The 144,179-nt window shown below is 36.7% G+C and overlaps 2 protein-coding genes across 6 annotated transcripts; both read right to left on the reverse strand.

Moving 5' to 3' along the window:
• Nucleotides 1-7,365: 7,365 nt before the first annotated feature.
• LOC134531820 (EF-hand domain-containing family member C2-like) lies at nt 7,366-47,843 on the reverse strand. 2 transcript variants are annotated; one of them, XM_063367775.1, is made up of 14 exons: nt 47,150-47,843; nt 43,176-43,364; nt 41,452-41,599; nt 40,546-40,769; nt 37,713-37,964; nt 33,953-34,196; nt 31,369-31,543; nt 27,102-27,244; nt 25,241-25,437; nt 22,610-22,743; nt 21,544-21,657; nt 18,408-18,587; nt 8,784-8,886; nt 7,366-7,663 (listed from the first exon to the last, which is right to left on the reverse strand). In XM_063367775.1, exons 1-14 carry the CDS (start codon nt 47,201-47,203, stop codon nt 7,550-7,552), a joined length of 2,271 nt encoding a protein of 756 aa, XP_063223845.1. In that variant the 5' UTR covers nt 47,204-47,843; the 3' UTR covers nt 7,366-7,549. The 2 variants fall into 2 exon arrangements, with proteins under 2 accessions (XP_063223845.1, XP_063223846.1); XM_063367776.1 differs by having other exon boundaries at nt 7,378-7,663; nt 37,821-37,964.
• A 12,794-nt stretch (nt 47,844-60,637) lies between these two features.
• LOC134531821 (gamma-tubulin complex component 3) lies at nt 60,638-102,303 on the reverse strand. Of its 4 annotated transcripts, none has more exons than XM_063367778.1 (16): nt 102,120-102,303; nt 96,195-96,367; nt 94,558-94,722; nt 92,147-92,249; nt 87,910-87,966; nt 85,569-85,687; nt 83,139-83,333; nt 82,586-82,861; nt 76,044-76,180; nt 74,925-75,076; nt 72,128-72,320; nt 70,410-70,614; nt 67,814-67,946; nt 66,411-66,643; nt 64,643-64,900; nt 60,638-60,802 (listed from the first exon to the last, which is right to left on the reverse strand). In XM_063367778.1, exons 1-16 carry the CDS (start codon nt 102,202-102,204, stop codon nt 60,638-60,640), a joined length of 2,649 nt encoding a protein of 882 aa, XP_063223848.1. In that variant the 5' UTR covers nt 102,205-102,303. The 4 variants fall into 4 exon arrangements, with proteins under 4 accessions (XP_063223848.1, XP_063223849.1, XP_063223850.1 ...); XM_063367779.1 differs by having other exon boundaries at nt 83,265-83,333; nt 102,120-102,301; XM_063367780.1 differs by lacking the exon at nt 83,139-83,333 and having other exon boundaries at nt 102,120-102,301.
• Between the last annotated feature and the right edge of the window lie 41,876 nt (nt 102,304-144,179).

Consider the following 144,179-nt stretch of genomic DNA (forward strand, 5'->3'; position numbering starts at 1 on the left):
GCGGCTCGAAAGATAACGGTTTTGTAACACTCGAGACAGGGAAAAATTTCAACGGATTTATTTCACGAAAGACCAGGAGGATCCAAACTCTTTCACCTTGATGCTGCTCCAGTGGTTGGACTACAGCTTTTCCTAAAGCGCTCCAAGATATTGAAAACCTTCAAGATAAAAAAGTATCGAATCACACTCAGAGAATAAAATTAAAAATTTATAAAAAATTAACCCGACTATGGCGAACTAAAAATTAAGAAACAAGTTACTTGCAGATTATTTTCATATTCTAAATGAATTATACAAATATTTTAATATGTTAAAAATTCGTGTTTATTTAGTTCTATGAAAGTCTTTTCGTATTTTCAAACTAATGACGTTACAATTATGCCGTGGTCTTGTGTTTTCAATAACTCTTCCTTTTCGCCTCGCCGTAGTAGGTTAAATATGTTAGTTTGAATCAAATAAATATTTGTTTATTCATGGCGAAACATATATTTACTTGCTGTAACTAAATATTTTGTTGGCCTAACCAAATTTTGTGAGTAAAAAAATGTATTCGTCACACCTACAGAAATTCAAACCATTTCTTGAAGTAGCCAGTGGCATTACAGTTAAACCTAAAAAGTTTCAGTTTTGCAATCAATTAAATTCTCCTTATTTGTACAACCCAATTACGTTAAAAATGTAACTTTGGCAGCTAATTATTCAAAAAGTATGGAATATATATATTTTTCATTTCGTGAAAGTTAAAAAATTGAGAAAGTCTACAAGTTTATCTGTAATTACTGTAAATATAAAATCTTGACCTAAAATGGGAGGCACCCCCCTTAACGGCTGTGCGCAGCAGACGATGACTGGCATAGTCTGACCGAGGAGAAGGTTGACCCAGCGCGCAAACCGAAAGTGAAGTAGCTGAAGTTCGATGTGGCTGCGAGAAGCTAATACAGGTTCTGAGGCTCGCGGAAACCTAAAGTAGGGAGACCCAAAACAATATTAAAAACAAATTTTTAAAAAAATCTCTGGATAACTTTACTCAAATGTTCCTAATGTGTAGACTGTGTCCAAATCAACTTATTAGCTGCACCGAACAAACCTTGTTCACCAACGCATCAAAAAGGGCAACGAAGATCCAAATACATCAGACACACGACGGCTGCCTTTAGCAAAGCAAGAGGAGCCCGAGAAGATGATTACAGATGTGATGAATGGTGGGGAAATAGAGCCATCAGAGAGTCCCTGAGCGTCCCCAGTCGTTCAGGCAACAAAGAAGGATGGCAAACTGAGGTTCTATGTGGACTACCGGAAGCTGAATAACATCACCAAAAATGACCGCTACCCCCTTCATTGTAACGATGACTCTCTCACACGCTGGCACTAGATGGTTCTCAACACTAGACTTGAAGAGCGGTTCCTGGCATGTGGAACTTCATCCAGAGGACAAGGAGAAGACTATTTTCTCAACCAAAAATTAATTGTTCCAATTCACTGTGCTGTCATTTGGATGATGTAATGCTCCTTCAACTTTTAAAAGATTGATGTCAATTGTGTTGCGTGGCTTGACACGGAAAACATGCCTGGTATATCTGAATGAGATAACTGTGGTGGGAAATACAATGAAGGAACATATACAAAATCTCGTGGAAGTTTTTTTTAACAGACTTTGCCATGCACCAATTGAGTTAAGACCTAATAGTTGCTTCTTGTTCCAAAATAAGAATGAGATAACATTTTTAGGGCATGTGGTATCGCAGGATGGAGTTCGAACAGACCCTTTGAAGGTCCAGTCTGTCAATTAGTGGCCTTAACCTAAAAAGAACATGAGGTAAGGAGTTTCTTATGACTTTTTACCTACTATTGGCACTTAGTACCTGGGTTTGCAGCTATTTCCAGACCACTACATCAGATTACTGAACACATCTATTGCATCATAAGAAAATAACTTCTAGCTGTAGTTTAATTCCCTGCAGCCTTTGCCCACGTACTTATACAGGAGAAAAGTCCTTGTACATGCTGACCATTCTGCATTTTAGTGGCTGTTTCAATTCAAGAACCTGGGGGGACAACTGACTAGGTGGATTGAACACATACTACAGTATGACTGCCGAATCGAACATAAGGACTGAACTTACACCAATGCTGACGCCCTCAAAATGTAGACTGCAACTATTACAAAAGGGCAGTGAAGAACAAAAGAATCAAAGATATCACAAACGAATTTTGTTAAAAGTGAGGGTAAATGTGACTGCCAGCCTGAAAGTGGCACAGCCACAAGACTCTGAGCTATGGCTCATTATAGGCTGGTTAGAGAATGATACAGGATGTTTATCATGGTATAAGGCATCCATTGACCGAAGGGCCATGAAAGCTTATTGGGCACAATGGGATTCCTTAACGAAGGTGGATGGGTTACTGAAGAGGACGCGAGAGAGTTTAAAAGGGAAAGTGGTTACCATGCTGCTAATCCTCTCGACGTATTAGTACCCGAAGTGGTGAAAAAAATGCAGAATGGGACCTCGAGTGGCCATCTCGGATAAAATAAAACTCTAGCCAAGATTCTTCAGTGCTACCACTGGTTGATATGCCATAAATATGTAGAAGCTTGGTGTAAACAATGTGTCACATGTTTAGGCAGAAAAGAGCCACAGTAGTACCTATCATAATCGTGGAAAAATTAGATACTAAATTGTTGCAGCCCCATTTAAGAGGGTAGCTATTGACACATTGTAGGGACATTTCCTAAGACCGACGGAGCTGCATTCAGACCAAGGACATACTCTATGAATCAACCTTATCACAGTATGTGTGTCGGTTACTGGGGATAAAGAAGACATCTCAGTCTGATGGCATGTTGGAAAGATTCAACAAGAATTTCGAGGAACACCTTGCCATGTCTGGCCACCAACAATTTTGTAATCAATGTATTCCATTATTTCTGATAGCAAATAGGGCTGCCATTCACGACTCAACTGGACAGACTCCTGCCAATATTGTGTTTTGGAAAGAAATTGAGGTTACACTGTCACATCAAGTTCAGTCATCCTTGTAAAAATCCAGATAGCACAACTTACTATGTCTATCATCTGGAGAAGCACATGGCACTCATACATGATGAGGCTTGTAAAAACCCTCGATTGGCTATGAACCGAAAGAAGTCAAGGTACTACCTAATGGTTAACAAGAACAGAATTCAGGAAGGGGAGTTGGTGTGGCTATACAACTAACAACGAAGAAAAGGCAGGTGCTCTAAACTTAAATCTGCTTGGGAAGGCCCATATAAAGTGTTGAAAGGACTAAATTACGTGGTCTACCACATTCGGAGAGGGAAGGGAGGGTGAATGAAAGATGTAAATTTTGACCGATAGAGGGAACAAGCCAGAAGAGATGTGTTACCTGTTTGGGATCAATATTTTTAAGGCGGTAGCAGTGTTGTGTTGCTGTTAGAGACAAGACCGGCTCGGAACGTCACCCTGTGGGATCTCTGGGAAACCCCTTCTTTCTCTCTCTCACTCCTCGTGTGGGCGCAGTGCAAGTAATACGACAGTCCATTAACATGACTGTGACGTAGTCCGGGCCTGCGGCCCCTTTGAGCCCGATATGCCAACGCCCCAAACACCACCATCTCCGTTCGAACCTCCCGCTTGTGCGTGCGTGCGTTGGTAGCCCAGCAAGAGGGCGCTGTAGAAGCAGTGCGACGGCCCTAATTATGTACCTAATTAATTATTGTAACCTTTTATTTTCTAGCCCCAGTGTTTTTATGTTCAAGCCAACGTGCTCTTTTACTTAATTTAATAATATATTCTAGTTTTACAGACGTTGCGCGGACGAATCCGCACGGACCGGAACTTGACCTCAGTTGTGATTATTTTAAGTCTCACGTTAAATAATTACAGAAGTGTTAATGGTTTTTAATTAAGAGTATTGTGTTTTGTAATTAAATGATGTGTTTGTAATTATGTTCACTTTCGCCGGAGCACGGGATTATTAACTAACGTAACGGTTTTTGTACGGCGGAAGTGCGCCATTGCGAGGGTAGTGTAGCCAGTTCCTCTTCAACAGCCATCGAGAGTAGACGCGTCGGCACCCCGGGGGCCGCAATCTTTGTGCATCTGATAAAGTTTTTCTGTTTTATAATTTGTTCCTAAATAATTTCAATCTCTAGCCCTCAGGGCCGCTCTCGGTCGGTGGGACGTTTAATTAAATATTTATATCACTCGTTACGAACTTCTTTGTCGCAGTTCACAGGAGACTCGTGGCGCATGGCCACATGGTTGGCCCATGCTTCACCTAAGCTGATCCGTGCCCAGGCCTTTTACTGTTTTAATGGAGAACGTGTAGGGAGGCGTGAGTTATGGTATTAAACCTAAATTTTAACTGAGTCGTGAGTTATATTTTACGTAAGGAGAATCCAACCTTTGTACGAGTGTGGCGTGCCCGACGCCTAGAGCGGGCCAGGTTTGGTGTAGATCGACATAAGCGAATCAATAGGGCTGGTAACTCGTCCCACATGGGTCACGTCACGCCCTGAGAGAGAGGATCGGCCGGGGTCTACGTGCCCATTTCACGTGGTGGCGCCCATATAAACATCTTTCCCCGTGAAGCAGTGGAGAAGATAGCCCTCAACTGCTATCCCCTTCACCTCTCCCAGCACTTTCCCACTGAGCCTGGGAGATTCTCTGTCCCTCTCGAGTGTTTGGTACGTTCCCAGAGCCCCGTCTATATGAAGTGGCATAACTAGCAGGCCATTGTTCTCGTAGTTTCTAATGTTAAGTCGAATCTGATGACATAACACTTCGAAGGACTACGAGACCTTTCCAAAGCGGGACTGTGAGATGTATAAATGGGGAGGATGACCTGCGAGGGCAGTGAAGTAAAGAGGGTGAGTGACCCTTTGGCCAGCGATAGCGAGTAATAAGTTAAGGGCTTCATGTGCAAAGATCGAAGCATCAGGGACTGAAACATTGGGAATGGTGTAGTGTGCACAGTGAACGTGTGAGCAGTGCGAAGCAGTGTTTTGGGATTGAGGTGTGTGATTACAGTAGAGAGAGCCACTGCCGCGCTGAGCTCCAATGAGGAAAGTAAAAAGTGAAATTATAAAGGTGTGATTAATTTGTGTACAGACATTTAAATTATTCTGATTTAATTGTGTAAATATTAGCTAAAAAATAAAACTACAATCAATTAATTGGGCTATCATTAATGGACCTGTAATTACCTCTCGCAACAATATGATTTCCAACATTAACACAGCCAAGGCGAAACCTAATTTTTAATAAGTATAATTGAGAAAAGAAATAAAAATTAAAAATATGTGATGTTATAAAAATTTTTCTTAATTTTTGGCTGGGTTTTCTACATTACAATTATTATTATTACTATTATTATTATTTTAATAGTAAAATGTGTAGAACTTTACTGACCTCAAAACTGTGGGCAGTTGTCATTGTCAGGATCACAAGCAGTGCTGCTAAAATAGTAACACAAAAGTTGTCATTGGAGTGTTAAAATTAGAAAACATCAAACAAGAAGAGACCTCTGATATCATAATGAAGAGTTGGGCAGTTAGGTCTATGTACTATTTTGGAAATGAATTACTTAAAACCAACAAAAATATAATAACTGGAGACAAGAAATGAAGTTTTTATTTTTAGTCCAATTGCATTTTTAAAACAAAGGATTTCAGTGTTTTTGTTTTTTATTTTATATACTTACTCCATTAAAATAGAGGTAAAAGTTATAAGCTGCATTTTCACGATAAATTTTTTTGTAATAGATTGGTTTAAAACAGATACATTCAGAATAATAAACATAAATTAGTGAGCATTTTGGTTTAAAATAGAATCAATGAGATACACAATAAAATAATTAAACTAATTTTTCTAATACACGCACTTTGGTACAATTTGTTTTCTCTCGAAATCACAACATTCCTTGAATTTCAAACATTAAAAGATTAATTTTTTTTATGATTTGAATTATGTTTTGGTTAAATGCTAAATCATTCCATGATATAACTTAACAGATACATTCAGAATAATAAACATAAATTAGTGAGCATTTTGGTTTAAAATAGAATCAATGAGATACACAATAAAATAATTAAACTAATTTTTCTAATACACACACTTTGGTACAATTTGTTTTCTCTCGAAATCACAACATTCCTTGAATTTCAAACATTAAAAGATTAATTTTTTTTATGATTTGAATTATGTTTTGGTTAAATGCTAATTCATTCCATGATATAACTTGTATATAGGTTCTATGTGGTATTGCATAATAAAGATTGTAGAATTTTGCGGTCATAGTCTAGAGTTGCTTGGCTTCTGGGTTGTAGCCGCTTCGAAGGCGGAGATATCACTAATGTTTAAGTCGCCATTTATCATGGAGTAATTACCTATTGAAGCTAAGCAACTCCTATTAACTTACATTTTGGTGTTATGCTGTCTTTTGACATGTTTTTTGCTGTTATTTCAGTTTTATCGCAATTTACCATGTATTCTTGTCCCAAATAATTACAGACGAAGAGAAAACATTGAGATATAACTTTGGTAGTTTATTTCGTGACTCACAATGACATATCAAGTGAAGCAATGAAACTAGAAACTTTAGCATGAATTAAATTTGAAATGGCTTGGTGCCTTTTATGAATAAAGTGTTTATGTTCAATGCCAGCATTAAGTGACTAGCTTTGTTAATGGAACTGATGGCTGTGCATAGCCATTGTAAGGCGAGGCAGAATGCTCCAGATTTCGGTTTTGGTAGTGGCAGGGCATACTGATGGCTTCAAAGTACGACTGAGAAAGAAACATAATGCATATAGTAACATCTACTGAGAGGTTTCAGAGTAAGCACATACAAATTTCTCAAGCCAAGTCCTGTGGTGTAAAATCAAATAATGTGCACATTAACCTAATTATGTAAGCTGATTACCAGTTTCAATTATAAAATGTATTTTTTTATTTTTAAGTATGCTTGGCACCGTTATTGCTGTTCTTAGGAAAATAAGCAACAACAATGACTGCAATACAAACATTGAAAACTATTTCAAAAGGGTACTCATTAATGTTCCTGGGCTGGTGCATTAAAGTTTTACGTTTCTGTAATATGTAAGCAGGTAATTTGTAAAAATACTATGTGTGGTGTGATTGACTACGTAGTTTAGGGTGCAGGAACAAGCTAGTGTGTTGTAAAGGTAGGTGCTGTTCCAACTTCTAATGTATAGAATCAAGAGTAGGGTATGTGCATGTAGTGATGAAGATTTTGTGTTTGTAGTGTGGGTTGAGGATGGCTATGCATCTACTGAAACATTTATAATAAATATTTAACAGGAGAATATAAACATTTCTGTTCTGGACCACAGAAGACACTCAATTCCAAACAAAACTTTAAAACATACAAAATTTATTTATGTAAAAACTTCTAAACACATAATGATTCCGCACATATACAAACGTGTACAATATACATACATGTGAAAATACACAGACAAAGAAATTGAACATTCTGATGGGAAGGCAGGTAGTGACCAAGTAACCAAAAATAAAAAGAGCTTGTTTCATCCGTTCTGTTGGGTAACCGTCTCTTCCAGCGACAGATCCTTCAGCAGTGCTTCCAGGTCCATCCATTCCACAATCACAGGCGCCACTTTCCCGGCAATGGGGAACTCTTCCTGGAAAGTATTGTCCCTGTTAGAGCGAGAGTGGACAGGAGCAATGCAATTCTGGACTGAACATCTTAAAAAAGTCACATTGAAAACTCATTCCAAGTTGCTTTATGAAATCATTATTACAGGTTTTGTGTTGAAAGACACATGTGCCATATATACATGCGAACCCAAGAGCTACTTTGTTAACGTTGACTGGTTTCATTTCACTCTTTAAGTGGTTTAAGATTGCTTGATTAGCTTGGCTACATCTTCTATTCGCCAACTGAATCACCTGCTCCCTTTACCCCACCACGTGCATAAGTTCACTCCTCCATTCCCGTAGTTTCACCCCTTTATCACCTCTGATGGTCTCCACGTTGATGAGACGTTGAGACTTGATCCTCACTGAACCGTGCCAGTCGTTACTTTACTTAGAACTGGATCTTCCTCGAAAGAACAAAGGAAGCTCAAGGTAATTAGCAGCACTCGCTCAGGCAAGGGTGCAAATCTGTAGGATTCTCAAGGAAGGGCCCGCGGAAAATTTACAGAGAAGGGAGGGGTGAGGGGCAGCGCTGCCCGAAAGTTGTGCACATGGGATTAACTGACAGAAGTACGGTACTCTCTGTACAGGATGCTTGTCTGTTGTATACTGCCCATATTTGTGCCTATACACATGCAATAAGCAGAAAACTTTATAATATACAGTAAGTTTCCCATAAAAAAGTTTAAAGTTTAAGTTTATCCACCCTGTTATTTTGCAAGAGCAAGCTGGACCCCTCAATATAAATTCAGCCTCCACCATCCCCCAAGCTGGCATAGTTCAAACACAACTTATGCCATTTTATAGTGTGTATGACCTACTATGCACTATACCACCATCTGAAAATAAAAATACTTTTATAATCTGGGTGATGGCACACAGGAATAGGACACTACCTCCACTCCAAATTACTATCACTGGGGAATTCCCGTGACTTTTCCATAATTTCAAGTGAGTTCCCTCCACTTTCCTTGTCCAATTCCAATTTTCCTGACTTTTCCTCGACTTCCCAGCACATAGACAGCGTGTTGACTGTACTTATATTTCTACTGGTTTTGAAGTGTGGGCCGCACGCATTACTCTTGAGGGCCACTCACCACTCACCAGTGAGCAGTAGGGCATCGCCGGAGGAGGCGGGCACTTCCGGCTGTCCAGGAAGTTCATGAGGTCTTTGTAGTTCAGCTCGCCCGCCTCGTTCCTGTCTATCCTGGACAGGAAGAGAGCACTCTGTACCTTCTTTACTCAAGTCAATGCGTTGTTTAGTTTTCCTGGCTTTGCTTCGTTCAACGGGCTATTTCTGGAAGTTATGCCATGATTAGAGACAAGATTTTATGGTTTTATTTTTAGGCCAGTTTCATTTTTAAAACACGAGATTTCAGTGTTAATGTTTTTTATTATTTATGAAATCTGTTTATTCATAAAGATAGCACCATTTTCAACAAATAAGACATTTACTTAATCAAAGATACTTACTTTACTGAAACAGTGTCATTTTGATGCATGATGCACTTTTACAATATAATAATTGGTAATAAGCATCTCAAACTATTAAAAATCATACAAATAAATCAGCAAGTATATGTGCATTTAACCAGTTGCAATTAAAAAACATACAAAAAAATACAAATTTTTCCAATCTATTAAGTGCGTACGTACATTTTTGTACTAATTCCATGCTAAATAATTTACATTCATTGAATTACATTTTTGTAATCAGGGCCCTATTTCATAAACACAGTAATAATATCAGTTCCTAAATAGTAGTGAAATAAAAAGTAGCTATTAGTGTATAAATTTGTGTTTCATAAACAAAGTTGAAGGACTGCTAAAATATTTCACTAATTTTATTAGTTTAATAGTCAGCTGATGTTGGTGGGTGATATTTTGATGTTTACATTTTTGAACATTGTGTAAAAATGGCTAAAAGAGAACTTAAAAACAGGAAATATGAAAAAATTTCGAGAATAGAGATGTTCTGTTTGGTGCATTTGCTGGCACTTTAACAAAAGATGTGAAGAAGTTATGTTAGACAGAAATTCGTGATTATGTAGTAGCAATCGGTTTAGTCACAAACGACAAAGACTAAGCCAATTGCCCTCTAGACAGTAGCTTTTTAGAAACATTGTGCATGTCTGCTATGCAGTGGTATTGCACACCACTACCAAGCCAGTGTAGTGCTATTTGCAGTGGTTGCTTAGGTTAAAGTGCCTGGTTCCGTGCTGTTGGATGGAATAAAAAAGGTTCAATCCTTGTGAGCACATAATTAAAAACACCACGTGTTAACCTAAAAAGTTCATTGTACTCATATGTTTCCTCTAACAACGTTTAGGTTTTCCTTTCTTGAAAATGTCTCGGACGTCTTACTATTACATCATCATCATCTTCACTTCCACTAGAATCTGAGGATTCCATTTTCTTTGTTAAATTTTTGTACTACACAAACAGATACCACTGCTGTTCTCTAAAAATTGATGACTCTTAAAATGATTTATTATAAAGCTAAGATTGATAAATTTCAGTGCTAATAATCAGTGCAATATATTTGTGTTTGAAGTTTATGAAACACTCTTGATTTTGAACTCATTTTATTACTCATTATTAGGAGTCCTACACTACTAGCTACTTTTTTACACTACTAGTTTTATGAAACAAAACTTATAATTAGCAGCTACTTCTATGACTCCTGGGCCCTATTTCATAAAACTTATTAGTCTCATAATTAGGAGTCAGGAGTCATAGATGTAGCTGCTAATTATAAGTTTGGTTTCATAAAACTAGTAGTGTAAAAAAGTAGCTAGTAGTGTAGGACTCCTAATAATCAGTGATAAAATGAGTTCAAAATCAAGAGTGTTTCATAAACTTCAAACACAAATATATTGCACTGATTATTAGCACTGAAATTTATCAATCTTGGCTTTATAATAAATCATTTTAAGAGTCATCAATTTTTAGAGAACAGCAGTGGTATCTGTTTGTGAAGTACAAAAATTTAACAATGAAAATGGAATCCTCAGATTCTAGTGGAAGTGAAGATGATGTAATAGTAAGACGACCGAGACATTTTCAAGAAAGGAAAACCTAAACGTTGTTAGAGGAAACATATGAGTACAATGAACGTTTTAGGTTAACACGTGGTGTTTTTAATTATGTGCTCACAAGGATTGAACCTTTTTTATTCCATCCAACTGCACGGAACCAGGCACTTTCATCTAAGCAACCACTGCAAATAGCACTACACTGGCTTGGTAGTGGTGTGCAATACCACTGCATAGCAGACATGCACAATGTTTCTAAAAAGCTACTGTCTGTAGGTCAATTGGCTTAGTCTTTGTCGTTTGTGACTAAACCGATTGCTACTACATAATCACGAATTTCTGTTAACATAACTTCTTCACATCTTTTGTTAAAGTGCCAGAAAATGCACCAAACAGAACATCTCTATTCTCGAAATTTTTTCATATTTCCTGTTTTTAAGTTCTCTTTTAGCCATTTTTACACAATGTTCAAAAATGTGAACATCAAAATATCACCCACCATCAGCTGACTATTAAACTAATAAAATTAGTGAACTATTTTAGCAGTCCTTCAACTTTGTTTATGAAACACAAATTTCTACACTAATAGCTACTTTTTATTTCACTACTATTTAGGAACTAATATTATTACTGTGTTTATGAAATAGGGCCCTGACTCCTAATTATGATACTAATAAGTTTTATGAAATAGGGCCCTGAGTTGATTTATGAGTAAATATGATAATTAATTTGATTATTTTTTTTTCCATTTTGGTGCTTTGTGATCTATTAACTTACATTTCGGTGTTACATGGTGTATCTACATGTGTTTCAGTGTTATTTTGGTTTTATCGCAATTCAACATACAATATTGTTCCTAGTCATGCTAGATATCTTGCGTTTGCAGTTTAGTGGCCAATTTTGTAACCACACATCTATCAGACATTATTCGCGAGTTGTGAAATACCTGGTAAGTGGTAATAATCATAAACACTTGTGAAACATTTTACCAATATTATATTACACTTAGTAAATATTTGTTACAAATATTTATGAGAGGAGAGTTATCATATTAAATAGAGATATATAGTCCTTAATAAATAGCAATGAGGAAAATATGGGAAGAAAAAAAATATCTGCTTGGCATGTGAGACCAAAGAGGTTAAGGCTCTGTTTGTTAGTTAATTTTTACGACATCGCTTTCATCTAAGGTCTATTCCTGTAGAATTTTCAGTCTTTTTTTCTTCTTTTTTTTTCCCCTTTTGTTGTTTGGTCACAAATTTTGTCACCACAAGATTACTTAACACTATTTGCGAACTCTAGAATTTAATGAAAGTGTTGTAACCCTTCTTCCTACTTAATTGGAAGAGGGGTTGCGTCCCCGACTCACTCTGGGCGCGAAGGGAAAAAATAAATATTAAAACCAGGCATAAAAAGCTAAACAATATAAATTCCCCACACCACTGCCCAGGGGTCAGGCCAAAAAATTCAAAGGATATAATAGCAGAGTAACCATTAAACAAACAAGAGGCAAGACTTTGGACGTATGTTATTAAAAAATAGAAATTTGCAAAAATAATTTTTACTATACATAACCATACAAGCTTAGTTACAAAAGCTGACGTTAATAATGGCAGCATCTTATCCCCATTTGCGATACTAACAATAACCTTTAAAAAATCGTAAAAATATAAATACTGATAACAACAAGTATAAAAATATATAAGGACGTGAGGCGTGGCCACTATAAAATATCAAAATTTACTGACTGCCCTAATACCAAAAAATCAAACAAGACAATCAATACAAATATATAAAAAATCTACAAAAATAATACTGAAGTACAAACAAATTATTTAAATAAAGTTCTTAAACTCTCAATCAACGGTTTAGTCTTTCTTCAGATGTTCGTTGCTAAAGACTTGCCAAAAAAACAAAGTTAATATCCTAGGCGTGCGCTGGCTTCCTGACCTTCCTCACCAACTCCAGAGTCTAATGCCACGCCGGGCCATAGGTACGAATTCACAAAGGCGTGAACGATGACCAAAAAAAAATTATCTTATTTTTAAGGGAAATGTAGCAAAAACTCTTCACGTAACATAACCATGTTACCACAGAAGTATTTATCATCAGCTTCAAACAAAGTCTTACTTCTTTATTAACTTGCCAATGATTTTATAAAAACGTAGAATGGCCGCACCAACCAACATCAGGCTGCGCATGTAGTCCAATACCGATCGCATACATTTAATAATACTGCACAAGCTGATATATTAGCCAAATGCCAACTTTACGTATGCAAATTCCGAAGACAAAGTCTCAAAAACAAATTGCAAAATGTTCGTTTCTTCCAAACTTATACTTTTATGGCAACTACAGGCAAACGGGCGACCTTATTAAAAAATCCCACACTGGAACAACGTGTGAAACAAATGGGCCTCTTCACCAAACAGGCTAATAAAAGTTCCGTCCAAATAAAATTTAGTATGGGAAAATACACAGTTCACTAGGTTTGCCAAAAACCAGTGCAGCACCACGAGGGTAAAAATCAAAATCGCGGCCTCTCTTTACCTTGATTTCTTCTGTATCACAGGGCAATCCATTTGCCCTGTCACCCAGCGTGGAGCCTCCATCCCAATATTCTTCGTCGCCCGTTGCCGTCCGGCACACCAGTCCGCGCCGTCACATGGCTCTCTCCTCGACGGTCGCTCGGCACGCACTCCCTCGCCGGCCCAGCTGATTTTTTCTTCCCGGCAAGCCGAATGTCTGACGTCATCAGCCAACCGCCGGGCGCTCACCAAGTGGTATTTACGTGAAACACAATCGATATTCTTAAACTCATAATCGATAGCTACCAAACGGCGTATAACTAATTAACAGAAACAAATATAATTAAAAAAAATTTACAGATAAATTAACATTAATTAAAAAAGGCGTAAAAATACGTGAAATAAAAAACCATATAAAACTAGAGACCAGCAACAAAAATAAATTACAAGTAAAAATGTGGCCCTGCCGGCCACAACCTCCGCCTTGAACAAAAAAAAAATTTAAACAGCAACCTTAAAAAACTAAAACGTCAAAAAAAAAACCTTGGACTTGGAGACAAAGTATTCTCAAAAACTTCTAATCCAACAAACCAGCCCAAACTCAAACAAACAAACCTGCAACAAGGAAAACTTGCCTCCAAAGCCTCAGTCAAAATTTCAACGCTCAAAAAAAAAAAAAAAAACAAGAGAAGGATTTTCCAACAAGTAACGGAAAAGACAAACTAAACTCACAAACCGAACAAACGGGATCTAAGTATGCCAAAACAAAACAAACAAGCTCCAAAGTCAAGACCGAAACGTATTAGACAAAACCTTCTCTCTCAAAATTATCAATAACTAAAGGTTGCAAACTAAAGCAAAGAACTATAAAAACTATAACCTCACAGGAAAAAAATCAAAACCATCACTGGAAATCTAAAAGACCACTAAAATTCCTGGTGCTGATCCTGCTCCCGCAGCTTGCAAATTAGCGTAAACCTGTTCTTTGGGAAGTTTATAAATCCAAGAAACTGCCATTATTAAAAAAATCAAAAAAGTCAGCAAAATCGCAAAAGTCCAAAGTCTCTGCCAAGCAGAGTGGCGCAGGTTGTAACCCTTCTTCCTACTTAATTGGAAGAGGGGTTGCGTCCCCGACTCACTCTGGGCGCGAAGGGAAAAAATAAATATTAAAACCAGGCATAAAAAGCTAAACAATATAAATTCCCCACACCACTGCCCAGGGGTCAGGCCAAAAAATTCAAAGGATATAATAGCAGAGTAACCATTAAACAAACAAGAGGCAAGACTTTGGACGTATGTTATTAAAAAATAGAAATTTGCAAAAATAATTTTTACTATACATAACCATACAAGCTTAGTTACAAAAGCTGACGTTAATAATGGCAGCATCTTATCCCCATTTGCGATACTAACAATAACCTTTAAAAAATCGTAAAAATATAAATACTGATAACAACAAGTATAAAAATATATAAGGGCGTGAGGCGTGGCCACTATAAAATATCAAAATTTACTGACTGCCCTAATACCAAAAAATCAAACAAGACAATCAATACAAATATATAAAAAATCTACAAAAATAATACTGAAGTACAAACAAATTATTTAAATAAAGTTCTTAAACTCTCAATCAACGGTTTAGTCTTTCTTCAGATGTTCGTTGCTAAAGACTTGCCAAAAAAACAAAGTTAATATCCTAGGCGTGCGCTGGCTTCCTGACCTTCCTCACCAACTCCAGAGTCTAATGCCACGCCGGGCCATAGGTACGAATTCACAAAGGCGTGAACGATGACCAAAAAAAAATTATCTTATTTTTAAGGGAAATGTAGCAAAAACTCTTCACGTAACATAACCATGTTACCACAGAAGTATTTATCATCAGCTTCAAACAAAGTCTTACTTCTTTATTAACTTGCCAATGATTTTATAAAAACGTAGAATGGCCGCACCAACCAACATCAGGCTGCGCATGTAGTCCAATACCGATCGCATACATTTAATAATACTGCACAAGCTGATATATTAGCCAAATGCCAACTTTACGTATGCAAATTCCGAAGACAAAGTCTCAAAAACAAATTGCAAAATGTTCGTTTCTTCCAAACTTATACTTTTATGGCAACTACAGGCAAACGGGCGACCTTATTAAAAAATCCCACACTGGAACAACGTGTGAAACAAATGGGCCTCTTCACCAAACAGGCTAATAAAAGTTCCGTCCAAATAAAATTTAGTATGGGAAAATACACAGTTCACTAGGTTTGCCAAAAACCAGTGCAGCACCACGAGGGTAAAAATCAAAATCGCGGCCTCTCTTTACCTTGATTTCTTCTGTATCACAGGGCAATCCATTTGCCCTGTCACCCAGCGTGGAGCCTCCATCCCAATATTCTTCGTCGCCCGTTGCCGTCCGGCACACCAGTCCGCGCCGTCACATGGCTCTCTCCTCGACGGTCGCTCGGCACGCACTCCCTCGCCGGCCCAGCTGATTTTTTCTTCCCGGCAAGCCGAATGTCTGACGTCATCAGCCAACCGCCGGGCGCTCACCAAGTGGTATTTACGTGAAACACAATCGATATTCTTAAACTCATAATCGATAGCTACCAAACGGCGTATAACTAATTAACAGAAACAAATATAATTAAAAAAAATTTACAGATAAATTAACATTAATTAAAAAAGGCGTAAAAATACGTGAAATAAAAAACCATATAAAACTAGAGACCAGCAACAAAAATAAATTACAAGTAAAAATGTGGCCCTGCCGGCCACAGTGTTCATAACTATGAATACTTCCATGATACATTTGCTGCTATTACGTAGACAACAATTTGTAAATATAAAAAGGACAAAATTAGCCATGAAGCACAAAATTCCAGAGAGCTCTCTTGATAAGTTTTATAGGAAGAGCCCTGAAATATTAGTAATGACTAGATTGTATGGATAATTGCAATAAAACAAACCAAAATAACACCAAAAGCAAGTAAAACACAGCATAACACCGAAATGCAAGTTAGTATGGATCATAAAAATTTAATTAATTATTTTTAATTGTTCTGAATTTATCTGTTTAAGACCAATTTATTACAAATTATTTTATTGTAAGATTGCAGCATATAAATTGTATCACTGTTTTTGGTGGAATAAGTATTACAAAACAGCTTTCATAAAAATATATTAAACAATAACACCGATTCCTATGTTTTGAAATGAAATTGGGCTGAAATTTAAAACCATAAAATCTTGTCTTTAGTAATGACAAGAAAATAAAATAACCAATGTGGTTTCAATTCCTTTCTACTGTGATAGAATCTCCAGCCTTAATAGCATTTTTTAATTATTGTTATATATACTTTTGAGGGTTCCCTTGCTATCTTAAAGGAGGAAAGTTGGCACTTCATGTTCCACTGCTGGTTTCATTAATTCATTCAAAATGCCACCAGCAGACATTTCACAACAAGGTGGCAATTGTCCAGAACATACTAGATGGCTAAGCACATACATTAAGACATCATGTTGATGTGATATCTCTACAGCACAAACTGAGAAATAAAATCACTGAATCCATACCATTTTAAGATTACAACATTTTTTGACACATTCTCAAAATTAGAATATTAATCAAAAACAGTTTTAAGTATTATCATCGCACTCCAACAGTAACTCACTGCTCAAGTAGAGCCACAAATCACATTCTTTCCAGAAAGTAATCTTTCCAGAAAGTAATCATGCTAGAATAGTAAACAAATAAATGATCATGAAAATTTTTAGAACGTATCTCGTACATAATGCAAGCGCAGTGTTTTAATTTATCAGTCGGCACTTGCAAGTTATTCAGACAGTAACTCTCCTTTATTTTAAATCTACTTACTTTAATCGCATATGATTGCCAACTATGTATTCTGATATGTCTTATGTAATATATGACTAAGAAATAATTCAAGCTTCTCATCACAGAGAGATAATATGCCGGAATATAGGAAATAAATCCATTCATAATTATAAAAAAATTAAATTTTTAATCAAATGTGGTACACGTCCGTCAAACATATTAATTAAATACTGCATGCTTTGCCAGTCTTTTTTAAAGTATATTTTTTTTTCGCTCTCTTAAGCACCACAGTGAGCAGAGTCTGAACACTACACCATACACGAACCACGGAGTGGGTGTCCGATATAAATTGTGAAGTTACTCTAGTTAGCCGTATGTAAGTGCATGTCTTTTTTTTGCAAAAAAAAAAATCAGATTGCTCACTAGACTGCAGCAAAATATGCACGTGCCTCATTCGGCCTGGCCATTCAGGATACGTTAGCTTCCGCACTGGATGCTGACAGTAGACGTGTACATACTTGAAATGAACCCAGCCAACCACGAAACACAGACAATGCCAACAAAATTTTAACACACAGCTGGTCTGGATAGCTTTACACATAAAAACACACGGACCTAGCAATTTAAAAAAAAAAAAACAGTAGCTGTATAAAGGCCAATACTATAAGTACGTATGTTAAATAGCTTGACAGGAACTCTAAGGAAGAATCATAGGAATGCGATCATGAAATGAGTAATGTCTAACGCAGCAGTTCCCAAACGGTGGGTCGCGACCCACTAGTGGGTCACTGAAGGGTTACAGGTGGGTCGCAACTAGGTCCTAAAACTATCAGAAACCATCGAATAAACCATAAGAAAAGATAAGAAAAATCGAAACAAACTGAATTGTGTGCTAACACGTATCTACTGTTAAATAAATAACTGTTTTGCTACAAGTGTTTATATTTTGGCAACCATTTTCAAATCAGAACACAAACTGTTTATCAATAATCAATCGGTATCTTAAAAAAAATCATATATATATACACATGCAATATTTTGCGGTAAATTATACACACATAAGGAAGGGATACGATACAAATAAGATTTTTTTACTCCACCATGGACCGATAGACCATGGAGATATTCCGATAAGGAAAGGTGGGTCGCCAGCTGAAAAAGTTTGGGAACCACTGGTCTAACGTAATGTTGAAAAAATAATGTGAATTACACTTCAGGTAGGGATTAGCATTTTTAATTATTTATAGCCAAAAAAAAATTGTTTTTGCCGTCCAGATGGGACTCCAGCTGTGAACACGGCAAGGACTGCACAGCCGACGAACGGCGCTCTCACTTGTCCAGTACGGCGCAGAGTAGCTGCTTGTCGACAGGCAGCCGCGCGGCCCGGCACAGGCCGTACACGGTCGCGCGCGGCAGGAAGCCCGAGCGGCAGGCGTCCGCGTACCGCAGGTTCTCCTGCAGCCGGTCCAGGTCCTTGAAGAGGAACTTCTCCATGTGCGTGTGGACGAACGACCTGTCGCGACAGGGGCGGCGGGCGGTGTCACAAGAGGTCCCCTGGAGCCTTTGAATATATATATACTGTATAGAAGTCGCCAGCCCAGGTTAAAATTTCTAATACGGTTTTGAGGTTTTGAGGTAGTTGGTTAATTCACCGCCGCAATCGCCACCATCTCTGGGGCATCGACTTGTGGTGATCCCTGGCGGACAAGTGTCGAACTCTTCAAACACCCCTTCCCCACCCTCCCGTCGAACGACCCTCGAGCTGCAGTGAATGATCGGTTGGGTGCGGGGGGGGGGGGGGGGGAATGGACAGCGGGCGACAGTGCTGAACTCTAACGTGCAAATAACAACCTAAGATGATACAGGGCGTTACGGCAGCGCCCTGCAGCGGTGTGAAGTTCCCAAGATGCTCATCATACGCTTCTGAAAAACGTAGAGTAAATCCTATCCACTCGCGACTTCTATACAGTATATATATTCAAAGCCGGAGCGGACCCAGCGTTCCAGCATACTCAGGGAGCACTGGACCGGCACTCTCAGTTCTCCAACTGCTTCCGAGAACACTGGCGGATCCAGAGGGAAGGAGCCATAGAAGCGTGTCCCTTCCCCCCCCCCCCCCCCCCCCGAGTAATTTTTAAATTTCTCCTAATTCCTTATCGTAGTTTACCAAACTTACTTAAAAGTATTATTTTGCTACGGTGTTATAGATAGGAGGACATTTTTGAACCACAAATAAAATGCAATAAATATTTCAGTTCCAAATGTGCTTAAATTGTATTACAATCCCCTGATCTTTATTCTGGATCCACCCTTGTCCCAAAATCACTCTGGGCAAACGCTGGAACCATTCCTTACGAGGTAACAACCAACGTTCCTGAACTGCCCTGTTAAATGGCACTATTTGTAATGACTTCATTCTCACCAATTCATAGAGAGAAAAAAGCAAATGTAAAAAAAATGCACTTCTAAGAATGGCATAAAAAACTATAGGTTTGCAAGTATCAAAAAATTATCTAGGTAAGTAAATAACTATAGTAAATAATTATTAATTTCCAATATATACACCAAATGGGATTTACTCATCAAACAATTTTATTGAAAAAAATGTAACATGTAAGTATGAAGCTAAGATGATTTATTGAGAATTTTAGGTTTTTTTGCTGCAACATTATCATCACATTGTTTTTATGTGTAAAAATCTGTGATTATTTATTTAAAATAATTATTAATACAATGCTTTTAATAATATAAACAATTATACAAACAAATCAACTTTTAAACTTAAAAAAGTTACAAATTAAGAAAATGCAATGCTAGTATTTTTTCTTTAATTTTATTTTACTTCTTTCTATTATGGTTTCAGTTTACTGTATTGTTAATTAATTTTATTGGCCTACTCTGAAGTTGTAGAAAATAATTACAGTTTGTTTAATTTAAATTTTAAAAATATTTGATATTCATAAATGATTTGAAATTCAGATAAAATTTAAATCATTAGGTCTATTAGAGAAGCCTACAAAATAAATCAGTAATATTTCACAGCTGTATCTTTATAATAGTCACGTGTACTTAATTTGACATCGGTAAAAAAACATTTACACAATTACAGGTAAAAGAGAATACTGAGAAAAACTCAAAATCACAATTTTTTTTGATAAATTATGTGCATTTAATTTCTTGTCATTGACTTATTAATATTATTTGAGAACTTTCTCTGTAAAATTAGGTATAGCACTCTTGCATTTTATGTTTTGTCACAAAATTTCTTACCAAATATTTAAGAAAGTTTATTTTATAGTGGTAAAAAGGAAGCCTGTGTGAACAATAATTTTCTGATTCTAAGCGAATATCAAATTGTACGTTTAAAATATTTGCAAAGTCTAATTGACTAGCGAATATTGTTCTCGGCGAAGCTGTATTACACTTTTTTATAAAATACAGGATTGAAATTTAAAAAAAAAAAATCATTAAATGTGTGTAATGTTTGAACTGATTAAGTGATTCAACAATTTGGCCCTATATATGCCATCATTCACTAAAAGATAAAATAACCATGCATAATATTAATATTGAACATTCATAAATGCAAACGGAGTACCACCATTCTATTTTTACAAGGCTTTGCATCACAATCGAAGCTTCAAATTGAATATTAAAAAAAGCTTCAATTGATTTGTTTAGTCAAAGCTTCGCACAGGTCTAGTAAAAGTTACCCAAGTGTTGATAACTTGCATGACTTTTAACAGATAGAAAAAATGTTTAGCAAATATCTAGTGAGAAAATGCAAGAGAAATATTAGAATTTTTCAAGAAAATCCATTTATTAACAGCACTTATCAGTGTTAGTGTGACAAAGCCTTAAGAGTAGCAATGGGTCAAATCCCAATTTTTTGGCATCCGAATCTCAAATTTGAATCTCAAAGAGTACCTACTTTGCATATACCCCTCAAATTCGAATCTAGGTCTCAAGGGTCCAAAATAAAATAAGGTACAAGAAATGAAAACATATCACCTATGCTGTTGAAACATTTAACCTTTCAAATGGTTTATTCATGAACTAAGTTTCCAGAATCAAAACACATTGTAATTTTATTTGTATGATTACATGTTAAAAGTACTATATCTTGGGGAACAGTAACAGGATAGGTATGAAGAAAAAATGTAACCAAGTAAACTTCTAATTTTATCAGTGTTGAATAATTTACATCATTTACAATATTATTTTTTTTTACACTCTTTATCCTCTAAAATTGATTCTTTTGAATACTAAGGATTTGGTGATATTTGGGGATTTGATTGGCCTATCCCTTCTTAAGAAGGCATGAATTTTTCAAAATTTTGGACTCCCCCCTCACACCTAAAACCCTTTGATCATCTGCCCTCCTGCCTATTCAAAACTCGACGCTGAGTCCGCCCCAGTCCTTGAAGGAGTTACAGTTTGAAAGCCGTATGCACCCGGCCCAATCTCACCTCAGTTCGTCTCTAGGGTGCTGCTCACGTGGCGTCTCCACCCTGTAGCGGCGGCCAACGGTCAATATCTCGTGGTCCGTGATCTGGTCGCACATGATCTTCTTCAGAGCTTCTCTGCGAGCACAGAACCATATTTCTGGGACGACCCACGACACACTCGCCCTCCAGTGAATCAACAACAGTAGAATCCTTTTAACGAGTTCCCGGTTAAGAATGTTTACTGTTAACAGGTTCAGATAAATTTATTCTTAACACATGAACACAAATGATTTGGTCCAACTATCTAGGACTGTTTTTGATTTGATGTAAGGAGGCTTTTCGTGTGGTATCGCCTCCGAGCGCAAGGCTCTGAGCTGATGTGCATTCTTCTCATACTCCGCAGGGAAACTATGTACTTCAAATAGTGACCAAAACATTTTAAGGTACAGAAATGAAGATAAACGTGCAATAAATACACCTATGCCAATTTAGTTGCCTTTACACTCCAAATAAATAGAGTTTAAAAAGATAAATGTTAGACCTAGGAAAAAGAATTATCATTTTTACTTCCACATATACTAAAAATATTTTCGTAAACATATGCCACTTCAATATCTTGGGCTCTTCTATAGCTTTGCACACCTTGTTTGCCCCCAACTAGTAAAGGCTTAATGGTTCTTGGGTTGTATATTAAAATTGCCAAGTCCCTTGAGAAAATTATTTTCAGTGTTTTGCTGGTTTTATTCCTACAATCACTGCAGTTTGGTGTGTTGTTAGCTAGCAATGACGAAATGTTTTTATATTTCTGTGATTGTTGAGGTGCTAATGCAGTGCTATTAAATAAAAAATAAAAAAACCAAGTTTAAGAACACACTTGTGCAACATACAAATTAATGAAATCACTTTTTTAAGTAACACAAAATAATATTCAAAAATCTTAACAAATACTTAAGAATAAAAGAAAATGGGTTATGATACAGTTAATCCCTTGTGTAAATATTACAAGTTTAAATAAGTTATCATGTTGTATTCTAAACAACAAAGTTTATTATTAAACCTAAGCTTTTTTAATGCATTTAGTACTTACTTAAATGTTGTGAAAGGAATAGTTCCACACGTAGCAGTTTCAGAATGAAGATAGCTGCTCACAAACTCCTTGTAGATGGGTCGCAAGGCTTCTTTCAACTTGCTGAGTATCAACTGAATGTTACTCTTTGGAAACTGCAAACCAGCACTTTGAATTATATGAAAGTACAATTCAATACAGTACAAACGATTTTGAAATTTCTCTGGAACAAAAACATAAATGTTGTTGATTTAAATGAGAAAAATTTTAAATTGTTAAAGTACAAAAACTTTTATACTAAGCACCTTCACATTGATCAGTTTTAGTGTTCGGAATGTACTCCAGTCTCAGTATTGCTTATGATAATTACGCATACTGTAGAAATAATAGAAAACTTTATAAAATATAAACATGTCAGTTAGTATCAGATACAAACTTATTTAAAAAAAAAATTATCTGGCACAGAAAAAATTAAGTAGCAAATCATTCTAACAATTCTAGATGGAATAATGGCAAAGAAAAATTAACAATTTACATACATACTTGAATGTCAGGATTCATAGCCACACTCCGATTGGAATCACCAGCAGAAAGAAAAATCACGAGCACCAGTAAATGAAATGTTTACAAAAAGTGTTAAGATGAAGCGCTGATAGTAACAGAGCTGGTACAACTGAACTGCGCGTTAGATAAAATAAAAAATGCTCTGCTCAAGAAAGTGATTTGTAAATATAACATGAAAATCAAACAGTAACTTTGTGACTGTGCTGGAATCAGCTACTAATTCACCCCGAGATCCATAAATTATTAGGCATATAGAAGAATGGACATTGAGGTCGCTGGAGATGCATATGGTGTGAATGAGTCAGACGAGTAGGAAACGAATGCATTGGTAAGTAAAAAAGGAGTACCCTAAGAAAACCCACTGGCTAATGACAATGTATGAAAAATTCAGGTTTAATCCCACCATGAATCAAAGCCAAATCACTAAGTGGGAAATGAGTAGTCCTGTGTTGTTTAAGGTTGAAAAACAATGTTTAAACTAAAAACTGGCTCCATATTAGGTTGATTATGCTTGGAAGTGGCATTCTTCATGCAACATAGGTATAACTACAGGGTCTACAGATCAAAAAGATAACAAAATGTCATAATAAAAAAACAACAAAATAAAAGGACTCGTCACGAAAGACACGAAAAAGGTCCTAAATAAGCAGCATCTGTGATGAAAGACAGTAAACATGAATTAACAGCAGCCTTTTGCTTCCTTGCATTTGTTTTATTTGATGCCTCACTTCAGTTTGTAGTTGCATCTATATAAATAAAAATGTAAATGTTCGTTTGTACAAATTAGCTTATCTCTTAAAGTTCTCCCCCAATTGCTTTGAAATTCTGATACAATATTGCATTTGTATATGCTCGTGTTTTTATATAATAAAAAATACATAAAAAATGAGCACTTGTAACTCAGTACATGTAATAGAAGTGAAACTTAAAAACTTCTTTGTTAATTATATAAAAAAAAAAGTATTGTGCTTTCTCTTTTCTTTCTTTTCCATTCAACCAGACTGAGCCACAGCAACAGCAACACATGGACTGGTAGAGCTAGTATTGAAAATAAATATATGGTTTGAGTCTGTCCATAATTTGAAAATTATCTCCAAAAAGGGTTTAACTTTCTTACATGATTATCAGCATGTTCTTGTCCATTTGAAGAAGATTATATAGGCTTTTGCTCCCATTGTCTAAATAACCATCTTGGCTGTCGAGTTACGTTGCAGTGGCAGAGTGAAACCTATGTACGATCTACCACTTCGACGCAGCTCAATAATTTTGGATCAAATATAGTTTATTTTTTTGCATTTATTTGGTATTGCTTAAAATGTATAAAAAATTACTTTGAGATATAACAGGAAGAAAAGAAATTTTTTTTTTGAAAGACCATAAGAAACAATCCTTAAATAGGTTTACCAGGTATTTGTAGGTACCCTGAATGATGTGTACCAATAATTAAAGACAATATTAAATGGTGAATTGTGATAAAAACAAAATAACAGTGAAAAGCTTGTCAATACATCATATAACAATCAAATGTGAGTTAATACACCATAAAGCACAAAAATACAAAAAAAAAAAAAAAACAATTAATTACCTAGCATATTTACTCAAAACTCAACTCAATAATACAAAACATAATCTTTTAATCTATTAAATTCAATAAATATAAATTATTTAGCATGGAGTTAGTATCAATACAGATTGGAAACATTTTATTTATTAATTTATTTATTTTTTAAATATTGTAACTTTTATTAGTAACAAATTTTTACATAATGACTTAGGTACATTTCTAAAATGCACATATTCTGATTTATTTTGAGATTACTTATTTAAAATTATTATATTTTGAAAGTGCATCATGCATCTGTCAAAATGACCGTTCTGGCAAAGTAAGTATCATTGAACAAGCAAATGTCTTATTTGTTGAAAATGGCACCATCTTAAATGAATGAACAGAGATCATAAATAATGAAAACAATTACACCAGTGTTGCCTGTTTTAAAAACGAGATTGGTGTGAAAATAAAAACCATAAAAAATCTTGTCTCTACCGATAACGCTAGCAGTGTGATCGGGCAGGTTTTCGACGACTCACCTCGTGGCAGTTGAGCTCCATGTACCTCAGGGTGTACTCGTCGGCGTCCCGCAGCGCGAAGGCGAAGCAGTGCAGGACGACCACGCTGCCGAGGAACAGGTCGTCCGGCCGGTAGAACGCCGGGGTCCGCGACCCGTAGCGCTCCTGGCCGGGCTTCTCCACCCGCTCCCGCGAGAACATCTGCCCCCCGCGGAAACCTGTGGGACACGTTCCCCCCGGGCGGTCGCCGCCTTGCCGCCGCAAACTCTCTTCAATCAGAGCAACAGGGTAAACTGCCCGGTGCAGACCGGAGTTCATTCAATTTTAAACCATTCAGGGTTTGGAATCTAAAGTTTTGGTAGAGCTTAAGTTGGGGGTCTCACATGCCGTATTGATTTTTTTACAATTTTATCGCCGTCCCTAACAGATAAGGGTTTTTCTGTAAATTTAACACTATAAATTTCTCTCATTTGTTGTTCTGCCACAGATATTTTCTACAGATAGGCTATTTACTAAGTGTTATATAAGTCGCTTAAGTGTTAGTAGGCTAACGGTTATCACTTGCACTGCTTTTTTTACGGCAATTAAATCACACTTAGTTAATATCTGTTGAAATGTTCATGTCAGAACAGCAGATTCAAGAGAGGTAGTGTGTTAAATTTACAGAAATAGCCCTGAATGGTTATATTAAGTTATTAATAATGAGAAAATTAAAAAAAAAATGAACATGGCGTGTAGATTACGTGAACTGCTTTCATATATTCCGTTTAAGTTTATTTGGAGAAACATCTCCTTTCTACTTCATTACGGAGAGTTTATATTTATTAATGAAAAAAAAAAATTCCCCTACTTCATTTCAATACATATTATGCCAATTTCCTCACACTTGTATTTACATTAATTTTGGGTACAGTATATGCTTAGAATAATTTCATAACTATAATTATGTGACACATCAATGATGTTTACTGTGCTAATGAAGGACCAATTTTATAACTTTAAAACACTTTTTTTTAAATACTAAGAAAACTTCAATACGTTGGTTCAATTATTTCAAGGAAAATGTGAACAGTACATTAAAATAAAGAAAATAGTAAATTTATCTCATGTTAATAAAAGCAGTTACATCGTATACCTGTGACACATTGTATTCATTAAATTATGTTTTTCCAAACCTATTCTGTAACATTGACATTTTTCGTCTTACTATAATTTGTTAATCTTAAAGAGTTATTATGTAATGACAATTTTTCCTAAAAATGCCTCATATCATCAATATCAATTATTTAGTTATTCCCAAAAATTTTAAATGATTAAGAATTCAAATTTTACATATTTTTTTTCTACAATTCCTTTAAGAAAACAGTATAGCCTTTAAAAAGTGAACCATTGCTGTAAATTAAAATCCTAGTATGGCAATTTTTAGAGAAAGATTTTGTTACAAAAAAAAGATTTCAACCTCCTGGAAACCTACCTACTTGGACACAAGAGGATGGAAAACATAAACTTTTAATCTTGACAGAAACTAACTATAACAAGAATTTTAAAAAAAGCCAGATACCTACATTAAATGTCTTTTAATCTGGTATATTCAGCAGCACTTCTGTGCCAGATTAGCAAGTTCACATGTTTATCATACGTCAATAGTTTTAATGGGAATTAAAAATGGAACTAATATATAGTACAATATTGTTTAAAAAAGTTTTAGTAAACTGCTCTATGGCAAGAAAAAAATATTCTTTAGCGTTACTGTATAGAAAAGTCTTCAACATTTCGCGCAGAGGGGCGACAAATGCTCAAATCCACCCAAAAGAATCCAAACCCTAGTGGCTCGATTGGTGCCGGACTGAAGAATTTGCTAAACCAATGAATGCAATATTACCAGAGTTTTCGGAGCCCATCTCGAACACAGACATTGTGTCGTCACACAGGTAGTAACAGACGATGAACTGCCGGGTCCTGTCGACCGGGTTGTCTGATATCATGCAGGCTTTGAACCGGAGAATGTGGCTGTCCAAACCTTGCCTGAAAACACGAGCATACGAGCAACGCTTTACCTAAAACTGCCCCACACAATCACACATGTTACGTCTCCAAGCAGCCAATAAACAGTGAGCCAGAATTGACCTCCAAACTTTGGCTCCTCAGTTCATTATAAAGAAAAGTAAAAAACATATTTATGACTTTGGTCTAAAATGCTACCTAAAGCTGGTATGCACCTTTGAAGGTAGAGCTGAACAGTTTTTTTAGTAGCAAATAATAAATGATTTAAAATTGAATATTTAATGTCTGCATAGTGTTTAGTAAAACAAAGTTCTACAACCACTGTAATAAAATAAATTCATTTAAATAATTGATGGTTCAAAATCTTTATTTTTATACATTTTTCTGATGTGTTGCTATGTACACCTAATTATTTCAAATAAATCCTTTTATGAGGACAAGAAGTTTAAACCTGATGGTAGAAATTTGTTGAGTTAAATATTATCATTTACAAAAAACTTTCATTCAGCTCCAAATATAAAGACATGTATCAGTCTTGAGAATAACTCTAAACCATAGGTTGTAATATGTTTTCTATATATTTTTCATGATGAAATTCTTATATCTTGCGATCTTATCAAAACTAAGTCCTTACACCATAATTTTGCTACCGTACATGAACATATTAACAACCTATACTTTTTTAAAGACCTTAATTGAGCACAATACACAACAAAATAAAAACCATGAAACTTTGTTGTAACAACAGAAATTTTTAAGACGGCATTACAGTTTTGTGGCGGTACGTATTTTGCTTAACTTACAAATCAATTACAACAAACAGGAAGTGGCTATAATTTTAATATCAAGGAAGAAAAACTTCATTTATAAGTTAACTAAAAATTGATACATCGCATTAAATTGTGACGATGTGTGTGTAATTAAGTTGCAATTTATAAGCCTCTACCTATACTTTACAGTAAATTTAACTACTGACCCAAAACGTGTGGTCTCAAAAAAAAAAACATTTTGTTAAGTAGCAGTGTGTTAATGTCTCTGTCAGCCCTGTATCAAACAGGGGCGGCTTCAGGAAGAATTCTCGGGAAGGGCTGTATCGTACAAAGAAAGGACAGAGTTGCAAAAAATTATGTTAAATAATTTAGAGATTTGTATTGAATTTTGACAAATTCATGGTCTCTGATACTTAATGTTATAAGTACCTATCATACAATTTTTGATGAAAGGAAATATTAACAAACTATTCAATTATTTAAGTTACATAACATAAATAAGCATTCCCAAATAAAAAATAAATAAATAAATCAAGCTTGGGAGGGGCTATAGCCCCCCCCCCCTTCCCACCAACACTCCCCGCAGGCTGGTGCCTGGTGTTACAGAGCAGGAATAAAATTACTATGTGTAGTTATGATTTTTTTTTAATATCAATATAAAGCATTTACAATACTCCTTGAAAAAAATCACACATGAAGAAATAATCTAAATCCAAAGAAAACCAAAAACCAAACTAGTGAAACATTTTAGTTCAACAGATCAAAAAGCACATCCAACACTAACTTTGAAAAATACTATCTTAAATGTATCCAGTAAAAATCTGTTAGAATGTGAAAAATCAGTTTTGGAAAAAAGGTCTTTGTCTCAGGACCGCTCCTCATAAGAGCCCTGTTTTTAGTCATAGTGTTTTCTGAGGAAAAATCCATATTCAAACTGCTGGCAGTCGAACAGGAGGAGTTTCGGTGGACTGTACGGACTGTCATTACATCAGCCGGGTCACCAAAACCAAATAACTCTTATGACAAGCTAGAAGCTATAAAAACACTGAAAGCTGATTCCGACACTGTCATCCTCCAAAACTCCAACAACTAGACATGCCTTTGCCACTTATCATCAGCTTTTGCAATTCTCCATGCCAAAAATTTCCTATACATATTCTGCTAAACATTCTCAAACCACTTGCAGGCCAGACATACAGGCCGATAACTGCACTTTAATTTGAACCATCCAACAAGTACCAAAAAGGCATTCTTCATACTCTAATCAACCGAACTGAAGTAATTTGCTCTGACAAGAAATCAGATACTGATGAATAATATCACCTAAAAGATGAACCCCTGGCAAACTGCTACCCACCTGGCATCATAAAATTACACATGATTCTTTAATCTAGTGAAGTGGTATGAAGGATGTAGGTCCTTAAATCAATGAGCTCTAATGCACTGCAAAACTGTCTATGTAGTAAATGTATTTTATTTAGTTATTGACATATATAATTAATGGTAATGGCCAAATTATCTAATATGACTATTGGTGCTATTCCAGCATGTTAACACTAATATCATGCAATATTTTAACTGTTATGTAGTATTATTTTCATTAAATTTAACAAACAAATATTCTAGTTAAAACACATAAGCTTATTTTTACTAGAGATGGGCTCTACTCTGTGCAATATTTTACATTATTAATTGCTTTAATATTTTCAGTAAAAGCTAGCAACTGAAGTTCAATTATGCATACAGTAGAACTTTGTTGTAATTTTCCTGCTTATCATGTTTTCCAGCATATAACATCATATTTTTTAAGTCCAAAAATTTCCCCATAAGAACAACGTATTTATTTCTTGTGTATAACATTTCATAAATGGTACATTTCCTGCTTATAATGTTTGCTTTCTTAAATTCAATAAATTTAATAAAAAAAAAATTAAAACTTAAATGTTTCAACACACAACCTATCTGTGAAGTTTAACATTTTAAACAGTTTACTTTACAATTTACATAAATTTTTGTTTACTATCGCTGTTATATCACTGTAATTTAGATTGTTTGAATAGGATCATGTCCAAAAAAACAAAATATAGAGTGTGTCAGATCACTAATTCTGGCTAATGCTGTGTATTTAATATATGTATTGAAGATATGTAACGTTTGGAGTTACATGTCTATTAAAACATTTATCTTGAAAAAAAAATAACCAATCCTTTCTTTCCTTGCCATTCTGGTGTGTTTTCAGTTTGCCAACTATTCCACAATGGCAAAAGAAAATCTTTTTCTAGAGTTGAATTTATTTAATTTGTATCGAAGAATCCCAAAACACACGTTCAAATGTTGAAGGAATTGGACATAGCACTTTGGCATTTCCATACTAAATGTTATTGTCATGAATAGTGAGACAATTTTACAGAAATGTGGCAGTGTGTCTTAAAGATCAATAAAATATAAACTAGGAGCACGACGAATTTGAAGAAAAACTATTAACATGGTTACGCAAATTTGAGCATCAAGTGTGCCCATCAATGGTTTTAACATTATATTTGTTTATATTTGTTTACATAGCTTGATAAGTCCATTAGTAAAAAGTTCAAACACTGATACATGCTAAATTGATATTTCTGCTTATAATGGGTTTTTTCTTTGCCCCCTTGAAAAAACATTATAACAGTGTTCTACTCTGCGTGTATAATGTTAGGTTAGCTGTAAAGTCAAATTAATGACAGGAAAGGCAAGCCCAGATTTATTTTGCTCAGAAATTCCCTTTAACCGACTTTGGCTTGCACATGAACTTTGTGATTTTTCTTTAAACAAAAAAAAAAAAAGGTTATGGCAAAAAAAATCAATTTATTAATTTTTCACAACAGTATGAAAAAACAATAACTTAGCAATTAATTAAATTGCCATTCGTTTGCAGTGCTTGTCCCTAGTTGTCTTGAGTGCAAAATACTTAATTACTAACAGTATCTAAAAATCCAAGTTATGTGATAAATACTATGCAAATGTTGTCTAAAATAAAATATCTCCTGTTAAGTTCGTTACCATAAAGAAATAAAAATAGAGTTTTTTGTAATAAATTGTTTTCTATCTAGTATAACTAAATGGTTCTTCATTAAAAAGCCAGAAAAAGTAATATAATATTGGTTATAAGAACAGGAGTAATGTGCAAAATATTATTTTCAAATATGCATGATTTTTTTGCACTAATTTAAAAAAAAAATTTCTAGGAAAGAAATTTCCCTGGGTCCTTGTTTTGTTGTCTACGGACATGCACAATTTTTCACACTCATTTCAAAACATCATGCTAGACAGCAATCACAGTTAATCTTAATTTTTATGTAACTCCAAAGAGAGAAAAAAAAAAAGCACACGCAATACCTGTCTTTTTGAAGGAACTTGTAGAAATCTCTGGTAGGCGGGACAGGAATTATGCTGAGGCAGTTCGCAGCGGAATCCTCGTAGCTGCCGAAGCCGTCGTACGGGGGTAGCTCCCGGGGTGGGGGCGGCCCCTCCACCAGAGACTCCGCGGGCTGGTCGAGGGGCGTGAAGTCGTCTAGATTGCAGACATGCGGAGCAAACTTTCAGCCTCGGGTCATCCATGCACTTCTAGTTCTGCAGTGCCAGCCTCTGTAGAGCGTCTCACTCTCAGTTTGGCACCCACTGTCGACAGATTGGTACTACCCGACCAGTTAACAGTCAAAAGTCTTATTTTGTACATTATCCTAAATCATAACCGGTTTTAATATTTTTTTTTTTTTAATTTTACTGTTTGTTGTTTTTTCCTAATACATTAAATAGTGCCATTTGACAGTATCATTACAGTTGTAGTCGGTCCGACACAATAAAAATAATTCCATGTTAAATACCACTTATTATTTAACAGGAGAAACTATTGGCAGCAGTTAGTTAAGTGGCACATCATGCTCAAACAGAGCCAAAATTTTTGATATTAAATTAAATTTAAAAAAAATTGTTGAAAAAAAAAACAGTGGAAACCAAGATGGCGTATTTCAGTTACGTCCACTTAGAAGTAAACATTGAATATCATCAGATGATGATCCTGATGAAATACAAGAAACTGTATTTCCAAAATTCTCATTCCCAATTTTCCTTTAAAAAAATATGTTTCAGATTAATTATAAAAAATTTTACGTGACATTATAAAGTTGTTTAAAACATTTCCGCTCTGTGGCGTGCAATTGGCAACACCCTTAATAAATTCAACAAGATGAAAAATGCAGCCAGCATTGTCCAACTTTCAACTTCTTGGATTTCTGGTTGCATTTACACAATCTTTATAAGTGAACTATTCCAAAACCTTCTAAAAATATTAACATTATGTGCATGCAAGGCAACCATTTTCTTTTTAATATATGCATAATGTTTTCACTTGTAAAACTTGTACAGTGAAGTGAAACTAGAATTTTACATTTAAAAATAGATACTGAAAATTCATACATTTTCATGTTAATCATGAGTTATAAGTCTCTGGAAGAAATATTTTGCTACAGTTTTACAATCTCATGATGTAGTGTTGGTGACTCGGGCGAGTTCAGTCCTTTTACAAATGACTCATGTTGATATTTTGCATTTCTTATGTTCTGTGTTATTCCGTCTCAATACATGCTCTTAGCTCACAGAAACCACAAAAGAGTTCATACATAAATAATTGAAAATAGGTCAAATTCCAACAAATTATCAATGGTCTATGGTATACAGTTTAAATGATAAGTAATCAACCCACTTAAAACCAGCAAATTTTATATTGGAGCAGAATATAATCAACTATGACTGAAGACAAGAAGGAAAGGGTAGAGAGAGAAAAAACAACAACATATTTTTTACACACAAGTCATTCAAGATGTGAGGGTCATAAGTTTTATGCCCTGGGCGATGCCTCAATCCGAAAACTCCTACACATAAATTAATTCATGTCAGTCATTAATGTAGGGAAGCCAATTTATTATAAACTGAATTGAGTAATTACATGTGTATTAAGATCCTAATAGTTTATTGTTTTTTTCTAACAAATATTAGCATTTTCTTGGATTCAAAAACAATCTAACAGTAAATGACTTACAATTAAGTTCTGCTAATCTGAACTAACTAGGACTGAGGCCCATACAGATTACCTGATATTCAGATTAGCTTAAATTCTGGTCCAAATACAGTAGTGAACAGTAATCATATAACATTTTTTGTAACAAATTACAAGATGATACATGTGTTCATAGGCAAACATTACAACAGAGTGATGATAAATGGTGAATTACTGATTTCATGACAACCAACTTCTGTAATTATTAATGCGAACATTTACTGCTTTCGATTGATCAGGATTTCAGATTGGTAAATGAGATTAGCAGGACTCTGCGTTAGCACTATCAGCTAAAATCAGTAACAATAGATGCACAGGGTAGTAGAGCTATAGAATTTGAAACAGTATGGTAACATATTAAGGACAAAAGAAACAGCCAAGGAGTTAACTATCTTGACTTTATCGACCATTTTTCAGACCATCTCAAAACAAAGATAATACCTTTTCCGAAAAGGTTACCAATGTGTAGAGACCCGGATAATTCGCGGGTTCAATGACCTCCAGGATAGACTCCAATATCCTCTACACACTCGGGCAAATGTCAACTGTTCATTGGCTGCTGACTTGTGAGTCGTCTCGACTGGGTGGCCTGTGATTCGACACTTCCATGAGTGAGGGTCTCTAATTGGCCCTCAGTCCTCCAGATTAACAGTGAACCAATGACAGAAGCAGCACTAAGGTATAATTATTTGAATTTTAGCATAACACGAAACGAACCCGCGAATTTTCCGGGTCTCTACCAATGTGCTGAAGTGGGTGACCATCACGATAATATGTACATGATAAAAGTTCCCTCTTTGTCTAAGAGTAACAGTATCAAGCACCCACTTATCATAAGAGCCGTCAAGACAGAGCACGACTCACCCATGCCGTACTTGCTGCGGTAATACTCCTTGGTGAAGGCGTCGCAGTCCGTCAGCGTGACCTTCCGGCCGTAGACGTCCAGAACAGCCCCGATGGCCAGGTCGTTGTCCCGGTAGTAGCTGGTCCGGTCCATTCCGCAGTTGAGGACGTCCGGGAGGTAGCGCGCCTTGCCGAACCCGCCGCTCATCACGTTGAGCACCGTGAATGGGCTGTCCGACCCTGGGACTGGTAGCGACGCGTACTTCTGCAGGGAAGAACGCATTCATCTGGTATGTGCGTCTTCCAAAAATCATGCATACAGCAGAGTCTCGATCAACCGAGTTAATGTGGACTGCCGCAACCTTTGCAAAATCTCTGATTACATGGATATAATTAAAATATCTTAAGGTTTGCAATTGGTTCAGTGGTACAAGTTTGTGGGGTAGCATTTTGTCGGCTATTATTTACTGTAAATTCTTTCAATTCAGCTCATGAATTTCTCCACCAGTAAATTGCAGGACTAAGGTTAATTGTGTTAAAGGCTTTCGAAATGTTTAGATCATATTTTAGGCTCTCAAAGAAACGCTCCAACACTCTTTGCCTGGAATGGCACTCGGTTGGCTCTGATAAACAGGAACATCGGTTAAGCGAAGCTTGGTTCATAGAGTTTCTATTTTGGCACAATGAATTAATGAATTAGGTTTTTGTAATCTGAATTTCGTATTGGAATCACAATGAGTACTTCAAATAAAAACCTCAAATTCATATATAGGTCTTAAAACTCAAAAATTTAAAAATTAAATACCTAAGTTACAATAAATAAAAAAAAATCATTTACTTTGGTGTTAAGACATTCAACTCTTCAAATGTTTGTTTCACTCAGCAAGTTTCCTGAATCAATATAAACTGTAATTATATTTACATTAATTACTACTAAATATACAAAACTAGCTGTGCCCACGACTTCGTCCGCGTGGAATAGTGTGTTTGGGTAGCATTTTTAATTATTTACGCTAATTATTTTACAAATAAGACACGTAAGTATATATATTTTAATGAGCTATTTGCAATGTTTCACTGCAAAGAGCTTATTAAATTATCTAAGTATATAAGTACCTACATAAGGTATAAAGTATTAATATGAGTTTACTTAAGTATATTTTTATAAACTACATTTTTTGTTCTACCATCTTTTGCCAAAATAAAGATTTTGCGGATTTGATACACGTGAGCATGCCTCATAGAGTTGCCCATGGAAAAAACTCTTTTTTTTTTTTTTAAATGAACTCCTGCAACTTTAAGCATCTGTCCTTGAGCTTTATTAATTGTTATTGCAATCGCTGCTTTATTTTTTTAATATTATTTATTTATTTATTATTTATTGTTATTTATATTTGCATGCGTGTGGCACAGTCGTCTGCCCTCACGTGTCTGCCCGTTTGGGTAAGCACACTTAGGCATATTTCCCCACCTACACTGTGCCGTACCACGCCTAGCTCTCTCTCCCCCCCCCCCTTCCCCCACCCCCTGAGGCTGCACAGCGCTCATTGTGTACGGCGCGGTGCTTGGCAAGTTTCTTACTCGCATTAACTTCAGTTTCACATTTTGTAATGACTCTGTAAATGTTACATCAGAATAGCTCTAATATTTTGTCTCTTGTCGCAAACTTATAAAACATTCACATAAACCTTACATATTTCCATACAAACTTTCATCCCCTATTCCCTATTGTTATTTTACACCCTTGAAGGTAAAACTTTTACAAACTTTGAATGTCATATTAATTTATATCGAATCAACAGCCTAAAAAATAAGTTTCAAGTTTCTAGCTCTAAAACTGACGATACTTCCATACAACTTTTCATCCCCCCGCCCCTTTCAACCCCTTACAACCCTTTTTTCGCATTAAAAAGTAGCCTATGTCCTTTCTCAGGCTCTAGACTATCTGTGTAACAAATTTCATTTAAATCGGTTCAGTAGTTTTGGCGTGAAAGCACGACAGACAGACAGACAGACAGAGTTACTTTCGCATTTATAATATTAGTAAGGATAATGGGGAAAGGTAATAGGATTGCTAGAGCCAAGATTAAATTGTGAATACTGAATAGCAATAAAACCTAAATAACAGTAAAAATTGAAGTCAATACAGTGCCAAACATCGAACTGGAATTCCATGCACTGTCTAACACCAAAATGCAAATACTGTATTAACAAAAAAACTCAGCTGCACAGATTCACTTCTATTGCTTCATTTTGTCTAGTAAAATATAGAATTAATTACATAAATCTTTAGTTTAAGAACATAAAATATTATTAGCTAGGTTTAAAATATATATATTTGTATTCTATGTTTTTTTTTTAAAGTTAAGTAAATAAAAGAAGTCTGCAAATGATTTTAGGTTTTTAACATTGCCTATAGAATGTTTGATAAATAATTCATATCACAGGTATGGCAACGATACAACAGAGACAAAAAGTAAAATATAAATTTTAAAATATGTTGACACCATAAATAATAAACTTAAACCACACAATAAATCAAATATTTTTTCCACTGCTTAAAAGAGGTGTAGGTTTAGTAGTTCCAATAAACATCATTTATAATTTACCATAATAAAGAAAGATACATTAAAAAAAAAAGACATTAATTTCAAAACTTGTCCAAATATGAAACCATAAAAAAAATTGGATTTAATCATTGTATTTTTAAGAAATGTTTGGCTGTACTATTTATTTTAATACATAAAACTTTTTTGTGAACTAAGGAACATAACAGAAGAATATTGAATGTTTCAATTGCAGTTTTATGTTTAACTTACTCTCATCAATACATGTACTATTGTTTTACATATGTAAAATTTTTAAATGTCTTAACACAAATTGTTACTGTGTTTGGTGTAAATCTCCGAAATATGTAAAATGTGTAATCAAATGTATGTACATAAACCATAATGAAAAATTTAAAAATAGGAAGACCTATTCTAAGGGCTGCTGAGAGAAACTAAGGGCCCCATCCCGTTATTTAATGTACAATTATAAAAAAAACCTCAATTTAAAAAAAAAACTATTAATGTTAATGTCACATTTACTGTAAATGTGACCTGCACATATTGCATAACTTGTTAACATTTCCAATGAATTCTTTTGTTGGCAATAGACTTTTAATTTCGTCCAACTATCAGGGTAAACGTATTCATTTAATATAATCTTGAAACTGAAACACAAACTAATCAATTTTATGAAAATCCAATGTATGGTTCGAAAGTCATCTTCAGTACAGTACTACATACGTAAGAACAGGGGCGCAAATCGTTAGGATTCGCAAGGGTGGTACGCGGATTTTTCGCAGCGGTGTCCGCGCTGCCCTAGAGTTTTGCGCGTGATTCTTAACCGACACAAGTCATCATTGGGTAGGGTGCTTGTGTGTTCTATATACTGCCCATATTTTGGACTCAATGCATGTAATATGCAGAAAACTTTACAATTTTCAGTAATTTTTTCCACAAAACACAGTTTTGACGTTTACGTTTATCAACACCGTTTCTCACTGTCACGATTTTGCAAGCGCAAGCGTGCCGACCCTCAGTGAGGTCCCCCCCGGTATTTATACGCACGTTTGTACGCCCATGCATACAAACATACATATGCATACATACCAGTGCCGGTTGCTTCGCTAGGTTGATTATGAAATGGTTTGAAACGGGGACTGAAAAGCAACTGTGTCCCAACTTTAAGCTCGTTCAGAGACGCACACCGGCGCACGTGGCCGGCCGACGCGCACCTTGGGCAGCTTGTCCCGCCGCTTGAAGACGGGGCCGGCGACCCGGCCCGAGTTGGGCGGCACGAGCTCCGTGATCTCGACGGTGTCGTCGGCGAGGTAGTAGCGCACCTCCAGGCGGTGCAGCAGCCCGTGGGGGGTCCCGCGGTCGTCCCAGTAGGCGGAGAAGCTCAGCACCTGGCGGTCGTGGTCCAGGAACTGCCTCAAGGCGTTCTTGGGCCCGTGCGGCTTGCCGGACGCCGCCCGCGCCTCCCCCTGCGCGGCACGTCATCCCCCAGGCTGCACTGAGGTGCTTCCATCACTGCTTCTAACAATACAATACACCTACCGAAAAAAACTACTCAGGGCCGGCGCGTCCGTATAGGCGAACTAGGCAACCGCCTAGGGCGCCAAGTAGCTGGGGGCGGCGCAGCACGACACATAACAGCTGATACAATATGTTTAACGATTATTGAAACTAGATGAAAATGGATTTTTGTAACAGTTTGGAATGTTTATATTGATATAAGTAGTAATTATTTAAAGTCCACGATGACCTGTTTATGATTTGTAATAAGTAAAAAAGTAAAAAAAAAAACACAAGCCTGCTTACATTTGATTGTTGACAAAATCTTAGGCTTACGTGATGTATTTTGTGGCAGGGAAAATTTTTTTGGGGTGTCCGGCGGGGTAGGGGGGTGGGGGGTCGGCATTAAGGTTTTTCGCCTAGGGCGCCAATTTACCTTGCACTGGCCCTGAAACTACTCTTATAATGCCAGATCTTCATCAAAACCAACTTCCTGATGTTCCTTACGATGTACCGACAATGCGGCTTCTGCGAAGCCTGTTTCTTTTGTCTTAATAGAGTTTTGAATTTAATGTCGAATTAGTCACCAATATAAAATACTTTTCCAATATAATTTTAACATACAGTGAAACATTACCCCCCCCCCCCCCCCCCCCACACACACACACACATTTCATCGGAATCCAAGATAATTTATCCAAAATGAAAAAGACAGAAGTATAAATGAAACGATAATTTAAAGGTGTACAACAATAAAATTTTTTGAAAAATCTGACAACACATTTTCTTAAAACCAGTAAAATTTTAAGTTTAAAAATTCTTCATTGCACCTACTGATTAAATACATAAATGTTGCAAAAAAAAAAAGCATGATAGCTGATAAACTTCATTGACAACTGTAGGCCTAGGAAAACAAATTATTTCGTTTTTTCATAATTTTCATTACCGCTTTAACCAAGCTTTAGTTCACTAAAAAGTCCCTCAAATAAAGTTTATACTCATTTTACGGGTCTTATGACTAAAAAACAATTATAAGATATTATATTATAATTTAATTTTCTGTATCGGACAGATGAAAAAGACCAAATTGTAACTGTAGAAAGATATTTAAAACACACAGAGTTTTTGTAATTATACATGCAAGTTAATAAGTTAATAACTTATATCTAGGTCTATTTTAATATGTAAAATAAAATAATTGTCAGGTAACATTTCTGCTGGAAGGATTAAAATATTACCATGCATAGTATCAAGGAGTCTATTATTTTAAAAACATCCTTTCTCCAATTTTGAAAGAAAGAAAGAAGAAAATAATTCTCCTTTACAATATCTGCATTGACTGTGCACATATGAGGTTCTGAGCACGAGCAGAATTCCCACTCTCTTACTCAACACATTATCTTGAGTTTTCCCTGTCCAACAACAAATTTTCTTCCTTTCTCATTGATAAATATTAAACGATAACAGAAATATACTGAACTAAAAATGCATACTTATCGAAACACATCACAACCACACATAGCATGTAAAACTGACCATAAAAACTTCACAGTTTGAATTGATGTTATTCCAATCAATGCATACAACGAATGTCAGTAAAATAAAATCACTATATTTGAAGTATTACATTATTATGACAATATAAATAACTATTCATTATTTGACTGTGCTACTATTCATTAAATCAATAAAAAGTTGATTCACTGATAGTTTGATGATGAAAACGGATGGTTTTTTTTTTACATACACCTAAATCCATCATTAAAATTCTGATTTATTTTAAGACATTAAAGGAACACACAACAAATGAAAATTACTAATCCAACTTGGTAACAAACATTTAGTCCATTTCCCTGTACCTATTTTCCAGGGTTTGAGGATACCTTAGGACTTGAACGAAATCATGGCAAACAGAGGCTGCCTAGGAAAATGCTGGAGTTGAAGTACACAGGAAGAAGAACCGCAAGGAAGACCAAGGAGAAGGTGGGATGAGCAGATAGTTAAAATGAGTGCAGGAGAGAGGAGAAGAATGGAACAGAGCGAAGGATGAGGAATGGTGGAGGGACAGCGGAAGACGGATGCATTTTACTTTGCTGACCCGGCCACAGGCTGGAGAAGATTGTGAAAATCGAGATGATGATGATGATGATGATAAAACCACCTTTTCCATTCTCAAGAGTTTTGGCTGTCTTCCATATTTTTTCCTGTCTGCAAGAACCCTGACCTTTTGTCTTCTACGTGATAGTCATTGGTGTCAGGTATATAAATAAGTAAATTTGTAGCATTGCATATCTTTACCCTCTCAACATAACATAAAACCATTTGCATAAATAATTTTACCATGTTTATTAATCTTTTTTCAGTAATTGGTTAAATTTCTGGTTCAATGTAAATAACGGCTGATTATATGTTTCAGAGGTATGTTAGTAGTGTGTTGTTATGCTCATAGTTATCATTAGTTTATGTTTTTAAAATATGTTTGTCAATTTGTCTGATCTTTATTTTCATCAACGTAGGATGTGTTTCGTTTTAATGCCCTGTTGAGCGGACCTTCTCCCTCGCGACGGAGTGGGGGTCCGGCGGCACGGGCAGCGGGTCGGGAACGGTGATGCCCAGCCGGTTGAGGAAGACCCGCGTGAAGCGGTCGCAGCCGACGACCTTGAGCACCCGCCCGAACAGCTCCACCTCCCGCCCCACGTTGAAGTCCAGGATGTCGCGGAACTGGTCGTCCCTGGGAGGGGGCAGCGGGATCCTCTGCCGGCTGATGATGGTCCCTGCGTGGGGAAGGAGGGGAGGGGTGGGGAACGGCTCGTGACTCAGTACAAGCACGCAATTTGGAAAGAAACTAACCTTTCATCTCTTACTAAAGCATTACAATTATCATTTTAAGTTTTAACAAATTTTTGTACACAAAGTAAATTTGTATGAAAACTTGGACCCATTTCATAAATTTTTTCCGGCTATTATGAACAAAAATTATTCCAGATTGACTCAGACAGAATTTTATATTTTATAAAAGGGTAAGTTTCCATGAGTTATCTCAATTTCAACTAAAGCTGGTGAAAAACTACCAAATTGATAGTTATCTTGGCTGTCATTGATAAAACCTTTTTTAGATATAACAAAATAAATCATGTATGCATTCAAAATATGAAATCTTATATTTTATATATATTTATATTTTACATATCAAAATGGAAACTCATATTTTTGCAATCAATTTAACACTCGATAATATACGTTACTTAAAAGTGGTGCTCTAAGTGTTGTTATGAGTAGTGTATTGATAAATTAAGTCAACAGCAGGCAACTACGTAGTAACTACTCCTAAGAAAAATATCATTTTAATTTTGTGTTCGTCAACTAAAAGTATCTTTAGGCTATGTCTTTTTCTTATTTTTGTGAAGCAAACGTTAAAAAAAAATAATAATTAGTATGAGATCTACAAATAATCACCTTGAGGTATGCCACTGTTTGGTACTTTTGGCTCAACCACTTGCACCGTCCCATCTTCTAGGAAGAACAGAATTTTGCACTTCCTGATTTGGTACGGATATCGCAGCTCCTGAACCGTTTCTTGGAAGAAGGCATCAAAGCACAGGACCTTGGTGTGAGAATGAATTTAATCAAAATCAACCATTAACAGGTTTACTCTCTAAGAACAAAATTAACTTAGAAAGTAAGAGGCACAATAATTACAAGAATGCTTTTAAAGTACCTATATAAGAATTATTTTCAGCAGCAGTAGCAGACCCAGTTATAAAATTTGGAAATGAGGGTTTTTGTTGGTGTGAAATACTTACATTCCAGTTAAAAGGAAGTCCAAAAGATCAAAAAACCAGCCACTTAAGAGACTATTTTAACGCATTTATATAATCACTTATACATAATTTATATAAATCAGTAGGTAAAACTAAAAGATGTCAAATATTACATTTTTACAAAAAAAATTACCGACTTGAAAGGGTTAGTAGCTATATCTAAATAATTTCAAGATGATAAGCACTTATACTAGGAAATAATCCTCAAGTCTTAAGCTTATTTTTGAGGTCATGTGGTGAAAAAAATTCTAATATATCTGACTAACAACAGATGTTTTGTAATTTGAAGGAACTCATTGCTATCATACAAGGATTTGTGTACCAGATTATGTGACATGATGTTGTCTCTATTTTTCACTGTCTTTTTTTTTTGCAAAAACAACATAAGAAAAGAATATTAATGTGTATTAAAATGTTAATTATGTACCTAAATATTTAAAATTATTGGAAACTGAACTTGAAAAATAAAACAATACGTATTTATACATTTGTGGTTAAATGTTAATTTTCCTTAAATCTCAAACGACATTAAATTCGAACTGAGGGGAAGTTTTCTACCTGTTTTAAAAATATACACATTAAAAAATGTTGGCAATGTAAGACTACACTTTTCCCAAAACAACAAGTTGACACTAAAACTAAGTTTCATCCAACAGAAATTTCTTGCATTTCAGCTAGAATGGAATATATTTTTTTTTTACCTTCTGATTCAAGATTCACAGTATGTGAGAATCGGTTAACATATTCAAGAAAGATGCCCATGAGTATGGGTGAATGTAAGGGAGGCGACGGGAGGATAAAATGCCCCCACCCCCATCTTTTTCAAAATCATACAAAATATATCATTTCCACCAACAAAACAGGGTGTCTACAAAAACCAGTGAATCAATTCAGGACTTTTTCAGACCTTTTAGAAAAATATCCCTATGTTTTTTGTTTTTTTTTATCAAAGTGTGATTTTTAAATCTAGTTATACATTTAACCAAAATTACACATATGCAAATGTCACACGAAACTGTCTACAATTCGCAGGAAACTACAAATTTTTTTTTTTGATCAAGTTAGAAAGTTAAAAAAATTTTTTCATACATAATTTACACGTGCAACTAATAAACCGAAATGAAACTGCAAAAAAAAAACTAAATGTGTAAGGCTGTCGGAAATTAGATTTTACGTGACTTCCCTGACCAGTCCTTTATCCTCCTTATTTTTTTTTACCTGCAGACACCCTGCAAAAAGTATTCGAAAGCGAACAGCAGGTAAATCGGTATGTACTACACTGCCTCGAAACCCTGAAAAACCGAAAATCCTGCGTGACAGTGCCTGCCCGCGAGCGAGTTCCTGATCGGAGCGACTGACCTTCTTGTCGAACGCGATCCAGGGCGGGAGGTCCTGGGACTCGCCCCTCACGTACACGGAGGGGTACTTGCAGGGCCTGCTGCCGGGCAGCGGGGCCCCTCCGATCCCCGGCTTGAAGGCGTCCGCCAGCACGGGGGTTCCGCGCAGCAGCTCAAAGTGCTGCGACTTGTGGAAGCGCGTCTGGCCCACCTGCTCGTCCCCACACGCAATGACTTACACCCAGGGGCGCAACAACAGGGGAGGGGGGGGGCAAGGGTATTTTGCCCCCCCCCCCCCCCCTCTGAAACAATGAAGTGGGGGCAAACGGGGGCAAAGAAAGTGCTGTGTAATCAATTTTTAGATAGTAAAATTGCTTAAATAGCACCATTTTCCCCCGTCACCCCATTTCAATAGGGGGGATCGATGATTCTTTATAAAAAGGTATATTGCCCCCCCCCCCCCCCCCCCCCTTGGAAATGTAGTTGTTGCGCCCCTGCTTACACCCATATCTATCTGTTGCAGCACACATTTCCAGGCTTCTGCCCACACTGTTTTATTCATATTTGAATTGAACATTCAGTTATCCGACAAATAAAAATACATTTTCCAATTAAATTTTTTTACAGTTTTTTTCACACTTCACGGGAGTCTTAAGTACAATTAATCCAAATACATTAATAAAATAAACTACAGTAGGGAAAATAATGTAAAATGGAAGAAATTAATCAAAAACCTGGCAAATGCAATTTCATAAAACCAATAATTGTAAGTTTGTCAGTTGTTTTGTTGATCCAAATGATCAAATATATAAAAATACTACATAATTATAAATTTCAAATCATAACCGCAGATTATTGTTTCATATAAAAACAACATATGTATGATATAGAACTTAGGTAAAAATAAGTTTTTCATAAATCATATTAGGTTCACAAATGTGAATTTTTTAATTTAGTATGTAATGAAATAAATATTATTTTTAAATTTGAAATTAAAATTTGATATCAAATTATTAGGGAAAAAAATGATATTGTGAATTGCGATAAAACTTCATTAACACCGTAAAACACAGAAATGCAAGTAAAAGCAAATACATACATCCTATAGCATCAAAATGCATTTCACAAAAATCTAATTAAGATCATACAAAAAGTAATCGTTTAATGTTTTAAATTCAAGGAATGTCATTATTTACAGACAAAAAATTGTACCTAAGTGCATGGACCAGAAAAAATTTATTTAATTTGTTATAATGTGCATCTCTTGAATCACTTTTAAACCACACATACGCTCTAATTTATTTTTATTGTTCTAGATGTACCTGTTTCAGACCAATGTATTACAAATAATTTTATCGTAAAAACGCAGCACATAAATCTTACCATTATTTTGGTGGAGTAAATATCTCAAAACAGCTTTCATAAAAATAAAAATAATAATACTGAAATCCTCTGTTTTAAATTGAAATTGGACTAAAAATAAACCCATAAAATCTTTTCCCTACAAATTATTAACTAATATTGAATATCATATTATATATACCCCTACTAATTTCCTCACCAGGTGTTTGCTAAGTGTTATTTGCGAGCTCTAAAAATCATGCAACTGATCACAACTGAAGCGGTAAGAATCACAGGGGGTGTGCAAGAAGATAGGTTTGTGTTTAGTTTAATGTTAATATGAAACTGCAGAAAAGGGAAATAGTTAAGATTTATGCTGCCATGTGGCAAGTTTTATGTAAACTACTGAACAAAATGTTTGATCAAAAATTGGGAATAAATTTGTTATCATTTGCAAATATTTTATTATTATTAATTTTTATTCATTACTCTTATATCATAAACCCTGTACAATCTTTATGTCATCTGCATTACTGTTTTAGTTTTATCTGTATAAACCTGCTCTATTTTTTTCCTTATAGGCTATATTTGTACCTGTATTTTTTTTTACTTTCATGTCTGTACTTTTTTATACTTAAAATTTAACTGATATTTTGACATGCCCCATACCATTGTGAAAATATGCATATGATAAAGTGAATGGAAAGTAAATAAGTTCAATGTTTCTTGAGAAAACAAGCCCGAAAGCTTCCAAGATTTTCCTATATTCACGTATAGATATCCCTTTGATTCTGACCGCGTTAATTATGAACATACAGTATACGTGACTTTTTGCCACTAATACATAATCTTTATTAAACACCTTCAAATAATTATAATAATGGCAATGAAATAAAATATTCAACATGGTTTGTGAGACAGAACTTTAAGGCCTGGCTTCACTAGCCATGTTGATTTTATAGTTTTTCACTAACTGCAGATTTTCCTGAAGAAATATCTTAAAAAGTGTGCAAATTTGTACGTGTGACCCAGCTGTGGGATCAAAGGAGCAAAAAAGTAATCATCTTATTTCTAAGTAGTGAGTAAACACAACTAAATTACACTCACCCCTCAATGTAACAATCTTAATTCATTCCAGGAAAATAAAGCACTGATAAAATATATGTTTTCCATAAGAATATGTTAATGCATAATATAAACCATTCTACTACTTTAATTGGGCTCAAAAGTAGGAAATGAAAGCGGGGAATAGCTATTACAAAGTGGATACACTATGGTTTCAAGAAGCGTCAAATTATTTAGTTAATTCCATTGATTTTAATGTAACACTTGTGCCATTGTACGCACAAGGAAATTAAATTGAGATTAAAAAGACCGCCATTTTGAATCTATGAATGCGCTACTTCAAATCATACCGTAATTTGTTAATGTCGTTAGGTACCTACTTCAAAACCACGTTATTTCAAGGGGTGGGTGTAGTCAGACCCAAATTCTGATTATGAATATTTAAAAGACTTTTTACAAATAGCAGATAAATATAACATATGTGGCCATGAAAATTTTCTACATAACATACAATGTAATTTTTGCATAGCGAAAAATCTCAAACTTATATTCAAAACAAATTATGGAAAGAATATGAATAAAAAATCCAACAGTTCAAAATAGTTTGAAGGCAAAAAGTAGACATTAGTTCCTTGGTTGAATGGAGTCTCGCACAAAACTTAGCAAAAAATTTTTATGAACAAAATATTTAAATGACATATCGTGATATGGTTTTGTTATTAAAACTATGGCTTAATCTTTTACACTTTTACATATATATTTGACATCACAGTAATAATAATATTTATAGTTCAAAAAATACTAGTTTTTATTTCTAGAAGTTCAAAGAAATATTTTACTACCATATCTACAATGGTGTTCAAGTGATTGTATTAAAAAAACATAAGTTTCCGTGCAGATACTTTTATTATTAAGTAAAATGAAATGACATGATAATTATTTTTCTTGTAAAAATTATATAAAAACAAAAATTCTTCACTAAGTTTAATTTTGGAACAAAAAAATGAAAATGTAGGTACTTAAGTCACAATTTATTGTGCTTTGGGACAATTATATGATAAAGTACTATTTTAGCTGGCTTTTCATGACAAAAATAATAAAATACGAATAATGATATTCTACAACACTACAGATCTCTAAATTCCCTGAAGTGTATGTTTCAAAATTCCATCTGGTTTCTGAGAAAATAAAGTTTATAAGTTACACTAGGAAGCCTGTACATTGACGTGGCCACCGCAATTTAGTGTTTTAATTGTAGGTATAGTTGATCCCGTGGTTCGGCATATATAAGTAAATATATAGTGGTTCATATTTGTCTCAATTTTTACCTTATTATAGGTAATTACTGCCAAAGTCTGCACAGTCAAACAAGCAACTAATCAGTTAATCACCTAAAATACTGCACTATCAATGGAAAATCAATATGGTTGAATCAATGAACAAGAAAAATTATAAGTTCTTGATAAATACTTTTACATACAGTAGATGACTATGAACTCTACAAATACTGTACCCTATTTGAAACATTATAGCAAATTATTAAACCTTTAAAAAATTCTTACAGATGATAAATTTACATTTTTTACTTACATTGTTTCGAAATGAATATCCTGGAATAAGTGGTAGTGATATATTCTTTAACATTTTTATTGAGAAATAATTTTTTTTAACAAATTATAAACAAAATGTTTACCAAAAATGTACCTAACAAGCTATAAACTCAAGTGTCAACCATTTTGTTTGTTTGGTTGCCATGTCAGTCATTGTTTTGCTGTTGTCAGGGAAACTCTATTTGTAGATGTTTGCGTCTTGCATCCTTTTAAAAACATAACAATGAGAGGAATAAAAGACTAAACCTTACCTTTGCAGTACCTAATCTACACAAGCCAGCAAAATCCAGCGTAGAAACTTTTTGCACACAGAAAGCTTACTACAAATTTAAAAAACTTATACTACAGATGCAGAAAACAATTACTACACTCCATTCCAAAACACATTAATCCACTCCTGTTTACAGCCATTAATCGTCTAGTCTGATGAAACGCTCTACTATTATCTACCTGCTTATAAACAACACCCAACACAGCCTAGCATTTTATTATTTAATTTGGAGAATTAAATATGTATAATGTATTATGTATTACAACTGAGACAACTCACTCAATTGCAAAAGACAATTACATAATGAATAGCACGTACCTATATAGTTTTAAGAAAAAATAATATTCTTACCTGAATTTTTATGAAGACAATTTTTTACATGTAGTAATTTCTGGTTTCTTCATAAAAATTTTAAGACTGGCAATACTTATAAAAAAAATTCTAGACATTTGAAAATAATTTCCTCAATCTCTGCCATGATTTTAAAATTTAGCTTTTAATAAAATTGACTTATTTCTTTAATGTAGTTTTGCTAAATGTGTATTATGCACTCCATTTGTGACATCCAATAATTTTTTTTTTTGCATGTTTTTGTTCTTGCCTTTAGGTGAAGAGAACTTTACTGCAGTCGGAGAACATCTATAATGTGCATTTTAAGGTAAATTGAAAATGTTTTACATATATTTATAGTAGGCAGTATGTTGCGGCAGTACTTACAAAACCTAGTGAAACGCATTATGAGTAAAAAAAAAAAAAAAGCATTTCAATTTTCATCCTATAACAAAAATTATTGGTTAGGTAGCTTGCAAAAAGGCACATTTTTAATAACTGAAATGTCAATGTAAAACAAAAGATCGCGAAGCAAATATTTCAATTTCAAAATCAAGGATTTTTACGCAGTTTTATTAGATACTAAATGTTGTGTTCATATGTTAATTAGTAATAATGTAAATAATGATAATAAAGTTAATCTATTCGTTTCATGATAACCATCCTTGGTTCCTAAAATACTATATTTAATAACATTAATGCCCATCAAATAGAATATACACAAATGGCTTATTTTAAAGTGGTGGATATAAATACCACAAATTTGTGATGGGTCAGTCCCGGTTCACGGTTCTCGGTTCCGTCAGTTCTCGGCAAATAAAATGGCAACGAGAACCGTAGATATAATCTCGGTACTGTTACCACAAAAACCATAAGAGTCAAACAAACATTGTAGGACAATATAGGAAAGACGTAAAAAAAAGGTAGACATGTAATTAAGCACATTCTAGCGACAGGACCCGATCCTACACCGTTAACGCTTATGTGATAAGGGTATTTTAGCCATTTATAATGTACCTTTTGTCCAAGTTTTCTGCAGTTGTAATTATTAATTATAGCTGGAAAAGCTCCTGTAATGTTTGGTTGAAACAATTATGACGTTGCTAACTGCTCAAAGTCGTTTATGGAGTTCGAATTCCTTAGGCGCATTGGTGCCGAAGTTGTATGCGTGTTGCGGCATTAACCTATATATAATCACTTATATGAACACCGTGGAACATATCAAGCTTATCGGTGTGCCAAACAAATCTCTTTGATACCAAAAATGTTCTGAATTACATTTTATTAACTTAAAAAGTTGCACAAATAAATAGATGCAACTTTAAAAATACATTATAATTTTACGACTATACATTGGTTACACGAAATTTTTCCTGTATCAGATTAAATATGTAAAATATCACTGTCTACATAAAATTCTTAAAAACAATCTCAATTTCCCTTTCCCACCCAATAAAGAATAATTTTGGTATTTCCCGGTGAAATTTTGCACAACTGCCATTTAAAATACGAATAATATTACTGTCGTCATCTGTATAAAAAAAGTGTCTCTATAAACTTTATGGAAACAAATCTGAATGTGTATGAAGTAAAGAAGTTACATATCTGCATTTGATGCTTTTAAATATTTATTCTTTTTATAAATATTAATGTTTTTTAAAAGCATTTTTGTAAATATTTAAATTATAATTTTCTAGAGTAAGTGCTCTTATAAAAATATAATATAAAGTTCTGAAAATTGAATTTTTGAGTTCCTCTCATTCTATTTGACGACTGATAAAACAGCATTGCGATAGTTCAAGTAGTTTACCAACAGTATACTGTTTTGAACAGTTGATAAAGTTAAATTGTTGTACATGGTTTGTTAGTTTAAGTTAGTGACATTGTAAACACTCGCAGTGTTTCTTGAGACAGTAGTACTTAAAAATACAATTTTTCTGAGTTTTGTTTTAATATTATTATGGATGAGCACCTATTCTAGGAGACAAACTGTTGAACCATTTTTTGGATTCTTGTAGGTCACATTTCCTGGCTGAACACACTGTTTTAAGCCTTGTTCCACAATTTGCCCTATAAATGTTTATCATTTGTCACATACATGCAGTTTTAAAAATTGTAATTTATTTTTAAAGGTACACAGGGTCAAAATACAGATTTCTGAATGCATATACCAATCATCTTGCTTGATAAGATGCAAGTGATTATTTACACAGTTTAACAAACAGCACGAAAAATAACGAGGCCAAGGAACACAAAAATGCAACGTTGAAGTACCACAAATACAAATTCACACAATGTTTAAAGAAAGGTTAGTTTTATTTCAGTTATATCAAATACTAAAAATATTAGCAACTAATCAAAGTTATAACATGGTCTTATGTTACATTTTGTTCCCAACTGGTGGTTTAGAATCAATTTTATTTCACGTTTTTGTAACATATCATTTACCAATTCAACTCGGGATACTACTACTTATCATAATTTTGAAAACACTTAAGCCGCATGATGTTTGAATTATATTTCACAAATATTCCAAATTGCTACGCCGTTCATCGCTTGTGATGGGCATGTCATCGTCCCTTCACAAGCATCACAAACAGCAGGGATAGTTGGTATCATAGCAGTCCGATCAATTGTCTAGCGTGCACTAATGTAGCAGATCACCTCCTTGCTGGCTTCCAATCAATCAGTGCTGACACACACGGTGCACGCTCTCTCTCTACCTTGTAGCGACTGAAATATACGTTAACCATCTCTTTATGGAGTTACGCGTGTAGTGTTACACTTAGTCGTACTGGCATGCTAGTCTTTTTTTCAATCAGTTGATTTGGTCTGTTTTTATGAATACAGTGCCCTTTTTATTTGTATCCTTGAAAATGTTTTCTGTATATAAGTTCCATAAATTAAAAATAATAAAACAATTTTTTCTCTCTATAAAAATAAAGCTTTAAAAGGTTCTTGATTTTTTGTGGATATGAAGTCTCAGCATGCAGCGTTTCAGAAGTACAGTAAAATGTCCTAAATCACGCATACTCGGATCAGTGATTAAAGCGGATTGTGGAACGTCGACATACCTTAAACCGGGATATAAAAAAAATATTAATATATATATTACCTACATTACAATGGTATTAAAAACAAAAGATGTAATAATTCATCCTAAATTTAAAGTGGAAATGTATCAGTCAAATGTGAAAACCATTTATTGGAAGAAAAAAAAAATTGGCAGTAACAATTAACTCTGAGCAAACTAAAAATGCTGGCAGTGCAACAATTAGAGACAAGATTATATGGTGAATTACGATAAAACGATAAAACAAATAACATCGAAAAGCATGTCAATACATAATAAAAAAAACCAATATTCAAGCAATGAAATGCAATTAAAATCATGAAACTAATCAGCATTTTCAATCAGAACTTAACTCTAATGACAAATACCTAATCTTTTAATTATTAAATTTAACGAAAGTATATTATTTAAAATGAAGTTTGTACCACAATTTATGAAAAAAAAAAAAATCGAAAAAGTTTACTTTTTATAGTTTTGCCACAGTTACTAGTTATCCAATTATACATTATGACCATAGTACTTTTTCGAACAGAGAAATACTTAAGATTTATTTCGATTGTTCCGAATAGTTAGGCATACTTTATCACAAATCATTATACTGTAAAAATGCATCATGTATCAGTCATAACAAAACAGTTTTTGGAGAAATAAGTATCATGGAACATTTAAGTTTTAAGTGTCATATTTATTCAGTTTTACGAATGAAATTGGCATGAAAATAAAACCATTAAATCTTGTCCCTAGCAATATGCCACTTGGCGATTGGAACCCACCCGAAAAAAACTGAATGCAAGCTGCTCGATTGGTATCGGATTACAGAACCAGCTGAACCATGTAGGTTTATAAAAACATTTCACTGCCTCCAAAAAGTTTGGTAACAGCCCAGTCATAATTTTCTTTCTTTACTTCTCTTTCTCTCTATTAAAAAAAAAGGCACATTCGTGCATGTATGTCAAAATTATGCCAAAGATTGAATTAAAAAACAACTTTATAAGAAATAAGTTTATTACACAACTTTTTACAATGTGTTTTAATCTCATTCATGCATTATAGTCCTAATTAGGTATGCACTTACTTCTAGAGAGAACTACAATAAATATCTACAGTACGTATTACGAACACGTGCAAGTGTACACTTACTGGTAGTTACAATTAAGGCTGTCTATGAAAACATAAACACATACGCAGTGTACAGCTCATGGGAAAGTGGAAACTTGATTGCAGCGACAGTTTCCGTGTGAAACATAATGGCACAATGGCAGTAGTGATGCAAGCACAGCTGGTTGTGTTGACACACCATAATGTGTACACATGACACATCTTCTCCTCACCCAATGAAGCATATAAGAAATTAAATTAATGCAGTACACAATCACAGCAAGGTACGTGAAAACATACAGCAGAGTGGCAAGGAAGACGGAAACACCATCCAGAAGCAGACATTTGCCAGCCTTGTAAGCCTTGGAACAATACAAAACACATATTTTCCCTAAAACATTATTTCATTAGGAAAGGTTTTAAATATTGACACAAATAAGGAGATGCTAGTTAAGAGATATATTTTTACCAAATTTTGGAAGTACTACCTTTTAATAGTCAACCTGTCAGTCAGAAATATGTGACTACAAAACAGTAAATTATGTTGCATGACAGAGATCCAGCATGAATAAAAAAATAAATTCCTAATAAGTATACTGGTGCAAGTCAAATTTAGCAGTACTTCAACAAATCTAACAGTATGATCATGACTGAATAAAATCCAAAATAAAATAATAGCTAAAAATTAAATATTTCTTGTTTTATAAAAACTTTAAAGTTTTTGTGTAAAGAGACAGCACTAGAAGAAATATCAACAAAATTACCAACTCAGTTATGTATGTATTTAATGTCCAAAAGTTATTTGATAACACAATATTTTATCTAGATATAAATATTTGATAGTTAAACAAATACACACTGTTCTGTTAGTTTCTAACAGAATTTTTAAAAGCAGTTCACTTAATGAACATAATCATTCATAATCTCTGACGACACAAGTTAGTTTAGGAACGAGAGAAGATTCATGTTTCCAAAACATTTCAAAATGAAATGTATCCAAAGTGATTTTAACAGCAAAACCAACTTTTATCTACTTCAGTCACATGGCAACACTGATGAGACAATATTAATAATACCACAGTTACTAAAAAAGCATTATAATAGACAAAATACAGAACTTAAAACAAAGTCAATTAATATTAATAACGGCTATGGCATTTAGAACTTGTATTGCTTTTAACAGTATTCCTTCAGTAAAGAAACTTGTTCACTCATGGCACACTTGAAATAAAAACCAAATTTATGTTTTACTAATACTAAGAGATGTTTACAGTAAAAAAATTCTACTGTGACACATGTTGCCTGTAAAAAACAAACAACTTAGCAAACTAATACACACTATCATGGTCAAATATTGTTTATCACTTCAGACAAAGAAAAAGTACAAGGAATAATACAGGTCGTAAATACAATACATAGGTCACATTTACGGAAATAGATAGAACTGGAAGAAATTTAACATAGCACATCATCTCAAAAAGTCTTAACACATGACATTCATTACAACTACAGAAATGGAAAAAAATAAAATAATGACATTTCAAAAGTCAAACATCCTCACAAACAACTTCTTTAGGATAACTACAAATTAAAGTTGGTTTCAGTGTTAGTTTATAATACCTATGGCAAATAAATGATTGGACACTATCAAAGTATCTACACACATGGTGCAAAAGTAATTTCATACAAAAACTTAATTGTGACTTATCAAACTCTAACTCCATACATGAAAAGTGAACATTAAAATTATTTTCCTTACATGCTTTACATCATTACTTTAATCATGAAAACTAATTTAACTACTATTGTGTTAATAAGTAAGCTCCAAAAAGTTATCATACCAAACCTTTTTGTAAAAATTCAAAATTATATAGTTTATAGTTAATGAGTGAAATGTACCAAAGAACATTTATTTTTAAATTCAGCCAAACAACAAAATGTTTACAATTTAAACTTATAATGTAGGTCTACTGAATGGACCAAAAACTCGAAAATTATATTATAATCTGAATAGTAATAATACATAATTTGTTTCCTATTAAACTTAATCTATGAGAAAATAAATTTGAAATGTACCATACCATTTTCAAAATATTTCAACTGTAAATTTTTTAAACAATAATATGTAGGCAAAATAGCACTTATGCTTGAGTTTCACGTGTGGCCTTACAGTAATACTTTGCTACAAAAGTACCATAAAAAATATATGTAAGTCTTCCAAAATTATTGAAAGAAACCTAGCATTTTAATCACTTATATTCCAATGTAAAGTATGTTCAGTGTAAATAATTAATAATGAAAACCTATACTAAGATTTTCTGAAAATTAAAATTTTTGTTTTAATATACAAAAACTACTGCACTGAACCGCCCCATCAAAATAATCAATATGTATTGTGATATGAGAAAAAATTAGTGTTACAATTTGGAAATTGACAATGAGACAACTTTACAACATAATACAAGAAACATAATCAATAGTAAACCTTCTACAATTTCTATCAAATTTATTGTTTGTAATGTTTGATCAATTTTTGTGTCAAATTCTTTGTATGTTAGTACTCATTCACGATAGAAATAATACCTTTCAGACATTTACCAAAAACATGTTAGCATCTTTTAGAGACAAATATAAAGAAAATTTAACTAAGATCTTCAATTTTTTCAGGAATGCAAACTTAAAAGCCGACAGCAATTTCACCATCGATTAAACATATTACAGTACCTTTAAAGTTTTCGACTAAGTGCAGACATTTATACGAAGAAACCATTTGAGACTGCAAACCATCAAGAAACCTTCTAATGATAAGCAAATGATATAGAAAATAACCTAGCTTGGAATTTTTAGTTAAAACAGTAATTTGCAGCAACTTTATGCTATATTTATTATAAATTAATACCTAAAGCTCATAAATTCATAAGCATAAACATTTTGCATTTGCATTGTTTTTTATAAACTTTTTATTCCTCATATTGTCATATATTATACTTGTACTTTAAGACAATATGACATCAAATTTATAAACTAGGATTAATTTTATGTTCAGCGTATAAGTGTAACTGTAGCAAAGTACATTCTGCTTACGGCGACTAGCACATAAGTCATTAACTCCACTTCAATGTGACTAATAGAATAATGGCACATACCGGTAAGTCATTAACTCCACTTTCATATGACTCGTAGTATAATGTATGAACCATAAAGCAAATATATAAGTAAATAATGTTGAATAACAATGCAATATACAGCTCAAACACTTCTGAAATCATGAATCAGGGTGAGGATGTGAGCCAGTTATTCTATCAAGAGGAATGCTACCAACAGGAAACCTCGGTGAAATGTTCATACCCACTTCAAGAATGACTAAACCACAAATACTGAGCACACACCACACAAATTACCTTTTTTTAGGCATATTCATATCATTATTTGCAATATCACATATCTACATTCATTACCATTCACATATACACAGTCACACAAACAAATGTGAACACACAAAAAATTCATATGCAGAAAAAGAAGGTATATTCAGGGTTTTACAAATACACGGAGAACCAACCAATTTCAGGATTTATTTAGAATACTTTAAAAAATGTATAATATTATAGATTAGGTTGATTTTTATAAGCAATAGGCTAATTGAAACATGGTGTGAAACATACCTAATATTTTCAGGAAAATCCCAATTCTTTACGTTGGATATATACAACCTTTATCGGAGATAATTTACACATGATTTAAGCGAACAGTCACCAACTGTTTATGTTTAAAGTGTGACTATAAACTGAAGTGAGGCATCAAAAAACAAAATTCAGTTGGCAAATGGCGGTGAAAATTGAAGTTTTACAAATTCAAGCACCATTATTGTTTATTTCAGGTCTTAGTCCTGACTTGTGGACCATTCCTTCAGTTTTCTTAGCTTTTCATTACTTTTGTGACCTGTGGACAAAGGCTCTGAAGAGTTCATAAAAATATATGGTGAGAAAGTCCCTTTGAATAACAACAGGAATAAAAATTAATAGCAGTTTCATGAAATTTCTGTTGTACACTCCTCATTTTTTGCTTAAACTTTGTTATAAAATAAAAAGAATATTAAAATTTCCAACCATACAATGAAGGAAAATGTACTTTTTTCTCATTTTCATAAACTAAATACCCACATTACAATGTCTAATGCAGTTTAAATTTCTAACTTTATAAATTAAAGAGCTTTTTTGGTCAGTCACAGCATATTCCTTTTTAATTATTTATTTTATAAATAAAAAGCACAAATTAACACTAGGCAAAAATACTGCCACTTAAAAAAAAATACAAAATGAAATAAACACATTTCATATTTACCTGAATTCAGAATATATACTATTATATTTTTTAAAAATATTTATTAGAATGTTACCTGTAATATTGTAATGTACATATTGCCTTAATAACAGTTAATGATTGAAGGTAATATAGTTAAACTTGATTGAAGTGACTAGATAAAAATGCAGCTTAGACCAAAAATGTCTCAAGGTGTGATGCATCTACTGTGAAATCCTATTGTGGGTTCCCCCTCTTCCGTATCTTCTTTCCCTCCTGCTTTTTCATGATTGATGTACAGATGCTCATAAAGGATATCTTTTATAAGTTAAACTGTTCAACAGGGACAAAACACACACGATACTCTTATGAGCATGCAGTCTACACACATAATGTGTCTCGTGTGATACTGATAGTGATTTCCCCCTCCCCTCCACCATTAAAAGACTGCTTCACATTGCACGTTGAATTAATTCATGTCACAACTTTTGTTTTATGTGTGTGTGAGCTGGCCCCTACATAATGTGTCTATCTTGAAAGGTGTTCATGATGCAACTGTACCCAATCATTATTGTTTTTGAATGAGATTTCCCACGCTTTCAACTAAACATAGCATAGGTACCGTGACAAAACTGCAGCCATCGCACCTTTTATATTCCTTCAGCTTCACGATAAACAAGTAAACAGCGTGCTAGTTTTATATAGAGGGAACTTACAAAGAGTAGCTTGCTGCCTCTTCTGTCTGTCTCCGTGGCAAAGAGATGGTGGGGTGGGGGGGTAAAAAAAAGAGGAAATGGAAACAATGGTATAAAAGATAGCAGTCTTCTCGTATGTCTTGTCTTATTAGGAAGTGCTGGAATTTGATGGGTCATAAATATATTGAAAGAGGGGGGGGGGAGTGGCCAGCCTAACACTCTCCTGCCAGTGTCGTATTTCTTACGGGCCAATAAGCTGAGAAAAGGAACACCTAAGATATTTTTGCCACAATTAAGGGGGGGACCCATCTGTAGATTAAAACGGTAATTAAGAATTTTCATGAATGACAAAAAATTCAAGCAATGAACATGTTCCAAAGTAGCCAATTGTCTCATTTTGGTTTTGGTTACAGTACAGGGTCTAAAATATTACTTTCCAACATCCCTGCTGTAAAAACTCTCAAACATTTATCTTTGGAAACCTGGGATAGCCTAATTAATTAGTACAGTTATATTTATTACTAATGTATATACTATAAATTTTATTACTGCACTCAAGATTTCTGTCCACAACAATTAGTTGTACACTGATCATTGAAACATTACCACTTTCCACTGGAGTTTGACTCGACAGTGGCTCGTTCTTCTCTCCACTTCCTTCGCGCACTCATCCATGCCACGCCGCAGCATTGTCCTTCACCATCGCTCATCGCACCCAAATGGCTCGCCAGGCCTTCTTGCAGGTATCGCCTCCCTATAGATCCGGTTCACTCAGAAACAGGGCCACTTGCCCTCTTCGCTGATCGCACAGGTATTGCCAGTATCACTTCCCGAGGGAAAGACTCTCTCCCCTAATCAAAGAACTCCCGTGGAGGCCGGCATCAGTCGCTTATATACCTGTGGCGTCCTCGAATGGACGAGAGCAGCTGTGATATGTCGCGTCATCCCAGGCAGACCCAATTCCAGAAACATCCAGAATGGTCCCAAGTCACCCCAAGTCACTGCGGTATCGTCTGCATGGTTGGAGAACTCTTGAAGGGAGGCCGTTTGAAGGGTCAGTGACAAAAGCTCAAGGCGGGAGGGTGCACGGGGAGCAGAAGGGGAGGTAGCGAGGACCCTTGCAATCCAGCCAGGCACACATGGCATGCCTTACATCAATGGACGGGGCGTGATGTCAGTGGCCTCCAGCCCACTCCGAACCTGCTGCGTGTCGCGGTCTTGTCTCTCACATACATAACAATATAAACACAAGCACTAGGCCATCAAAGGTAACACACATACACACACACCACAGCTAGACTTTAAATCTTCCCAGCTGTGACTGCTCTATAGATCAAGTGGTAAAATAAATGCTCTTAAACCTAGCACATTGGGAACTATGGCCATTTTGGTTTAGCAATTTTGTCAGATAATAAAATTTGTAAAAAGTTTTAATAAGTTGCTCTATGTCAAGAAAAAATTATATTTAAATACGCCTTATGTAGTGTCTATGATTCTGTTCTCTTGCTCTCTCTTTTTTAATTGTAACAAATCAAACACAATATAATAGGTTCTGTTGAGTTACAGCAACAGTCAAAGTCAACAAAGTCCAAATCCATTTGGAAAAAAATTGGCTTGAGCAGCATGATTGGTAGTGGATTACAGAATGTGGTGAAACGTAGAATGCTGATTTAATGACGAACGACTCCAACTGTATACAGAAATGTAAAACGCAAAAATTTAGCCATAGACTGGTGTAATTAGGTAGTACGACAGTTATTTTATACTATTTTATACTGGTGGTGGTACACTGAAGTTCGATCATGGAAAAGTACTCTTAACAAGTTATAAAAGATACCAAAAATTTACATACATATGGTAAATCATGACTGATAGTTTAGTTAAAAGTTGATAAGATACCTAGGGTTAAAATCCCTTAATTTAAATTCTTTTCACCCCCTTTTGCTAAGTTTTCTTTACTTTACCACCAATATTTGAAAAAATTTTATGGTTCCTTGTAATAAACTTGTAAATTTATTATTTTCTTTTTATGTGATACTCGTAAATAGGGAGTTTCGGATTCAGGGAAATAATGAAACAGATGGGGACATAGTACTCGCCAACCACAAACCACATATCAAACTACAAACCTCAAATTACATTTACCGATACACTGGCATGTCACCTCCGAACAGAATAACTGAACAGTACACTCACATCTCACCCCACGCAGCATCAGGTGATACCCACGTGCGACTCCTTGCATTTTCTCTCACGCAACACCTTCCGCAAGAACTTTTTCTTCTTGGTCTTTTTTTTTATGCATCCCGAGGTAGTGTCGTACTCTGAACGTCCTAGCAGGGGCGTGTTGGCATTCACCTCTGCAGCAGCAAAATCAGTCACACGATTCCTCAAGCATGTTTCAGACTCTGTGTTGAAGTACATGCTCGAACTGGTTGCGATTTCATCAACGCCACCGTAGTCCGCAGCACAATCAACATCGTTGCACGCTTCAATTCCTACCTCTTCCACAATAGAATCTTCTTTATCCAACGTAAATCTGCAGTACGCATTTTCCATTGTGATGTCAGAGGCAGGGTCTATATCGTGATCATACACAGATACCCCAGAATTGTCAGTGGAAGTTACAGTTTCCTCAGCCAGCTCTTTCAACGGTGGCAGAACTACACCCTTGGTCATCGCTAGACCAAGCGCAGAAGGGTTGCCATCCAGCATGAGGTTACGAAGGTAGCGATTGCTGTTGTCGAGCATCATGAAACCTTCGAAGTCTGGGCAAACGCTCAAATCAACCCCCATCTCATCAAAGTTGTTATTCATGACGTTATCGTATGTGGAGATTCCCACACTGTCTGGAACTTTGAGCGTGTCCATTTTGACACACTTCCGCCCAAACTGACTCCACACATCAACCTCCTCCTCCTCTTTTAACCAACTGTTATTGTCCACCATATCGCAGAAACTGGAGTCTATTTCCACACGGGGGATCTGAAAGCGAGTAGCCATTGGCGGCTTTGCATAATCTTCACAAGGGTTTATATTCTCTAGATGGAAAATTTCCCCGCCCAGACTGTGATATGTGCTGACGCTGCCAAAACACTCATTTGCTGACTCCCCGGCACACGGGAAATCCCCACACATTGTCGCATCATCCGTGAATGAGAAATTACCTGGGAAGCTGCCCAGCTGCTTGGCAAAATCTCCAGACAAATAATCGAAGGTTATGTCCAGCTGATGTTTCTTCTCGCCGTTCAACGAAGGTACATCTGAACACGACCTCGGTGTGGAGAAACCACAGGTGCTTACAGTACTAAAAGGGTGTACAGCAGCCTCTTCACCCACCGGCGAGAAAGGTTTACCACAAACATCGAAGGAACCGAAACTACACTCAAAAATGTCTAACTCACGAGAGCTTACATCCCCATAGGATGCGACGCGTTCACAGTCGGTGGCACCTGGAAACAAATCAACGCTAGTGAGACTGTTTGCGTCAGGAAGATTTAATTTATTCTGCGCTTCAGTACCTATAACATCGTGGCAGGAAGTGTTGAAGTTTCCGCTGCAGTTCGAGAACAGAGGTTGTGCGACGTGGTCCTCCTCACCCGGCGTCGCCACGGGCAAGTTGTTGTTGTTCTCGCCGGAGCTGAGCATCTCGTTCAGCAGGTTCTCGGTGGCGACCAGGTCCGGCCGGGGAGGCTGCCGTCACTTGGCGTGGAGGCTGGTGCGGCGGTGCAGGTGCGTGTGCCGCTCCGAGATCTCCGGGTCGTGCCGCTTGTAGTACTCGCTGAAGTCCAGCCGCGAGCTCAGCAGGTGGAGGCTGAAGTCGTCCTCCGCCAGCAGGTCCATGAGGAACTGCCTCACAAGGTCCTGGAAAAGTTTTATTAAGTCTACTAAAAAAACACATCATCTGGCAGTGGTGGCAAGGAAAGAACAAACAATCAGCACGACCTGCAGGGGAAAGTACAAACAGCATAATCTGCAGAGCAAACTAAGAGCTTCTGACTCAAGACGATTATTATGTTACCACTTCTAGACAGTGGTGATGTACAGGTATGGAGGGTGGGAAGAAGAAGAAAAAGAAGAAAAGAAAGAAAAAAAACTCACATTATGCTAAATTATTTGGTTATATGAACTTAAATATATTAAATAATTTATTCAAGAAAAAAGTATAACTAGATTCTAAACTATACTATGACAATTGGTCAATGGTTAAATTTCCTTTTCAAAACAACAAGCATTCAGATGCATTAAATATTTATTCATCTACTGTTACTTTTATTATCAAGTATTAATTCAAAAAAATTTTTTGTTACAATGTTATAGACATTACTATGATTTCATCACAAGGCCCGCAATTAAACAGGTGGATTTTGAAATATTTTCAAGAAGAGACCAAAATATTACTTAAAATAAAACTAAGAAATATTACAATTACATATGTCATAGAAAATTATATTATTAGGATGATAAATCTTAAAATTATTTTCCTGGAGTATGCAAGTAATCTCCAGTCACAGTATGTTTACATTACACCCCATAACATTTTTGGTTTTATTTAAAAATAATTGCATACAGAATATTTGTTTTTGTGTTTATGTTTGATATCTGTCCTTTTGGAGAGAGAATGAATACTCACGAGATGTCATTACAATTTAAGACACAAATAATTAATAATCAATTCAGCTTAGGTTCTATCAATCACAGATTAAACTGGTAAAAAATAAAAATAAAATAAAATAACCTTCATTACCTGGAGATAGATTTCTGAATTGAGGTCTATGTAAGGGAATTCCTTAAACATATTCCATTTGTTTTTTATTAATTAAATCTGCATATTATTAAGTAAGCTACAGCAGAATAACCAATATGCATAATTTTCTAGAATTTTAGTAGATAAAGGGTTATGAGTAGGGCCTGGAATTTTTCGCGATCGCGAATTTTGCAAAAATTTGCACGAATTTCGCATGAAAACGCGAAAAGTAAGTACATTCGCAAAAACCACAACATTTCTATATTACACTGTGAATATATCCCCGAAAAGTACCATTACAGTAGAATCCCGCCGATGCGAGCCCCCTCTGATGCGTCCATTCCGTTTATATTACAGTTTTTTGAGAAAACATGAAAAATTTGAGCAGAGAAAGTCGAAAATTTGAGTAAAATCGGCTGAAAAACAAGTCTGTTACACTTTGTTGGGCTCTATGTGTTCACGTTTATCTTGGCGAGAGCTGTACTGTAAGCAGCCAGGCATACAAAAGACGTCTAAAAATAGATACCACCCCTCTAGACTGTCCACACGGCAGTGTCTAGCCGAGCTCGGCGTGTCCACTATCGCACGAAAAGACGTCTCAGCTGTCATGTTATCTTACCCGCCCGGCGGCTTGATGTGACGCGACACTTACCTCTCCCATCCCCTGCTAATTCTTCAAGGCTCATCCCTCCCAGAGCCACAAACCATGCAAAAACAATTCCCCCCCCCCCTCCTTATCAAACTAACATTTCAACACATTCCCTCCCTTATTTCAACCTTCTGCGTGAGAAACTGTCAGCATGTTTTTTTTTTCTCTTTTTTTTTACGCTGCGAAGGGACATGGAAAAGATAATTGCTTGAGCTGTCAAAATAAACATCGCTGACTGCAAGGGCAGGAGCGCATCCTGTCGGTCTGTCGCTGTGATTATCTACTCCAAAAAAATTGTCACAGCATTTCAGGATAGCATTGTTCTTATTTCTTTCGTTTATAGCCGAATGTTTTCTACCTGATCCACACAAGGTTAAAGTATCCTTTAACCCAAGTCTTGTGTTTCAGCATAATTACCTTATTTTTACATAAGCCGTGTTCCTCTATGGTTCTGATGCTCAAAATTGATCTGGGGTATAGTTCACACTAAGTTTCTTCTCATTTGTGCGCTGGGATTTGTTCAAGTGGCAACCCCGTGTTCCTCCACTCCATTAAATACGAGCATATCAGTATCAGAAACATGGGTTTTATTGTACTGACAATAGCACAGTGATGTGCACATTATGCAACTGTAAAGTTTCATGGGATAGAAAAGATTTCATTGACAAACACCTAAAGTCGGCTAAGCATGTGGCATTGGCAGCAAAAAAAAAAAAAATTGTTAGTTGCAAACATCTATAGCAACGTGTCTGTTTTGTGTAACTGTTTTGGATTTAATTGGCTGTTATTATGCATATTAGCCTATTCCTAGTATACATGGATTGTTTATTAAATATGTAAACTTATTATATTCAATAAGTGCACAATTTAGTCAACATTTAAAATACCGGTAAAATTTCCATTGCATAACGAAAATACCGACTTTAAACCACCGCTTTTCTAATTTGAAAGTACCGCTTTTTGCATACTGAAAACACCAAAATTTTCCAGGCCCTAGTTATGAGTCATGCAAAAACTGAGCCCAATAGGCAAAAACTAATTTCATTTTCGAATTCAGCACTCACAACTTAGCTAAGAATATCAATCACATTTTTTGCAACAAAATGCTGCAGACCAGCGTTATCGAACTTGAAAGTAAACACACAATTTCAAAATTTTAATCTCGTGTCAAACTATGTGTAACATTAAACTTTATAATTTTTTGAAATTATTAAAAACAGCTTAAATACATGGTATCTAATGCTTCACAATTGAAGCTTTCAGCAGCACAGAAATTAATAACTTAAAAAAATTTTAAGACCAGAAATCCAACTTGAGGCAAGATCGATCAGGAGTCTCATCTCAAATTGTTTTGAGTATTGTATTTACGAGTGTCTGCTTGGAATAAGACAATCGACATTTAAGACCTTTATTAGCAAATTTGAAGTACACAGGAAGAAGGTATCACGGAAGACAAAGGAGAAGATGGGAAGAGCAGATAGTTAAAGGAATGCATGAGAGAGGAGATGAACCGGATAGAATGAAGGTAGAGGAATAGTGGAGGGAATATGGATGCATTTTACTTTGCTGACCTGTCTGCAGGCTGGAAGCAGTTGATGATGATAATTAATGTAACTCAGGGGTGCAACAGGGGGGGGGGGGGGAAAGGGTATTTGTCCCCCCCCTTTCTGAAACCTTGAAGTGGGGGCAAATGGGGGCAAAGAAAGTGCTGTGTAATCAATTTTTAGATAATAAAACTGCTTAAATAGCACCATTTTCCACCTTGAAATACAAATTTTCCCGGGGGAGGACCCCCGGACCCCCCCGCTTCAATAGGGAGGATCGATGATTCTTTATAAAAAGGTATATTGCCCCTACCTTTGGAAATTTAGTTGTTGCGCCCTTGATGTAACTCTATCTTGGGTACTTATTTTTCCCAGAGAATCTAGGAATTAAATCGGTACATTCCTACTGTTCAGACTGTACATTAGTGTGTGCAATTTTGTGTTAGTAACATCGATTAGACCTCAACGTAATCAGTGCTTCTGAGAAGTCTCTGAATACTTCAAGTTTGTATTTCCCGCGCTGTGTAGTGTGCAACCATTATTCAGCATCATCTGCCAATAGTTGGCAGCCCTGGACTTCCAGCCGGAAGTCAAGTCATAATTTTTCCATCGTGGCGGTGAGTGGTACTACGGTGTAGCCTCACCGTCGAATTGTTTTACTATGATGGCATCTGTAATCGTCATCGTATACAGTCCACTCAGTTATCGCGCTGTAACACCTGCATCTGACGCAACCGGGTCCGGCAGTGCCAGCGCGCACGTACCCTGTAGCTCTTGGCGAGGATCCTCATCTGGGCGCCGGCCCCGGGCACGTACACCTTGGCGAACTCGCGCAGCCGGACCGCCTCCTTGGCGTCCGTGTCGGCGCAGCGCCCCCACTGGCCCTGGCCGGCCCGGGAGACCTCCGCCTCGCGGGCCAGCCGGGCCTCCAGCTCCTGGCCCATGCGCTCCTGGACGCTCTTCTCGTGGCTCTGCAGCTGGAGTATCAGGTCGTACACGGCCCGCAGCTTCGTCGACAGGTTCTGCTCACAGACGGAACCCTCCCACTCAATTAAACATGTCCAAACGTCTCGTTCCCATTGATGGAAAACTGCTGTACCTCCTGAAAGCACACCTATAAACAACCATGTCCTACACATTTCCATTTACGAACATTTAGCTTTACAGTTTAATCCCCTAAAAAATTCATAAATTTATACTTTTATAATTTATTCATTTATTGTGGATTTTGAGTGATGGCCAAACAGTGAGGGGGACAAACTGGCTGATACTATAAAAAAACACAAACTACTATTAGTCTATCACAGGGATGCCACCAAGAATGGTTATAAAATCCCGTATTAGACCATAAAAACTCCTGTAAAATCCTGTAATGAGAAAATTTCTGTAAACAGGTTTTTCATTTGCGCCAACATTTTTTTTACAGCTAAGACACAGGAGAAAACAAAGTATTATAAGCATATTTCTTCAAAAATCAGCTTTTCCTTCATTCCAGTTGCATAGGCCTACTTTAAAATAATTATAATGAATGTAGATAAAAAACTGATAAGTTTACATGTAAAGAGTTAAGTACCAGTATGAGGTTCTAACAAAAATCACTTTAAAAATATACACACAGACTATGGCGTATTTCCGGGCATTTCTTGCCTGAACACTCCAACTGCTTCACTGCTTCAGGTTCCTAGCTTTTTTTCTCAGCTCATCAGTGGGTTTGAATTCCAGCCCCAAATTTTTGGTCCTGTTGTGGCAGTGCAACAATGCATTCAACATTGGCATTTCTAAACAACAGCGACCGTTTTACCGGGTTCCAGCCACTTTAATTCTACTTCCCACACACATTTATATCGTTGTTTATACAGTGTTCGATCTAGAGATGCCTTGCATTTTCTTTCCATTTCTTTCAATTACAATCTCCACAAAGATGCAAGCCGAATTTTTTGTACGTAACAATTACTTTAAAATTAACAACAAACTGTAAACACTATGTCAATCCATCATAGAAATCGTGATTGCATGGTATAACAACACAGACTGTAAAAACACAGTCACAGATATCACTTCGCACAAATATTACTAGGCGTGTTCGTTACACGCACGAACGCACCATCGCGCAGAAAAGAGAAACAGAACACGGTGTCTAAAACATATTTTAGTTTCATATTTGTTGAATAACACACTAGATAAAGTATGAAAAAAAAAACAACAACAGAAATCTCTTCTTTTTTTTAATGAAACTGACCTAAAAATAAAACCATAAAATCATTTCCCCAATAATTGTGAGTCGCCTTACTTCAGGGTCAACTTATATTCGGATGAATACAGTATATATACACAGAAGACATAACATACACATACATACATATTCATTCACATAGCAGATTGGAAATAACGAAATAAACAACAAGCAATAGCCACAGTGACTTCTGGAGAATGTACTCACGTAAATAAATTATCTTTCACAAAGAAGCTACTGCTTGAGGAGTATCTAATAGCTGGTCTCATCACACGTCCATTACAAAACCACCACCTCACCTTCTTCCTCTGGGCCTCCTCGCTGTCCAGGAGGGCCCCGGACTTGACGTTGAGCAGGAACACGTGGTGGGCGAGGATGATGTCGTCCAAGGACTCCGCCTGGTGAACCTGCTTGATCAGCTCGTCCCAGGAGCACTCCAGCACTTCGAACAGCAGGTAGTACTGCATCTGGTGCACAAAGTGCACCATCTCCGAGATGAGAAGATGCATCTGCTTCATCAGCGGGACCAGCTCTGCCAAACACCAACCTCACTCAAAAACAAATACTTTATATGTTAATTAGGGATGGGCCGGCCAAATCCCTGAACCCTCACATACCATCTAGTATTTCAAATATTTAAGAATCCACGAAAATGACTTGAAGAAAAATATTGGAGCAAAAGTATTTGTAAGTAAAAGAATATTATTTATTTAGAAGTGTAGTCAATGGGATCATATGGCTGCAACTTCCCTTCATGGCGATAGGTAATTGCATCACCACCAATAACCTGTTTTCGTTGAAACTTTTTGAAATATGTATATCGACCACCGGCATCGGCGTCCAAGGCTAATGTTGCAGCCTTGGTGTGCCTCGGCTGTCGTTCCGAGAGATGTTTTGTTTTTGTCAATACCGTGAGTTAAAGTATAACCGCGGGACTTAATTTTTCTTCTTCTTATTTTCTAGTTATCAACAGTTAATTTCTGGCACCGAGCGCTATACCAATTGTCTGTGCTCAAGTGTAAAGAATCATCTCTGACTAATTAAATTTTTGGAAATTTTTTTAGTGAAGAATAAAAACCAAAAATACTTAGGTTTAAGGAACTATTTTCTTTTTTAATTGCAACTTTAACTTGGAAATCAACAAACTAACTTTTAAAATTTTAAAGCATCTTTCTTATCTTTCACATCAATACATAGTAGTTTCAAAGTATTTTAATCGGACTTCCGGACTTGTTACTTTGGGCCGCCTTGCTGGGCCAGTCTGCAACTTAACCATGTTTAATAGCACTTCCACTGCAGGTTTTTTGAATGATAATAAAAAAAAACAAGGCTTATTAAAGGGCACGGCTTATTTGGGTAAATGTGGTATGATACTTGATGATACTGGGTTGGATTACTTGATATTATGTAAATAGCTTTTTATCCATTTCAGAAGTATTTGTATGTTAACAACATATTTATTTTATGATCATATTTTTCTTTAGTTCATGTTTTCCAGTATTCCTGATTATTTACTTCATTTAATTTGATATATTTGTTAAAAACTATTTTGTAATTTAACACCTTTTTTTATTGTTTGGTTAAGTCTGGAATCTACCCCTTACAGTGCCAAATTTAAGCCAAGGGCAAAAGATGAGTGAGCCCTCGATATTCATAAAAAAATTCTCAGACTTGTTAAAAGCAACAATACTCTTCAACTTACCAGGAACCTTGTGCACCATCTTGGAGGATGTGACCTGCCTTTTCCACATCCCGGAGAGCACCCACTCCATTCGTTTCGTCCTCCAAAGAGCACTGAACAGCATAAGATATGATTCTCTTTCTTGCTTGAAGATCTGAAATGATAATTTACACTAGTATAAATCTTTTCGTACTTATTTAGAAAAATTATCATTTAAGGTGACAAGAGGGTAAGTGTGTACACTGCACTGGAAAACAAACAATCCTAAAGATGCCAAAGGCTTTAATGACCAAAGTCACAAACCAGATATATTCTCAGCTTATAGAATTAGTACTTGAAGTTGTCTCCTCACAGCCATTGTTAGAGCAGAGTTCTGTGTTTAAGTTGTGATATTCTGGCACTTTCTTTTGTCCTATTTACTACGGGTGGCCCGACAACAAAATACTAAAGATGGGCATGATCCACGTTTTTAAAAAAAAACTGGGAAGATATCTTTCCCGTTTCCTCAAATTTATTTGGGTAATATTCATGTCCATGTGTCATAATTCTTGTAAGCAAACTACCGTGTTTTCTAGCATAATCGTCGCACATTTTATTCTAAAATCAAGTTTGAAAAGTAGGGGTGTGACGAGTATGCGGAGAAAATTTTTTTTGTTACGTAAAGTTATTCATAAAAACAAAACCTGTTCATGGAAAGTACGTTTATTTAAAAAAAGGTGGAGTATACAAGAGCACGCCAAACAATCTATATTAATAATTCATTAAACAAAAACCTTTCTTCAACTTTAAATAGAAAAACCAAAACTCTAACACGAACACAAGCCACTTGAATCTGACGTGAACTAATGTGTCGTAGTACACACTTGCCACAAAAGAATGCGGGCTATCAAATGTAGTTAACTCGGCACCTGACAGAAAGTGCGCGTTGCATCCAATCGGCGAGATATCGATATTCGACTACGTGCGCGCGCTCTATACGGGAAGCAACATGACCAAACATGAATGATGCACTGGCTACATTTTTATAAGCGGTACGCTGCGGCAACGCAGACAATAAGATAAAGGAAATAACGCTTAAAAACGTCTTTAAAAGAAAATTTACAGGTCAGATAACTTCGTATTTCCGTTAATTAAATCAATAAGTGGTAATGACCGAAATTAAATTTTAAATTCTACTTTAAAATACATTGTTCTATAAGGAAAAGATACCTACACCGCGGCGACGCAGACGATCAGATAAAGGAAATAACGTTTAAAAAATCTTTATAAGAAAATTTACACGTCAGACAACTTCGTATTTCCGTTAATTGAATAAATAAGTGGTAATGACCGAAATTAAATTTTAGATTTCTACTTTAAAATACATTGTTATATACGGAAAAGATACCTACACAAAGCGCTCGGCATTTACATACTAGTGGGACCAAAAACATCATGCGAGTTTACGTGATAAGTTTTTTTATCCCAATTTTGACGGCCTAAAATATGGGTGCAACAATTATGCGATAAAAGAGGGTAGTTACAAAGAATGCTCTGCACTCTAACCTAATTCAATACATGCCTACATATAAAAACACACTATTTTAAGCAATTAAAAATATTAAGGGTAGCATAAAAAATTATTCATGCTCATACACCAGCTCTTTATTCAGTATTTGAAACATGCACAAAATATGTAATCAAATTTATTTCACTACTGTGCCATAATGATAGAGTCCATTACTGAAAATATGATAGCAGTGAAATTAAAACAAAAAGATTAATTTTCAGAAAAGAGACAAATTTAGCTCATACACAAACACACACACACACACAAACAAACACTCTCTATCTCTTTCAAATCAATATTTCAATTTTGATTATTTATTATGGTCACATACTCATTCAGCAATATTACAAAAATATTTACAACAAATTTCCACTTGGTTCTGGCAATTTTATTTACATATGTGTTGGTTTATGTTGCTTTCAGTGCAAGTCACAACATCTATTTTATCATAGATAAATGTAGCAAGTAATCTACAACTGTATAAACACGGTGATAGACCAATCGTAACCATATATTTAAAAAATGTTTCAACTTATGACAGGTCATAATATTAGGCTGAGCTTTGCATAAATCTATTATATACCAATTCAAAGAAAAAGGGTTGATGCCAACCTCTTAGTAATAAATTGGCCACACCTCTAAAACCTACCAACTTTATTTACAAGTGTTTTGGAGGGTTCAGTGAAGTTACCAAGTGTATAAAAAACCACAGGATGTTACAAATCTATGTGGCTGCCTGGAGTTCAAAAACTTTAACTTTTTATTACATTTCAGTGTTGATTGGACTTTTGGGCCTGCAATATCATATGTCCTTATATACAACATTATAAAGAATAATAAGATAATTACCATGTTTGAGAAATGATACCTACTAAATAATAGGTAAAATTTTAAAGCTGACCAATATTGAATTAACAGGGCTTTTACCAAATGTGGTAAAATTCCAGAGGAATCATAATGTAAACTTCTTAAGATTGTAAACTCCATGCACTTGGATGTCTTAAAGAGCGTCTACAACACTTCCTTCTTACGTAGAAGCACAATGCTTTAACAGACTGCCACACTCACGGTGCCAATGGGGCCAGCCACATGATAGTCGAGGCTGAAGATGTCCCAGCCCACGTCGTCCGAGGTGACGTGCAGGAGGATCACATCCAGCCTCTGGAGGATGTCAGCGTCCTCAAACTGAGCATTAGTCGCCCTGATTGCAGACTCCATTATCCCCATCAGGTTGTGAGGCAGCAGCTGGCTGGCCGACTTGTTCAATTCTGGTCTATGGAACACACAAAATCAACGAAAAGATTAAAAAGAGTTTGTAATTTATTTTCTTATCTAAACTATTCTAATAATTAAATTTACAAACATTATTTCACATTAACTGGATTCAAAAAGATATCACTAAGCAGGGTCTAGTAGAGCCCAAAAAATTTGACCTAACCTTGCCCGTTCAATGTCTCTTCACAATAATACATAAAAACAAATGTCTCAAAGTAATTTCATATTAATCTAGAGCAGTGCATAATACAAAAAATATATATATATTCTAAACTAAACATATCTTAAGGCAGTACTATGAATTTTCAAATAAATGCAATATAATACTAATACAAAAAAAATTCAAAAAAATTTGTTCTTTAGGGACTTTTGGATCTTTTCTATGATCAAACACATAATTCCATAAAACACTCAGCTTTAGAAAATCATCGAATTCTCATAGTGAGTGAGAAGACGAGAGAAGACTGCAAAACACCCAAGGAAAGATCAAATGTCCTCAATGCCAATACTGGACAACTGATATAAAATACCTACTTAATATCAACATGTCTTGAATTCTGTGCCTTAAAGTTTTCGGACATACGATGCAACTCTCGCTCTACTCATTTAAGCAGTTCCGTGAGGTGACATAAGACCTGCTGCCTTCGCTTTATTGACTTAAGCAGCTCCTTAAGGTGATGTATTTGTTGGAGATTACAAATGACAAACAATATTTTTTTCTTATTATTACACAATGTCATGTTCCAATTTCACAAAATCACCAAAAGGTACAGGCTATACGACCATTACTATTGAGACATCAATCACGCCAATGTTTTACACTTCCGGCCAGTGTGACCACACAAAGTTCATAAAACAAATTTCCTACCGAAACCAAAAGTCCCAAATACAAATTCATCTTTTACACTTTAATGATATTGCTATAATGTGTTACAACATAGCAGACCTAGCTAACAACCTTATTGAAGCATACAAAAAAAGACTTACAATATATATTGTTACAGTGGCCTCATATTTGAAAAAAAGCAATTTCTAAAGATGATGTTCAATCACACAGTTCAAACAGTATTAAGTCTCTTCCTCACAGTCTACTTACACAAGCAGCTCCATGAGGTGGCATATAAAGTCCCCTTGCCCTCACTCTACTCACTTGAGCAGCTCCATGAAGTGGCACATATACGCTCCCTGCCTTCGCTCTAGTCACTTGAGCAGCCCCTTGTGGTGGCACATGTAGTCTCCCTACCCTTGCTCTACTTACTCGATAGCTCTATAAGGTGGCATATGCAGTCCCCCTGTCCGCACTCAACTCACTTGAGCAGCTCCAAGAGGTGGTGCATTAAGTCTCCCTGCCTTTGCTCTACTCACTCGAGCAGCTTCTTGTGGTGGCACATGCAGTCTCCCTACTCACTCGATAGCTCTATAAGGTGGCATATGAAGTCCCCCTGTCCGCACTATACTCACTTGAGCAGCTCCAAGAGGTGGTGCATGAAGTCTCCCTGCCTTCTACTCACTCGAGCAACTCCATGAGGTAGCGTATGAAGTCTCCTTGGCCCAGCAAAAGGTAGCGCCTCATGGCCTGCAGGTGCTCCAGAAACTTGTACTGGTCAATCAGCACGTCCAGCACACGCTTGGATGTGTCCAGGTACGCAGAGTCCATCATGAACTGCAAGTTGCCCTCCCGCTCCATCAGGAACAACGAATCCACTGCAACAAATGAAAAATTGAGTACGCAAATCAGTACTTTCATCTCATTTATTAGGTACATACTTTAAAATCATTCTATGTATGTATCCCTAAAAATAGGCTTCTGAGATACGTGTCTTTTTTTATTTTATTTAAATCAATAATCAAAAATTAAAGTATTAATGAGTATTAATTATTTTTCAAATCAAATTTAAACATACAGTGACACATTTTTTTTCTTAGCACATTACACTTTTTCAAATTGAATTTTCTGGGATTGAGTCCCACTTGGTGTATCTATTGCCAACAAATAAGTCAAAAAATTGTTTAACTAAAAATACTGAAATAAATATCAAATTATATAACAATATAAAATATATTTTGAATACTCGCAGATCCCTGACTTGAAACCAACTTCACATTTGAAAGTTAAGTCATACCAGAGCTGAGATCGAAACTTTGACCCTTACCACACGAGTGTGCTGCATCATCTTTAATGGCAACAGAGGAATCAAATTGGTTAAAAGAAAGTTGAGGTAATGCTAAGGTTTGAACAGGTGGAAATACTAATGATGAGCTAAAATGACAATTATTAAAAAATTGTGATGTACCATGACTAGGGATGGTGATTGTTCCTTTTCGCGAAATAGATGCGAAAATATGGTAAATTATATTTTTTCCGCTATAAAATGTGAAATCTAGACTATTCCGAGATAAATGCGAAATCGAGGTAAAAAATGTAGATTCGTCTTCACTCTACACAATTTATTTACCGATTGTATTTCGTTTCAGTTCAGTATCAAAGGAAACCATCATTTTATGGCGTATTCAGCACAAGTATATTATTGTCACGTCATTCACAACACTATTGTTTGTAAATATCGAATGAAGAATGGCCATCCGTGCCTCGCGATTGTAAACAAAGCAAAGAACAGCTGGAAGATTGTCAGTCATCTTGCAGAGTACAAGTTTTTAGGCCACCATATTGCGACATCTCTGCTTCGCCGCGCTAACAATTGTAAGTCCCATTTTCTGGCTGTGTTTCACGTAAAAGCCACGTTCTTGTGTAGTCTGTGTAAGGTGGTGTGTTTACAAATACGTGCATACTCGTGAATGTGTTGTATACTGTTATTTCTCGTGGTAAAAATGGGATGAAACATCATTTCCATTCGCAATCGCATAAATCAATACAAAAGTGAACAGTTCTACGAAAATGATACAAATATTTTAATGTGCAATTTATGTAATCGCCGTCTGGAGTGTAAAAAAAAAAGATGTACTTGAAAAGCACATTAAATCTGAGGGACATCAGGTTGCAGAAAAAAGATTCACCGAGAAATAGGATGAAGAAAAAAAGTCGGTAAAACGGCAAGCAACCGTTTCTGGCATGATCAAAAATGAAAACAAAGCGAAAATTGAAAAAAAAAAAAAGTTTCAATAACATTATTTGTGCACTCTACATCAACTATGGCCATGAACACGGCTAAAAAATATTTATTGTAATTTTAAGTATTCAATTTATTGCACTCATAAGTGCTAAAAAGTTGTTTGGAAACCTGCCAAGATAGGCTATCTTTGTAGTTGTGCTAGATCTTTATTTATGGTGGTTGTTAATAATTAATATGTGTATTATTTAATGCTTTTTAAAAATACACTTTTCTTCAGTAATGTAAAATGAGAGAATTGGCTAAATCTTGTTTTTAAAAATGCTACAAAATGCTAAATTTCAAATTCAAAATGCTAAATGTTATTATTTTAAATGCTATAAATCACCATCTCTAATCATGACTAGGCTGTTCCCTCCACTTATTCTCACTAGCTGGAACTCGTAAGTTACTAGTTCATCTTGAATTTTTTTAGAAAGCCAGATCTGATGGTGGTGATGCTGCAAGAGTACTTCAGAGAATTGAGCAATAATGAGGTTCCAGTTTTGCAATGCGAGGCAAAATTTGTGATCGAGTACTGCAAATATTTGAAATTACATTTTTGGGCAGTGTTTGGACTTGTAAATATTGTGTGTAATTTAGTGTATAGTGTTTGAAACATTTGAATTTTGAACTTCCCGCGCTGCTTGCTAGCAGCGCCAAGTTTTTCAAGTTGGCTGCCTGCCAAGGCAGGTAGCCCTGCAGCTTCCGGCAACGAAGCAACAGTTGTTGTTGAACCATCATGGCGGTAAGTTGTGCTATCGGGCATGCTTGCTGCCAATCGAGTTGTTTGCGAGTGCATCATCATTAATTGTGTTGTTTTTATCTGGATTTTACAGTCTCGTACGTCTCTAGACAAAACAGGCAGATCAGTGGATACTAGCGAATTTTAAACTACCAGCTGGACATCTATTCTAAAATGGCAACGATTTCCAATGTTTTAAACTTAAACAGGGGTATACATGATTTTTGGGCACTGTAATTAAAAGGAATGTTTAACATTGGTTTGAATGTAAAATAAACTGTACCTCAAGAAAACAGAATACTCTGTGGGAAAATATAAATAATGATAATGTAAACACAAGTTTTCACTGTATTCAAAAAAAGTTGAAATATTTAGATACTTTTTTACTTGTAACAAGGATATCTCAAAGCATGTGGTATCCACTCTGAAATGCTACAGTCATGCAATAAAACGTACCACTGGCACAATCGAGTGTATGCTTCAGTTCCTCACGTCCTTTGAGTGGGGAGTAGTCGTGGCATATTTCACGCAGGAAGTTTATGCTCTTTCCAGTCGCCAGGATCTTCTTCGCTTGGGATGGTGATATGAAGCTTGGTACCATGATGTCACTGAGCAAAACAAGTGCAGATGTTACAACTACACCATCTCCCCATCACAAAATATTAGGATTGTGTGATATTCAGAAGAACAATTATTGATATAAACATTCAAAACATTCTTTTTAGTATTTTATAAATAAAATTCTTTAATAAGTGCAGATAACACAAAAATTAAAGGGCGTTTAAATGCCAGCATTGGATATCGCCACAGGTATCAGAGGTATCAAAAAAAATATACAAAAAAACTTTTTTTTTAAATATTGGGTGTGTTTATATGTTATAGTTTAATAATATTTATATCTTTTTTAATATTTTAACCACCTATATTCTTAAAATAAAATCATAAAAATTATTAACTTAGGCACTGTTTAACCACAATTAAATAAAAACAAAATGTTTACTCAAAAATTGACTGACCATTTTTAATAAAATTGTTTTAAAATTACAATTTAGTAAAAAATTACATTCCCAAACATACTTATAAAAAAATGTTTCAATTAATATAGTATAACCAGTAATTGCAACTGGAAACATACATAGTTATGCCTCGAATGAGGGAAATAGTGTACAGATGGAAAAGCCTCACAAAAGGTTACAAATGCAAGCAGATGATTGGTCGAAAAATATATTGTACTTTATGCTAAACTGTTAATAAAAACAAACAAATTGTATAAATCTGAAAGTTAAACTTCAAAGTGAGATACTTCGTAATGAGATTTCAAGGACCCTTTTACCTTAAAATCAGTGATTTTAAATTCAGATGTGCATAGTATAAGAAACATAAAACATGAGCGATTTTTGATTTGGCAAATTTTCTCTATAAATCAACAACAATAATGAGATATTTTATTCAAAATTAAATGTCTCCCATTTGCAAAATCTTAAATTAATTTGCAATGAAAAATCATCTCAGTTTGATAATGCTTCAACACCTACAGTTCACAAATTGAATGCTTTGCAGTATCAAATTACTTACAGAACTCTGTACTTCTCATGCCACAGCTGGTCACCCATGATGTTAGAGTTGGCGGCAATGAAGAACTCTCCGTGAGGATCATCGAGTTCTCCTTCTAGTATCCAGCGGCTTATCATTTCAAACACTGGCTTGCAAACCTGTGTTATACCAAAATATGTTACCACACAGAAAACACTAGCAAAACAATCATTACTAGAGCTGTACCAATTCACAAAATTTTGCCAATAAGCAGATACAAATGTTGCCGATTCACCGATTCCGAACTGATATGGAAGAAAATACATTTTATTTAAAATATTTTTATAAATTTACTAAATTACCCAAAATAGCTCATCTTAAGAACAGCATGCAAGGCAAATAAACAAGTATTTTAGTTTATAAAGGGAACATAACATCTCTTTTAAAACTCGTATTTTTAAGCTTGTTTTCATTTGTTTGTTGACGACCTGTTAGTTGCTTATTGAAACCTGAATTTACTAATGGAGGCTGGAAAATCTAATTATTTAATACATAACTATACCAAAACCATTACTTAATAATATGTTACTATGAAATATGTTAATTCAAAAACTACAACATTTAAAAAAAAAATTTAAAATGTACAAAATTGTGTGACTTTTTTTTAAATGTTAACAATTCAAAAATGGGAATTCGAATACCATCTTAACGGGTGCAGTGGGAAAAATTTATGGTACCAAACATTTATACGGAAATGGTTTTTATGTGGTCGCTTTGCAAGGGAAACAGTAAAAGTAATTTACGTTATGTGAAGTCCTCTATTATTTGGTTATTTATTTTTTATTCAATTTTAAAAACATAACATAAATTAATTAAAAAATATCTCTGTGATGATATAACGAATAATTCTTTGCAGTTCAAGAAGTTGGTATTTTCCATTGTTTGTAGTGGTAGCCATGATCTAACTTAAGCAAGTTTTTGTTGTTATGTAACTTTAACAAGCTGGTGATATATTTATTTTCGAGGTATTAGATTCAAGAACATTATTAATAAATCATAGGATGTTTAAGTTTGATAAGTACGGCTGGCACACATAAATAAGAAATTATGTTTTAAAGTATGTAGTAGTACAAAAAGTGAAAAGGGTATTGGTGGAGTTTTAGGTTATGAAAGGCACTTTGCTTTTTTCATAAATATTGGCATAAAATAAACAAGCATATTGTGAATCGGCAGAAACGCCGATTCAACTAAATATCGGCAAAATCGGCCTTTGTCTATTCTATTGGCACAGCTATAATCATTATTTCCAATGGAAACATAAAAAAATTTTATAAATATTTAATCAAGTCAAAAATTTAATTTTTGTTCGTTGATAATTATCACTGGCTTTAGCAGGAAATTTCCCCTCTAAAATTTTAGACAGAAATGGTTGAAGCCATACGTGCTGGGGCATCACACTAATAAAACAAAAGTCAACAATTGGATCCCCTTCCTCCCTGGCACCATTCAATTCATGAGCACCAAGTACATAGGTACTAAAATGTTTGGACCCCAATTTAAAGGGGATTAGGCCTTACCATATTGTGATCTCAAATATTTTGATACATCTTGCAACAAAGCTTCCATGCAAAATGTTTTTTGGTTTACCATGGCATACAACTAACTTTGGCTACTTGCTGCAGCCAACACTTGTGAATTGTTGTGATTATCATGATAGTTGTAGTCGCCCACACAAAATAACAAAATATTTTCTTGCGGCACTTCCTGACTAGTCTGTTAGTAAATATGTGGTTGCAAAAAGGTATGGAAGATCTCGGAGATATGATTTATGACTTGACATGCCAAAAATTGTAGGGATGTGCAAATCCTTGATTTTCAGTTCGGTTCGAATCCAATTTGAATCCTGGCAATATTTGAGATATGAATCCGATTTTGAATATGAAGCACAGAATAATTAAAAATAACTGATTAATTTTAAAAATGTGTGTTCTTTTTTTTTTTTTTTTTTAACTGTAACTACTGTCAATTATTTCTTACACTAAGATTGAAATGTTTACTATTATGTAAACTTAATTAATAATTAACACTCTAAACGATGAAAACCAAAACATGAAGCAAGTTTAAAATATTTCAAATATTTCAAATAGGCCAACTACCTAATTCAATTGGTTTTTACAAGTTTCTGTTACATGAATGCTTAAAGACAGCTCATTTCTAGGCCTAAATTGATATGTTTTGGTGCAGTTTGAAGTACATAATTAACTGTATATCTATATCATATTCATTTATGTTAGAACTTAGTTGTAGCGGTAATGTAAGCAATCTAAAGCAGTATTTCTTAAATAAAAATAATTTATGATTACTGCAACCAACTGCAAATCAAGCAAAAGAAGTTGTGCCACTCTTATTTATATATATAATTTTATTATCAATAATATGGTTCACAATAATAAATATATAGGCTAGTACAACATGCCTATAAATATTTATAACAACAACAAAAAAAAGTTGGTAACTTGTAGGAATGTAATTGTTTTTAGTTTCTAGTTTGCTATACGACGATATTCATGATTAGAGTTTAAGCTCTCGAAATCTCAAAAAAATTTTAATGGCACTGTGTTAGTTATTTAATTTACATTTCTTTCTTTGATACATCATATTATAAATACTTACGTAATAGTAGCCTAATTTCATTTTCACTGCTAGTATTTTTGAGCCTATTAAATAAATTTGTAACATTTGTGAATACAGTAGAACCCTGTTATAATGTTCCTGCATATAATGTTTTCCTGCTTATAATGTCATATTTTTAAAGTCCCAATATTTCCCCCATAAGGACAATGTATTTATTTCCTGCATATAACGTTCATAAATAATGTAATTTCCTGCTTATAATGTTTGCTTTCTAACATTCAATAAATGGGGAAAAATTGTTTTAAAACCAAATTATTCCAACAAAAAGTTTTCTTTATGTATGTTTATGTTTGCAATCATTGCCATACAATACATGAAGTTTGTTAAAATACAATTTTAAATGCAATATACTGAAGGTACACAATGTTCATAGTTACGTGTCAGTTGGCACCCTTAGTCAACTCTTCTCTTCCTTGCCATTCCAGTGGGTATTCAGATGCACGTACATAGTCCTACGATATTTAAGTTGCCAACCATTGAGCGAGGCATAACTAAAAGCGTTTTCTATTGCTTACAAATAATTTTTTTTTCATTCATACGTAGGAATCCCAAAATTAAACATTTTCAGGTGGCAAAGGAGTCGACGTTCTCACTCTTAATGTTGTCGTCATGAATCGTGAGATCATTTTACAAAAAATGTGGCAGTGTATCTTTAAAGACAAACAAAATTTAACCAGGGAACAAGACAAAGTTGAAAAATTGTTGGCTTGTTTCAGAAAATTCATGTATCAAGTATACTATCTTTGGTTTTAACATTAAAGTTGTTTACATAGCTTGGTGAGTCCATTGGTACAAAGATCGAACATTGTTTAGTGCTAAATTGAGATTTCCTGCTTATAACGTTTTCCTGCTTATAATGTTTTTTTCTTGTGCTCCCTTGAAAAACATTATAACAGGGTTCTACTGTATCTGTAATACTGTTGGAATCCATGTACGTACGATTCCGGGTTCGGGTAGTGGTGGATTCAAACCGTACCCGAAAATATCGGGTACCCGCACATCCTTAAAAAATTGTGATGATTTTTTAAAATTAGAACTATAACAAAAAGATGGAGAAGTCCAAGATGGCAGGAACTAAACCCCCCTTAATGTTGGTGGGTTTGCCAAATTAAGCATTTGAACATAGCTATTAAATAGGAAGAAAATCTTATGATTGTTGTGTAAGTTAACAAAAATAAAGTAGGCATGTCACAATATCAAAAGAGAAAAAACTATTTATTGATTGTAGCTACAGATTATCTTATTTCATAGATTGCACCTTATCACTTAAAACTAGAGATGGACCAATAAAATCCTCAAATAACATCAAATTCTTAGTATTCGAGGGTTTAATATTAGAGAAAAAAGAATTAATGAAAAATATTAGAGGAACTAACAAATTAAAACATTCAACACTGATAATTTCTAAAACTTACTAGGTAAATATTTTATTTGTACCCTACCTGTTAACCATTCCCAAAATATGGTACTTTCAACATGTAATAATATAAATAAAATTACAATATGTATTGATTTTGTAAATTATCTGAAACAAATATTTAATGGGTTAAATGTTTCAACACCATACTTAATATGTTTACTTTCTTGTACATTACTTTATTTTGGACCCTTGAGAACAAGTTTCTGATTTGAGAGGTATATTCAAAGTAGTCTTTGGTATTCAAATTCGAGATTCTGATTTGGGAAAATTGGGTTTTAACTAGGGATGGGTTGAGTACACATTTTTATCGATTCCGATACCGGTACCGATTCCTAAATTTCGATTCTCGATTCAGAGTCATTCCAGTTTTCGATTCCTGGTAATTCCGGTCACATAATTAAAACTACTTAAGAATTGAATGCATTACGTAATGATAATAATTTGCATAAAGGATAATTATAAACTTAGGATTAAATGTTCAGGTTTTTTTTTCAACTACATATCAGTGAAGAAGCATCTTCACATAAAGTTTGTTTGCTAGTACTAGGCTGTGCACAAAGAAGTTCAACATTTAGACAGGGTTCTTTAACAGGTGATATAGCCGATAACATAACATCTTTGTTCAAAATGGGTTCAAAGGTAGCACTACTTTTTTCTGTGGTACCTTTTGACTTGGTGACAGTGCTGTAAACAAAAGTTTGTTTTTCTTCAAAGACTATTTTTTCTGGTAGTAATGTGTGCCGGGATTTCAAATGCTTCATTAAATTGGTTGTAGATTTGGAAGTACCCCCCCGTGAAATTTGCGCACTACCATGATTACAAATTGCATATTTGTCATTTTCACTATTGATGCGAAAATGTTCCCAAACTTTAGACATGTTGATACAATATCAGACCATTCGCATCGTAATTTGAAACGACAGTCAGCGAACATTCGTTTTACTAACAAACTAGCAAAACACTTGAAAATAGTTTTAGGAAAACAATATTTGTGCCAAATAAATAGCATAAATGCGAAACAATTCACAGTAACCTCAATAGCATGACGGTGAATTACATACAGTTTTCCTTTGCAAGAAATAAACACGAGCCTCTGTTGGCGGTATGGCCAGAGAATTCTTTAAAATCGATTGTTTCTTTCATTATACAATTTGTCCCGTACGGAACGAATCGATACATTTCGACTTGACTTTGTTTTATGGCCACCAGAGGTTTTGTGGAGGCCATCATCTTTGAATGGATCACAACTAAAATGGTGACGACACGTGATGTGATCTCGTTTCATAACCGTCACTTTCTTCACAAAAAACAATGGACTTTTCTTAACTGCAAATAAAATTAATAAGTCTTTTTACAATTTATTTACGTCTAATACATGAGTGAGGAATAATGTTCTTCGATCGTGGAGTTTTAATTAGAGGTTAAACATGCCCGGTAACATTGTTTTTATCTAAATTTATTCGTATAAAATTAATATTTAATAATAATGAGCATTATTAGTATTTTTATGAGCATACGGCAGGTAAGATATATTAAAATATGTAAGAAAAGCTCAGACGAAAATATGTTACTACTGTATTTGTATAACTTAACCGATACCTAACCTACCTTGCCCTTTTTTAGTACCCGATACTGAGTACCCAAATTTTTTAATAATCGGTGGTATCGAGGAATCGGAGAATCGAATCGACCCATCCCTAGTTTTAACTCATCACTACTTAAAACATTAAAAAAAATTGCAAGTAAATGATGTATAAGACAGCCTAAAAAAACATTTTGTGAAATACAAGTTCAATGAAAGGTATTTAATAAAGAACATTAAGGAGCACAGCCATTCTATATAACTGACTTAATAAGATTACAAATGTTTAGCAGGGAAAACCAAGCATGAAAAGGTGAAATGAGAAATTCACCCCTTTTAAAAACTGGAAACACTGTACCAAAATGAAAACCAAGAGTAACAATATACTCCGAGCAAACTAAAAGAGCTGGCAGTGCAAATACGACCTGGGATCCGAGGTCAATGGAACCACAAAAAAAAAAGTTGGGCGTTCAAAAGGTGTGAAATTACAGAATGTGCCAAAACCTTAGAATGTAAGATTAAAGACTTCAATGTATTTTGGATTCAATTCGTAAAATATGTGATTTTTCATAAATAATTGGACGTAGGTATGCAAAAAGGAACCAACCCATAATTTAGCTATATTATATTTGAAAATAAATTAAAATAGTACAAGGTCGACGTACCGTCGTTGCTATTATTATATCAGTGTTTATACTGGACCATTAAAATTATACCCTCATTATGTTATCAATATGAGAGAATTACAATTTATAATTAACTTTAAACTTCAAAAATACTCAAGAATAGGTTACGTGTGTGGGTTGGTTCCTGTTTGCACAACCACGTCCAATTGTTATTCGATTTGATACTTGTTTGGCACTAGGAACAGAATCCGCGGCGGCTCACCACGCTGAGCAGGTGCCTGACCAGGTCCTTGAGGGCAGAGTCGCCGTGCTGCAGGTACCGGTGAGCGCACGAGGCCAGCGCCCCGCCCTTCTTGCCCACGCAGCTGCGGGCGATGGCTGCCAGCCAGCGCATGCGCCCCAGGGGCTCCTGGGAGTACACCAGCAGTCGCCGCAGCGTGAGGTGCTGCTGGCCGCGGGGGGCAGGGGCAGGGGCGGCCGCCGTCGCCGCCTCCTCGCTCAGGGGCGAGTCCGCCGGGCTCTCGCACTGCTGCTGGATCTGCGCAGCGACATCCACACACGCTTACATGCTGCCAGCATCCAACCATTCCGAATGAATTATAATTTCAAACATTTATATTCTAGGCAATATTTCAAATTGTACAATTTTTCAAGTGAAACTTCCGTTCCAAGCGAATTCAGTTCCATTCACAAAATTACTCCTACCAAACGCCGTGTACAGGGAGCCAAGATGTTTACACATTAAAAAAAAAAAATCACGAATTGCAGAGAGCCTAGTTTAATAGATGGCACATTTCCACAGAGTCCCCCGGTACCTGTGACTGCCAGACGGCGATGGCGCGGTAGTACTCCACCAGCTCGGAGCGCAGCGCGGCCACAAGGCTCTGGCACACGAGGCCCGTGTTGTGAGAGGAGCTCATCTTGGCACAGCAGTCGTTTACCTGCATGTAGAGCTGGCCCAGCTCGGCCAGGCGCTGCACGTAGCGCCTCCTCGACACGGTCAGCTTCACCTGGGACGGCCACCGGCCACGAGGCGATCACACCCCGGTCCGTCCTTCCATGCTCTTCTCTCTCTCTCTACCCCCCCCTCCCCCTCCAAATTTCACTAGGGACTGGCCAATCAAATCCTTAGTATTCGAAGGATTCATTATTCAAGGAAAAAGATTAAAGAAAAATATTATAGGAAATAAACTACATAAATAAAAAATTCCACACTGATAACCTCTGAAGTATAATAGGGGATTTTTTTTTGAACATATTCCTATTACCATTCCCCAAGAAATAATACTTTTATATGTACCAATTATATAAATAAAATTACAATTTGTATTGGTTCTGGAAACTTGTGAAAAAAAAAAAATCATTTAAAGGGTAGACAGTTTCAACACCATTTTTAATATTTTTTTTTTAAATTTATTGTACATTATTTTATTTTATTTATGACCCTTGGCATCTAGATTCGGATTCGAGGGGTATATTAAAGGTAATCTCTGATAAATCAAATTTCGAGATTCGTATTCAAGAAATTGGTAATTTGACACATCACTACAATTTAACTGTTTTGCAATTTTCTGAAATAATAAATAAATACATACAGCCCTTCACCATTCCTATAGCTAGCATTGTTCTGTCTACACTTTCTTTATTCCAAACAAAACCTTGCATATGCCATTTTATAGTTAGTGAGACTATGCATTGAAACACTGAGAGATACAGCAGACTGTAGCATGATATTTTCCTTTGAAATTACTTATAACTAATAAATTTCCATTACTTTACACGGATTTTAAGTAAATAACTCAACATTTCCTCATCAATTTTATCTTCCCGAATTTTCCCTGACTTTCCATAATGTTAACACCCTGTTACACTTTACGACATGCAAATTATGCAATGTTACAAGCTGATTTGGCTAGTTCATTTTCTTGTCATTGCTATTATTTGAGAGATCTTCTTTTAAATATTTTCAGATAGTTCTCTTAACAATTTGTAATTCTGTTACAAATTTTCTCACCAAATATTTACTAAAAATTATTTTCGAACTGTAAAAGTTCTCACAAGCGCTAATAATTACTCAAACTGGCATAACATTAAACTGTTATTAAATAATATTTAGTAAATATCTTTTTAGGAAATTTGAGACAGAAACATGAAATGTAAAAAGGTATTGGAATTAATTTAAAGGAAGAGCCTTCAAATAATAGCAATGACAAGAATATGAATTAAGTAATTCAGCATGTGAGACAAAAGTCTCAATGTCCCTGCCTCTCTCTTTTTTTTTTATTGTCAACATTTATCAGTAAAATTATTCGCACTACTGCATGTTAATACACCACATAGTAAGAATATTAGAATTTTCTCTGTTCAGTCATGAATTACAAAATAAGCTCAGAATAGTGGCAATATTAATCAATGCAAGGAACTGTATTTCAGATAAAGGAAATTTTCTGTCAGTGTAGAATACCAGTGCTGATAACAGACTAAAACAATGCATTTGAATCACATATGAATCAATCTGAAATAATTAAAAAAAAAAAAAAAAATCATGAGTATTGCCTTAAAATTGGTAAAATGTAAACTCAGCAAAAATATCTCGATCTCGAAGAGTAAAATTTTTGGTTATTGTAGTACTCTGTTGATAAGTTTCTCAAATAAATTATATTATTTAAGGTTTATTAACTACGAAAGACTGTTTACAAGTTTTCAGTTACATTATGTCTAAATGACAAGTATGCAACTATTTAAACTTATTTATGAAGAAAACTTTTAGGATTATCTCAAAAGGGTTTTATGGTATGCTGTTTATGTTACGTCAAAAAATCTACAATTTACAAACCTTGGCTAGTTTATGTATGTTATTGTCAGAGGTTTCAATATTGTTTTATCCAAAAGAAATTATTTAAAAATTTTTTTGTAAAATAATACACATGGGAAAAATTTTCACTTTCACCAAGGTACCTTAAGCTGGCAGAATACCTACATAGAAAATAAGGATTATTACAATGGTCCGATAACCATACCTACCTTGGAATAATGAACACTTAACACTACAATTAAAATGTACACAGAAACTAAGCAACTAGGGAGTGGAACCAGCAAAAATGTTTAAATATATTTAAGTAATACTTAAGTTTTAAAAAACTACCAAACTTTTACACATCTGCTAAATCACAGCACTAAATTCCAGACATTCTGGACATGTTCTCAACCTTAAAATGACACCAGCTTTCACGACCATAACTTGCCTGTGCATCGACTACAAACTCCTCGTGGACCTTGCTCCATTTCAAGATCTTGCCGTCAATTCCTTGGAATGAATATATAAGCTCCTGCAGCAACGCACTCTCCGAAACATCAGTAATAACTGCAAAATCAAACAGAAACCATATTAGGTTCCACAGTAAACAAATTTGACTTCTTCCATTACAGGTACACATTTTTTTTTATTATTCACTCTTACCAATACCATTCATATCTGTTCACAAAAGTTACTGCTTTCATGTCGCAAATGAAAAATATGTACAAATTTACAATCTTCAATTAATTAAGAAAGGAATAAAATTATTTTTCTGGAAACAGATTCAAAGTATTGGGAGGTGGGTGCAAATGTAAACAGGTATATGACTATTGGAAAGTAAGACACTAAAATAAATACTTAAATGAATATTATATTAAGAACAATAAGATAATACAGAAAAAACCTTTTAATCCAGACATTACAAATGTGTTTTGTTTTGTTAAACGTACATCAGTTCATTGGTTAATAATATTAAGTCTACGTATACAGTTCTATTAAAACTTAAATTAAGCTGTAGGAAATTTTAATGAAAAAAAAATTATTTTAATAGTTTTACTCATCTAAACCTTGTATTATGTGCATTTTTTTTACCTAATTTAGTATAATCCGGACTTTTTGTGATCCGGAAAGGGTCTGGTCTAATCTAAAGAGTGGCTACACAAAATCTCATAGTAATTTTTTTTTAGCTAATATTGAAGGTCAAGGTCATCCAAGATGGCCGCGTGACATCACAATCCAAGATGGCTTCCGGCTCCTCGGCTCCTCAAAATTTACCAAAATTCCTAACAATTTCCCATTTCGTGGGAAAAATTCCCATCATGAGGGAAAATTTCCCGTTTTAGTTTTCAAAAATCCCAACGGCTTGAAAAGTTCGTAATAAGGCTTATGAATCTATATCTACAAGCCAACTTAAGCCTCCGAGGTCATGACCTTGAGAATAAGGATGTCATGTCAGCAATTTTGAATTATGATGTAACTGTTGCAATTATCGTTAAGGTCACCATCTTGAAAATCTGTAATTATTATGCTAGAAATTGGGATGAATTTAAAATTTATAAAATTTAATTAATCACATTTTAATAAATATTATTTAAAAACACTGTTTCTCATTTTGTTACAGTCTCCATCTTGGATTCTAGAAACGTTGCACATTTTGTTATGCCCACCACCTTGGATGTGTAGGACATAATCGTTGCACGTTTCGTTATAGACACCATCTTGGATTCTAAATTGTTGCACTTTTCGTTATGCCCCGCCATCTTGAAAATCTGTAATTATCATCTGATTTTAATGGGAAAAAATTAAAAATTTATAAAAAAAATTAATTAATAAGATTTTAATGAAATATTATTTTAGAAACACACTTGCGTCCTCGGTTCAAACCCAGTGCTCTTGCCACAAGTTTACTAATAAAGTTTCAATAACTTACATTAAAATTCTTAATTAATTGTAAATACACATCTCTACAGATATCCAACGGTAAATATTTTATTTATGCATTAACCACGAATGAGTATAAGTTTACCTTGAAGAAAGAAAAAATGATTATTAAAGAAACAGAACTACCATACTGACCGAAGCAGTTTTGTTTACGGCAGTTAAGCGCCATTAAAATTTTGGCAACAATCTTATTTCTTTCTCCTCTAGTCACATATATGACATACTTCCCATAACAAGATTTCCCATTTCCTGATCAATTCAAATCATTCTGTGATTTTTCAGCTGCCATAGATAATCGCAAATTCAAACCTTTCATAATCATTGTAAACGTATTTTTCACAAAAATATGCACTTTCAAACCACAAGACAAGATGTTTGTTGTCCGTGTCCATTAAGCATCAGCAGGTTAACCAAACTTGGAGCTTTAGGTAACTTGAGCTGTACAGCATTGCCTTGCAGTGTTGTCAAGTTTTGAATTAGCCACGTACCGTACTTTTTCAACACACATTTTATGAAAAATTGTGAGTGCATTATTCAGGTAAATATGGTAATATGAAGATGCAATTTTGAAAATGATACAACTAACTCATGTTTTTATAACGAATGGCCATTGAAGAAACCATTACAATGCAGAAACCAGCTTAACTTAACTTAAAAAAAAAAAATCCGGTTTTCCCAGTCTGTGGCCACCCTGATCTAGTCTGGATTACCAGGACTCTACCTTATGAAGAAAATAATCTTTACCAGTTATACAGAATTATTTATCAAAAAAATTAAAAGGTGTGTTAATGGCTTGCCAATCAATGTCATTATCACAAGCGTGCAGGAGTTGCTCCATGAATACTCACATGAACCACTGTCCACCTTGGCCTTGTACGGACGTGATTGGACATTTCGGAGTTCCCCTGTAACGACAGACACAAGTTTAGAACAACTGCTTAGGAGCAGAATACCATAAACTAAAAAGGAATTCATAAATTAGTCTATAATATCCGTAAAGCTTTGTAGCTCTGGTGAAGTCTTTATTAATACAGTCATGGTCTCTGTGCGAATATTGTTTTTTTTTTTTTTAGCTCGAATTGAATTAGAATATAAAATTATTCTAGAATACCAATATTGAATTTGAATAGTAAGAAAAGGAATCGAACTAAATTTTTTTTTCACACGTAACAAATAAATATGTAAGAAAAAGTAAATGTGTAGTGTAGTGACTTCTGGAAAATTAGATAAATAATATTTAAGTGGAAGGTTGATTAGGTTAAGTCAGTTACAATTACTACAGGGAAAATTTTGTTGAAATATTCAAATTTTGAAAGGAAAATATAAATTTTTATTTTTCATGGTAATCAAAATAGGATCTGGTATTGCAGTATGTGTGAAGAAATTTCAAGAGGGTAGGTATAAATTTTTTTTAACTAGTTTGATTGAATTTTTCAATATGTGAAAATAAATCATTATTTATATTAACATTTATGGATTATATTTTTTGGATTGTTTTAACTAAATTGTAGGAACACAGTGTCCCTCTCTTTTTCTGTTCACTGTATGTGTGATCGGTAAAAGAGGCTAAGTTCACCCCCCCTCCCTGCTTCCTTTTCACTCTCCATCTTGTGTGTGCGTAATTTTTCTTGCGTCACAAGATAATTACCTGAACTGTAGGAGTATGAAGGTGAGCCTGTATCAGGTCATCTTTCACTGTGTATTATCCACCAGAAAAATGTTGACATAAGTTGTTAGGGTTTAGGAATCTTTGCTGTGAGTATGTGACCAAGATGTTTTCCACTAGATCCATACAAGTTTTTTCTCTTCACTGCCCCGTTCTGAACCAAACTAATAACAGAGCTGGCATCACCTGTTTCTACCCTCTGATCCGAAAATTGTCAACACCCGCACAGTGTTTTGATTTTTACAGATACATATTTATCCTTATCTATATGCTGTCAGTTCTAATCTATTTTTCTCGACCTGCCAAAGTCTCTTCTACATAAAATACTTTAGCTGATAATGTGAGTGTTAGTAATGGTTCCAAATGCCTTCTCAAGATTGACTTGGCCAGATGTAGCAAAAAAAAAACTCTAAATAAACCTTAAAAATTACAAATATCATGTGAAATTTTGTCCCAGACAGAAGAGAAAATCTACTGTAATCCCAAAATTTTTCCAGACTTTTGAGATCCTGCACAGCCTATTCACAAATGACAGATATTCATTTTTTCAAAGTGTTAGTACTCAAAATTGAATGGAATACGAATAATAAACTATTCACATTTTTTGGCTTCTGGGTGTAGGCAGTGTCAGGTAATTGTCTTGCAATTGTATTGCAAGACAATTACCTGAAACGGCCTACACCCAGAAGCCAAGAAAAGGCAAACAATGGCCATGAAAGCCTGCGATCTTTATTAATAAACTATTCATTTTGATATTCGAAAATCCTAAAGTTTGCACAGGCCTAGTAATCAGGCACAGGTTTAAGTCACTTATGTTCTATATTTTTTTTTTTTGTGGATTGCTGTTTTCTAACTACTAGTTACATATCATGTTTGTGCAATATTACAACTGCGTAAATAACAGGGTACAGCCATAACCATATTATTACAACTTGCATAAGCAATCATTAAACAGATGATTTATTTTTTCAGTATTCCATAACATGGTTTGTATCATCTTGGGCAATAAAAAATTAAGAAGTGTTTAAGGACCCATTTACTTCTTCACTTTCACCATTATCAAGAGGTGAGAAACCACAAATTACATCAAGAAAGTAACCATGTTAAAATAGTTAATGAACAAAAAATTACGTAATTTTATTATGTTAGTTCAATCCTTACAATACACCCCTATTGTCCAGAATTTTCTCTGGAACACATACCTACCCATAGCATAGAGTCTATCTGAAATTATAGCCATAACATTTACATAATTTGATTTCCAAATGCATTTACTTTATCAGTTCAAAGTAAGACAGTAAAACCCACCTTTTTTAAATTTAACCCTTTCACTCCGGCGAAGTGGGAAGGCTGGCCTAACCTTGGACACAGGCACTACGACTAACCAGCCATTACCCCTGTACGGATACTCAACTTCTTCAGATTCATACTTTATATTTTAATTTCATACTTGGCACTGGTAAACATGTTTTTGGTTAATTTTTTTTATTTATTTTAATATAAAAATTTTATATTTACATAATTTACATGAAAAAGATAATTAATACAGTTAGCCTACCATCATTATTTTACAATGTAGACTATTACAAAAACTTTTTTTAGTGTGATAAATTATGAAGCATGGAGTGGCACAAAAAATAGTGGTTACTTCATTGCATTCTTTGCAAACAACTTTAGTTTGCTTTCTCTTATTGTGCGCTTTGCACACAACACATGTCCCATATGCACGCCATTCATCTGGAAGCTGAGGTCCTGCTGTCAGTCTAGGTGGAAAATATGAACTTCCTCCAACCTATTTTCTTCTTTCTGTTTTGTACTTTTCCAAAATTTGCTCTATGATTTTAATTTGAAAATTAGCATTTAAAGGTTTTGCAACAAATTTATTGTAGAAACAATGTGAATTGAAAACAGTCATAACAATAATATGAAGGGAAAAAAAAACGCTTGTGAAACCAATATGATGATTTCCTGATGGTTTCGACTGAGGATTCATCTATTACTGAAGAAGAATGTGCAGCTGTGTCAGGAGAGGTACCTGATGTGGAAGGAATTGCTGAAGATATTTTTGCTGAAGTAGCATCACTTACTAAAGAAGTCGGTGTGTCTGCAGTACTAGGCTGCAGAAATTTCTTCAGATTCTGATGGTGATTCATGTTTACTGGTTTCAGTATCAAAATCACTATTGAAAATCAGTTCAAGAGCCTCCTCTACAGTGTATTTTTTTCTTTGACATTTAAAAAGAAATTTTAAAAATATAAATAAATATATTTTTATGATCCACGGTGCACTCACACAGCTCTCCTAACACAGAAAAGACGAATTCATAAACACATAAGGGGCTAGAATAACTGGATGTAAGGGTAATGGAGAGGAATGTGTAAAAAAAAATTTATTTATGACTATCCTGTCAGTCATCAACCTAAAAGGGTAGCGCAGGCAATTGCTGAAGTCGTTTGTCAAGGCTCGGTGACGGAGCCAGCTCGTAAAATACAGTTGGAAAAGGCTGTAGTGAAACTGAACTTTGACAAACAGAATACATCACTAATCAATCGAAAAAGCAGAATTCTTCACAATGTTGTGGATGGGAACTGAGGCTGCTTATTATAATTCAGCACACATTCGTAAGAATTCTTCATTATATTGGGAGTCACATTGGAACTATATTGGTTACATTACTCACCTCTTATTTAAGTGATTCAGGTTTAATTCCCAGCAGGTACATACCCGGATCTTTCGCTAGTGGGGAATATACAGGACTTTTTGATAGAGTACTTCCATTTCCATCACACATTCTCATTTCTTTACCTCTCATCTTTACTGACCTCAATTTTAAATCAATATTAAAGCCCTAATTAATTTTTTTTTTTTTGGGGTTAAGGGCTCCACCTTCCTGGACACACATATTGTGTGCAGAACTTTAGAAAAATCCACACAATTTGAAAACTGCATTTAGGGTTACGCTAAGAGCAGATAAGTAGTACTTAATGTTTTCGAACTTCGTGTAACTGTTTTTAGGAGAAATAAAACTGCTAAAACAGGAATTTTTGCAATCATTTTTAGGCATGAAACATTCAGTAAAGATTCTTGAAAGCACTCAAGGAACTTGCATTATATCTTCATCTTCATTCTCCTGCCATATAATGTTATGGTTATCGCTCAGATCTCATAGTTACCCTATGCACGATGAGAAGACTGTGCATCAGTCCACAGCCTTGCGCTTAGATGAGATACCGTGAGAGACCAGGGATGTTGGACAGGAACAATCCCGGTATTTGCCTGGAGTGATTTAGTGGAAATCCAAAATCAGGACAGCAAGACCACAACCTCTTCACTTCATTCATTCATTCTCAAAAAAAAAAACCTAAGCTGGAATCACTAAATGAGTTAATAACCAAAACACAAGCAGAACTAGCACCCACCTGAACTGTCGCTGAACCTGGAGTTGATGTAGAGAGGGACTGCAGTCTGTTGCATCACTGACACAGGAGCCGGCCTCTGGCGCGACGAATTTATGTACAACTCCTGCACCAACATGAAAACCACTTTGTAGCCAGCTGTTCACCACTCTGGCATAATTAAAAAAATTTCCATTAAAAAAAACACACACACAATTGAAACACGAATTGAAAGTACTAAACCATTTTTTTTCCAAGACAAGCCAACAGGTGCACAACGTACATCTGCTACACACAAACACATACATATTCACAGTGATGGAACAAAGTTAAACACGTATAATAAATTACATCATCAGATGTCAAAAGGGGATTTACCTTAAGGAATAAAAACTGATGAAAAAAATAACACAATACAAAACAATTAACAAATCATAAATAAACACCTATGTAAGCAGAGAGAAAATAAGAGTGAATAAAAACACAAAGAGATTACATTTTTTTTATACTTAAATTCACATAGGTAACTAATTAGAAACTATTCACGTACAAACATATGCGATTGACACTCCCCACCTCAAAGAATGATAATCTACTTCCCTTTTGTGCCAACTGCCTCAATTCATAATCCACATAATTAAATTCAGATTTAAATGCTGTTGATGGCATTATTTTTAATCAACCTATTACTATTCATCAGTATCATCAGTATCAGTGCACTACACTTAATTTAGGTTGTGTCAAAAATGAAATACAGGTATCTGTACAAATTTGGGTGCACAGAATAGATATTAAATAATAATAATAATAATAATTTAACATCTGCCAATTGATGTAAATCAAAAGTGGAAGTGAGAGAGTGCAATATTGAGAAAACTTAAAATATAATTTTATATATACAGTATATATAAAAAATAAACCAGTATATATGCACTCCATGAGCCATGACCTTGCCTAGTTATATTTCATAAAACTTTATTTGATTTCCTTAGATTCATAATTGGACAGTCTGGCGGTAAAAGGTAACAAGTCAGAGCTAAACAATTTTCATATAATTCAAAAGGAAATAGCTCAAACTGCAACAAAGTAGTGAGAATTATGAATTTTGTATCAATGAACTGCATACAATGTCAGAATTACACTAATACTAAGCTTTGAATTTTACACAAATAAGTAACATAAAAAAATGATTTTTTTTTTCATTCTGCCTGCAAAAAGAAAAATATTGACTAGTTACCTTTCACCGCCAGACCGTACAATTAAATATAGGTACCTACATATCTGTAGTGTTAGTACATTCAAAAACACCAAACACTAAATTTTTAAAAACAAATTAAAGTACCAAATACCTTTTAAAAGAGTTTTAATTCAACTACACATTAAGTCAATATTTTCAGCACTAAGTTCTCAAGTTTGAAGTGCTAAAAGTTTACAAACTTTGTTAATACGTATATAGCAATCCCCTCTCTCTCGCATATTTTTAAATCCTTTAAAATATTTAATTTTAAGTATAACATAATAAATTGCTAATGAAATTCAAAACTTTTTACTGTCTATTGAATCCCTTGATAAATTAACTGACATTGTGAAAGACAATGTGTGTCATACATCATTTCTCAAGTGAGACTATTTTAGAGAAAATATCTAGTCACTTTCACTAGTTATAGATGTGATGAAATTTACTGCAGCTAAACATAATTAATTTTAAAAGAGCAGTATAATATTATGATTTATACACAACCAAATTTTTTAACAAAAGAATTTCAGTAAATGAATATATAAACACCAGTAATAGCTAATAAGTCAAATCCATTTTTTCTGAAAAACTGAATCTCGAATTTGATTCCTTTAAGAGTGCCTTAAAACTGAATATAAATTTTTACAAATTTTGTGTTTGGTGTTTCTGTATGTACTAACACTACAGATATGTACCTATATGTAATTGTACGGTCTGGCGATGAAAGGTAACTAGTTGATATTTTTCTTTTTGCAGGCATTTATTTTTAAAACACAAAACTTCATGGTTTAAAAAAAATAATTAAAATATTGAATTTTTATTTTAATGATAATGAAATATTTATGTTTTTAAGATATAAAATATTTATTATTATTTTTTTCCTTGTTACAAATGTTTCCTGAGTTAAACATTCTGGTAGAAAACCCTAATTTACTATGATAGCTATTGTACATTAAAATAATTCAGGCATCCAATACTAGAGCAGGTAAGAATTTCAAAAAATTTATCATTTTTAATTTTTTTCCTTCAAATATTTTCTCTCACTCTGAAAGTTTTTGAATCACAAAGACTTGATGGCAATTGAGGATTGGAGAATTTGAATGTCCCATCACCAGTCAAAACCTAAATGGATGGGAACCATTCAGCTCTGTGACCAAACAAATCTTGGAGGGCACAATTCCAAGGAAACTCGTCTGACCTGCGGGGAACTGCTCCCGCGAGAAGGCATGGCTGGCAGGTGGCCAGCAGGCGAGAGCAGCGGTATGTAGAAGGGCTGCTCTAGGTTGTTCTCGCGGTCGCCATCAGCTTGCAGGCTCGCGAGCAACAGGAAGTTCAGCACGGCACCGCGGTTCTTCAACGCAACCTGCGCACACACAGATCCCCTGCCTCCTGCTTCCTCGCCACAAACTACTAACAAAGTCGCTTGGTAAATATATCAACCCTTCGCAGGCTGTCTAAAAAATACCTGGTAAACCACCAATTTCAGGACCATTAAAGGCATGCCTACCTGGGCACACATACCTACCTACAATGTGCAAAACTTCAGAAAAAACCACATGATTAGAAGACTGTTCAAGAATCTGAGTAGTGTCTGTAAATGAAAAGTATTTAATAAATCGCTGAGGGCTGTAATTTTATAAGAGTAAAAATGGCTAAAACGAGTGTTTTCAGAATAATGTTAGGACATGAAACAACCCATTCAGATACTTGAAAGGACTCAAAAGACTTGATTCCTACCTTTATCTTTATTTCTTCAACATATAATGTTATAGTTACCGTTCAAATATCATACGCATGACAAGAAGACTTAAATTCACAGCCTTGCTCTAACCGGACGGCCACAAATTAATGATTTAGAAATTCAAGGACATTTCAATGACCAATTTAGCAACATAACTCAATTCAAACTATGTGGTTTTTTAAAATATATTAGTGTTTCCATTGCTTCTTTGAAACTATATTATTGCTATGAAAACTGTACGATTCTTGAAATAAAACGTACATTTACAAACATAGTACACATATGCCAAAAAAATTATGTCTGGAACATTTATTGCTTTTGGGTCTGAAGGAGGAAGGGGGGAGGAGGGGAGCTACTAATCAAAATTTCTGCCACAGGCAAAAGTTCTTTTGCAATAAATTTTGCAACCACCAGAAAAATTTTTTGTATACCATGTCCCAAAAAGGGTCTACACTCCCACCCTTTTACTCTTAAACATTTTCTCTGTTAAACAATTTTTTACTTGTCTCATTACTTTATCTTGCAAGGTAGCATTAATTTATAAGAAGTCACCTATCAAAAACACATTTCAACCACACATTAACATGTAAAATTGACCATAAAATCTTTTCCAGCACAATACACACGTTTGCACCATTATTTCCACCAACACCATGCAACTATAGCTGCCATAATTTTGATTAAACTTTGGAACACTATATTAATCGTAATGACTAGGTGAATGACAAACAACATCCTAATATGATTAAAATCATTAATTCAATACACAGTTTATTCATTGATTGTTTCTCTTAGATTGATAATTAAAAGAGATTAAACTGTGACTAAAATAGACAGGTTTTAAGATATTAAAAAAAACTGGTATTAAAAATTATATATCAAAATCCCAGTGCTATCCAGATTTTGAAGTCACTTCTTAAATTCCCTGAGATTTCCCTGTTTTCACAGTTTACCTGTTACCTAGAAACCTGCTAGAGCACACAAGAAAAGTGCTTAACAGTAATAAAGACAAATTAACTTGTTCCTGACTAATACCGGCTTGTTGACCGCTCAAAGAGCTTACAGATGCTGAATGGACCAGAGCCACAACTTACAGACTGTGTCAGCTTATGGTACAGGTCGACAAAGCTGTGCACGTCCTCTTGTCCCCTTATCTTGCCAATCCTTCCCTTTATCTTCTCTACAGTGACAAACTCACACTGCTCTTTGCCACAATGGGGTTGTGTTAACTTTTTACTGACAATGTGGAATGATTTATCTGCAACAGCTGAACAAACCAAAAATATTGTGGCTAATATCATATACACAATAATAGTTTACAACTGTGTATATTTAGTATGACATCACAAACAGCTACTTTGAACACATGCTTAAATATCATACATGTCATACGTTGCAACATTTTGCTTACAGTGACTTGAAGAGTGCGATTTCTTTCGAATATAAAAATTTCCTAGTATCAGATAAAAGACTGTCTCATTAAAAAAAAATCTTTAGCTAAACTAAGATATCAAATTAAAATAATTAATCATTTCCTTGGGAGAAAAAAGACAAGAATACACTAATTTTTAATTTGCCACAACAGTTAGAACTTCAGTCTTCTTAAGAGGCCACTCCAGTGTTTCAGGGGCACTACGCAACCCGCGTTACTTAACCTCATAACTTTCAATGCTATTTTCATTTTGCTTATAACTTATTAACTAATATAGATTACAAAATGATGCTTGCTTGATATGTAAGACAACGATGCTCTTATCAAAGCCCCTTTCTTTAAAAATGTGCATAAATTATGGTTCAAACCTAGACAATACACTTATGCATATTAGTAAAGATTAGTATAAAACCATAATTTATGCACGTTTTTGAAGAAAGGGGCTTTGATAATAGCATCGTTGTCTTACATATCAAGCAAGCATCATTTCAAAATCTATATTAGTTAATTAGTTATAAGCAGAATGAAAATAGCATTGAATCTTATGAGGTTAACGTGGGTTGCGTAGTGCCCCTGAAACAATGGAGTGGCCTCTTAAGGCACCCACATACCTAGGCACACATACGTGCAGAGCTTCAGAAGAAATCACGCAATTGGAAAACCACTCTAATGTCACGTGGTCTGTTCACGAAAAGCATTTTAGAACACGCCGAGTGCATGATTTCGTATTTCATTTTTAAACTGTATTTTTAGGAGAGAGAAAATTGATATAACGTATGTTTTCAGAGTTATACATAGACATGGAAAACCCGGTAGAGATTATTAAAAGCACCCAAGGGCTTTGTATTACACATTTTTCTTCTTTTCTCCACCATATAATGTTATGGTTACCACTCAAATTTCATAGTTGTCCTATACACAACAAGGAGACTGTGTGCCAGTTCAGAGCCTTGTACTAAGAGGTAACACTGCACTAGCACCAGGGGGCATCACAGTATCGTCCCGTCCAACTGCAAGGTAAAAGATTTTCATGGGAAAATGTTTTCCATGCTAAAACTCATTAATCCAACATGTTATATGCAGTTGAAAGGTGAGGTAACTATACTTGGCTATTCTAAAGGCCTAGAGATTCTTAATATAATTTATTTATGTATAATTTTCATAAATATGTGATTATTTTATATACATTTTCCACGTGGAAGTTATCATCTACAGGGTAATTATTCTATGTCACATATCCAAGTTTAGCCCAAGATCCTAATGGCATGATCATGTAAGTATACATTGATCCAGTGGTACATGATGCTTGTTTTAATTTAGAACATTGAACGATCCTGGACATTACAAAATCATGAACATCACAATACAAACAAAATATGTCAGGTCTTGTTGAAATTTTTTCTTTTGTATACATTTTGTGATCATATTTCATTGTTAAATCACAAGTTTTTGTCATGTGCAGGATCTTTTGAAGTAATAAATTAAGACAGCAATTATTATGTACCACATGATCAATGTATACAGGATCATTCCATCAGGACGAAGGAATAAACTTGAATAAATGATGTGGAACTTTATAAACAATTATAGTTAAGTTTTTACATTTTTATGTGTATGCAAAACAACCAAAATTTTGTGTGGAGCTTATTAGTGATAATCATGTATCTCAACTATGATTCATCCATGTACATAGGGTAATACTCGGACAAAGCAGCTTTTTAGGACGGAAATAAAAAAATAAAACATGGCTTTTACACACTACACACTTCAATGAATTAATTCTGAAGAAAAAGGTTTCTTATTTCTAATAGTTTGTAAAAAAAATAGATGATAGCTAACCTTACTATAACAGCATCAGATGTTGTGGCTTCATGGAACGAAAAGTAAATAAGAACAGAAAATATGTTTTTCAAGTACTAGAAACGTCCCTAAATTTACTCTGAAAACATGGTTTCTTAAATCCTACCGGTTTGTGAAAAATAACAGTTTAAAGCTTACATTACAGTACCTGTGCTTTTACACTGCAAGAAAAAAAAAAGGAATATATGTTTTCCATATACTTCAGATGTTCCTGAAGTAACCCAGAAAAGAAGGTTAATTAATTCGTACTGGTTTGTGAAAAAATAACAGTTTAAAGCTTACATTACAATACCTGTGTTTTCACACTGCCTCCGCCACTCATTGTTTACCCGCGATCATGTGTGTCTTTGTTTAGCACAATTGTAGCCAACTATGGAGAATAAAAAATACGCTACTTCTATTGTTTCATATATTGAAGTTTATCCTTGGATTCTGAAGACTTCATCCTGATGGCATGATCATGTTGGCTTGATCCTGCACCTTACTGTTTTAATTCAGTACGTCAGAAGATCCTGTACATAAAATAAATATTGTCATATAATGAATTATGATTGTAAGTCGAATAAAAATGAACTTTGACAACCTACAATCATAATTCTTAATTATTTCACAATTTCTGTCATGTGCAGATTCTTCTGACATACTGAACTAAAACAACAAGCATCTGTACCACAGGATCAAGCCAACAGGATCATGGCATCAGAATCAAGCCTTCAGTATCCACGGATAAACTGGGATACATGAAACACCAGTCATATCAAACACAGAATATAAGATGACTTTAATCCAATAATTCCCTGGAAAGAATGCAAAATTCCATGTGTCAGCCAATTCAGTGACAGCATGTATTCCTCAAAGAAAATGAATGACGTAGACTTGTCCATTACAACGTGACTCAAAATAGTAACTACTTTAAATGCAATGTTAAAAAGCAAACATTTTGAATTAAAATTACTTATTCTAATAAAACAAAACAAAAATAAGCATTAGTAATTCCTTACAATAGCAATACAGTATACAATATTGCAATTAATTATGACTTGTATTATTACAACAACACTTACATTGACTAAAGTTATCTAAACAAAAAAATAAAAAACCTACACGGGTAAACAATGAATTTCGGCAATAGCGTGAATACATAGGTATTGTAATGTAAGCTGTAAACTGTTATTTTTTCACAAACCAGTACAAATTAATTAACCTTCCTTTCTGGGTTACTTCAGGAACATTTGAAGTATATGGAAAACTTATATTCCTTTTTTTTTTTTTTTTTGCAGTGTTAAAGCACAGGTATTGTAATGGAAGATATAAAATATTATTTTTTTCACAAAATAGTAGGAATTACGAAACCATTCCTTTGGAATAAATTTACGGACGTGTTGAAAACTATGTTTTCCAATTTCGTTTTCTTACTGTTATAAAAAGCCGCTCAGTCCAAGTATTACCCATAGTTACTGATGATTCAGCAAGCTTCCCCTTTTAAGAATATGATAGCAGCACACATGAAATTTCACAAATCATAATTTGAGCAGTTGGAGGTGGTCAATTTTGTCAAAACTATGAGTGTTTAAAAAGGTTGTCTGTAAAGTCGGTTTACGGACGATAGTTTAACGTGACGTCATATCAAAACATTGATGAAATGATTGCATACTTTTATTAATGAAATTGAATCATTTTTATTGAATTATCACTATTCTGTATGGATACGTACAAAGAAGGAGTGAAATGAAATCAACAATTTAATTGATAAATTTACTTTTATTTGCACTCATTAATTTAAATATGTTTATTACTTTAACGAACAGATTATTTTAACTATAACTTATATACATGTTTGCTATTTAACTTCTTCCAATCTGCGTTATTCTGTTAAGGATAGGACGATGATAGGAAAAGTAGGAAACAAATGGGAGTGTTTCAAGTTTAATGTGCCTCCAAAAAGTCAAATCGATGGCTGTTCCAATCGAGTGGAAGAGAGATAGATGCGGCACAAGCGTACAATGAGCGTAACGGGACACAGTGTAACGGGACTATGTGTGTTACAGGACACTTTTTCGTGCATGCAGCCAGCGTTCATCACTTTATTAGACGTTGTCACGTCAAAAACTTTAAATAAGATTAGATAAATGTTTGATTAACACTATTGCCATAGGATCAGATAATTTTTGTGAATACATTTTTTTTTTTTTTTTTGTTAATTTGTCCTAGTTTAAGTCCAAGATATTTAAGGCTCGTGGTGGAATTTAACTTTTCTTTTAACCCTTTAACAATTTTTTAATACTGTTTTTCACAAGACATCTATTTTGGAAATATAAAATAGCCAAAATTAGCTTAACATAGGATTTTTTTTACCATGCACCACAGTAGGTACATGTCTATTTTTGTAAGTGACTTGCCCAGTCAAAACCAACTGCTAAACAATTCTATGAATTAGTTTTGGCATTATTATTACTCTTCCACCTCTACTAAGCAGTTTATTTACTATGACTCACAACATTTTAGTTGTAAATAAATGAAAGAATGAATTTGAGCTTAACATCTATTCTACATCAGGGTTATTAAGGTGATGAAAGGCGACGAGGCGATGTAGCACTGCTGGAATGAATGGGTAGGATTTGTAACCAGGGGTATCTTTAGGGGGGGGGGGGGGGGAACATTTTCTGTAATGCAAACGTTTCCAAGTACAGTACCCTCCCGATTATCAGCGAAATTAAGTGGCAGGGCCACCGCGGATAGTGAAAATCGCGGATAATCCGCAAAAGAGCCGAAAATAGGAAACAAAAAAGGAAACATTAATTTCAACTTAAAAATCTAAAAATTTATGTACAGTAAAAGTTACAATTAACAGTAAAAAATTTTATTGATGCTTAAGTTTTAGTATTTTACTGAATAATTAACATACAATACATTTCAGTGATGTAAACATAAAATCAACCATACAACTAGAAACAAAGCGGAACAGAGACAAAAATAGCAACGCATGCCAGCCTATGGCGTGAGTTCCGAGAAGGCCTGTGGAGTTTTACTGTATATTACACACAATACACTCGTCACTTGTAATAAAATACAGATTTACATATGTGCTGTTATTTTCGTAGCATGCGCGGATAATAGGGAGTTTACTGTAGCTTAACTTCCAAGTTTAACCAGCTCGCCTTTGAATAAGGTAGGTGATCAGGTTACATAACTTTTGCCCCTTTTCAATAATAAAATTTCAACTTTTTAAATAAGCATAATGAAAATACGTAATAACCTAAATTGTGTGTGTAAAAATGCTCTTTACAAATATTATGTTCATTAAAAGTATCAAAAATCCGATATTTTATGTTATTTGCAACGAATTTTTCTTAACATACAATCGACTATTTTGATATAACATTTAAATACTGAACAAAACAATACATTGCAGAAGGATGGGATATCAGAAAGTTACAGCATTATGAACACGGGTACATTGTGAACAATTATCAATCAGGTGGTCATAACTCCATGCTATAAATTTCAAACTGTCAAAATTATTTTCTGTTAGTTTTAGTTTGCAAAGCGCTACTATGTCTATGAACCGCTTTAACTTGTAATTTCATTATAAAACTAAAATAGGCAATAATACTAAATGCATTTGCACTCTCAACTAGAAGTAAAAGTTATTTAATAAAACTACGTAGGGACTATACATCAGTAGATACCCAAACATAATGCACAATAATTAGCTATCAATACATACCTTCGTTTTGGTCCGCATAATTTAAGCACAAACTATGTAATAATGATCCAATATAGTTAGACTTATCGCCATTCAGTTTCGACATTATACACAAAACTTCAAAATTCTTGACAAAAACACACTACTGCTTTTCGGTGCCATTTCTAATCCCGCCTTCTTACCCTGCCACCATTGTTGTTAATATCGATAAGTTTTCGTGCCCCATCAATTGTTACACTATTATTGAAATTCAAAATATCGATTTATGACCGTTTTCCGAATATTTTTCTTAATCACGAAATCAGTTTCTGCCCAATAAAGTTTACACCTTAAGTTTAACATAAACACAAATTAATCTACTTAGTAATTTTTGAATCAAAATGTAACATTTTATCAGTATTTTAAGGTAAGAATATCAATTCGAGAGGATAGAGAATAAATTCTAATACCAGCTGCCATCTTGGGAGGCCTGACTTTGCTAGGTCTGTGGCTCTCGTGGATAATTGGTGACCATCTGTAATTGAAATGTGGTCGTTGTTCGCTTAGAACGGTGCCAGCTCTGTTAGTGCAGCCTCACTGGGGAAAGTGAGTGATTTTACCATAGACTAACAATCAGTGAATACAAAAGAAATGCTCTAGCTCCTGGGAAAGGGTCTGTCCCCGACAGTGGCCCAAACTGTAATGAAGAAAATGCTCCAAGTATGCTACTTCCATATGCATGGCGGGAAGTGACAGCACACACAACAACCATATTTAAACATCTTTATGCCATTCTGCCTTCCTGTTTACAAATGCAAAAAAAAAAACTTTAATTGTCTCTGTCATTCATATTTCCCTAAAAAATACACCTAAAAAAAATTAACATACTATATAACATTAACATTTAAGAGTCTTATGTCAGTGGAGTTGACGGAAGGTGTTTTCTGGTAGCTTCGCATACCATGGAGACTTCTGGGTCTCAGGTTTGATACTTCCCAAGGCAGTACAATATCATATTCCCTCCCTCCCCTGGACAAGCCCGGGTCTAGGCTATCCACACATCCATGGGCAACCAGACAGGGTCACCATCTCCAGTGGTGGCCAAAGGTGGGAGTACTGCCTCTCTCATTCTGGACTCACTGGTAGGGATCTGTTCCCTCGGGTTGCCATCCAACAGCAATGGCCAGCTTTGAGCGTTTCGTCCATTATTCCAAGGGGTCATCTTCAAGGGTCACATTATCTTCTGGGAATGTTGTTCTCGGTGAACTTTTCGGAACTAATGTCCATTCAGTCATACCAAGTAGGTGCTCTGGCTCAGCCATTTCAAAAACAGGTGTTGTCCCGACCACCTGGGGTTCAGCCTGACACAATTGTTCCTTGGTATGCTCGATAGGGGCTGCATACACATGTACACATATTTTCCAGGCTGAACTTTCGGTATCGATTGGGTCGTCTGCTGGTGTTATTTTTCGGGTTGAGGGCATCTGGCATTCGCACCTTGTTGCTAGTTCCATCTCTCGCTGCAGATAGTACTCCTTTGTATCTTCCCTTTTGTTAGCTACCTCGTGGATTGTCCATTCGACTGACATGGGTAGATTGTGGTTTTTCACAATTTCTGTTGGTTTCATTCCCATGGCAGCATTTGTTCTGCCGCAGATGCAGAGCAGAGTTTCTGCAAGGTGTTTATCCCACATTGTATGGTCGCTCCCTAGCCTTAAGCGCATCTGTGGTTCCATCTCTCTTGTCAGGTTGGCTCGGGGATGGTAGTTGGGCATGGTGTTCGATGTGCCACAAGTTGCACATCTTCCAACAATGCCTCCCAACGAATTGGCTGTCATTGTCTGTCAGCATGTCCCTATTTTATCCCAACCTATGAAGAATTATATTTGTAATATCCCAATTGTGCTATCCGGAACATTTCTGGTGCGGTATGCTTCTACCCAGCAGGTGTTGAGGTAGGTCACCACCACCAGTAACCTCCTCCCACAGGATGTGCAGGAATATGGTCCCATTAAATCCAGCACAATGGGCTGGAATGGAGTAGTGTGGAAGCAAGGTTTCTGCAGCTGCTCTGTCTTAGCATGTCTCACATGTACTCACATACTTCCACATGCCCCGGGTAATGCCGGGCCAGTGACAATGCTGACCGACCATCTATCATATTTTTCCATTCCTGGGTGTTCTTCCTCGTCGTCGTACATTTCTAGCAGTAAATAGGTGAGTCACTCACTTTGCGAACATGTAGAGCATTCTGGCCCACACAGCCTATGTATCACATGGTTCCTATTCTTCCTTCGCTCGTATTTACTCGGATCCTGGGCTGTGAATTTTTGCTATTTAATAATTCACTTCAACGATTAAACTAAGCAATAAAGTATACAACGGAGGTTCGCATTGCATAGCTGGAGTCACGAAGCCACGATAGCCACGATGGACACGACACGACATGCCCGACATGCTCAGCAGCCAATGAAACATAAAATCTAGTGTTAATGGTCTCATGCTCAGCTACGTACTGGCCAGTGTAACAGAGAATATTCAAAAAAATTTGAAATGTGCAAAAGTAAGTCAATATTGTGACTTGAACATAAAAAGATGCTGCAAGTGCAGTAAAACAGTATGAATATAACCTGTATGTTAATTTATATGATATTCAAGTAATTTTCCTCAAAACACATGGGAGAGTAGCCATTTTTTACTGTAGTATTTTGAAACTAAACTGACTTTTGTAATAGTGGGGCATTGTTCCTATACACAAAATTAACTGATATAGTAGGGGAGACCCGGGCATGATGGATAGCTTAACATGAAGGCTCCATTCCTGTGAAACTTTTAGTCATAGAGACTGATAAACTGCTTTTTTTATCAACCCAATACTTACGAAACTAAATACCACAAAACAATTTAGATGAAAAATGAGCAACTTATTTAATACCACGTAAAAATGAAAGTCAGAAAAAAATTCATCTTGCCCATTACCCATGGGTAAGATGGATAATGGATTCGGGCAAGATGGATAGTTATTTAACCATGTCACTAAAATTGTCAAATGTTACAAAAACTGTCGTTAGCCTTCTACAATGTCATTCTTGGCATAAATCACAATAGTAGGCTCCCACACCTGTGTAGGATGTACACACTTCAGGTGCCCAGTCTTGACAGTCACCACACTGAATCTACTCTCCTTGTCCAGCAGAGGCTGCAAATGTTTCTGTACAAACTAAACATCGAGTTTCACCTTCATTTACTTCTTTTTCTACAAAAGGTTATTTTGGTTTTTTTGAATTCGCCTCATCAACTTTTTTAGAAGATGCCTTCTTGTTTCGTGCTGTCTGCTGTAGACTCTTAAGATAAGAATTTTTTTTAAATTTCCTTTTATGGGGTGCTTGTAAGGATCTCGGATCGCTGACATTTTCTTTTACGTTTGTAGTTCCGAGTTACATACAGCTTGAGCGGCCGCAACTGAAATGGGCAAATTGATCCCAGCAACTTGATCCTTGCTTGGAACTGGTTCATCAAGAATATTAGGACGATCTGTGACTGTCGCTGGTGCAAAATCTTGTTCTCCGAAAATGTTTCTGTTGAAAGGCCACAATTCAGTTATGAAAATCCATGAACAGCATTATTCGCAGATGCAGATTTTAGAAAAGCTGGAGTGACTAGTCTCGCGATTACTAGTTGGTTCACAATTATTCCAGGATATGCTTTTTGTAATGTGTTTATTTCTTGCTCAAAGAATGTATTGAAGGCTCCATAAACAGCTCAGTCTAGTGGTTGAAGTTTTCCAGTGGTGTGAGGTGGAAAAGAGAGAAACACCACATTGTTCTTCCGAGCAAACTCTAACGCAGGATAGTATTTGTGATAGATGTGATTGTCCATCAACAAGAGAACCTTCTTCTCAGGACTTGGTCTCATCTGTTGGACGAAGTATTGCAGCCATTGTAAGAAAGCTGGCCCATTCATCCACCCGTTATCTGTGCAGGTAGCAACAGACCCTGTTGGACTTCCATCAAGAAGTCGGTCAACCATTTTATTTCTTTCAAATATGAAATATGGGGGAAGGAATTGGCCTGCAGCACTGCAGCATCCTATGATAGAGCTCAAAGTCCCTCGTTCTGAGCTAGAGATTACTTCCACCTGTTTTTTGCCAGTCGAGGACAGTATTTTGGGAGGTCTGGTGGTTTTGGTCTGGATTCCTGTCTCGTCCACATTGAACAGTGTTGTTGCATTGATATTGTGCTCCTATAATACGTCATAATATAAATCGTAAAAACGGTTTACTTGTGGCTTGTTGAACCCTCGAGCACGAGCCACTGATGTTGGCTCAGGTGTTCTTAAAGTTATGTCTGGATGCCTCTGTCTAAAACCTTTGAACCAGTCATCTCCTGCGCAACGATTTTTGAATGGATGTTGAATTTTGTTTGCTTCGGTTAGTTAAAAAAATAGTTCCACGAATTATTTTTTTGTTAATCCGGAAAAAAAAAACAGAATCCATTTTTAAAATGTATTCTTCCAGTTACAATGCTTGAACTTTAGTGAAAACCGGCTGATACCTCCCCAAAGACTTCACTGCAGTTCCTTTCTTCAGGTGCCGATGCAAGGTACTATAAGGCACATTGTAGCTCTTTGAAGCATTTAGAATAGTTTCACCAGATTCTTGAACAGCTGCGAGGGCAGCTTCCATGTCCTTCTCTTCCCAGCTGCCACGATCACTTTTCCTTTTATACGTGTACACCATCTGTAAAATATAAAGTTTCGAATAGGTAAACAATGCTGTGCAAGATGTTTTTAATTTTAATATAGCCACATAAGTATAAAAAGGGTTCACATTTAGGGCCAGGACACATATTATTTTTATTAAGAATGATTAGGAAATAAAAAAAATTAAAATATTTTATTTATTTTTTTCCAAAAGGATTCCGCTGTATGTAAATGTGTTGGGAGATTTTTTTTAGAAAGCAAAATTTAATGGTACTAAAAATATTCTATATTCTTTAAATCTAGATTAGTAACAATATGTCTAGAGAAACTCGAGTTGGTGAGGAATGTTTTTTTTTTTCCTCCGTGTGCTATCACAATTGTATTTGATTTTGAGTGGACATAAATCTTTTATTAAATAATTTATTAATTATTTTATAAGTCCTTTTCGCAACCGAGTCATCGGACGACATTAAGTTGTACAATTGAGACAGTACTTTAATTTCAAGGTGGTTTTGTATATGGTTCACATGGTTGCACAGGCTTTGTTCTGTGTGATGCAGGCATGCGGTTCGGCCAGATGCAAGTGAAGACCGCCCTGGTCCACGTGCTGTCCAGCTTCCAAGTGAGGCCTTGCTCGACCACGCCCAAGCCACCGCTGGTCATGAGGAACTTCGGCGACACCATCAGTCCCAGGGATGACATTCCGCTCACGTTCACCCGAATCGCCAACTGAAGACTGCCAATTGCGCCCACGTCCGCGTCCGCTTCTGCTTTCTCGTATCCTTCCCAGTGCATGAAAGGATCCGAGCAGCTATTCGGAAGGTAAAAAAAAAAAAAAATGGCTGCCATCCTTTAAGATTCACTTTTCCATTTTATTTTTAGGCTAATTGGTTTTTTAAGAATGTATTCGGGAACAGGCTAAGATCTTTGCACCTTGTGGTTTTTGAAGGGTTTGTGGCGCTATATCTGAGAAAATAAAAATAAGAAAGAAGCAATTTGGTCCTCGCCGTAGATTTTTCATGAAAAATATCGGGATGAAAACGTAACAAGTGTTTCGTTTTCATGTGTAATTTAATATTCAATAGTAATAACCATGCTTGTGCCTACACTGGTACGATGACGTCACGCTCAAAACAAAATTTGCGCGACAAACATGTTTAGACATGATCCATCAATTGTGGGCTCAACCATCGTTGACGCATTATTAGTCTTGTAGTTATTAGCGATTCAAATCTGACGTTATTTTATCACACAAGAAATGTTCAACCGACTATCACTGTAAAGAGTGAATAGAAGTTTACATCCTTTTTATATTTATTACTATCAAAATATTTACATTGAAATTGTAAAATTTGAAAATAACCTGAAAATATATTGTCAAAAATTTGCAACCACACACAATTGGGCATACTGGCACTGGTTTCTGGTTGTGGATGTGAATGAGGTCCGACATCTTTGATTGTGATGTTACGGCGGCCATCTTGGTTGACCTTGACCCCGGCGGCCATTTTTTATCTGCCAGCTTGGTTCCGCCATTTTCTTTTCTCGAACTTTCTGCCATTTTGAATTATGATGTCACCATTGCAATTTTGTTACGGCCGCCATCTTGGATGTGTATGACATAATCGTTGTGCTTTTTGTTACGGACACCATCTTGGATTCTAGATTGTTGCATTTTTCGTTACACTCTGCCATCTTGAAAATCTGTAAATTTTGGTTAGAAAATCGGGAAAAAAATTAATCAAAATTTAATAAAAATATTATTTAAAAGACGCACTTACGTCCACAGTTCGAACCCGGTGAGGACAAAATAAAAAAAATATTACAACAGATCCTACCTCCACTAACTCCATTAACATTGTTTTAGTTATTTCACTTTTAAAACATCTTTAATCACCCATATGTTTTTAACCATGTTAAAAATCGTTTTGATGGAAACGAATGTTATTTCCGTTTTCGCTAGGCACAGTTTTTATTGGTCATTCGCATGCAACATCCATTTTTTTTAGAATCTTTCCTATTTGCAAAATATTTGATGGAAACTCCAGTCATCCAACTTGTCAAACGAACATGGCTACTCTAATGATGTTTTCGGTGACGTTATAACTCTACAACTTTATTTGGCACAACATATTGGAAGGTGTTGGAAGTGGTAATTCGAAAGTGTGACATGACCTTAAGTCTGTTACTTGTGCCATTTTTGTCGAGCAGTTACAGATGCGTCAAACGTGATTGGTTAGAAATATATTGGCATTCATGTCATCGCGGCCATCCTGCTATTGTTATTCCAGCATAATAAATTACAAAGAAACAGGAGACGCGTCCCAGTCACAAGAAGCATTAATTTAAAAGATTTTTCATCCTATAGACATTCACTTAAATGGAGGAAACTGGTAGAGTTAAAGCATATTTATGCATAAACATCATTCTCAGTCAAGATGTTAGTTTGCCGTGTTACAAAAAAAATGTTTACAATATGGGAGCGAGGCTTTCAGTACTCGCCAGTGATGTGTAAGCATCTAACATCGATAACTTGCGAATTCATGTGCCCTCGTGATGTTTACGTTGCAAATAAACTTATGATACGAAACTCGGGCACGAAATATAAAATAATGTCGAGGGTGATAAATGATAAATAAAATATTGGCATTTCATATCCCAAAATTTCTGGATACGTATCACACACATACATTCTGTACCCGTCGCTAGAATTCGCTGCCTGAATCGTAGACTTTTTTTTTTGCCACCATCACGCGCTGATATCAGCACGAACAGACAGAATTTTTGAATTATAAAAAACAGCTCCGATAAAAGAGAAAAAGACTTGACAAAATTCTAAACCCAAAATATAAACGAAGAAACATTTTAAAACAAAAATTATAACACTAAGTAGCTATGTGTATATTTATTTTTGCTTAAACGACTGAAATATGTCGGTTAGTACTTTCTACAAACCTAACCTCATTGAGCTGATTGAAGATTATTACATAATATAATTTTATTATGATATTATAAAAAAGTTTTAAAAAAATCCAGTGAAGAGGTTTTAAATATGTCAAAAATTCGATCTTTAAAGCATGCGCTCTGCCTCTGCGCTACCAACCCTGTTGAGAACTAGGAAGAAGAATTTGTTTTATTAGTTAGTATTCTTAAGTATTTTAAAGCTTGAGTTTACTTTTTTCTATAACTATTTTAGTTTACCAAATATATCCCGGATTAGTTTCACCAACATAAAGTTTCATTTGGCACACTAATAAGTTTGGAATGTCCCCTAATGTGTGTTAAATTGGTTACACACGATGTTGTTACACGTTTGTCCGCCATCTTGACGTCTTCGGCACCGCGGTTACACATTTCTGTTCATTCGACTTCCGTTCCATTCACGAAATTACTTCTACCAACTGCCATATACTGAGAGCTAAGATGTTTACATACCAATAAAGATGATAAATAAAAAATATATTAGTTTCATAACTGCTTGATAATCACCCAAATAAACACAGGTATAAATCCATTTCTCACTGGTGGGTGAAATTTTGCCAATACAGGCACTCAGGAGACACTTCTTATTTACAAAGCGGACATTATATACAGTTCATGATGATATTTTTACAAAAAAATATTTATTTTCAGTTAACAATTACATCCTTTTTTTTTCAATTAAATCATATCGTATTTCAAATGTTAAGATTTTACATAATAGTTTTGTAAGGAATAAACCGTGTCACAGTCGGTAAAAAAAATTAAAATTATTTAGATATAATTAAAAATGGAGCAAAACAAAACTAAAATGGAAATATAGAAAGATTGTCCCTCCTCCAAAAAGCAAATGTGTTTAGCACATACAGGGCTCTCCTTTGCTCCGACCCGACAGTGCAGTATTATGTTAGTGTCCTCGGAGATCGGAGAGCTCGGGCTTGGACTCTAGTCCAAGGTGTCCACGTGCTCCGGAGCTCCGATCTCCTTGGCGGCCCGCGGCTCCTCTTCGGACGCTTGCTCCGAGGCGGGCCCCCACCCGCCGGCGGCGAGCCTCCTCAGCTGCTCGACCTGCATCTGCACGCTGCGCACGCGCTCCTCGTAAGCCTTGTTCACGACGCCCACCATCAGCTTGCGCACGCTGGCCAGCTCGTCCTTCTTCACCCGCAGGTACCTGCCGGCGGATCCCTCCGGGCGAGGTGAGCGCGCGCATCCGCGCAGCGTCTCCCTGATGCGCTCGAGGGTCAGGCCGCCCTTGGCTTCGTCCCTCGCGGGATCGCTGCAGACCTCCTTCGGCGCACCGCGCACGCGCTCCGGATCTCGATCTTCGACGGCGACCTCGCGCCTCTCCGGCGCCCGGCCGGGCGCGTACTTGACCTTGATCTCGTCCGCCTCGGTCCTCTCCACCGAGTCCAGGAAGAAGTGCGCCCGGGTATTCCCGCCGCGGCCGTCCACCTCGTCCACGAAGTACTGCAGCCTGATGACCTCGCCGTCGACCACCGCGGCCACGCTCGCCAGCTCCCCGCGGCTCGTCCCGGCGCCGCCCGCCTCGAAGGTGAACCTCAACCCGGGGGTGCCCGCCTCAAGGTCCTCGTCCACGTCCTCGACGCAGCCCGAGGTCAGCGCCGTCTTGGCCATCTCGCACGCGTGCTTCAGCGCGCTCGCCACGTGCTCCAGCTCCTCGTCGCCGGACTCCGAGGAGTCCACTTCGCCGCCGTCGTCGTCGTCGTCGTCGTCGTCCGGACCCGCGAAGCACGCCGGCGCGTCCCCCTCGCAGTGCTCGCCGCTCCAACTGCCGGAACTCGCGTACGCTTCGTCGTTTTCCTCGCTCATCTTTCGGTTTTTCACGACGTGATCACGAGACGCTGACTCGGCGTGGACTGCATTTGTCACGGTGTGTTTACAGCGTTCTTTTTTTTTTTTTTCCAAGGAAAGAAAAACATATCTCAAAGAATGTAATGCAAATGAAAATACTTTTACTGTAGCGGAATGCAACCTCCATGGAGAAAGGAATGGTCAGAAGACCGCATGCTGTGACGTAGTTTAAATCACTTTATAACCTCACCATCGCCATGTTGTTCCGCCCGAAACATTGCGGAAAATGTGTTTGACGACGTCTGATGATGGTAAGTAAGTATAACATATAATATCCGTCTTTAAAAACAGTTACTTTCATTGAAATAAAAAAATAGCATTTAAAACTGTTTATAAAATGTAAACACTACAATGCAGCCAATGTTTTGGGCGTTTAACCAATATGGCACACCGATTATTTGGAAGAAAAAAAAATCTGTATAGGCTGTATTTTGGACTACAGCCTCCAGGCGTTTGTTTTTGTTCGTTTTTCCAATGCGAATGTTAACCGGGTGAGTCATACGTAACGACCGCGAGAAAAGTCTCCTATACTAAGATATATTTACTTCAACTCTGTAGCTTTCATAGTTTACGAGTTTTCAGCGGTGTCGAATCCTCAGCTGAAGTGACACCCAACCTGAGATTACAGAAATTCATATTCCTGTTGGAAATTCATGTAAAATAGGCTTCATACAACACGCAATCATTCATACATGGCCAACCCTTGAAAACGTTTATGTTATAATCATTGATTAATAAAGGGATAGACCGCAGTAAGCTAATAGAACTGTCAACTAAGAGTCAACAACATAGTCTTTATCTCAGCCATGGTTACATACGACCGTGATGCCGTCAGACGTACCTATGTGACACATTGTCGTGGTTGTAGAATCTTATAGCACTTAGTCCGCTTTTTTAATGCATGTGTTTCATATTTATTAATCTTTGCATTCTAATGTACCTACTTACTGCTTTAAAAAACAGGAAAATCATTAATTTTAACAGAAGCTTATTCTTTCTGGAGAGTCATTTATGAACAAACGTTAGTAACATTTTTTACATTAGCAAATTTTGACAGTTTAATATATTGGCAATAAGTCATAGCTGGAGTCAGGTGCAGAAGTCGAGAAAAGATCTTTATAAACTTTTCTCTTGGCAAATATTCTAGTACTTACAATATTCCACTACAATACTTGTTCTTGGTCTGTGGGTTTAATCCATGATTTAATCAATATTTGTACACAACAACATGTTTCCTGTTTTTTTTTTGGGGGGTAAACTGAAACCACACATTTTGATTCTGTTAATAAATATTAATATGGTTCATACTGAAAGCTGCTTCGCCTACAATTAATTTTTTATATTAAATTCTAAGCATCAAAATAACCAAGGTAAGAACGACAAGACAATGAAAAGACACGCAGACGCAGACGTGACTAAACATATATTCTGGACAGCGACGACGACACACGTAGGCTTCCTGAGACAAAACCAATATCAGTTCCCGAAACTTTGCCAACTGTTTTGACTTAGGTAGCCCTCTGTGTTCGTCTGTGCTATCATAGTTGTGGTGTGCAGAATGTCTGTTTTCTCACTTCGCTGGGTTAGCCTGCGCGTCTCTGTGTTATGGTTGTGTTTTCCACCAGTATCATCGTTGGGTTTGTCTGTGTGCCACTGTGTTGTCCAAACTCGTTTATTGTCTTTATTTATTTTTATTATTGCAACTGTCTGTTTTCAGTCCAACGTCCGTCTGTGTTGTAGTATTTTTAAGACTAATTCCTTCCATGAAATTGTCTGTGCTTTTTTATTTATTTTTAACATATGTCATAGATTGATTTTTTTTTTTCAGTGTGTATAGGCCTACATACTAATTTTCATCCAAAATAACGATCGCAGATAAAAAAAACCTGTTATGACCGAAATCGTAGAGAATTCAATTTACTAAAACTTTTACCATAACAATTTTAGTCAAAAGTTGAAATTTGGCGGAGTTGTTTTGACTAAAACATTCTCCGTTAAATTCAAGATGGCGGCGAAAGCAATGGCAGAACTTTGCCGCCATTTTTAATTTAGACCATAATTGATAAGATTAGAAAATTTAAAAAAAATTGTAACAGAGCTTTTGTAGCTATAGGGCGTTTTCTTTTTTGGACATTCCCATGGGCGAAAATCTTTAGGATTTGCAAAGGTGGCCTACAAAAATGTTGGGGAGGTGGCGTGTGGGTTTTAACCGACATACACAAGTAATTTCCGGATAGGGCACTTGTGTGTTTCATACAGCCCATATTTTTTTTCGCCTATATGCATACGATAAGCAGAAAGCTTTGAAATATAGGGGAAGTTTTTCCGTAAAACATAGGTTTTTTTTTTTTACACTTGCGTACATCAACAAGAGGGCTCGCTCAGCGAGGGGTCGACCGGACCTGGTGATTGACGTGATGTTCGGCAGGCGACGCGACGGCAGACTCGGCGAACGAGCAGAAGGCGGAGGAGAGATCTGCGAGAGCTGCAGAGAACGGAGCACCTCATGCCGCGGGGGCGGAAGAAGAAGCGCGCGAGGAGGCTGGAGGCGGCGGAGGCGGCGGAGGCTGGACGGGAGGCCGCGGACAGGACCCCCGCGGGGGAAGGGCTGTCCGAGCCCCGGCGCTGCGAGCCGGCGTCCCCTTCCGGCGGCGGCAGCAGCAGCCATGAGTCGTCCGAGGCGACTGTGAGTTCGCTGGGCTGTGGAAGCACCTGACTTGAACCCTTACCCGTATGTGGCTCCACCTGGGGATTTCAGTCTCCAGGTTCCTGTGAAGCCACTCTTCTAGCCCAGCGGGTGCTGTAGTGGTGGAGGGGACGTGTTTTCTGGATCTGGTGGTTTCAGTAGGAAGGGGCTCTGGACTATACAGATCTGCAAGCAGACTCCCAATCTACCCTTAAAGGGCGCACATTTGGGAGGGGCGGAAGGAGGGTGCGTTGGCCTTCGGGCCTCCGAAAACATGTGATTTCGCCTGCTTACCACGGCGGGCAGCAGTCGAACCCTAGCATAACCCTTACTGGGCATCAGGGCTGTAGCCGGGTGGTCCAGTACAACCATGATGTCATTTTTATGAGTAATTGTTTTCTTTATAATCAAAGCTTAAAATAATATCACACTATAGATTTTCGGGGAATAGTAAACTTTTAAACTCCAAAACACATCGGAATATAGGCTAAGTAATACTTTTGCTTGAGAAAACCATTATTTTTTTATAATATTTTGCTGTTCGCTTGTTTCGTTGAAACAAGTCATCAAGGTTTTAACATTATTAAATACATGAATTACACTTGTGAAGTTTGTAGAAAATGCTTGCAGTAACACGTGAGCAAACCAGCATCAAATATAAGACCACTGGAAAATACAATTCCTGCCGCATGTCCGGCTATAATGGGGAGAAAATGCATCATACTGTTGCACTGCGGATTAAAATATTCCTCCTAAAATAATCTCTTTAACTTTGAGTAGCCAAATTACTGCAATTTTCTTATGTCTTTGCTTGATAGTTTTTAAAACCGGGAAGGGAGGGTCCCGAACCCACGGACCTCCCTCCTGGCTACGTGCAGAGCTTCATAAAAAAAACCACGTGATTTGAAAAATGCCCATAAGTGAAAATGGCTTAAAAGAGTGTTTCCAGGATAATTTTCAGGCAATAATTTCTTTGCCATTTTATGTCCTGGTGACGCTCAAATCTCATAGTTGGCCTATGCACTAGAAGCACCAGCGAGCGTTGCATTTTTCATCCCACCTCACAAACACAGATACTCCCATGAATAGGCGGACCCATTAGGTACTATTTCTGTAAATTTTAACAAGATAACATCGCTGGATTTGTCATTCTGTCATAGATATTATCAACGCATAGGCTCTTCACTGAGTGTTATATATAAAATGCGTGCAAAAAGCCGCGCAAATGATCATAATTACGAAAACTTCAGCGATTATTTTTTCCTAAGGCCGGTATTCTAAGGCAAAAATATAAGATTTGATGTGTTAGATGTAATACACCTGTACCTTAACCGTATTCCTAGTGAACAAAACCGCTTCCAACCACTTTGAGTAGTCACGGTCAGTCTCTTATTTTTAGGAAACGAATTTTGGTGTCCTATCCGTAACCCATCTGCTGCCAAAACTTCTGCGCTTGCGCAGAGCTCAGTTTTTAGTTTATTTAGTCCAGATGGTAGACCCGCGTCTGGCGTTATCAACTATTGTTGTAACTATTATTCTTCGTAAATTTAAGGAGAAAATTTTTAACGGTGCTCTTGTGATAGCTCGAGGACTAGCGACATAGTCGGTGTATTCAAGTTTCTCACACTGTCATCCGCCATGCGTAAAGGCGAAATTAAATTCCTGCATTACAACGACATGCACCAAAATAAAACATGGGCTTTCTCAAAATATACGATGTATATATAATAATTCTACTTTGTATTTTCAAGTATTCGTTGGTCATTATCGCTAAAGCGTGAAGTAGTCGTGTTGTGTGGGTTGCAGTTTTTATATCTTACTTCTTCCCTCCATACTTCCTCCCACCCAGCATGATACATGTTTACTCTTCTTTTGTATAGCAATTACTACTATTTTTGACGTGACAACGTCTAATAAATCGATGAACGCCGGCTGCACGCAACAAAAAGTGTCCTGTAACGCACATTGTCCCACTACGGATGTGTCCCGTTACGCTCATTGTACGCATGCGCCGTATCTCTCTTCCTCTCGATTGGAACAACAATCGATTTGACTTCTCAATCATGTTTTAGTCGTTTGAATTATTAATATTATATAATTTAACGATCGTCCACCGATTTTCAGCCCAATCAGTACAGTTATTTAAAAGTAATGTTGAATTTTCAGATACGTTTTTAAAGAACAATGGTGTTTTACAGTTAAACATAATAATTCAAATTACACCTGGGATCTTTTGCACAATGTTTTAAAATATATTGTAACACATTATAAATAAGTTTGGTGTATTTGGTATGCGTATATGTTATAAAATCGTATTATAAAAACAAAATAATATTATTCTGCGGTACTGCTATCTACGGTGACGGACGCGAACCAAACGAATCGTGCTCTCTTTCAGTTGCCGCGGGAACCAGGCACTCGTTAATACATATTTTCCTTTGTTTATCGCAATGGGCATTATTATTATTTATGAATTATAAATAAAATTTCGTGCCCGGGGCCACAATTGCATATCATTTTGAGCACTGGAAGACATAAAAATGTAAAATATTCTCGACGAAGTTTAATCTGTGGTTTTGATTGCTTATTACAACAACAATTTCGGCAATAACGCTTAATTATTCTTGCATTTTAAAAATCTGATTTCTAGTATAATTTCAAGTATTTATTCTTTTATTAATAAAATAAAAATGAGTAGTATAGGAATGTATGTCCGGAAACATGGCGCTGGCGCGTGGTGTGTGGTCGGTGGTGTTTTCCGCCATCTTGGATTGTGATGTCACGGCGGCCATCTTGGATGGTTGTGACCTTGACCTTTGACCTTGACATTTGACCTTCAAAATGTGTCAAAATCCGCCAAAATTGGGCAAAATTTGCCCAAAATTCCTCAAAATTCGCCAAAATTTCCATTTCTGTGAAAACAAATTCCACCAAAAAATCTCAAAAAATTCCACAATTCAAAAATTCCCGTTTTCGAGAGATAAATTCCCGTTTCGAGGGAAAATTTCCCGTTTTTAGTCCTTAAAAATCCCAGCGGCTAGAAATGTCCATATGTAGGCTTAAGCATCCATGTCTACAGCCTACGATAAGCCTCTGACGTCATCATGGATTATGACGTCACCGTTGCAATTTCCGTTACGGCCGCCATCTTTAACTTTTTTATTTATTATCCGATTTTAATAAAAAAAAATTTTAATTAATAAAAAAATAACTTAATAAATTTTTAATAAAAAATATTTAAAAAAACAATCATTTACGACACGGAGTTCGAAGTCCACGGTTCGAACCCGACGTGTGCAAAAAAAAATTAAAAATGGCGACCGATCCTTCCCCCGTGGTGGGTGCTAGCAGACTGACTCCCACCACTTTTTTTCAAAGCATATATATCGTCACCTAGTATGACGTCATGTCCGCCATCTTGTCTTCGATGCTGGAAGCCATCATAATTGTATCGTCGGCTAGAGTGCGCTGACACCATGTTAGTTTAATTCGTATCCGCTAGAGTGCAGTAATCATTTATTACTGTGACACCCGCCATCTTGTCATTTGGCCGCCATCTTGAAAATCCGTAATTATTTAGCTAGAAATTCGGGAAAAGTTCCAAAATTCATTAAATAAATCACTCATTAATTTACATATTGATTCGATCGATTCCTGTCCTCGGTTCGATACCCGATCGATGCAAATAATCTTAATTTTTATGTAAAAATACCTAAAAAATGACAGGTTCGAAAATAAAAACACTGCAAGTTCTTTTACAAACATAATATTTATTACATAATTTCTATTTTACTACAGGATCACCTGCGAAGGTTAGCAATCTTACAAACATTTAGGTCCGCATAGGCGTGAAATGACTAATTCTTAGATCCAATCGGTTTATACAAGACAGAGTCCAGCCAGATCCTTTACAGACATAGTCCTCCTCTTCTTGACAGAGTTTCTGGATACCTTGTTTAACAGTTTGCTAGATATCGTTAGAACTGTAAATTACTGCAGCCGATGTCTTGAATGCACACTTCTTCACTTTGTCATCGAACGGATAATGCTTTCCATATATACAGTCCAACCACAAGTTATATTTCAAAGGTCCGTTTGTTGCTACGTCATCAGTAAGCTGATTGATTATGTCCTGTCTGATATCATCAAGAAAATTACAAATGTCCTTTGACTCACTTAACGTACTTGGATAATAGTAGTCTTTCAATGTTCCACGAAATGCAGACTGCGCCAAGTAGAAGCCATTATCGTTCACTTGTAATGCTCCGATCACAGTCTTATGTTTATTTTCATGTTCAGATGCCACAGCAATCGGTTGCTGCACATCAGTTTTTTTACTTGTACGCTCACGAGTCACCAATCTAAACTCAGGAGTCGTAATTGCTGCAGGTAGTTCAGCAGTAGGCGCACGGACTTCACCTTTACAGTTTATCGAATGTTGGCGCAAATGATCAATTCGAGTAAACCATTTATGACACTCGTCACAGCGAAACTTCATGCGAGAAGGACTCTTCGTACATTTACTCCTCTCATGTCTCCGTACATCATGTGCAAATGCAAACGTCATGTCGCAGTAGCCACAAGGATGCCTAGTTGAAGACAAACCCGAACCAGAAGTCGCTGTTACTGCAACTGAATCATTTCCAGGCATACTCTTATGCACATCAATGCATCGTTGTTGTATAGAAACCTTTACTTTCTGCCGCACTGCAGGTCCTTTACATGTCTCCAAGTGATGCTTCAAATTAGCATTTCTTGTAAATTGCTTGCGACACTTAATACAACCAAACATTTTACGATAAGGGTTCTTGGCACATTCTCTCATCTCGTGTCGACGAGCATTGCTGATGTTTGAGAAAATCTTGTCACAGTAACGACATCGATGTTCGTTAGTTGACGATTCGCCATCCATTGAAGTCTCCATCGAGGGCGAAACAGCGTTCGTCGAGGTTTCCTGTACAGTCAGCACTACCGGCATTAAAGTCTCTTCTGCTGGTGGTATCACATCTGTTGAAATCCCCCATCCAATGTTGACGTCATCGTTACCAACGGGATCTGCTCCTTCTCCGTCGTAGCTGTCGATAAGGTTCCCGTAGTCGATGGTACAACCTCCGAGTTCAACGTTAAAGACGGTAAAGATGCCATCGAGTTCGCAAGAACAGGTAATTACGTGATTTATGCACCAGATTAAACAATCTAGGTGATCCTTACACCGCCGTCGTCAGAAACAAACTGAGCGTCCTGCTGTCTAGGACTCGCTTATATACATGCACCGTATGGAATAATACGCTAGTCAAATCAAGAACAATTTATTATAATACTAGAGTCAAAACAACATTTAAAAAATAGAAGCTCCATCAAAAAAAAAAAAAAAAAAGGAAGCACACTTGGAAGCACCGACAACGAAAAGGCAGCACATTTGGAAGCACCGACAACGAAAAAGGCAGCACCATTATCGAAAAGACCGCACATTTGTCATTGGCTCCAATATTCATTGGCTCCAATATTCATTGGTTCCATCAGTCTATTGATTCTATCAGTCTAGTGACTTCAACAGTCATTGACACCAACGGCCTTTTTCTTCATCAGCTCCAATGATATTTGGCTAGAATGCTACGAGTCTAAGAGACCATGAGGCTACAATTCTACGAGTGTACAAGACTCCTCCAACTACCTTCAAGTGTATAAAGCTCCAAATGCTCCAACAGCTCCAACACGCAATGTACGCGCAATACATGTAATTTACACACAATAAATGTAATGATTACACAGTACACACACAGGAAACGGAGCGTACACACAGTACACACAGGAAACGGAACGTACACACAGTACACACAGGAAACGGAACGTACACACAGTACACACAGGAAACGGAACGTACACACAGTACACACAGGAAACGGAACGTACACACAGTACACACAGGAAACGGAACGTACACACAGGAAACGGAACGTACACACAGAAAACGGAACGTACACACAGTACACACACAGGGAACGGAACGTACACACAGAAAACGGAACGTACACACAGTACACACACAGGAAACGGAACGTACACACAGTACACACAGGAAACGGAACGTACACACAGTACACACAGGGAACGGAACGTACACACAGTACACACAGGAAACGGAACGTACACACAGTACACACAGGAAACGGAACGTACACACAGTACACACAGGAAACGGAACGTACACACAGTACACACAGGAAACGGAACGAACACGTAATATTCACGCAATTGACACACAGTACACGCAGAGTACACGCAATTTACGCAAAGTACACCCAATGTACGCAATGTACGCAATATATATGTAATGTACACACAATGACTACGCTTCGTTCGCGCAGGACAAGCATTTAATGAAAACGAAGCACGTTTGGACGGAAATTCTATAAAACGTAAGCTCATTTAACGAAAAGGAGGCGCATTCTCTCGTTCATTCAACTTGGTAGGATACGATCTTCAATGATAAGTTAGGATATAATCTCTCCATCAGTCTATGAATCCAACAGTATATATTTCCATTAGCCATCGACTCCAACAGTCATTGACTCCAACAGTCATTGGTTCCAACAGTCATTGCCTCCAACAGTCATTGTCTCCAACGTCCTTTTGGTTCATCAGCTCCAATGATATTTGGTTAGAATGCTACGACTCTAAGAGACTATGAGACTACAATTCTACGAGTGTACAAGACTCCTCCAACTACCTTCAAGCGTACAAAGCTCCAACTACTTCAGCAGCATTATGTTATAATAGTACAAGGCTACTTGACTACGAAGCTACAAGTCTACATGGCTCCAATTGCGGCATCTGTCTTCGTCTGAATTTTCTCTTTGACTCCAACTCCGCCCGCCAGCATCTCTTAGATCTGCACCTCGATTATGTTATAATAGTACAAGGCTACTTGACTACGAAGCTACAAGTCTACATGGCTCCAATTACGGCATCTGTCTTCGGCTGAATTTTCTCTTTGGCTCCAACTGCTACAGCAGCATTATGTTATAATAGTACAAGGCTACTTGACTACGAAGCTACACATCTACAAGGCTCCAATTATCACATCTGTCTTCGTCAGCATTTTCTCTTTTGCTCCCACTGCTCCAACAGCATTATGTTATATGATTCCATGGATACTTTGTTACGTAGCTACAGGTCTACGAGGTTCCAATGCATCATGTTTACGAAGCTTCCAGAACACAGGGTTACGAGACTGCGAGGCTACAGGACTACGAAGCTTCCAGGACACGAGGCTACATGGCTACGAGACTACATGACTCTAACTGATTACAATAGCACCACTCAGTGGTGAGAGTTAGGTTATCTCATGCAAAAGTACTTTATTAATGTAGTTCTGCTTTTCAACAACAGATGTCGCCACATGTTGCTTGCAGGTAAATAATATTTAGTTCTTTTATGCGGGATGCTCACTAACGATCGCAAAAGAAGGATGGCTTCGCTAGACTCCAAGGAAAAGGAAGTTCGTCTTGCATGTTGGTGCTCCACAGATGTCTCATGGCGTAATATTAATTTGACTGAGTAATGATATTTGTCAATTCCACCTGATAAAAATATTGCAAGTTTTGATTTAGTAGCAGAAATTATCGAATTAAATGTAACTCCAATTAAAATGACATGTCTCAATAGACAAAAAAAAAATCCATGCAGAGAGTGGTTCCTCAGAATAGTCAGAAACACTTGAAGAAACCACAGGAATGATTGCAAGAACACGGGAAAAACCATCAAATTATTGACATTAATAATCAGGAGCACACGGAGAAAACCATCATAATATTGGCAAGAATAATCAGGAGCACACGGAGAAAACCATCATAATATTGACCAATTTCTGGCTTGTACAAGAACTCTATCTTTGCTCAACAATGATAAGTTTACAAGCTAGCAGAAACTGTTTATGCAATTTTTTTATTTTTTTATTTTTTTATTAATTTATTTTTGTTTTTAAATATTTTTTTCCTGTAATTTTATGATATCAAGGAAAACATGTGGTGGTTTTCTCCGAGTACTTCTGATTAATCTGGTCAATATTATGATGGTTTTCTCCGTGTGCTCCTGATTATTCTTGCCAATATTATGATGGTTTTCTCCGTGTGCTCCTGATTATTAATGTCAATAATTTGATGGTTTTTCCCGTGTTCTTGCAATCATTCCTGTGGTTTCTTCAAGTGTTTCTGACTATTCTGAGGAACCACTCTCTGCATGGATTTTTTTTTGTCTATTGAGACATGTCATTTTAATTGGAGTTACATTTAATTCGATAATTTCTGCTACTAAATCAAAACTTGCAATATTTTTATCAGGTGGAATTGACAAATATCATTACTCAGTCAAATTAATATTACGCCATGAGACATCTGTGGAGCACCAACATGCAAGACGAACTTCCTTTTCCTTGGAGTCTAGCGAAGCCATCCTTCTTTTGCGATCGTTAGTGAGCATCCCGCATAAAAGAACTAAATATTATTTACCTGCAAGCAACATGTGGCGACATCTGTTGTTGAAAAGCAGAACTACATGCATAAAGTACTTTTGCATGAGATAACCTAACTCTCACCACTGAGTGGTGCTATTGTAATCAGTTAGAGTCATGTAGTCTCGTAGCCATGTAGCCTCGTGTCCTGGAAGCTTCGTAGTCCTGTAGCCTCGCAGTCTCGTAACCCTGTGTTCTGGAAGCTTCGTAAACATGATGCATTGGAACCTCGTAGACCTGTAGCTACGTAACAAAGTATCCATGGAATCATATAACATAATGCTGTTGGAGCAGTGGGAGCAAAAGAGAAAATGCTGACGAAGACAGATGTGATAATTGGAGCCTTGTAGATGTGTAGCTTCGTAGTCAAGTAGCCTTGTACTATTATAACATAATGCTGCTGTAGCAGTTGGAGCCAAAGAGAAAATTCAGCCGAAGACAGATGCCGTAATTGGAGCCATGTAGACTTGTAGCTTCGTAGTCAAGTAGCCTTGTACTATTATAACATAATCGAGGTGCAGATCTAAGAGATGCTGGCGGGCGGAGTTGGAGTCAAAGAGAAAATTCAGACGAAGACAGATGCCGCAATTGGAGCCATGTAGACTTGTAGCTTCGTAGTCAAGTAGCCTTGTACTATTATAACATAATGCTGCTGAAGTAGTTGGAGCTTTGTACGCTTGAAGGTAGTTGGAGGAGTCTTGTACACTCGTAGAATTGTAGTCTCATAGTCTCTTAGAGTCGTAGCATTCTAACCAAATATCATTGGAGCTGATGAACCAAAAGGACGTTGGAGACAATGACTGTTGGAGGCAATGACTGTTGGAACCAATGACTGTTGGAGTCAATGACTGTTGGAGTCGATGGCTAATGGAAATATATACTGTTGGATTCATAGACTGATGGAGAGATTATATCCTAACTTATCATTGAAGATCGTATCCTACCAAGTTGAATGAACGAGAGAATGCGCCTCCTTTTCGTTAAATGAGCTTTCGTTTTATAGAATTTCCGTCCAAACGTGCTTCGTTTTCATTAAATGCTTGTCCTGCGCGAACGAAGCGTAGTCATTGTGTGTACATTACATATATATTGCGTACATTGCGTACATTGGGTGTACTTTGCGTAAATTGCGTGTACTCTGCGTGTACTGTGTGTCAATTGCGTGAATATTACGTGTTCGTTCCGTTTCCTGTGTGTACTGTGTGTACGTTCCGTTTCCTGTGTGTACTGTGTGTACGTTCCGTTTCCTGTGTGTACTGTGTGTACGTTCCGTTTCCTGTGTGTACTGTGTGTACGTTCCGTTCCCTGTGTGTACTGTGTGTACGTTCCGTTTCCTGTGTGTACTGTGTGTACGTTCCGTTTCCTGTGTGTGTACTGTGTGTACGTTCCGTTTTCTGTGTGTACGTTCCGTTCCCTGTGTGTGTACTGTGTGTACGTTCCGTTTTCTGTGTGTACGTTCCGTTTCCTGTGTGTACGTTCCGTTTCCTGTGTGTACTGTGTGTACGTTCCGTTTCCTGTGTGTACTGTGTGTACGTTCCGTTTCCTGTGTGTACTGTGTGTACGTTCCGTTTCCTGTGTGTACTGTGTGTACGTTCCGTTTCCTGTGTGTACTGTGTGTACGTTCCGTTTCCTGTGTGTACTGTGTGTACGTTCCGTTTCCTGTGTGTGTACTGTGTAATCATTACATTTATTGTGTGTAAATTACATGTATTGCGCGTACATTGCGTGTTGGAGCTGTTGGAGCATTTGGAGCTTTATACACTTGAAGGTAGTTGGAGGAGTCTTGTACACTCGTAGAATTGTAGCCTCATGGTCTCTTAGACTCGTAGCATTCTAGCCAAATATCATTGGAGCTGATGAAGAAAAAGGCCGTTGGTGTCAATGACTGTTGAAGTCACTAGACTGATAGAATCAATAGACTGATGGAACCAATGAATATTGGAGCCAATGAATATTGGAGCCAATGACAAATGTGCGGTCTTTTCGATAATGGTGCTGCCTTTTTCGTTGTCGGTGCTTCCAAATGTGCTGCCTTTTCGTTGTCGGTGCTTCCAAGTGTGCTTCCTTTTTTTTTTTTTTTTGATGTAGCTTCTATTTTTTAAATGTTGTTTTGACTCTAGTATTATAATAAATTGTTCTTGATTTGACTAGCGTATTATTCCATACGGTGCATGTATATAAGCGAGTCCTAGACAGCAGGACGCTCAGTTTGTTTCTGACGACGGCGGTGTAAGGATCACCTAGATTGTTTAATCTGGTGCATAAATCACGTAATTACCTGTTCTTGCGAACTCGATGGCATCTTTACCGTCTTTAACGTTGAACTCGGAGGTTGTACCATCGACTACGGGAACCTTATCGACAGCTACGACGGAGAAGGAGCAGATCCCGTTGGTAACGATGACGTCAACATTGGATGGGGGATTTCAACAGATGTGATACCACCAGCAGAAGAGACTTTAATGCCGGTAGTGCTGACTGTACAGGAAACCTCGACGAACGCTGTTTCGCCCTCGATGGAGACTTCAATGGATGGCGAATCGTCAACTAACGAACATCGATGTCGTTACTGTGACAAGATTTTCTCAAACATCAGCAATGCTCGTCGACACGAGAAGAGAGAATGTGCCAAGAACCCTTATCGTAAAATGTTTGGTTGTATTAAGTGTCGCAAGCAATTTACAAGAAATGCTAATTTGAAGCATCACTTGGAGACATGTAAAGGACCTGCAGTGCGGCAGAAAGTAAAGGTTTCTATACAACAACGATGCATTGATGTGCATAAGAGTATGCCTGGAAATGATTCAGTTGCAGTAACAGCGACATCTGGTTCGGGTTTGTCTTCAACTATGCATCCTTGTGGCTACTGCGACATGACGTTTGCATTTGCACATGATGTACGGAGACATGAGAGGAGTAAATGTACGAAGAGTCCTTCTCGCATGAAGTTTCGCTGTGACGAGTGTCATAAATGGTTTACTCGAATTGATCATTTGCGCCAACATTCGATAAACTGTAAAGGTGAAGTCCGTGCGCCTACTGCTGAACTACCTGCAGCAATTACGACTCCTGAGTTTAGATTGGTGACTCGTGAGCGTACAAGTAAAAAAACTGATGTGCAGCAACCGATTGCTGTGGCATCTGAACATGAAAATAAACATAAGACTGTGATCGGAGCATTACAAGTGAACGATAATGGCTTCTACTTGGCGCAGTCTGCATTTCGTGGAACATTGAAAGACTACTATTATCCAAGTACGTTAAGTGAGTCAAAGGACATTTGTAATTTTCTTGATGATATCAGACAGGACATAATCAATCAGCTTACTGATGACGTAGCAACAAACGGACCTTTGAAATATAACTTGTGGTTGGACTGTATATATGGAAAGCCTTATCCGTTCGATGACAAAGTGAAGAAGTGTGCATTCAAGACATCGGCTGCAGTAATTTACAGTTCTAACGATATCGAGCAAACTGTTAAACAAGGTATCCAGAAACTCTGTCAAGAAGAGGAGGACTATGTCTGTAAAGGATCTGGCTGGACTCTGTCTTGTATAAACCGATTGGATCTAAGAATTAGTCATTTCACGCCTATGCGGACCTAAATGTTTGTAAGATTGCTAACCTTCGCAGGTGATCCTGTAGTAAAATAGAAATTATGTAATAAATATTATGTTTGTAAAAGAACTTGCAGTGTTTTTATTTTCGAACCTGTCATTTTTTAGGTATTTTTACATAAAAATTAAGATTATTTGCATCGATCGGGTATCGAACCGAGGACAGGAATCGATCGAATCAATATGTAAATTAATGAGTGATTTATTTAATGAATTTTGGAACTTTTCCCGAATTTCTAGCTAAATAATTACGGATTTTCAAGATGGCGGCCAAATGACAAGATGGCGGGTGTCACAGTAATAAATGATTACTGCACTCTAGCGGATACGAATTAAACTAACATGGCGTCAGCGCACTCTAGCCGACGATACAATTATGATGGCTTCCAGCATCGAAGACAAGATGGCGGACATGACGTCATACTAGGTGACGATATATATGCTTTGAAAAAAAGTGGTGGGAGTCAGTCTGCTAGCACCCACCACGGGGGAAGGATCGGTCGCCATTTTTAATTTTTTTTTGCACACGTCGGGTTCGAACCGTGGACTTCGAACTCCGTGTCGTAAATGATTGTTTTTTTAAATATTTTTTATTAAAAATTTATTAAGTTATTTTTTTATTAATTTAAATTTTTTTTTATTAAAATCGGATAATAAATAAAAAAGTTAAAGATGGCGGCCGTAACGGAAATTGCAACGGTGACGTCATAATCCATGATGACGTCAGAGGCTTATCGTAGGCTGTAGACATGGATGCTTAAGCCTACATATGGACATTTCTAGCCGCTGGGATTTTTAAGGACTAAAAACGGGAAATTTTCCCTCGAAACGGGAATTTATCTCTCGAAAACGGGAATTTTTGAATTGTGGAATTTTTTGAGATTTTTTGGTGGAATTTTTTTTCACAGAAATGGAAATTTTGGCGAATTTTGAGGAATTTTGGGCAAATTTTGCCCAATTTTGGCGGATTTTGACACATTTTGAAGGTCAAATGTCAAGGTCAAAGGTCAAGGTCACAACCATCCAAGATGGCCGCCGTGACATCACAATCCAAGATGGCGGAAAACACCACCGACCACACACCACGCGCCAGCGCCATGTTTCCGGACATACATTCCTATACTACTAAAATGATTCAATTTTATTCATAAAATTATGCAATCATTTCATCAATGTTTTGTTATGACGTTGTCACGTTAAACTATCGTCCGTAAACCGACTTTACAGACAACCAATTTTTTATTTTCTTCTTTTCAATGCTCGAAGGAAGACGTCCGGACTCCACGGATCTCTACCATTGCTACGTCCCTGCCCCATAAGAAGGGTCGAACGAAATGTAAAATAAAAAATAAAAACGTCTTCATGATTCTTGCCCGATGCCGCAGGAGGCCGTGGAGATGAACAGGCTGAAGCACGAGTGCCACCGGAAGGAGTTACTGCGCATGCGCGTGGAACGCCAGTTGGCCCTCGCAGAGGAACTGTGCGCAGGACCGGCCCATTATGCGGACGTGACGCCCCAAGAAGAGGTCGCCCCGGCGGAGCGCTGTGGGCGCCCCGAGTGGCGGCGGGAGGAACTGGGCGCAGGACCGGCCATAGATGCGGACGTGACGCCCCAAGAAGAGGTCGCCCCGGCGGAGCGCTGCGGGCGGCCCGAGTGGCGGCGGGAGGAACTGGGCGCAGGACCGGCCATAGATGCGGACGTGACGCCCCAAGAAGAGGTCGCCCCGGCGGAGCGCTGTGGGCGCCCCGAGTGCCGGCGGGAGGAACTGGGCGCAGGACCGGCCATAGATGCGGACGTGACGCCCCAAGAAGAGGTCGCCCCGGCGGAGCGCTGCGGGCGGCCCGAGTGGCGGCGGGAGGAACTGGGCGCAGGACCGGCCATAGATGCGGACGTGACGCCCCAAGAAGAGGTCGCCCCGGCGGAGCGCTGTGGGCGCCCCGAGTGGCGGCGGGAGGAACTGGGCGCAGGACCGGCCATAGATGCGGACGTGACGCCCCAAGAAGAGGTCGCCCCGGCGGAGCGCTGTGTGCGCCCCGAGTGGCGGCGGGAGGAACTGGGCGCAGGACCGGCCATAGATGCGGACGTGACGCCCCAAGAAGAGGTCGCCCCGGCGGAGCGCTGTGTGCGCCCCGAGTGGCGGCGGGAGGAACTGTGCGCAGGACCGGCCCATTATGCGGACGTGACGCCCCAAGAAGAGGTCGCCCCGGCGGAGCGCTGTGGGCGCCCCGAGTGGCGGCGGGAGGAACTGGGCGCAGGACCGGCCATAGATGCGGACGTGACGCCCCAAGAAGAGGTCGCCCCGGCGGAGCGCTGCGGGCGCCCCGAGTGGCGGCGGGAGGAACTGGGCGCAGGACCGGCCATAGATGCGGACGTGACGCCCCAAGAAGAGGTCGCCCCGGCGGAGCGCTGCGGGCGCCCCGAGCGGCGGCGGGAGGAACTGGGCGCAGGACCGGCCATAGATGCGGACGTGACGTCCCAAGAAGAGGTCGCCCCGGCGGAGAGCTGCGGGCGCCCCGAGCGGCGGCGGGAGGAACTGGGCGCAGGACCGGCCATAGATGCGGACGTGACGCCCCAGAAAGGGGTCGCCCCGGCGGAGCGCTGTGTGCGCCCCGAGCGGCGGCGGGAGGAACCTGGGCTGCAGCTCACGCCCGAGGAGGCGGCGTGCAGGCAAAGACCCACCACGAATCCCGCACAGCTCGGCGAAGAACAAGGTAAATGTTCGTGACGCAGTCGCTGTTCTTTGAAAATTAGCTGTTAATATTGTGACCTACTATTACCGGATAATAATTGAAAGCGCTTTACCAATTGTTTTATTATTTCATGTACATTGCTTTGAGTGGACGGTGAACTTACACCGCTAAAATCATTACATTTTAGAGGCCTATCCCATTAATTTCATGATCCACACAATTATTCACTGAAAGATAACTGTTATATTCGAAGAAAATATCGTAAAATATAATCCGTAGGGTAAACAGAAACATTCGGCTCAAAGAATCATTGTATATAAAATTATTTCATTAAATTTTTTACATTTAATAGTCTATTAAATAGTATTATTGTTTAATAACTTGATTAAACAATTTTGTTTTAAAAGAATCTTTGAGCGGGCCGTTTCTATTAGCTCTTTTTCATGGAATGAACATTACAAACTTTCTGACTTCTATTATCCTTTTAATTTGGGAAACTTTCACACAACGCTGAAGGGGGAAAAAAATAAAACAATACAGAATTGAAAAAAAAAATGCGATCAAATATGTTGACGCCGTCCCCACTACCTCCATTGATTTTTACGTGATTTTTGCTTGGGTTCGAGATCTCAGGGAGGGTTCGGCCTTGTGGCTAGAGGTAGGGGTTAACGCAGTAGGGCCCCCCGAGCTGTTATGGCCACTCGGGACGCCTGAAGAAGAACACAAAGTTTCTGGAGGATATTTGATGAATTTATTACGGCACAGCCCTATACATAGTGCTGCCCGTTCTGGCCGTAACAGTTTTCCCGAATCGACTAGTCACACGCGCAGCCCACTTCCTCAGTGGCGGCTCACGATTTTAATGCGCGTGAAGGACGTACTTGTACACACGATGCGGCGGTTACGAAATAAACTCTAACATGACAAATTATACCTTGACGAACAAAACACTTCACTATTACACGATACTTATTATGCTGGGCTATCGGCACGTAGGCCCGTGTCTCCGGCGACTCTAAGTGATTCCTAGATGTGTCCCAGAGACTGATTCGTTAGTACGTTTGGTGGCACGTTTCGCCTTCTGTCTGACCCGCGCGGGCCAAAACTAATTAGCCGGTAAGCTAAGTTGGGGCGTGAAGCGCCGACGTAGACTCCCCACAGAACTTACGTAATACGTTGAACACTCATCTTGGAGCACTGATTTAATTAAGTGAAACACCTCATGGTAAATTGAGGCCGACCGCGGAACTGTACGTAAACGATTAAGAAAGATTAAAACTATTGAAACTACATGTCGGTGAAAGCAAGAGTTGATGGTTCCGCGTTGCGCGAAGGCTGCCGGCCTCTCAGAGCTCCTGAAGGACACTGCGTGTGTCGCCGCGAGCGACCCCCCCCTTCCCCCCGTTAACCATCCCGCGGAAACGTGTGAATTTTGCGGGAAACTGAACCAGCCAGGTTCGGGACAAAGCGCACAGTGAAACATGGTTTTGAAAGGTCTGAAATATTAATTGATGAAAAAAATGTCTAATAAAAACCTGTGCAAAAATACACATAAATTAATTTGTTGTAGTGCGGCGGAGGGATATGCCACACCCGGCCGGATCCTTCCGCCGCCGTAGCACTCGTTGCCTGGCGTTCGCCTCGTCGCACGAACTACACTTTGCTGTGCGTACGAGCGCGTTCGGTGCACACGCCTTTGCGAGACGTTGATGAGGCATAGCGGTCTATGCGACATAGAGGAGCATTGGCGGTCGGCGTCAATGTAGTATATGTTTTAGAGTTTTCTTCCGCAAACATTTCTGCAGTTAAAACTGGCGCCTTTACCAATGAATAAAAAAAATTGATTAAGTTATTTTGTGGTTTCTGCGTTACTGATTCGATTCAGTTCGGCAAATTTTGTAGTCGGCTTATAACATATTAATTTCAATGTACAATTAGGATATGATTTCGAATATCATTGAATGCTTAAGGAAATATTTTCATTAAATATATATATTTTTTCGATTAGGTACTGAAAAACAAGCAGAGGAAAAAAGCAGATCAGAAGATAATGCTATGAGCCAACAAGGCAATGAGAAAGAAAACGAGCGTAAGGAATTATCAATGTTGGATGTCATCAGTACAGATGCAAGCCAGGTAGTAAAATCATCAAAGAATAAAGATGTAGCAGGAGTTTCGAAACAGGTATGTAACCAATACATTTTTTATATACGTTGTGAGAAATTGGTTTGACATGTTGATTTAGTATTGATAACATCCGTAGTACAGTTAGTTGCCCTCCGACTTTTGCTACGAGAAGTTCTGGGTTCAAGACCCAGGCAAGGTATAAGACGTATAAGTGTATATTTATATCATCAGAATTCACCACAAAATCTGTTAAAGTCAGTTTAAGAATGTCAAGATAAAATAATTGATGTAGATAAAAAATTAATATACTATAACATAATAATACAACATATTTCAAGTAGTCAAGATAAAGTCTTCGAACTGTCAGACCTAAAATATCGATAAAATCAATTACAAGCAATAAGACCAACGGAACATGTTTTACGCTTACCAAAGGACCAAGAATCCCTGAATTTTTTTTTATCAAGACCAATAGGTTTTGAACCAGTAAATATTCAGAGTTACTACATATTTGACTACGCACATTTAACGAAACGACACACATTCAACAAAAATAAATAAATAAATAACGCGCAGTACACACTCTGGACACACAGTACAGTGCCAATGTCGCCCTTAACACTCCTGTGCAAAGCAGGCAATTGAAGGCAACATGAGTACGACACTCCAACCCTCCTTACTTATTTGGATAGCAAAATATTTGTTATAATGAAGTTGAAAGAGAACTGTTTTCTGATTTTTTTTTTTTTTAGTCATGCAGGTTCATCACGACAAAATAAGTTGGAAACATATATACGTATTATGGTCTTAAGTGCTGCCCAAGGTATACGTCTTTGAATCTGTGGCAACACAACCATTTATTGTAAATAATATTTAACGTATTCAAGACAGAACACTCAGCGTCTGAGTTGTGTTCAACTGAACGAAGCTCTACTACAACTAAAACTTTTTGTCACTGCAGCAAAATTATTTCGTTGAAAACATTAAAGGCCACGCCTTTAGTTTTCTCGTATTTTTGTATCGTGTTATTCTAGTAAAATAATTTTGTTACAGCGGTGTTTGTAGAACTTCACTAAATTAAACTGAGTGTTTTGTCTCACATACTTTCTCTATTATTTACAATGAAAATTGTTGTTCTGCCCAGCTTCTAAGACGTATACCAACCTTTGGAGTCACTTTAGCCCATAAGTAGAGACCTGCAAAATTCGCGGTTTCGATGGCCTTCAGGATAGACTGCACATACCCCTGTACACTCGGGAAAATAACGCAAGCTCATTGGCTGCCGACTTGAAAGTCGTCTCAGCTGGTTCGTCTGTGATTCGATCCTTCTTTGGTTGAGGGTTTATAACTGGTTGAGATTCGTCCAGATGAACAGTAAGCCAATAGCAAAATTATCTAAGAGGCATATGTGTTTGAATTTCTAGCCAATCACCTAATGAATCCGCGAATTATGCAGGTCTCTACCCATAAGTAGAGACCGGAAAAATTCGCGGATTCATTTCGTGATAGGCTGAAATTAAAACATGTGTACAATTCTGCTGGTTCTGCTATTGGCTCGCAGTTTAACTGGAGCTCTCTGGGCCAATGAGAGACCATCGACCAAAGAAGCGTCGAATCGCAAGCTACCCAGTGGAGACGCCTCACAATTTAGTACCCAAATGAACACGCGTGTTTACTTGAGAAATGCAGAGGATAGTGGAGGCTATCCTAGAGGTCATTGATACCCGCGAATTTTTCCGGGTCCCTACCCATAAGTAGTGTTACATGTTTTCAACTCTTTTTTTTTTCCTTCGTGATGAACCTGCAGACGGACCCACCGTGTGGGTGGTTGCCAGGACGAGGACAAGTGCGCGAAGGGCAGGCACTGGATCGTCGCGCGGAACGCTCTGGGCCAGTTCCGGCGCGTGGCGGAGGACCACGACAGACTGAGGGCCTCGCGGGCTGAGGCCGGCCACGAACACGTCTACCCCGACGACCCGGCGATGACGTGGAGCCCCCGGCTCGTCCTCTTCCAGGTCAGCGACGACAAGTATGGCCTCGTGGCCGTTCGGTTCTACTCTGTCCACCACTTCATCCAGACCATCCTCTGTCTCCTGTAAATTCCTACACATAATGCATGCCAATTTGCATCCCGCATGAATGTGCCCAGGGTTTTCCCCGTGTCTATGCAGGTTTTACCTGGGCCCAACCTATCTCTAGTTATAGTCTAGATTTAAGAGTGAGGCTGGCCAATCCCCTCCTAGCACATGATGCATGCGACCCTCTCCCTGCATGACTAGTCCCAGCATGACTAGGCGTATAGGCTTCGGCCTAAGACGCACCTAGGACCCTCCCTAACCCGGACCCCTCGAAAATACACTTAGTTTTAGTTAGGTTAGAAAAAAAAATCAGCGACGACCCGCACACAGCTTCGTTCTAGGGCCTGGAAACGGAGAAGGTTCACACGAACAAAGTTTCTACTTATTGCACGCATATAGGGCCATTTAGCCTTGTGAGACGACGTTATCAGTTAAACAAGGACATCGATAAACGAATGTCCCATCGCAGTTTCGATGGTATATTACAAAAGTTTAATTAAGACTATTCAAAACAAATCCTACAGCAAAATTGAAGGTAAACTAAACTAGTCTTGCTTACAAATGTCCAGTTCATACACCTTTAGATATATACGTTACACATCCAACCTAAAGTCCAGTTCTTCCCACACTTTGGTTAACAAGTCCGGAGTAATGGAAGAAATAGCCTCTTAAATTCTGTGTCTCAAACCTGGCAAGTCATATAGTTGGTGGCGGGACGTAGACACGATCTTTTATAAAGCCCCAAAGAAAAGAAGAAAAAAAAACCGCATGGCCTTATTTATGTCAGGTGAACGTGGAGGCCAGCGATAAAGAGCTCTATCGTCTCGACCATTACGACCAATCCAACGGTCAGGGACTTCGACGTTCAACCACTCTCGTACAAAGAGATTCCAATGGATATGGCTGAAATTACAGATTAACTCTTAGCAAATTGTAGAACACAAAACGCTTTACGCTCAGGAGTCGCTATTTGGCGTAGGTGGCGCTGCAAGCGAGAAAACAACAAAGCAGTACAGACGCATGCACATATTCAAAAATGGTTTAGTTACTCTTTAAGTGTGACCTTTAATCAACACTCTACAGTGCTTAAAGTTGATACTATTAAAATTTATAACTGGACAGACTTTTGTGGATATGCTGTATAAATTTGGGCCGCATATTAGGCGCTACCCCTTTCTGCCCCCCTCGCTGGAAATCATACAGAATTGCGCCTTTGTAATGTGGTATCAGTAGCGTAGCAATGATTTTATTTTAGGATGGTTGGGGAAAATTGAAAAAAAAAGAGGGGAGAGAGAGTGTGTGTGTGAGAGAGAGAGGTGATTTAAAATGATAGTTCTAGTCCAACTTAAGCTTATTGTGAAGTTTCGTTTACGACTTTGTGGTTTACAAATTCGAAATGGAATTATTTTGCAGAGCCTTTACAGACAAATGTAGTTTTAGGAAAATAGGTCCCTGGTAGCGTCACAGCGCAGCTGGAGATTTCACGCTTGCCCATAGTTCATCGTTACCGCGGGTTTTCTCTTCGGTACAGTGTTTCCTGTCTTTTATTTTATAGCGGGATGCCATTTTCTTGAATCCAAATCCCATAGAGAAACTCGAATAGACTCTATCTAGGTTCCAAGGTTAAAAAATAAAATAATGTACAACGAATGAAAATTTTTAACTGTGGTGTTGAAACATTCCACCCTTTAAATGCTGGTTGTTTCATAAACAAACTTTCCGAAGTCTATACGTGTTATAATTTTATTTACATCATTACATATTTAAAGTAAAATATCTTGAGGAATGGTAACAGAGTAGGCCTATTACACTTCGGAGATTATGATTTGAATTTTGACGTGACAACGTCTAATAAATCAATGAACACCGGCTGCACGCACGAAAAAGTGTCCCGTTACGCACATTGTCCCGTTACGCTTGCGCCGCATCTATCTCTCTTCCACTCGATTGGAACAACCATCGATTTGACTTTTTCGAGGCACATTAAACTTGAAACACTCCCATTCGTTTCCTACTTTTCCTATCATCGTCATATCCTTAACAGAATAACACAGATTAGAAGAAGTTAAATAGCAAACATGTATAAAAGTTATAGTTAAAATAATCTCTTCGTTAAAATAATAAACATATTTGAATTAATGAGTGCAAATAAAAGTAAATTTATCAATAAAATTGTAGGTTTCATTTCACTCCTTCTTTGTATCCACACAAAATAGTGATGATACAATAAAAATGATTCAATTTCATTCACAAAAGTATGCAATCATTTCATCATTGTTTTGTTATTACGTTGTCACGTTAAACTATCGTCCGTAAACCTAATTTACAGACAACAATATTTTTTTTAAATTTACACCTGCATTCCCATTGATATTTTTCTTTTTCGTAAATTTTTTCCTTCAATATCGTATCCTACGAACACTAATTTGAGGTTTTGATTGGCCCATCCCTAGGGAAACCTGTATTTCGCGATTTCATTTCATGTCAAAGGTATTTCACAAAACACTGTAGCTTTTTCTAAGAGTCATGGCTAGGGCCATGAAAATTTCGCGAAAAGATCCCGAGAGTAGCTGGAAGTTAAAACACTGTAGCATCGTCTGTGTTTCGTGATTGGGTGAGTTACTTTGAGGTGCATGTCGATTGTTACAACAACCAATCACACTAAATTCAGTGTGGAAGCAAACTCGTCCTTGGTGGCTCGTGCAAACCAGGCAACGACTTCTCTCGCAGACGGCCGCCAATCAAAAGGAAGGAAACCGCTGCTGAGGGTATACCTTGTTGCAGTCTAGTAGGCGTTCAGATTTTTTTTTTTTCGCGAAAATTTCCTGCCTCTAGTCATGGCAAATTGTGAGGGTGCAGCAGTACGGTGACCACATTCTCATTGGCCCCGTCAAGAGCGGGACGACACCTCTCACCGACCTCAGCCAATAATCACAGGAGAAAAGCTACAGTATTTTGTGAAATACCTTGACACGAAATGTATTCGCTAAACACAGGTGTCCCTAGCCATCCTTGGATATCCAACACTCGGCATCCCCGTAGACGGGCGCGTGATACTGTGTCCTTCGAGCAGGACTTCTCGCCGGGCGAGACGCACCGCCGGATGGTGACGGTCACCAACGCGGCCACGTCCCGGGTGGTGTGCCGGCTGGTGGCGCTGGTGCTGAGAGACGACGCCGACCCACGCGTGCTCCAGATCAGCGCCGGCGCCGGGAGTCGAGGGACGCGTTCGGCGTGCCGGACGGTACTTTGTGATAGCGAAAAGCACCCCGGAATGCATGTCTAGACCAACGTGGACGTATAACCAATGCGTAGAGACCGGCCAAATTCGCGATTTCAAATCCCTAAAGGATAGACTCCGTGATCCTCTGTGCACTCGTGCAAATCACATCTGCTGATTGGTTACCAACTCGTAATACCTGTTGACTGGAATGATCGTGATTCACTAATTCTTCTGTTAAAGATTTTCCATTGGCACAGAGTCCTTCAGATCAACTGTGGCATAATCACTGAAGCAAAATAATGTCAAAAGTATTTGGACTCTATCCTATCGCGAACTGAATCCGCGAATTTTACAGGTCTCTACAAATGCGTAACAATGAAATAATGTATGAAATAGGTAAGTTGTCTTCTTTCAAACAAACTCACACTCACATTTTGAAGTGAAACTTCTTTACTGAGCGGGGCTAAAATTTTCGAGCGTTACGAAAATTCCATCAATCGCACGAGGGGAACCGGTAGAGGATGAGAGCGCGTCAGCGGCGCATGCGCCAGCGGTCGAATGCGAAAACGGTTAAAGTGAAAGGGGGGATATAGGTACGTAGCGTAGCAAGCTCTATGCTAGTTGTAACGTCTGGATGGGGAGACGGCAGGGGAGAGGTAGAAATGACGCAGCAGTGATGCTACGGAATTCTCGTAACGCTGCTTGTGTTTGTCTACTCCTCAGTTTTCGTAACGGTTTACAATTGACGCTGCCACATTAATTTTATTTTATTTATTCGTGTGGAAAAGAGTTATTGATTTGTATAATTTAGTATATATTTATCATTCATTTTAATGTAGATGGTTTGATCGAAAATGGAAATTATTTATCTCTATCTTTACCTAAAAAGCAAGAAGTTACATTTCTGTGGTGCGAGGACTCCATACGCAAAAAAAAATTTTTAATAATAATATTAGTTTCGAATTTTCTTTAACAAGAACTTGTATTATTCGTAAATTTATCCAGCCTTTTTTAAAAACTATTTATTAGTTCTTTGTGCACCTTTTCCCCTCTGGTGTCGTCATGGTCCCGAAGAATGCCTAATACGTAGGGACCGGAAAAATTCGCGGGTTCGATGACCTGTAGGATGAACTCCATAGTTCTACGTACACTCGGTCAAATGCCACCCACTCATTGGGCTGCTGTCTTGTGAGACGTCCCAACGTAGCAGCCTGTGATTCGATAAAGCTTTGGTCGGGTGTTTCTCATTGGCTCAGAATGATCCAGGTGAGTTGTAAGCCAACAGCAGAGGCAGCACTGAGGTATAACTATTTGTATTTTAGCCTATCGCGAAATCGATTCGCGAATTTTTCCGGTCTCTACCAATGCGTGTCGGCCCCGCTATGCCCGAGCGAGCTTTCTCAGTTTCCCTGACCGCGACTGTACAACACACACGTTTCGCCTGGTACGAATGAAGGCTTCTCTGCGGTGTCTTGTCGCTTCCCGGAACTGGCGCGTCCGTTCCCACTGAGGGCCGGTTTGCTCATAAATATCCATTACAAGACATGTTGTCCAATTAAAAAAAAATAATTGGATTAGAACAAGAGTGGCGTCAGATGTATCTAACAATTTGTTGGTTCTCATTAATATAACGAACGCCATTAGCTGTACTTCGGGTTTCAGTACGTTTTTCTTAGTGTATTGTATTAATTTCTTAGTAGCTAAGTGCATTAACATAAAGAACTTGTAACGTAGGTACGTAAGTACACGCACATTATATATATATATTTTATTGAGGTTTAACTTGTCAAAACAGTGAGGTCGTTCAAGATGAAAACACACGATGTCCCGCGACCGAAGTGGACACACGCCAAGCGGAAACTGACCAAATTGTTTGTGAACCCTACAAATACTACAAATATTACCCAAAACATTCGTCTGAAACATGTTTTTGATACAACCAACCAAACTGCAAAGGGTGAATAAAAAAGTGGTTAAAATACGAAAATAAATTCATAACTCCCTTATCAAGCACACTATCAAATCCGTTCAGATTGTTTGTAAATCTTATAAATTTTATCTAAAACTTTTGCCCTAAACCATTTTTTGAAAATAAAAACAATAATTATTGCAAGGTGTTAAAAAAACCTAGGATTTGAATAGTAAAATAAATTAAACTTCACTACCATGTACGCTATCGAATCCATTCTATTTTTTTTGTTTGACTTTCTAAATATTGTCTAAAATTTTTGTTAAAATACATTTTTATTTAACGAACCATTACTGCAATGGGTGAAAATAACAAGGTTTGAAAGTATACTATTAAATACGTTATAATTTATTATATAAAACGTAAACTTTAAAACTTTGGATGGATCCTTTCTTTTCATATTTGTACACTCTGACGAATTGGTTTAGGCTAAAACAACCTTTGCACAGAAGGAAAAAAAAATTTTCAAGCCTTATTGTTTAACTGTATTTGCATTTTAATGTTGATTAAACATCAGAGGGAAGTGAGTAATTGCTATTTCTGTTACAAAATAAGTTTCTCATATTTTAAATACCAATGAGCATAGAATGAACATTTATTTTTGCTACTCCTGGATAAAATTTCATTTTCAGACTATGGTTGGTTTTGGCGAAAAGTTGTCCTATGGGAAGAGAGACTGGTTACAGATAGTTAAAGTTAATTATAACATTTGAATTTCAATAAAAAGGGATTATATGACAATTATTCTAGAATAAGAACCATAAATATTTCATTTTGTTTCGACCTAAAAAAGTTAGTAAAATGTATCCTTCTTTATTAATTAAAACCAAAGAGATGTATATCACTGTTAATGATAAAATTGAATGCTACTTCAATTAAGGAAAAATACTTGATCAAATAATTGATGCTAACTAATTATTTCAAAGGCTCAATTCAGTTTGTTTTATTGCACTGGCTGACCGACCGACTGATGAAGAACAGAATAAACTGGTCGGGATAGTGGGGGATAGGAGTTCCTTATATGACGTATGTGAGCACTAAAACAGTATATACATTTTTGAAAATTCATTCCCTAAGTGTGTTAAACAGGGATGAAATTTTGTATGAAAAGTCATTTTATAAGTTAAAAAATATAGAAATTAGTGTTTAGGCTTTCTGTTTATGAATGAGTGAGTTGTATCAGCGTTTTTGTTAATTCATCTGTTTGGTAATTTTTGAAGTGGAGAAAATCATTGTTAATTTAATAATGATGGAAGATAAAGGAAAACACAGTACAGCGCTAAAATTTCAGTAATTTTATAGTTATAAAGAGTTTTTTTTTGTTCATTGAATGGTTGTGAAAGAATTGTTATATTAGGTACAGACAAGATTTTATGTTTTTATTTTTAGGACAATTTCATTATTAAAACAAGAGATTTTGGTGTTATTGTTTTAATTTTTATTTAATGTCTTAATTTTTATATAGTGTCTTAATTTTTTGTATTGTCTTTATTCATTAAAAAAAGTGTATTATTCAACAAATATGAAATTAAAATATTTCTGAATACTTATTCGACCAAAATATTCTCATTTTTGGTTGACACCTGATGCACTAATCAGGAAGTATAATCATTAGTAATAAATCATCAGGAATGAGGATACAAATATTTCCCGTCAGGCACACGGCTGAACCATAGGCGTCGCAAGGATATTTTTTTTTGGGGGGGGGGGGGGACTTCAATTGATTTAGTTGTTTGAGGAATATCCATCCCCTGGAAGAAAAAAAAAATCGGGGGTGTCCGGGGGTGCTCCCCCGGAAAAATTTTGGGTTTGAAGGTGCAAAAAGGTAGTTTTTAGGCATTTTTTCTTTCCTAAATATTCTAATTATAGTTTGGTTGCAAATATATAATTTATTTTTTATAAAAAAATATTTTCAGAGAACAAATTTGTAAAAATAACAGTTAACATATCTTTTGGTGCTGTATCCACACAACATCATTAATTTAAACATCAGGAGAAACTGCGAAACTACGAAACTAAATATATTATTATTGGAGGGGACGAAATTGAACACTTTTGTTACTGGGGGGCGGACGTGTCCCCCCCCCCCGTCCCCCCCCCCCCCCCGGTTGCGACGCCCACGGCTGAACGAACACCAGCGAAGCAAGGAAGGCTCTTGGAGGATCGCGCGACGGTGCTTGCAGGTGGAGGGACTGGACCACCAGAAGCTGTGGGCGGGCGGCAGCTTCAGCTTCGAGGTGACGTTCCGGCCGAGCGTGCTGACGGGCGACCTGGAGGGCGAGGTCGTGTTCCGCGCCCGGAGGTCGACGACGGCGACCTCCCGCGAGCTGCGGCAGTTCGCGGTGCCCCTGGCGGCGTGCCTAGCGCGCCCCCGGCCCGAGCCGTGCGGCCAGTCCGCGGTGAGGGGTGAACAATCTTCCGTGCTTCAACAAAACATTCCCTCAGAGGAAACAAAAAATAAATTAGTTGTCTGTAAAGTCGGTTTACGGACGATAGTTTAACGTGACAACGTCATGACAAAACATTGCTGAAATGATTGCATACTTTTATGAATAACATTGAATCATTTGTATTGAATTATCAATATTTCGTATGGATACAAAGAAGGAGTGAAATGAAATCTACAATTTAATTGATAAATTTACTTTTGTTTGACTCATGTTTATTACTTTAACGAAGAGATTATTGTAACCATAACTTTTATACGTGTTTGCTATTTAACTTCTTCCAATCTGTGTTATTCTGTTAAGGATGGGACGATGATAGGAAAAGCAGGAAACGAATGGGAGTGTTTCAAGTTTAATGTGACTCGAAAAAGTCAAATCGATGGTTGTTCCAATCGAGTGGAAGAGAGATAGATGCGGCGCAAGCGTACATTTAGCGTAACGGGACACAGTATAACGGGACAATGTGCGTTACGGGACACTTTTTCGTGCGTGCAGCTGGCGTTCATTGATTTATTAGACGTTGTCACGTCAAAACAGTTGCCAAGAAATAGTTGGTAATACCACAATGCCATCTGCTGACAATCACTAACGCCATGAGCCAACCTCTCTCCATGTGACGGTGCCGGCAAAGGCTGGAGATCTGAATATCCTAAGCCTGAATCACTGTTTTGCAGACCCCTCACTGGACCAGCGGCAAGCCCGGGGAGGAGGGCTGCACCTTCAGCGTGGCGAGAGCCGGCGAGGTGGAAGGCCGCGCGACGACGGTGATGGAAGGTCAGGACGTGACTGCCTATTGGCTCCCGGTGGCCCTAACCCAGAAGCCGGGGAGCAGCTGGTTAATCTGGCCACGAAGACCCTACGATCTAAATTTAAGTCATAGTATCTATCGTGCTGCCTTGGTCCATTGGGAGTGCAATGGTGTGCCCTCCACGATGTAAGGAGAGGATGCAACTGCTTCTTGGCTTCTGATTGGTAAACCATCATTTCCACCGATGTGGCTTCAACCCAGAATCCAGGGAGTAGTTGGTTTATCTGGTAACGAAGAGCCTTCGATCTTAATTTATGTCAGAAGTTCATATATGTCGTGCTGCCTGGGTCTATTGGGAGTGCAATGGTATGCCTCTACGATGGAAGGCGAGGAGGCAACTGCTTCTTGGCTTCTGGTGGCCTCAACCCAGAAACCAGGGAGCAGTTCGTTAATCTCGCATGAAGAGCCTATGATCTACATTTAATTCAGAAGATCATATCTGTTGTGCTGCCTTGGTCCATTGGGATCGAAACGTTGTACCTCCACGATGGAAGATCAGGAGGCGACTCCTTTTTGGGTTCTGGTGGGCACACCACCATTTCCACTGATGTGCTTCAATCCAGAAGCCAGGGAGTATTTGGTGAATCTCTGGTTAGAAAGAACCTACTATCTAGATTTAAATCATAATATTGCATCTGTCATGCAGCCTTGGTTCATCGGGAACGTATAGTGTACCTCCATGATGTTTGGCTTAGCTTACCACGAGAATTTTGCCTTACACTGTTAGAAATAACTCTAAAATTTACTGATTTTCCAGCAAGAGCGCACATTGTATTAATGTAATGTTCTTAGTAGTTGCAGATAACACGATCTTCGTATAAACTGTGTCACATTACTGATTCGGAGTTATGAGTTCTGAAGTAAACACGGCAAACTTGCACATAAAAGAAAAAAAATTCTTTAACATTTAACCGATTTTTGAAGATTTTGTAGATACTCCAACATAAGTCTAGTGAGTTTATATTCAAAGTAAGTGAGCCTAGTTATTGTGTTTGTGTGTAAATCAGAAATACTTAAACCACTACTAATTAGTTACCCTAATGAATATAAATTTCATGAATATGTCAGAAAATGTATTTTTAATTCGATTTAATTCTACTATTTTCTTTATTTTAAAAATTATATTTAATCATAATTACATATGAAAACAATTTAAGTCCAATTCTTTGTTTATTGCATGACTCCCGAATGCTCAGATAAATTGGAGTAATGATTTGACTTTTATTTCTTCACATTCATACCTTTAATTCAATATGTTATATTATTTCGAGAATGCGAGATCAGTGTCTTAGCACTGCATTCATACCGTTTACTCTATTTTTCATAGTTGGTTCCAACAGTCATGCTATTAGCATGTATGGTATGTGTTAGATGTAATTGATTTTTACAGAAAGTACTCAAGACGTGACTAAACAGGGATCTCCTTTGGCATTCGAAGAAGAAACCAAACCTGCGAGAAAGGCAAGCAGACCATCAAAAATCCAACTGGGAAGGAGATCATCGGAGAAAAGTCTTGAAGCAAAGAACATTTCAGAGAAAATTTTAGATCTGGAGATTTCGACAGACGTAATAACCAATGTAACACGAGTTATTAAATAGCTGAAATTGTTCTTTTTTTTTTGTTTACTCTAGATCTCAATGCAATATGTATTTATGTAACTAAATCAATTCACAAACAACAAATTTATTCATTTACATAAATACTAGAAAATAATGCAAATGCACTTGTTTAAACTGATATTATGAATATACGATGCTGAAATTTTCTGCTCCAAGGAAAATGTGCTTAGGAAATGAGGGTGGCCGAATCGTTATTATCTTATTAACAGCTGTTGTAGTTTTTAATTTTAACTTTCATATTGTTCAGACTCCACTTAAGTTATCTAGTGTAGTAATGAAATGATATTTTGATTATGTCAACCCACTTGCGCAACTAAATCCAGCACAATATCACAGTCTTAGTGATTGGTTACATACCGACGCAAATCTTTTTGTTAGTCTCCAGGACATTATTAGCAATATCATGAATCTAAATCACCTCTAACATCTGCAAAATTGGTTATTACAATAAATTAAATTCGGGAAGTTTTTTATTTCAGCATTAATACAGTCTAATGGCTCTGGTGTTAACTAGGGAATCGAAATATTATTTCTTACGTATCGAACTCATCAGATCTACCAAAATGTGTTTCTAGTGCTGACACTGGCGCTAGTTTTCTCAGAGCCAGTGTGATGTGAAAGTTTTTGCAGGTACCTGAGCCTTCAGAGGCCGAACTTGTGTGTGGTGTTCTGGTGGAAGAATTCCTCCGGGACACTTATGAGGTGTTCATGTTCATGCCGCGGTACCACGTCCAGGTGGCTCCCAGGTCCACGGTGCACATACGGGCGA

The sequence above is a fragment of the Bacillus rossius genome, chromosome 5 (genome assembly GCF_032445375.1).
Source record: "Bacillus rossius redtenbacheri isolate Brsri chromosome 5, Brsri_v3, whole genome shotgun sequence".
Classification (NCBI taxonomy): Eukaryota; Metazoa; Arthropoda; class Insecta; order Phasmatodea; family Bacillidae; genus Bacillus; species Bacillus rossius.

What these genes read in the sequence shown, in the direction of transcription:
- LOC134531820 (XM_063367775.1), bottom strand. Translation starts at nt 47,203, where the DNA reads ATGTTAAAGAATATATCACTACCACTTATTCCAGGATATTCATTTCGA. An exon ending in GATATTCATTTCGAAACAAT is followed by an intron (nt 43,365 to 47,149) that starts GTAAGTAAAAAA and finishes GGGGACGAGCAG; the next exon opens with GTGGGCCAGACGCGCTTCCA. An exon ending in TGGAGCTCAACTGCCACGAG is followed by an intron (nt 22,744 to 25,240) that starts GTGAGTCGTCGA and finishes GCTGGTTTGCAG; the next exon opens with TTTCCAAAGAGTAACATTCA.
- LOC134531821 (XM_063367778.1), bottom strand. Translation starts at nt 102,204, where the DNA reads ATGTCGAAACTGAATGGCGATAAGTCTAACTATATTGGATCATTATTA. An exon ending in TACCTCATGGAGTTGCTCGA is followed by an intron (nt 70,615 to 72,127) that starts GTGAGTAGAAGG and finishes TGTGTTCCATAG; the next exon opens with ACCAGAATTGAACAAGTCGG. An exon ending in TCCTCGCCAAGAGCTACAGG is followed by an intron (nt 60,803 to 64,642) that starts GTACGTGCGCGC and finishes AAACTTTTCCAG; the next exon opens with GACCTTGTGAGGCAGTTCCT.